Genomic DNA, 144,179 nt, shown 5'->3' on the forward strand with positions numbered 1-144,179 from the left:
ATAGCAAGCCCTGCTTTCTTATCAGTATGTTGAATCGATGGGCAAAAGATTAATGCACACATTAGAGGCAGAGAAAAATGATCTCATTTCCAGAAACTAGGAAGATTTCTCATAAATCACTTAATCATGCCTTTGAGAAAATACCAGGAATCAGAAGTTCCATTATCCTTAGGGCTCTGAGAATAGTAGAGAACAGCCCAAGTGTTCCATTTGGGAGTGAACAGAAGAGAGAAAAAAGAGAAGGCGAGACGGCACCGACAGAGGGAGAAGGAAAACGCGCTGGGGGCGGGGCGTGAGCGAAGAGGAGGGAGCAGAAACCTGGACGGAGGCAGAGCAGCCGCAGCTCCCGGCCTAGCCCCCCACCGCGAGGTGTGCTAAAACCTAGACCATACACTGCACTTTGCCATGTGTAATGTGCAGCTTCTGCCCATTTTTTTTTAGGGAAAAATGAGGATGCACATTATACATGGGTAGTGCCCGAAATACCTTGTATCTATTCTTGTGTTTTATAATTATTTGTTCATAAAATTTCTCATACTGTAATGTGCTAGAAAATAAATGCTAGAGTTCCTCTACAATACAAAAAGCAAGTATCTCAACATAAATAAATCAATCAATCAAATGAAAAAATTAAAATGAAAGAAAGGTGTGCATTATACATGGGAGCACATAGGCGATGTTTTTATTTTAATAAGAAATAGAGGCAGCTTCTTTTAAGAGGGTATGGACAATGTAAAGATCAATAATGTTGTGATTGTTTAAAAGCAATCAGCATACTGTTCAGCCACCTGAATGTACAAAAGCCAGTCGTATTATTTAGCCATGCAAATATTCAAGGAAATGTCGAAGGGACGAGGTGTGAAAGTTGTATTTTGTGGCGCACGTTTGCGGTTTCCTTAGGAGCAGGTTTGTTCAAGTTGGTCCCCAGTGGTTGTGGGAGGCCCCACCCCCTCTCATCTATGGTTCGCGCTAAGACCGAGGAGCTAGGAACTCCCAGGACAAGGGGTGAGTAACGTGGGGCTGATTCACGAGCTCTGGGGGGCCCTCCAATCACACTTGACTGAAGGGATGTGGCTTTGACAAAGGCAACCTGTCATTTTGAAACAGGCAAGAAAACAAGATATTCTAAAGAGACATAGGATGTTCTCTCATAAAAATCGTTTATTGGCACACCAGAAAGATCCATTTTTTTCTAGCACAGCAGCTATATGCATCTATAATGGCAATTCTGTGTAAACTACATGTTACATGTCACTAGAAATCTAATTAGCAGGATGAATTTCATAAAGAACAGGAGTAACTCTGAGTCTACAGCAGCCCCGCCATCAAGTCTCATTGGAGAGTAAATCAAACATCAAACTAGTGTTGCCCTGTAACAGAGTTTTTCTGTAGCCAAGAAAACCTAGGACAGACATAAACGGGATAGCACCCATTCAATAAATTAGGTACACGTAACTGGAAAAATGGGAACTAATAGGAGCAATCTAAATCAAGTAAATACAAAAGTAAATAATTAGCTATTTACATATGTTACTTTTTGCCAAACTTTAATTTGCCAGCTTTTGCATCCTACTTCTATTTATTCTTGTCCGACCCCTGGCCCCGCCGCAGTGAATTTCTTGGCTCACTGGCAAATATTTAGACCACAATTCAGAACCCTTTTCCAGGTTCTACATTTTCTAAAATGTCACGTCAAACTAAAGAGTCTGAAGGGTAACTTCCACGTAAGTCTATCTCTATATAGAAGTAGTAAGCATTATTAGTTTGCTACCACTCATAGCGATGATCTGTAATTTCATTTTTTCCCAAACATTATTTGAACTACTCCAGAAAGTTGGGCTGTAAATGGCAGCAGAGTCGATGGGTTTTTCATCCGTAGCAGGCATGGAGAGTACGCATGGAGACAAGTGTGTTTATCCTGAGAATGCGAATGCTGTAGACTGCAACTTAAGATCTCCCATTGCTAAGGATGGGTTCTCTCCCCTCTGGCCACTGTTGTTCTTCCACATTCATGTTTAAGGCTTAGTATTGTGGCAATAGTAACAAATAAGAATGCTGACATCATTTCTACTAAAGACGGGCCCTGTGATGAATGCCAGCAGGTACCATAATTAAAATAGCACAGTTGAAAAGACATTGAATTGCTATGTTTCTGGTGCTATGGCCAGAATATGTGGATTTTTTAGCATCATTCTAGGGGATTTAAAAGATCTTGCCAATGAGCCTCTCTCACTCTCATTTACTTCCTTTCTAGTTCATAACAATTTGTTATTCTTTTATTTTGGGTTTGTTCTCCTAGGAGAATATAAGCTCCAGGAGGACAGAGACTGCACCTGTGCACTCCCCACGGTGTCGCCAGTGTCCAGAGGAGTGGCTGGTCTGCGGCAGGCTCTCAGTTAAAAACTCGTACTAAATCCATGAACCAAATCAGTAAGTCCCCTTGTCTGCTTATGTCTAGAGACTTTCCAATTTCACTCAGTGACCAGGGTTTCTGGCCTGTCCTAATGACCCAGCTGTCCTAATGACCTACCCACTGTGAACCTTTGGGTAGCTATGTTTAGCTGTATTTTTGTGCTTCAATGGATAGTAACACTTTTCAATGCTTACGTTCACTGTGTCCGCCTCCCAGAGATGAGCTATGCAGAGCTAACCTTGCATGAGACGGAACATGGCAAGAGCATTCTAGGAGGTCAACTGCAGGCTCCAAATTCAGCTCCTTCTTCCCTCCCTCTCCCTACAACCTCTGACAGAAAGCTTAAGAAAAAAACTGCCAGGAGAATTTTTTCTTGGCAGTGCCAGTTCCGTTTGTCACCAATAACATGATCATGATCAAAAAGGAAGTGAAATGTTACTCACTGACATAAAAGTGATGTTAAATAAAAGCAAAATCTGAGAGTGGAAACCAGTGACGTGGCGGGCTGGCTAGGTCCTTTGTTGGTTGGAATTGCAGAAGATGGAAGCGAATGCAGGCATGACAGCAATGGAGAGGCTGGAAGGGAAAGGGGTGGAGCGGCGGGGTGTGAAGACCACAGAGGACCAGCTCTTTTCTCCTTCGCCCCCTCCTTCTTAGCTCTCTGGCATCTGCCCAAGCTCTGGCTGAGCCTCTTGCTGTTGCTTCTCAGGCGAAGGTAAGAACAGGCAGCTGGTGCCTCCACAGCACACCCTTAGGCTATTGAGGCTCTGCTGGAGTAGAAGTCGGGGACAGGGAGCCCAGTGTGAAGCGTGACCTGGGGGAAGAGACTGTGAGTCCTGGAGGCACTGCAGGCACAGCCCTGACCTTGCACTGCCCGCCCCGCCCCGCCCCGCCCCGCCCCGCTCCGCCCCGCCCCGCTCCCCTGGGCACAGTGAGTGTGTTCCTACTTCAAAAGGGAGTCGCTCACTTTTCTTTAACTTCTATTCCAGAACCTATTAAAGAGAATTCTACTAGAATTCTGCTTGACCTGGCCATCATGGTGGGCTCTCAAGCCCTGGAGACACTGATGACATGGTTCTCATTTTACGATTCTGCGGAGCTTGTGTTCCTTATGACTGAAGACCCAGGCATCGATCTGCAGGTAGCAAAGCCTGCTGGCCGGGTCGTGGTGATCTCGGCCAGATCCGTGGTTAGAGAACAGAGGAGCAGAGAATGCTTCCTTTATCACTTGTCCACTAGTTATCCCAGCTAAGATAAAGCTTTTATTTGGGGATTGCAGAGCTGATTGCCAGGTACAAAGAAACATGAGCATTTATGCTATTTCACTGATTTCTGTCTAACCTCATACCTCAATGGACAAGAACCATTTCACACCACACTGTCATCTCTCCTGTTCTTGTCCACATCTCCCCGAGCCCAAGAGTCTTTATATAAAGGCTGGCTGATGCAGCTCAGCAGATTGAATGCTGGTCTGCAAACCAAAGGGTCCTGGGTTTGATTCCTGGCCAGCGCACATGCCTGGGTTGTGGGCCACCTCCCCGGTAGGGGGCGCTAGAGAGGCAACCACACATTGATGTTTCTCTCCCTCTCTCTTTCCCTTCCCCTCTCTCTAAAAATAAATAAATGAAGTCTTTTAAAAAAGATACCCAGAGCAGCTAAAAACTTTGAGTGTGGTTTTTCTAAGGCTCAGTTCTAGCGTATTTTATGCTTTTCTTTCTTCCATTGTAGAGGCTGAACTTGGTAGATGAGATTTCAGCCTCCCTGAAAACCCCAACTAGTTGCAGGAAGAGAGGAGGGCAGAGGTCACCAGGTTGCTGTCACTTTTACTGTATGTACTGATAAACAACAATGGATTTTTAAAATAGCTCCCCAGACTGTGGTTCTGAATAGAGCAAAAATCACCTGCAGTGTTTTGATTCTCAAGCCTTAACTATCTCAAGGTAGCCATTTGCTGAATGAGATTCCTGGCTGAGGAGGGAGGGAGGGCTCCAGCTCAAGAGGGAAATGAAAGCCCAAGTCTCAGCAGGGGCTGGCAGGACACAGCCCTCCCTGTAGGGCTCTGGCCATCCTCCCACTGACTCCCCTACCCCCATCTACTTCTTGTCGTGGCCTCTTGGCCCTTCCTTGCTCGTGTGAGGCCCCTCATGCCTGAGAAGCTTTTGTTCCCTCTGCTTGGAAAGCTGCACATAGCTCACCCCCTCACCCCTTCAAAGCGAAGCCCCTCTGTGACTGCAAGGCCTGGCCACGCTGATCACCCTCTTTAAGACGGCAACACCCTCCTACCTGCAGCACTCTTGACCCCCTTACCCTCCCCTCAGTCTTTCCTCCCTTTCACGTACTGCCTTTTAACACACTATATAATTAATGTGGCATTTGTGCCCATTTGTGTCTGTTTCCTACAACTACAAGGTCAGGGCTCTAGGAGAGCAAGATTTGTATGTTTCGTTTTCCCTAATAAACAATACTTACAAGAGTGCCCCACATAATAAGGGTGTTCAATAGATATTTGTTAAATGAATGAATGAGACGAACCTACTGTTTTCTATTTTCTATAAATCAGAAGTAACTAACTATTGGGCAGGGACTGTTTTCTGTCCCCACAGAATGGAATAAGAGTGCAGAGAAGATGCTAAAAATTTCTGATGATGGTGCTCATTTCAGTCTCACACCTTCCCTTCTCAGGTGCTCGTGGAACTGCGCAAGTCCCTTGTTCTCGTGCTGGTTGATTCAACAGTTTCATTTCTACTAGAGATGAAACCAGAGCTCAGAGGGACAGTGATTAGCAAACCATGACTGGAATTCCAATTTCCCACTGGCTGTTAACTGGGCTGTGTCCAAGTACAACCGAGGGGCTTAGGCTGGTTCGGAATCCTGTTGGTTGTCAATGTTGATCCTTTCCCCTCCTCCTCTCCTGCCTGTCCTGGTCGGGGCCTTGTACCATGAGCTTCCCTTCCTCAGTGATGGATTTACCTGTGCACAGGCAGCCTCTGAAGCCACTTCTACGTTTGGGGGCGCAGTGCTTACCTGCACGTTCCTGTTCAGGCTGACTGCTGGGAAGAACATGCCTTCCACATTCTCGAACGCTATGGGCCCTTGCTGTTCGTCGTTGATAAAAAATGTCAAGGTTTTCCTATTTAAGTCGAGGAGGACCCCGATGGTAGCCCCTTTTGTGATCCCTCCCTCAGTTCTGTGGGAAAAAAAAAACAATTTGGTTTCACTCACCCGTCATCATTCTGGAAGTTCCCCATTGGCGTGGTTAAACCAGTGTTTCTCAACTTGTTTGAAACCAGCATCTCCTCCATCCCACGAGCCTTTTAAAACGGCCCCCTCCTCCCTAATCGCTCCCCCTCACCTAACATTTTAATATACAGATATACTGCGTGCCCATGTATGTGCCATATGTATATCTCTGCTGTGTACGAAAAAGAATAGGGCATTTCTGCTCACTCCCTTCAAACCAATGGTCACGAGCTTGGGGGAGGCCTACGCTGCGTCGAGAACGTACAGGTTATGCTGCTCTGCTGTTGCTGAGCGTGAGCTCATCCGTTCACACAGGGGCGCCCCCACTGGGACACAGCTCCGAAAGGATCAAGACAGAAAGCAGCCTTGGGCTGTCAGAGGTCGGCCCATTGCCATGGTGCCACACTTTGCACAAAGGGTGTGCATGACAAGTCCCTTAAGTGAAAGCGATTTAATTTAAAAACCAAAATAGAGAAGAATTTAAGCCAAACTGAAATATATGCATGACGAGTTGGATTCGGGGCCTTAGGCTACCCATTAAAGAGAAACACTCATTGCAGAAAGATGGTAATTTTTGACACGTTGAGTTTGAATGGAGAAATTGGAAGCTCTGTAAAATGACAACATCAAAGAAGGGGATTCTCCCCGATAACGTAATTATACCACAGGACATGCGCTGATTTGAAAGAATCTGTATTCGAAGGTCATTTTGCAGTGAATTGTGTTTTATATTTCAGTTGATGGTTTCATGGAAGCCATTGAGCATCGATGATCAGATTTGTCATTTCCCCCTCTTTGAGGTCAAGCAATATTGAATTTCATCCTCATCTCAGCAGAGCACCGACATTCAAGAGTGCTGTTCTTTTTCTCAGGCATGCAAAATACAGCCTATACGTAGTTGCTCAAAGACAGGTTTATATGTGAAAATTGTGTCTTGTTAATTCACACCTCCAACGACAGCACAAGTGACATATAGTTTGCATGCAAGCAGATGTGTTTATCTCTAAGAATGTGTTTCTCTGCATCGTGTGACATTTGTGTCATTGTTCACTCCTTCACTCCAAAATAAAGAAGCTAAAGGGGAAAAGTAAGCATGTTGCATTTGTGATGGAATCAAAGATCCAGTTACAGAGGGTTCCGAAAATGTAGATCAGTGAAGATAACTGCTCCATCTACTGAAGTTTCATATCAGGTTGAAATGGTAGGTGTGCTCACTTAGAGTGAGTGTGAATAACACACACCAGCATGGGGGTGTATAGAAAACATCCAAGGGAACAGAAAGCGGAGGCCTTGGGAGACCTACAGGCTAGAGAAGGGGCAGCAGTGAGCATACAGAAAAGGCTGAAACAGTGGAGCCCACTATCCTACCACTGCCTTCCCCACTTTCCTTTTGACCTTACTGGGTTTTTTTTCCCCCCAGAGACACTAAGGAGAAGGTATCCTGGGGACATCATTGAGAATAAGGACCAGGGTCCATGAAGGACCCTTATCTATCTAGGACATTTGTGAAAGATACATTTGAGGAAAAAAACACAAGCCAAACGAAAAAGGAAGTCTTGGGAAACTACTATAGCATGAGTTCGTTGTAATTGCTAACATTTTGGTGGGGGAGGAAAACCCAAGGAGATCACTGTGTTCTCTTCCCCCAGCAAACCAGGTGCTCTGAGCCTGCATAATTACGTGAGTTCTTCAAGTACAAAGCCATCCAAATTGGCATCCATAATATTCAGTTTATTAAATGGCTTCTATTCTGAGCAGTGGTATTGAAAACAATCATAAGAAGAACAATGGCTTCTGTTTCCAGGTGCCTCTGATGTGAGGCATTTTTGCATATTCCACTTAATTGGGAACACTCCTGCGTGGAAAAATATTATTATCCTAAATTTGTGGATTTAAAAATCGAGGTTTAGAAAAACTAAATGAGCTTGTCCAAAACTGCTTTTCTGTAAGTTGTAAGGCTAGATTTTAGAATCCTGAAATGTTTTCCTGTAATGGATATGCATGTGGGTTCTGAGTTTCCAGCTCGGGGTGGACGGTTACAGTGAAGGGTCAAGGAAAGAGCTCATGCCTCTGCTATTATGCAAAGAACATATAAACAAAAATAAAACATCCATTAGGATGGACTCAGTTAACAGCAGTAGAACTCCTGTGCTACCTAATGAAGACCACCTGCTCAACTTCCCTAATGTTGTCTATTTAATAGGCCTTTGAACTTGGGCTCTCATTCTTTACCAGAAGCCAACTTGAAGAAGGCTTGGTTTGGGAGCTGCAGGGTACCTGTTGGTGTGCGAGTTGTTGTGCATGAACCAGCTCCGGTTATTGTCCACATACATTGCCCAAGCTTTGTCGTCCTTTCCTAACATCACATCCTTCATCACGTCGATGCGAGCCACACCGAAGGCGGGGTCGGGGTGGTTATCGTAGCGATCCACAGTTAACTCCCAGTAGTGGACACCCTTGGAGAAGCCGGTCTTCCCCAGCACCACTCGGTCATCGTAGCTACTGCAGGTCACAGTCAGGTTGTCGTTGGAGAAGATGATGTCAGAGTGTGCTGAGCCAGGGTCAAAAGCAAACCAGGCCACTGGGAACAACAGAAGGGAGTGGGGTTAGTAAGACAGACCCAATGAACCCAACACCATAACAGACTCCCCGGCGGCTGAGGAGTGCCGTGTCCCATTTTCATGCTTCCATGCAGGAGGGAGGCGTCCAGGGCCAGAAGGGGTCGTGAGTGAGCAGACAGGGCCACATCCTGGGAGCTGGTACTCTGCACCCAGAAGCAGGCGGAGGACACACGACCGATTCAGCAGGGGTTACCTGGCTCAGACTGCACTCCCAACCGGGTGATCCGGGAGTGAAGTGGCATCGAGTTTGGAAGATGCAAGTCCCTTCACCCGGTGACTGGCAGACAGTACACCAGAGACATAAAGGGAGAGGGATGTGCTAAGGTGCCTGTGTGACCCCGAGGCGGGGAGGCTAGGATCTAGAGTCCTAGATGGGGGAGGGATGAAACACACTGTGAAAGCAGGAAGTCCTTCCGCAGAAGTGCTAAAATCTAGTCATTTGGAAAATGTCCTCAGCACTAGTGAAAGGTCAGAAAAGCTTCGAAGCTATCTGCAATATAAACGTATTTGCATGAGTGACTATGACTTTGGACATAAGACAGGTAGGTTACTTCCTTCATAGCATAAAAATACAGCTTGCGTGTTCTTCCTAACACTAAAATGTACGACGTTTCGCCGGAGCAGTAGGTATGTTGGACACTAAGTGCAGATAGAACGATGTCTTTGTACACATTGTTCTGCCCTGAGCTCTAAATGCTGCCTACCAATAACACACTCTGGAGAGATGTCACTGCTGATTTATGGAACCTGTGAGTCACCTCACATGCACTTCAGTCTTTCTATTTGTAACAGAATAAGGTTATTTCATACCTGCCAACAGCTTTTTAATGTCAACTGTTGTCATTCCAAGTGAAAGGCATGGGAGAGAGAAATAGGAAGCAAAATTGACATTGATAAGAAAATATGGCTCTTTTAATAGGCTAGTACCAAGAAAGGGCTCCATTCAAAACACTGCAAACGCTACATCGGTTGGTCAGACTGCCCCTTTCCCCACACTCAGTGCTCAGTGCATCTGTAAAGAGTGCTTTGCACTGATGTCTAAGAACACTGGTTCAAAAAGTCATCTTCTGTGAGGCATAAAATTAAAATACAGGTATCTTTTCCATGCTTCTAAGTATTTGAGAAGACATTATAATTGGATTTGAATGACAATTAGACAATTTTATTGACATAAAATAAGCTACTGCCATTTATTTTGTGAAGGAAATGGAGCATACCAATCACATAAGTAAAAGATAACAATTACAGTAGGTATACTTGCCTAATTGAGTGTAAGGTGCGGACTGTGGTTCAAAATTGCATCCTATAAAGAGATACTACACATCAAAGCTATGAAACAACAATCAGGTGGATAAAAACTGTTTGCATACACTTAGAAAGCACCAGCTAAACAGAGTCACCAGAGGCCTGATTCATGAAAAACCAAAGCCCTTTTCATGTTAGTTTACTTTGAGGAAAAATTTCTTCTCTGCTTTTTTGAAATAAAAAGTGCATATTTTTCATTTAATAAATCCTCCTCTAATTGATTCTAAATTGTACAGCTTAAATTTTCATCATCTCCCCAAATCTAACTTTTCCACTAGGGTTGCCACATTAAGAAGGCTTACTGTTTAAAATGAGAAAAATTCATCTAATTGGAATGGGAAAAAACGCTGGATCTCAATAAAACTCCACTGTACGTCGGTAGTCCATGCACTTCTGACTCAGGCCTTTGTTGTGACCTGGGCCCAAGTTAAATTTTATATAAACATAACTAAATGTGAAATGTAATCTATATGGTAATAGATACAACTAATCATTATTAATAATGGCATGAATCAGATGTAATAAAAATTATCCCATCTCCATCTTAGATGGTTTTACGATATTCATCCATCTCACCTAAGGGAGAGGAGGGGGCGGGGCACGGTGGGGGTGCGAGTGGTCTCAGGGAGATATTAGAATCACTGGTGGAACTTTCCCAACTGCCCCCTTTCCTTAAGCTTTGGATACCCTACCTGCCCCATGAGCAGGTCCATTGGGGGTGGAGGAAGCAGCCCTGTCTTAAAATGTTCAAAGACCTGAGAACTATGGTCTCAACCGGTGCCCGGGACTGCTCCAGAGAGCGTGTTTTTGATGAGCATTAGGGTAGCTCCTAGGAAGGATCATTTAACTTCTTTTTAACTCCCTAAAAATCTAATATGCTAATTTCTAAAACAACTGAAGGATAATACACCGAATTAAAGAAACTTCAGAAGAATTAAGAAAGCAACTTAGAAAGGACAAATGATTGAGTTAAAAGCACAATTTAAAGATTCTAACCTTACTTTTGGTTTCTTTATTTTACTGTGAAACAAATCCCACACAGAAGAATCATTCTCTCCTGAGAACACATGAAGTGTTTAAACTGAATCTCATAACCAGATTTGGAAGTAAATTTGTAGAATATCAATAGGGCTTTTAAAATGTTTAAATGAATCATGCCTTCTGCAAGTCTTTTTCAAAACAAGTTTTCTGAAAATTTTTTACGCTACTTTAAACACACCATCATACATTCAGGAGTCAACGATACAACTAGAACAGTGCCGTCAAACACCGCCATCAAACATCCCCAAACCCACATCTCATTTTATTCTTGAGACTCTTACAATATTTCAGTACATTAGACACCAGGGAGAAGAATTCCATAACAAAGCATGTCTGAAAGCCAGTAGTGCACAGAAAAACAATCAGAAACGTAAAAGCACAAAGAAAAAATGTCATTTTAAAGAGAGCTTGAAGTCCCTGCATCCTTTTTGCACTGTCATGCTGTGGTCTTCTTCATTCCAGGATGTGGGATGAGCAAAAAGAATAAAAAATACAAACCAAAAGGAACCCTTGGGAATGTGAAACGTGCATCACGCGTACCCATGATTACAATATAGTCCTGAAGAGATCAAGTAGGTCTGCACTGCAGACATTGCAGGATCTATTTGCTAGACAGTTCACTGCGTTGTAACCCAAGTCTAGCTTCCCTGAAATCGGCCTAGAGCCCTGTCACAAGCCGCATGGCTGTGGAAACTCAGATCTTTGGGCCTTAAACTAGCTAAGGGTTTCTAATTCTAGTGGTGGTGCCTCCCTTTTGCTTGGGAAAATAAAAACCCAGCCTTGAGCCCAACTGTCCTACCAATGAGCACAGTCTTTTGCAGAATTTTTTTTTTTACACTTTCTGCCCTCTGTTTTGCCTGCTTTGTATGATGCATTCTGCTATTGGTGTGTTTTGACTTTTATTTTTTCCATAAAGATCTCTTGAGTCTATGTTTAATCAGACCACTCCAGGCTGGATGCACTGATCCAGCCCCCCAGACACAGCTGGTTTCCTGGATACAGCAGGGTTGCAAACCTCCAAATTAAGGCTTCCACTCAGCCAGCGCCTGAGCCGTGCTGTGCCACTGCGTGTGATGACAGAGCAGGCTATCCATGGCGGTACCAGCTTGTGCAAAAAGAACAACTTCGCTCATCACTTTCCAATGCCATTGTACATGGACCACAACTCGATGGTCAATCCTCACAGCACACAAACAAGAACACCACAAAGCTCCATCACCCAAATGCCCCTCCTATCGAAGCAGGCCACAAACAGAGAGACTAGCTCATTGGCCATCTCCACGCACATGAATGGCAAAAACAAAACAGGTATTTCAGAGATGCCTTCAAGGCACAGAGATCAAGAGGAAAGGTCAGACGAGCTCAGCTCACCCGGTGCATTGAGAGACTGTAAGGAGGAATGCAAGCTCAGCTGGTGGGGTGAGGATCGGAAATCAAAGTAGGATCTCCCGGGGAAGCTGGGCTGTAGATTAAGGGTGGAGGAGAAAGGACTCATTCTACGGAGCGGCAATCTTTCCGAAGGCACTGGAAAAGGGAGTGTCTGTTCTTCGGAATCTGTGTCTAAACGTAAGATCAATGCAAACTACAGATCAGAAATCTGCCACCTTGCCCCTGCACAGTCCCCAAGACCTGCCTTCCCAAAGCTCCACCCAGCCGGCAGTGGCCACAGGCATTTACTAATCCAAAATGGCTTGGGCTGGGAGGGAATTCTGGGCAGGTCAGAACCCCAGACCAGACCGAGGACACCCAAACATCATAGACATTTTCACTCTCCCCCAATTTTGTGTGGTAGGGAACGTTTCCTTTTAATGAAATAGTTTTAGAGTTGAATTTAGAAACTTTAGAGGTAAATTTTACCCCCCCAATGACCAAGCGATTAATCATATTTCATCCCCTTTAGATACTTTGGAAGTTATGACCCTTGAAGAGGTTTTCTACTTAGAAGGTGATTTTTACCAACTCTTTGCTGTTTCATAGTTTCTCCTTTCTTTTTTCACACACATATATTTTTCCATTTTGAAATAGAAAGATGTACCAGCACACTTGAGACTTGCTCTTTGGATACGAGGGGAAAGTAGGATTGAACAATTGGGGAAGGAGCCTTGCCTTTGTTTCTGAATTAGGATCAGACCCTAGGGAGGCCGCACCCCTGCCTCTGTAACAGTAGACACGCTGTGGGCAGCCATGAGGTGCATTGGTGGTTGTGAAGACCGCTATTCTACCAGAGAAAGGACTGATCAGTTACTTGATCTGGTTTTAGTAGGGTTTGTGAGGTGGTTTCTCTAAATTGCTAAAATCACTCCCTTCGCTTTTGTTAATCAGTCACTGGTTCTTTGTGGTCGGGCAGTGTGGTCAGAGACAGGTGTTTTGCCAACCGGGGCCTTCTCAGAACTTGGTGTGGTCGTCATAACTCGGGAACTTCAGGTGCCGTGAGGGTAACGGTCCAAAACCAGCAAGGAACGTGCTTCTTGTGGAAAAACATTTATTTCATGTGGCAGAGGGTGTTCCTGAGAATACTTCTCTGTGTTGAGTCTGTTAGCATGTTTCTCCATGTTAAACACACCCTTGGCCCTGTGAAGATGCTATCATGGGCATGTTCAAGCAAAACTAACCAGGATGTATGGGAGTGGAACACGATCCTATTTGAAGGCCTCAGAACAAGGGTGTCGGTGGGTTTTAGTTTTAATATTGCCAGGAGTCAGTCTTATTTTCATTGCTGAACTTAGAATATTAAAGTTAACTTTTTAGGCTTTAGACATATCCTTGAGGGGATTTTTTTAAAATAAGAAAAGTATGAACCAGATCTCAGAGAAAGAAATTGCTTTTTATGGAGTTGAAGCACTGTGGTCCCAGTAATAATGTATTTCAGTACATTATTTCAATAATAATGTATTTTCTTCTACCTAAATTTCATATGGTTTGGGTGACTTGACATATGTGATCATTTCTTTGTTCAGAAGTAGTAAATCAGAAACAATTCCTGTTATAATTATCTCATGGGGAAATTAGGCTTTTGGTTTAATGGAAACATTTGAAAAACAACAACACAGCACCACAAACCGATGTGGGCTTCTCTTAGGGAGGGAAGGCATTTATTGTGATATTTATGTCAGTAAGAGATTTTTTATTAACAAAAATTCGCTTGCAAATGTATTTTTCACCAGGTGGTAACAATCAGTTCATTATATTGAAAATACGGGTTGCTTTAAAATTTAAGGAAAAGGACATATATAGTAAAACTGATTTCAGAGTATATCGAAATGCCCAGTAGTCGTCTGAAAACCAGTGAAGCCAGACCCTGGGGAGTAGGTATGAGCCCGTCACAGATTGTACTTACCTTTCCTACTCTCAGCACCAGGAGGAAAAACTTAGGGCTGGTAGTGACCCCACTCTGTGGGGTGGGGGCCAAGTGCAGTGATGGTCACTCAAAGGATTAATAATTTGACTAAAATAGTACTGTTTTTCTATTTTTTCAATGTGGATCCATTGTTTATTGATGAACCAGTATTTCTGGACTCCTCTCACTCTTGAAATATGCCCTCTATTCAGGCAAGATTATTTAATATGCACACCCATGTCTGTCATTGTGTTTTTGCTACTTAACAGCCTCCCACACCCTACAGCTGGGCTCTTACCCCGTTTTCTCTAAGCAGCACCTAATAATAGAATTTTCCACCTTGTCATGAAGACTTCCCAAATGAATTACAAGAGAGATCAGGTGCACTTGCTGCCAGTCAGACCACAAAAGCAGTGTCCGTCCTCATGAGCGCACAGTGCAAATGTTTGGTCAGTTGCCTAGAAGCCCTCTATGCCATTTGATCCTAAGTCGGACTGCAGGAGTCTTAGAGGGAAGACACATCTTGGTAACATCTGAGGGGCAAGCATCACACTTCCCCTTGATGTCCCCTGGGCTGAGAAACTCATCAGCTCAGGGCAGCCCCTGTCAGGGTGCAGTTATTGCTTGTATCAGTCTTGATACACCTCACTGGGAGCTCCACTCATCAACTGTAGCACTGCTGTCTGGGATCACACGGAACAGACCAGGAGGTGTATTTGAGGGCAGTCATCAATTCCCTTCAAATCTTCCCTTTGGGGGGATAAATAAACTCTATTTCCAGTCTTCCTTCTATGGTAAGGATTTCAAATCTTTAATCTCATCATGCCCTTCTGGACATGTTTGAAGACATGAACCAAAGTCAATAAGACAATATTGGGAACAGTACTGCCACTCCCTGGTTTAGCCAAATCACGTAGCTCATACTGAGCCTACACACAACCACGCACACGCACATTTTGTTCTGTACCACGGAATGCAGGAAGTATGTGCATCCCACCTTCTCCCCTACCCTTCAAAGCACAAATACTGAGAACTGGAGAAGGCTTCTCAGCCATTAATATTCTATTAGTCAAGACAGATAGGAAGGGGATTATTTTTTCCCCAGAATACATGATACAAAACCATGTTTTAGTTCATAACTAACATGTAGGATGATTATCATTGGTTTTTAATAAACAGATCATTAGAGAAAGCCAAGTATCTCCTTAAAAGGTGTTAGGTTCTTGTCATGTTTCATCTCGTGCAGTGATCCTGTCTGCTGAAGAGCTTTGCTAAGTCGAGTCAGTTTAGCAGGAAAGAGCAATGGAACATGGTGTGCCATGGGTACTGTTGTGGCTGCCCTGTAACCCTGTAACTCTGGGATGAGACTGTGTTCAAAATGGGACTGGGTCAAGGCACACTTTCCATCAACTCTGCCACTGACTATCATTTTCCTCTTGCCCTCGTCTGGATTGCTCTCCCTTCTCACCCAGGACTGCTGAATTCTGGATTTGAGGCCTCTATTTGCAAGAAGCAGTCAAGAATTACAAAAGCAAAGCTTGAGTGGGGGACCTCATTTGTTGTTTATTGACTTTTGGGTCTGAGGTGAGAGTAAGACTAGGTGTACTATTTGGCTAACTGCATATTTCTTTTATTCATTAGCTAAATTTTATTGAACACCTACTACATACCAGATACTGTATGAGAACCGAGCAGCCAGGAAACATGAACTGACAGGAGAGCTGACCATCAGAAAAACAGTAATTTAGAGAAAAATCTGTGTTTTACATTATTGATGGATTTTTACTTTTCTGGGAGTCAGATTTCTTGACCAATTCCAAAATATACAAAGCACTAAAGATTTCTATGGGTGTTCTAAAATATTTTGGAAATGTAAAGTAGGGTATTTGAGGAGTTATTTTTGGAAGTGCAAGGGGAAAGGCAAACTGACAGGGGTTCCTTGTGAGAGCATGTGCCAATCCAGCCTATTCTGTGCCCGGCAGGCATCTTGGTCACCTTCCTGTCTGGGGGTGAACAGCCTCATAATTTTAGCAGCCCTTGGGCACGGGTCCAGCAAGATGGTTGCATTTCAGGGCACAGCAAGTCAAGACATGTTGCTAAGAACTGCATGAGGCAGTATTAAAGGTGAGTTTCAGTTCAATGCCATGGCAGCTAGACAAGAACCGGCTTTTTGGGGGGAGGTTTTTAAAAGAGACCAAGAAATAAGTGAAGGAGGCCACGTTTCTTCCAATGATCTAATAAGCATCCAAAGTCATAATTATGTCCAACTGGTACATAATTTATAGTGGAAGGTGGTCTTTTAAGCTTTCTTAAATGTGGCATTAATTGCAGTTGAGAAATGAGAAACAAATCTGCTTTGAAACCTTTTACAAGACAGTTGCGTGCTTGGTCGCCACGTCCTCCACTCCAATTTAGAATACCGTGGCATTCTCTATAAGGAACTGCCATCAGAAGAACCAAAAATTCCTGTATTTCAAATAGATAACAAAGATTCCAAAGGACTAACCTGCTCCCCAGAGTATCAACTACTAAGCACATTCCCAGAACCAAAATTAGGGCCTGGATCCAATTCAGTTCTATGGAAAAATTCAGGAAATTCTCTGGGACACCATGCGTGTCGTCAACATGAAAAGGAACAAAGTACCTCTCTTTTCTGGTCCCTGACACCTATCATCATGCCTCTTACCTTGGATTTTATAAAATCTGTCCAAATTTGTCCAGGTATGATTTACCTCCCATGAGGATTTTGTCCTGAAGATGTGTGTCCTTCTAATTAAGTTCGTTGGGGGGGCGGGGGGGGGCGCTTTAATGCTCGAGTCAGGGAGAGCAAAGCAGAAGCACAGAAAAAATATCTGCAGGGAACCATCCTTTTCCTGATGGGACCCCTTATCCGCTATTTCCCATTAGTGTTGGGATTTCAGGGTCACAGGCAGATCTCGAAGGCCTAGGAAGACCCTCCGAGGAGGCAGGCGCGGTCTGCACCTGTTCATGGTATTTTCTGAAGTGGTTAAGAGCTTTCAGTAATGATTTTGAAGACAGAAGTCACAGGAGAAAAACTGGGTATGAATCACAAAAAACTTAGAGGTCACCTGCTCTAAGTCTATAAACAAAACAAAACAAAACCCCCAAACATCCACAACAACAACAAATTGAAATCCTGAGAGGCAAAGGGGCACCTTGGAGCCCCACGGCCAGTTGTGGTGGGACAGGAGAGGGACTCAGGCAGGATCGATTCCTGCTGTATGAAGTCTGGAGGGTGACAAGGTGACAATGCCATTGTTCTCCTGTGCTTCAGAAAGGTATAAACCGGGTAAAACTTATGCTGCAGGCCCTGGGCACACAGTGACCAAGGTTTGTGTAGATGGCCTAGTATCCTTCTTCAAACTCTGCACTGTATTGAAGGCGAATCTTTCTTCTCTAAACAGAGTAATCGCATGGACTGTGGTGGTTAGGGATTGAAAGGCAAACACATCACCCTTCTCTTGGGGACTTGGGCGGGCAGAGGGATTCCCTGTTGTCTCTGAGATCACATGAGGTTCTCCACCCCACCCCCACAAGGTTACATCTTGGGGTGTGGGTCTCAGGACATCAGGGTTTAAGACTGAGATACTTACACTGTCCCCAAATAGACCTGCCTGTAAGAGATCTGCCGAGAGCTGTAGGGCAGCGGCATCGGAGCCAGTCTGGGGCTGGATTTGGTCTGCACCACTGAGCAGTCTCTGCGTTACTTCCTTTGAAGTGTGGGAGAAGCAGCTGTCACTTTGGAAGGGCAGTGTGATGCTGAGTCTCATGGGGGAAAAGGCGTTTTAATCTTTATGAATACTGCTTTCTCTGTCCTCTTTTAGAGAGCAGTTTCTGAGATGTAATATCAAGAATCCCAACCCTTCTATTGCCATTAGATAAAACGTCCCTGGAAAGTGCTGGGGAGATGGCTCCTGTGGACATTCAACTAAGAAGATGCTTAAAAACACTCTTGTTTTCAGTGCGCTGAGCACTTACTAGCTGAAGTGCTGAAATTTACGGCTCTATCTATAGCCTCAAAGATCTGGCTCCAACATTCCTTTTCCTTCCCTGGCAGCGACCCATCTCTGTGGACCAAGAGTGCCCATGGATACCACATGGGGAGAAGGGCCTGTCTAAGTAAGCGCTCCCATGGGGTGGGGGTGGAGGTGGGGACTGGAGGAAGCCAAGACACGAGAAAAGGACAGGACCTGAGGAGGAGCTCGGACATTATACTGGAAGACAGCTACTCCCATACCTCTGTTTAAAAGTACGGATGTTATTCTTTTTAACAAAACTTGCACATAACTCTTTGAAAGTGTTAACGGCCTATTACTAGTTGGCGTTTCTGGATCAACACAGGAGGCAGCTACACAATGTTAGTTCGTTTTGACAAGATGTTTCAAACACCTGGCAGACAGACTTAGGGTTGTTTTGTCTTTCCTTCCATTTAGTTGAGTGCAAACGGCAATGTTCTGCTGTTGGTACCAAAGTACACTGCGCTGGGCGCTGGAGGCTGAGAGGCCGAGAGGCCGGTCTGACACGTTGCGTAACCTCTCAGAGGCTCAAGACCCCCCGTGTGTAGAGTGGTGCATTATTAATAATAACACTTTCCTCATGGAGTGTGTGTAGGTTGAACAATGGTGTACTCCAAAATGCCCACATCATAATCCTGGGAACCGGGGACTGTGTCACCTTCTATGGCAAAAGGGACTTTATGAATGTGACTAAGTTGAGGATCTTGATTTGGGAAGATTATCCAGAACTACCCAGGAGGGTCCAAGGTAAACACAGGGTCCTTGTAGAAGGAAAACCAGACAGGCAGAATCAGAGATCGGAAGATGTTATGCTGCTGGCACTGAAGGCGGGGGAAGGAACCGTGGGCCAAGAAGTTCGGGCGGCTTCTAGAAGCCGGGAAGGGAAAGGGCTTGGATTCTTCCCTAGAACCGCCTGATGGAAGAATGCAGCCCTGCTGATACCTCATTTTAAGCCCAGGGAAACCCACTCAGGATTCTGACCTCTAGAGGTGGAAGGTGGTCAACTTGTGCTGCTTTACACTGCTAAGCTTGAGGCAATTTTTTAAAGCAGTAACGGGAAAATAATACACAGGGTAAATCCGAAATGTTGCCGCAACAGAACAGGGGCTTGGACATTAGCGACGGGTACAGAGGTAGAGTCTAAAGTCTAAAGCTGTCATTTCTCATGGGATATTTCAATGGATGATGAAGAAAGTTCATAAGCGTGACACAGAAATGCATTAGGGTTTATCATCATAGTTTTTTGGGGGGGTGTTGAGGAGCTTATTTCATATTGCGATTCTATAAAGCCTTCTGGGTTATACCTAATACCTGATCACCAAAGATTCCAGATAATATACCAACTTTTAAGTGTGTTAGATAGAAATTTTTCTAAAATGCATAATAGAACTTCTTAATCAGAACATATGCCATAGAATGTTCTCTTTTGATTTTTTTTCTCTGCTCGGTCTTTCCTGTTATCTTTCCAGCTCATTGCTACCAACAGCCTCAACTCACTTCTATACCGAATCCTCCTTCTCTCCCCAATGTGATGAGTCTAGTGCTCTTTGTGAAGGGGTTAAGGAGGTCGGTGAAACTGTGTGCAAACTAAGAGTCAGACCAAGGGCTCTGCTGTGAACAGGAGGCACAGAGCAGGAGCTTCCATGCCTGAACTTTCCTTTTGTCCCCATCAGAGGTCATTCTGGCTTACTTTTTGATTGTAATTGCGGGGCAGATATCTTCGTTTCGGAGAGCTCAGGAGGTACTGTGTGCTTTAGGCACTCCGAGTCGGGCGCCGTGAAGTCCAGGAAGGGGGAGGAGTAAACCCACACTCTCTAGAGCAGGGGCCATGCCCTGGGGTCCAGCCCAGTGTCTGACAACATGGAGGTGCTCAATTAATGTTTTCGAATGCACGATGTCCTTTCCATAGTCACCTCAACGCAGGCTTTGAAGTTTTGCCTTGCAGACAGTTACCCCCTTTGTTTGCATTTCCCTCTGCCCCTCTCTCTTCTCTGAGAAGTCTTCTCTCCCCGTTAGATCATGTCCATTTTATCTGCAAGGTGTTGTAATAATGTCTTTCACGGAGCTCTTAGGTGTGAGACAGACAGAATATTATTCCCATGAAAATATACATTAAAAACCCTCTTTTAACTCTAAAATAAGTCAGACAGAGAAAGACAAATACCATATGATTTCATTTACATGTTGAATGTAAAACACAGAAACAAACAAACAAAAAAACAGACTCAGAGATGCGGAGAACAGACTGATGGTCGCCAGAGGGGTGGGGAGTTGGGGGACTGGTGACAAATGTGAAGACGTTAGGAAGCACAGATTGGTGGTTACAAAACAGTCACAGGGATGTAAAGCAGAGCACAGTGAGTACAGTCAAAAATATGGTAATAACTATGTACAGTGCCAAGTCGGAACGTGAAATATCAGGGAGAGCATTGTGCAAAGGACACGATTATCTGACCACTATGCCGTACCCCTGACACTAATACAAAATAATATTGGATGTTGACTGTAATTGTAAAATAACATAAAAATGCAAATGAAAATGTTAATCCGATATAAAAATATCAAAGAATAAAAGCTATTTTTAAAACCTTCCCCCCCAAACCTTTCTTTTAGAAACACTTTTACTTTTATTTATTTTTTTGAAACATTTTTACTTTTAGAAGAGGTGACTCATAGGTCAAAATTAAACTCCAGTAACATTAAAGTGATAAAAAATGGACTGGTTCATACATTTCTGGTACAAAATCTATTTGGAAGGCGATTTGAAAACAGATCAAGTACCTTAAAAATATTCATACTCCTTGGTCCACTAATGCCACTTCGAAGAATGTGTCTAAGGAAAATGACCTTTTTTTAGGAAGGAAATTTTCTAAGGAAAATCACACAAAGATTTGTGTTACAGAGTGTTTATTGCATAGAGGGTGCAACCTCATGTGCTGTAACCCCTTGATGGCTACAGCACCCCCCACCCCGCCCCGGGCTGCAGGGAACAATTCCCTGGCTCAGAGGGAGATTCTTTTCAGCCAATTAACAGGCTCTGTAAGTTATGCGAGTCTGGGAATATCACCTTTGGTCTATTTCATTTTCTCTTCAGATTAAAGAAAAAGAAAAAGGTATAGTCTGTTTAGATAGACAGAGGGAAAATAGGGAAAAATAAACAGAAAAATTTTCTATCCTCTTCTCAGACTTTTTTTTTTGAGTAGTCTCTCAGATGCAGAACAGATTTTTAAGTATTAAGGTCTTGTTACATGATGTTTTTAATGAATACTTTTTTGCAGATGGTTTCAAAGACTGTAACACAGACATGGTGGCTGTTTAGTGAATTACTTTAAAGATATATACAACCAGGGTTGTGGGCTATATTTTAAAATTTTGTTAACATTCTTTATTGCTTACAGTCAGTTATATTTCTTCTTAAGTCAGGGTAATTGGGTTTAGACTACAACAGACCTTATTTGCATGGCTGTTATAGGTACATTCCCAAGAATTTTGCTTTCAGGGAACTAACCAAACATGCATTTTCCTTTCCTCTTTTCTTTTAACAACACATTCTTTATAATTTACATTGAATTTAATTATTTTTCATTGTTTTCCCGACCAGTTCTCCTGTACAACTCGTCTTCTTGCTGGTCCCCCTTCCCTCTTTTGCACTGTTTGTCATAACCGGCAAATACGTAACTCTTTGTGTGTCTATTTCTTTAAGGCCCGTCTCTCTTCCCAGGCAGCAGGGGTGATGTCTGCTTCACACTCTCCACTCACAGCCCGGTACACAGTGGGCACTTATCAAATACTGCCCAACAAATAGGTAAACAGACAAATTTGCTTTTGAAAAAAATGAGACTTCATAACAGTGTGGACATTTGATCTTCGCTGCTAATGTTACCTTTAGGTCAGCAGACGGTTTTATGACAGTTCAAAGAGTGTAAGTGATAAGTGATTTAAACTTCAGACTGAATGCATGTAAATACAAGTTCAGCTTGCTGTCACCTATGAATTATATCCTTCTGAGATACAGAGTTTTTGTTTTGAACTTTGGAAAGGGACTGACTCCTGCTAAGAAGAATGCAAAAGATTTCGTTACAGTAGAAAGTCAAAACCAACCACCACATCACCCCCGAAAGCAGCAAAGAAAAAAAAAAATCTCCAAAGTAAACCTTTCCAGGAACTATAAAAAATAATATTAATAAAGCATAAGTTTAGTTAGTATAGCGAGACTCCATCAATGGCATTTTTTCTCATTGACTTCTAAAAAACAAAAACAAGATATAATTCTTTAATTCTATAGGTTTTCTGTATTGTTACAGATTGGTTAAATGAGCTAGACATTATATTTTTTCTTGCTTTCTAAATCTTGTCTCACTGTTTAAATGAATTAGGATGAGGGAGAAACAAATAGAACAAACCAAAGTTTATGGAGAAAGTATGTGTGTGAACTTTATTTCATCATGAGAAAATCACTTCTGTGCAGTAACAGAGAATACTGATATCTACACGATGATAAGGTTTTCTTTGTATTTAGATACATACCTTATATTTGTACACAATATATAAAATTCATGGAGGAAATTGTTTTCTACAGTACAGTTTCTTGGTTGAAAGAGGACTTGTTCTGTTAGTTTCTTTTAGGAAATGACCCCAGTTTTGTGACTGTGGTACCAAGGATCGCAGTTCCAATATCGTAATTTATTAGACACCATAGTCTTATGAACATTAAGTGAAAGCTAGAAACTACATCCTCCTGCAGGATGAAGAGAGAGACGTAAGTGCTCAGGCTGCTATGCTAATGACTGACGGCAGCAGAATAGTATGATTTCCACATATGAATAGAAGTAGTTTTCCCGTAAGTCTGATGACATGTTATTAGTAACATTGCCGCAAATGGTCTCCCTGCTCTGACGGCATGCACCTCGCTCTTCAGTCCAACACCCTGTACACACAGGGGAACCAGCCCATCCCCACGAGGGCCTTCTGCACTGTGTCCGAGAACCCCTGGAGGGCTTCAGCAGTTGGCATGGTACCTTGGGACAGGAGGCCACTGCCCTCACCCCAGAGAGAAGTTGCTAAAACGATCATTCCATGGGGGGCTCTAGCTGCCACATCCCTGTAACCCAGAGGGAAACAGAGTGTGTGGGCATTTTTCCTTCAAGAAATCCTTCTCTTTGAATAGCATCCCTCGCAGACTTACGACTGCTCCCCACGCATGGTTTTCACGGCCAGGGGCCTGTCAACCTTGCTATGAGATTGGAAGTTGTGCTTGTTTTTAACCATGTGAACCATTTTAGGGGTGACTGGCACAGGCTGAGGCTTGTGGGAAGTGGGGGGAACCACCCCCCTAGTTCTGTTAGCTAACGTCTTGAATTTGACCCAAATCAGCATAATTAGTTCTGCAGAAGGAAGTTATGGAGAATGCCAGTGGTACTGGGGGCGTCTTCTATAATTAAAATCATACCCAGAAGCTCTGAAAATGCTTTGGCACCAACCAAAAATACCTCTACATAGTTTTAATCTCGTGTGTCACAATTGCCTTTAAAATGAAAATGTTAAAAGCCTCAGAGGTGATACCTGGCCATCACATTCAAGTCTCTCTTCTGAGATGGATGGCTTGCCTTTGACGACCACAATATTTACAGAATAGCCAAGAAGCAAAAGTTCTCTAGAGATTGACCTTTCGTGGTGGCCCGAGGCAGCCTAACCAAGCCTAGAGGGACTGGCAAGGATGGAAAAGGCGAGGTAACGTGGAGTTGCTGGTCTCTTCCTGTCCGGCGCCCATAGGGAGCCCCCGTCCTGGTGCCGCTGGCCTGGGCTTTGGGTGTGAAATGGAAGTGGCCCATGCTGGTTAAGCCAGGAGTGGCTGACAGGCCCTCTCAGAACAGCCCTAGCACCCTACACACCTTAGGAACACGGTCTGTCAGACAAATCCACAGCTGGAAAGAACCTCGGCCCCACCCTCAGGAATAAACAAGCACTGAAAGGCAATTTAGAGTCATCTGGACAAATGACTTGTATCATGGAGAATGGGAGCCTGCCTAGACCCTACATACATTGGTCTTACACACCGAGGGGTATTCATTTTTCAGCCTCTTTAACTGCAGCTTATTTAGAGTGTTACCAAAGGAAGCCGACGGCCCAAGCCATTTGAACTGCCACTGTGGACTCTTTGGTTTGACACATCCACATACCACGGGCTCTCTAGCGGCGGGAGAGGAACAGCGGCCTGTGCCAGAGTGCAGAGCAAGTCATGGAAACACTTCAGAGTGTGGGCAGTGGTGGGGTTACCTCCAGCTCGCCAGCCACGTTAGACGCCTCGCAGCTCTCGCTCTGAGGGGTACTGCTGAAGGGCCTTACCCTCGGACGTTTGGAGGACCAGGGTCTTGCTGTACTGGCTGACTCCTGTTTTGTTGAAGGCCTTGATGCGAGCGTTGTATGTGCTGTTGAAGTGAAGACCATCCACAGTGCACATTGTCTCCTTTCCAACATACACCTCCTGTGGGTCAACAAATAACAGGCCACCATTTAACGGGAACCCTTGTAAGGAGTTAGGGAGGTAGTGTTGGCCAGTGGTTAGGAGCAAGTGCTTTGGCATCAGCCTGATCTGGACTCGAATCCTGTGAGATATTGGGCCATTTAATTGACTTCTTTTAGCCTCAGTTTCCTCATCTGTAAAGTGGGTATAGTAATACCAACCTTATGAGGTTGGTGTGAGGATTATACAAGGTCATATGAGAAAATTGACTAGAATTTGTATTGTATTTAGTGCCTTGTATTAAGCATGGGCATGGCAGCTTAATGAATGGGAGTTATTAGCAGCTAGGGCTTAAAAAAATTAAAACTGGGTGTTATAGGCAGCATTATACTTATTAACATGGAATTTATACAGTGTGTTATACCTACGAGCTCTTTGTCAGTGTGATTTGTGAAAAATAGGCTTGAAAACATGAGGGTGGTCTCTATGCTGCGTTATACCTCCACTAACGACTTCAGGAACTGTTACAAAGACTATACACTCAAAGCCATAGGACTATAGGTTTTCATCCCAGTACAGAGGAAGGGGGAGCAAACAGGGAAGGGAGGAAGAATGACATTTCAAAGGCTTAAAATAAATCCTAGCATAATGCATCTTTAGCATAGGTTAAGCATTTACCTCCCTCTCTAGCTGTTCACTTTGCAACATTATGCTGATGTAATGAGTAAAAATTATTCGCATTTAAAGCACAGCCTTAAAATGACAACTCTTCTGTGGAACACTAAGAAGATGGGAATCTGGGATGGCGGCATGCTAAGAATTTTGTGTGGATTATCTAAATGACTCTTAACAATCTGCGAGATACAGGTTGTCATCATCACCCCCACTTTACAGCTGAGGATGTGAAGGCTCGGAGAGATGAGTGATGGGCACAGTCCCACAGCTAGGTGCTGGAGTTTGGAGCTGAATGCAGGCACTCTGACTCCAGAGCTTGTGATGCTGCACATACTTTCTTAAGAAGGGTCGTTTCTATTCAGAGACTCCTTCGTCCACCTTTGATGTGGTACAAGGGCAGGCAGGCCCTGCTGGGACGGTCTGCCCAAGGAGAGGTGGTATAGAGGTGGTATAGGGTCCTCTGAGTTGTCACTGGTTTTGGTCAACAAGGAGTAGGCACTCGGCTTACCCGGAACTGACCCCCATTGCCGTCATCCAGCTCCAGAATGTATCCTTCAGCGGGCACCGTGGACAGAGGTGGCTGCTTCCAAGACAGCGTAGCGCTGTTGTTGTGGGTGCAACACTCCTCCAGCTGTAGGATGGGAGTTGCTGGGACTGGAGAGGAAGCTAAAAGGAAATTAGTGTAACTCTGGCTTCTGTTGAGTTGCAAACATTTCAGCACCTTGGAATGATAAACATCCCTCGGACAGACACGTGACTAAGCAGCGAGCCCCAGAGTGCTAGTCTCCAGGGCTGGAACTGCTTCCTGAGCTGCTGCCTTTTCCCAAGTCCAAGGTGGTGCTCCCCTTAATTAAAGGGGAGACAAGTGCTCTGTTCTCACTCTATAGAGCATCAAAGACATTATGCCTAAGGAAATGTTTGACATGGGGGAGAGATTTCCAGTCCAGGCCTGTAAAGCCTATTTAACCCATACCGTGGCTGAAAAATTTATCATACAATTTATTCGGAGCCCTAAACCCCAAGTTTATAAACTTGGAATTGCATATACTGAGAAATATCTCTGAAACCACTATATTTCTAAGATTCTATCTTTTTAAAAAAAATCAGTGAAAAAAATCATTTTTTTAAAATCAATTATACTCAAGGCCTTGTGCATATAAAGTAGCTAAGAGGGTGTATTTTTGAAAATTCAGTATCATTGACACAAACAGTGATTTCTTAGTTTTGAAACTTCTGCAGAACTTGACATCACTCTTCCAAGGTAGCTATACCTCATAAACAGCACTAGCCTAAGTCCATTATTTCTGCAGGTATAGAACAGTCAACTGGGAGCCTGCAGAGTAGTATGGGAGAAGATAGGGCCTGGCAGGGGAGGGTCGCCGTGTCCTCGTGACCTTGTGAGAACCTGACAAGTGTCTCTAGTCACAATATAAGCCCGTCTCCATTTTAAAATGTGTCTGACTCTTCTGTGCTACTTAAAACTGCAGATTAGTTGAGCCTCCAGACACACAGACAGAGAAATGTCAGGGAATGAAGAATCCAAGTTCCTAACATATAAACTCAATGTACGTATCTGGGAACAATGTTTTTACCAACTGCTTAAAATTTTTTCAGCTCCAAAATGTCCAGTTATTTTTGTAGCATGTTCACAACGGGAGAGAACAGTTTGGATCACATCCAGGGACATTGAGACGAACAAATGCTAATTGTGGGACACCTGGTATGCTGTACCAAAACTGGACTCCGAATGTCATGCATTGAATTAAAAACCTGCTCCTTGCCAGTTACCCCAACAAAGAAGATGCTTAATGTCACAGCAGTTGAGGGAACAGGTTCTCTGGTAGATAACCTAGGAAACCAAAGCAGGAACTATACTATGAGAGATGTGAAGGTGAAGCAGGTCAATTATACTGAAGAAAAGTATGTGATATAAGAAAACCATGCCTGAGTCACTAGATCAAACATCATTAAATTAAAATGATGACCAGTTATTTGAGCTGATCAGTTTAGGAAGAGACATCATGCTTCAAGTGTCAGTGACATAGAGTTCAGGTGGCATCTTATCAGAGAACAACGGCTCCTGTAGCCTCAGAAGAACCAGAACATCTGGATGTGGAGGAAAGGAGATGCAACCATTGCCTTGTTCGACAGACAGGCTGCAAGGACTGGATGGAGGAAGGAAGAGCGAGAAGACATGACCTCCTCTGATGACCCCAGTGACCATCTACACACAAATGGGTATCACCTAGGAGCTGTAACTACAGGGTTAACACTGGGTCATCACACATGTTAGGAACTTACTTTGTCATTTAAATATTCTTTCCTTATAAAAAGAATACCTTGTAACATATTAACTATGGAGTAAATATGACAAGTTTAAGCAAACCATTCTTCAAAGGGCTTCTAATGACACGGAATGGTTCTCCCTTGGGGTATTTTCTCTTAACTGGCCGTATTAGTTGGAGCTACCGTAAATCAACAAGCCCCAGGACTCTACTTCACCAGCTCCCCTATTAGTCTTCATTTTTCCTTTGTTCATGTTTCAAGAAGGTCTATAATTCATCAATTTTAAAATCAGAGAATAAGAGCAGAGTAAGAAACTAGTAAGATCGTTTCAACTCGAATCATACACATGCTTGCAATGCCTCTGATAAGAAACTCAAATTTCCCTGTATAGACATAGGNCTAATGACACGGAATGGTTCTCCCTTGGGGTATTTTCTCTTAACTGGCCGTATTAGTTGGAGCTACCGTAAATCAACAAGCCCCAGGACTCTACTTCACCAGCTCCCCTATTAGTCTTCATTTTTCCTTCGTTCATGTTTCAAGAAGGTCTATAATTCATCAATTTTAAAATCAGAGAAAAAGGGCAGAGTAAGAAACTAGTAAGATCGTTTCAACTCGAATCATACACATGCTTGCAATGTCTCTGATAAGAAACTCAAATTTCCCTGTATAGACATAGGTATAATTAAAAGGTTAATTTAAATACATGGTGTCATGTATAATTAAAACATGTGAACTTCATTTGTAAGTCCTCAGTGGATACACTTTAAAAGTCTAAAAGGATAAAAAAAAGTCTAACCACTCACTAATCTTCAGATCTTCATATTGTCCCAGGTTTAAACAAATAAGCAAATGAGAAAAGGAAAGGGGAGAGGGAGAGGGAGGTGGCGGAGGGAGAGAGAGATACTAAATGAAGGAACCTAGACGTATTTGCTTGTCTAAATCTCTTTATCAATGTACTCAGAATTATTTTTTCTTTTTCATTATTTACCCCAAAGTGATGTTGCATATACAAGGCAAATACGACACCATTAAGGCGACATTTTACAAAGACACATTTTATAGTGGGTATTATATTACCTCTCTTTACTTTATTAGGTATAAAATAAATGGTCTATAAGAATCCAAAGTATTTCCAAATTAATTTACCTTTTGTGTTTTGGAAATGGAGAGCATCACAATTCCTGGGCTGAACTAAAAGAAAAAATGTTTTATTTTACTGAAACGCCTGTCACTGTGCTGCCATAGCTGTTAATCATGACACTGTTATGATCATTCCTAGACATCGTTGCCTTTTCCCAAAGAACTAATTTCTCCTAGCTGATTCAGAATTCTGGCATTCTTTTAGCCCATAAAAATCAAGCTTCAGGCTAAAAGAAGCTTTGAAGAAGCTGCTGTTAGACAGGAGGGGGCAGCTCTTCTTAACAACTTCCTTGAAGGGGCCTGTGGGAACTATTGTTCAAAAGGAAATTTTGCAATAATGCCTTTTAATACAAAAGTTTTCAAATGTTCTAACTTTTTCAAAGCTATTCTAGTTCAAATTACATCTCAGATTTTTGGTATTCATTTAATCTTCCCCCTAATCCTCCAGGTAGTGAACAGTCCCAGCCACCCAGGATTCCTGTGTCATAGGTAACACGACATGTGAGGAAGGGAGCTGACCATCCCCTCTCAACATGAAAAAATAATGATAGCCGATGCCTTTGAGCACTTCCTGAGTGCATGACAGTGTGATGAAGAGTTTTACATGCATTCACTCATTTAGTTTTCATAACAATCCCACAATAGCTGGAACTGTTATTATCTCAATGTTGTAGATGAGGAAACTGAAACACAGAAACGTTTCATGGCTAGTGAGTGGCTTTAAAGCCAAGCTTACACTGCACGATACTGCCTGTCTAGTCTGCTGTTTAGGAACAGTGCACTTGAGGAGCATCTCCACAGCTAATTCCAAGGGGAGTGTTTGTTTCTGATTTCTGTATGGGAACAATAAAGCTTCCCAAGTATTGATGGTATAGATTAATGAAATATTTCACCATAGGAGCTATGGTGGTTGGGAATGCAATTTTCCTGAGTTGCCTTCTATGAAGGTTCCTTTGTGAGCTGTCATTTCTGTTTATGATCGCTGAACAATACAAATGGCATGTGGGGGAAGGTTAGACTTTGGAGGAATAATAAACTATTTCTGGCAAGCTGTCATCAGTATATTGTTAAGGATAACAAGTTTTGAGTGCATGTCTTTTAGGCCCCCAGACCATGAACAGATTATATGCATGAACAGATTACATGCAAGTCATTGTGTGTGCTCATCTCCATCACTGCCAAACCTCTGGGCCCACTTTCTCCATGATTTATAGGAACGTCTGCTCAGATCACACTGTCCTAGCCTATGACCTTGGTGCATACTCAGAGCTCTCACATTCAATATGAGTTAATAGAGAGAAATGTGTCTTAAGTGAGTAGAAGCACTTAAGGGGATTAACAGCCATTGGTCTATGTGCCAAACAGGCTTGGCAGAGTGTTAAGTTGCTGTTTCATCCTGGTGCAGAATGAATACACTGGTGTTTCCTCTCAGCACCATGACTAGGAATCCTGGGATACATTGCGTAGTCAGACAATTCTAGGATAGCATTTTTCTGAGAGGGGGTATGTATCTGCAATTTATTCTGAGCCAAGCAGCAGAGCCCTTGATGGGCTAGGAAAAGAATGTTAAAATTTTCTTCCTATAACCTGGGGAAAAGCTGACAGTACCAACTTAGAATTAAGGAAAAACTAAATGTAAATAAATAAATAAATAATAAAAATCAAATAATAAAGTTTAGACTGTTGTTTATTATAACAGTCTAAGAGCTCAAATGCCATGCTCAATAGTCTGGAAAGAGGGTAAGATGGATTTTCTAATCAAAATGCAACCAGAAAACATATCATTACAATTTAGAGATGTTTGAACAAAGAAAGTACTGGCATTATCCACTAAGATTTCAATTGCTTGGGGTGATGTGAAATCAGAAAGAACAGATCAGTTAAATCCTTAGTTAATAGAATAATTTTAGGCAGTGCATTCTTGCTGAATAGTAGCTGGCTTAAGTGGAAACATGTAAAAATCAACAATGAATTATCTTCTTTGATATCAAGGGAAAAAAGTGCAGTTTTCAGTTTGGATCATAACTTTAAATGCATATTTTAAGTCATTTTGAAAATATTTTAATATTCTACTAGAATCCACAATTAGAAGACAATTGGGACAGTTAAAAAACATTGAATTACACTTATTGTTAGTTTCACAATGGTATATGAATTTTGGTCATTTATACGTGGATTTTGGAGTATAGTTCCTTGAGATATGTTTACTGATAATAAACATGCAAAAGTGCAGTTTATTAAACTATGAATACCCTAAAAAAGTCTAGTGCTACACCGATACAGTTGTATATATGACTAGAGATAAGAGAGAAGCCGGTGGAAGTTTTCACTGTAGCCAATTAAGTTCCAGGGCCTTTTCCTTCCATTGTGAGCACGTGACAGATAAAAACTATTCAGATTCTACAGAGGACTGGGCTCTCACTGAGCTAATTAAACTTAATGAGCCCCAAACAAAGCATATAAATTAACTCTGCAGAGGGATACTACTCTCAGAAGTAAATTAAGACGAGGTGCTAAAAAGAAAAGAAAAAGGGAACAATTCTGTCTCATAACAAATGGCCTATTTTATTACCTTTATAAATAACTGTTCTGGATAGTTTTGCACTCCAGGTGAATTTCTGCTGCGCATTCCACATGTGGGCCTTTAGCGCGCGTGGCATGCTCTGCCGTGTGCACTGACTAATGGACTGCACACACAGCTGTGTCCACGCTTCTTTCTGTCTGCAGCCTAACCCGTCAAGAGGCCACGCTTTAGGAACACGGTCTGAGATGCGCAGCACATGAACCTGAACTTTGCATGCCAGATAAAGGGCTTGTTCACTCCAACACAATTGTTCCCATCCTACCAAGTGGCCTGGATTCCACGGCGAGCAGATGGACACGGTGCAGAATGACAGTGGATGGGGGAGGAGCGGGCTCTGCAGCTGATGGATGCACTTCAAAGACCGGAGGCCTTTACCCTCCACCTGCCCTCCTCTCCTGCCCCACCACCAAAGCTAATTGGGTTGGCTCATTTTTTTTCTCTTCCACAAAAGCCCTTACATTGTCCTTTTGTGGTATATTTTCTCTTTTGAGCTGCTGGGGGTGTAGCCTTTCAGTGATTCTACCTCATTGAAAGAATTGGGCACAGAGAGATGTGGATGGAAGGGAATTTACCTGGGCTCTATCTACTACTCAGATGGCTGCATTTCACAGGCTACTGTGTAGTTCTTGGAGAAAAAATTTTAAACAGCAAGAAAGAAATGCTGCAACAAATAATTAAATTTCTTAAATTTAAGAGAGGAATTCAGTGATTCCTTGAAGAAGCCGCTTAGTAAGCTGCTAACTTTACAGCACAAACTGGAAGTTGAGGTGTGGGCTCTGAAGCCATGCTCCCTGGGTTCGAATCCCGGACCTGGCACTCACTAGCTGTGTGAGCTCACGCAAGTAACTTAAGTTTCCTGTGCCTCAGTTTCCTCAGTTGCTGACTAGGGCTATGAGAACAAAAAGAGTTAATCCATGTAAAGGGCTTAGGAGAATGTCTGACTTGGTAACTGGTCAATAAATGCTAAACATTTTTGTTACTGCGGCAAAGTATTTTTGTTTACCATCTATACACTACTTACTTCAAACATGAATTAAGGCATCATCCCAAAGCAAAACATATTAAACAAAAATTGAGAAATATAGGAGACCATTCTGTGTGATGTGGCCCCAGCTCCCACTTGGAGATGCACAGGACCACGCCCATGCATAGGTTCTCCCATGGGAATCAGGCCTGCATTGTACCTAGGCTGCTATGAGACTTGCTTTTGCTAAAACTCCCTTACCCTGAATTGATACAGAAAACGTTTATTGCATATCTTTAAATTAACTTCCTAAAGTCTATGCTAAACCTTCCAACATGAGTGTAACCAGTTCAACCACTTTTCCCTTTCCATTTGCAAATAACCTTCTTCTGTGATGTGATTAGTGGCATCCTCTCCTTTGTTTTCTGTAAAAGGTAACCACCTAAAGTGAACCTCTGCATAGTAAACGAGGACCATCATGTAATGTGCCCAGAAAAGCAACAAAAGCTTGTCAAGACAAGGGCCGAGGTGCTCTCCCCTTGAGAGAGTGGCCGTGTGGTCCCTTTTCCTCCACAGAACTTGGTAGTCCGTGTGAATTTGTCTCGTCTCATCCACAATGCAGTGGACACTGCTTGCTGGTGTCTGCATCAGAGAAAACTGAAAATAAAAGAGGGCAAAGATCCACACGATGGTGAGAAAAGTACATGTGCCAGGTGCAGGGTGAGTTAGGGCGTGATGAGAGCCATCAGTAGGCAGCCCTAAGACTTGCTGGGTTATGTGGGTCTGTCTGCCGGGCGAAGGAAGCAGGTAGATTTTTCTTATGCAACAAACTTTTTGAAGCATTTACTTCTCAACTATTTATTATGTGGATGTTTAAATTGGGAGAAGTAATTGTGAGGGCGTGACTCTGAGGGGTAGCCTGAGGGGGATCTCTGTGGGGATGTTGGAGTTCTGTACCTCACTTGCTGCAGGGGTTACACACCTGACACAATGGCACAGAACCAGACACACACAATGTGCCAATGTGATTTCTTGGTTTTGACATTATATGATAGTCATGCAGGAGGTAACCATCAACAGACATTGGGTACAGGGTCCATGGGACCTCTTCTTACTATTGTTGCAACTTCCTGTGAATGTATAATTTCAACAGGAAAACTAAAAAAAACCCTATCAGATATGTTTTTTTCAAATGGATATTACTTACAGTGCCATTAAAATATCATTGTGTGACTGGCTTGAGTTTTTATTTTTATTGGAGAGAGTTAATTTCTTTAAGATAATTTTAAGTATTGTTACTTTTCCTCAGCCACCCCAAAATCTCAGAGATCTTGCCGTATCTTTTAATCACATAAATCAAAAAGTTAATGCTTATTTTTAATTTTTATTGTCTTTCTGTATCCAGGCTCAAATTTCCCTGCCCAGTACTGGCAGGCTGCTGAGCCTCTCCAATTCCCACTAATCCGTGTTCAACTGTGTGCTCACTAACTCTATCCACGTGGAAGCAGTCATTTCAATTCTGAAGTCCTTGATTTGTATCAATGTTTCTGGGTTACTTTCTGTAACGGGATTATATTTAGGTACAGTAGTGTTTGCCTCTCTTCCTATTTCCCTTTTTGTCAGCTATTCTCTGATGCTGAGCCTCTGAAATCTCCAAGATTCTCACAGTGACAAGCCCTGAGTTTATCTGAATTTATTCGACTGTCTGAGAGGTACGTTACACAGCTGTCGGGCACGGTAAGACAGGAGCCACCTCTCAGGTGATTTATGAACTTGGCAGCCAGCTGCCTTTTGTTTGCCTATATCCTGCTTCAAGCACCAGTCTCCACTGGGCTGGTGCTCTGACTGGCGCAGAGGAACCTGGGCACTCACCTTTCATCTGCACGAAGTCGAGCTGGTGAATGGACTGCAGCAGAGGGCTGTTGTCCAGACTCAAGTCGAAGTCCGTGGTCATCCTGGGAGTGAGCGTGCCTTTCCCCCACTGGTCCTCAGTCAGGTGCACTCTCCTTATGAGGGCGTCAGAAATCTAGTCACATCAAAGACCACAGGCTAAGAAACAGGCCACCACGTTGGACACAGAGCACTGCTCCTCAACTCTCCCAGAGTGTTACTGCCAACCTTCCTTGGGACTTACGCCTTCCTGTCTCTGTGCAGGTGGGAGGAGCCTGTTAGGATAAGGGCGACCCCAACTGGACACTTTGGTGTGTCAGAGGAGGTGAGGTACACAATTAATAGCTGTTAATTGCTCTAATACACAAACCTGGACATGTGATCATGCCACTTATGACTGATCAGCTAAAGCCCAATAGTGTAGAGAGGCTGCATATAATGATCTGTAAAATGGAATTTCTTACACGATAAGCCATCATCTTCCTGTTTCCCTCTATTGTTTGACAGAGAATGTCTCATGTCTTACATTTGGTCTCTGCCACTCTTGGCCAGTTTGGTAGAGTTGCAAGGGATCTACACATTCCTTAATAAAAGATCCCTTAATCATTGGGATTGAAACAAGTAAAATTCAGCTGACATCACAGCATCTCACTAAAACAATGAACACTGAAGAAATCATGAGACATCTGAGGAATGAAAAACCTAACTCTTTTGGGGGAAGCACCAATTTACTGGCAGTAGGAGGTGTCCAGAAGGCAGAAACCTGGCATAGCTAGACGTTTCTAGCTGGCAAAACTGTCCAGGAGGCATTACTGGGAAAGGACACAATTCTTAGGCAGTAACTCTGCTTTGGGGGAACTTACATGGAATCATGTTTTCAAGATTAAACACAAGCCCTGGCTGGTGTAGCTCAGTGGACTGAACACGGGCCTGTGAAGCAAAGGGTCGCTGGTTCGATTCCCAGTCAGGGCACATGCCTGGGTTGCAGGCCAGGTCCCCAGTAGGGGACACATGAGAGGCAACCACACCTTGATGTTTCTCTCCCACTCTTTCTCCTCCCCTTCCCCTCTCTCTAAAAATAAATAAATAAAATAATATGTTTTTAAAAAGATTAAACACAAGAACAGAAATAAACACAAGGAGGCCCATGCACTTCTCAATCTTGTAGCACCAGGTGACAGGAAGTCAGTGAGTGGAGTTTCGCAGGCACCCGCAAACACCCAGCAGTGTGAAAGTAGGTTGTGTTGAGGAGAGACCCCTGTCTAGCCAGGGCTGCTGGGAGTCAAGCCTTGGTGGACTCAGTCTCCTGGGACACTGAGAATCTGAAGCGGAACCTAATTGTGCTTACCTGCAGAAAGCCGCTGGGGTCGTTCTCCTTAATCACCTCCAGGCAGTACTCCATGAGACCCGTGGTCTGGCGCAGTTTCACTGTGCAGTGAGAGATCTGGTCTCGAACCACCTGGGAGTGATGGCAGAACAGAATGGTCCAAAATGGCAGAGCGGGAAAGAAGCAAACTGGGACTTTGGAAAGCTTCTTCAAACCGGAACCTAAGAGCACCATGGAAGGAGACTAAATTGATGAGGCTACTTTGTGGCAATGCCCGCTGTGGACAATGGCCCCAGAGGACAGGTTGGATAATGGCTCTGACAGGAACTTGTAACAACAGGATCCATCAGAAAGGCTTGCAGACTGAAATCATCTGCTTACCTTGGCGCCTCAAGGGACATCTTCCACAGGTCCCCCCTTGCTCCCCCCTTCTGGGAAACTGACGATCCTGAGTGGCTCTAAGTGGGAGGTCATGGAGAGTCCCTATAGCAGCCGAGCCATCTAAGGTTGGGCTGCAGCTTCTGCTCTCTGACACAGTGGCCCCCTGTCTCCCACACACTCCCTGTCCCTTCTACACAGCAGACATCACCGTCAGAACCCAGAATCATTCTGATTCTCTTTCTTCAGGTGGGTGGTGGGGTGGGGCTAGAGGTGGAACTTGCTGAAAGACAATGAGCTAATGACAACTAAGCCATAGAAAGATGGATGCAGAATTATTTTAAGAATAACCCGTGTAGAATCAGCTCATTTTGGAAACCAGTCTTAAAGGCTGCTCTATTTGCCAAACTGTGAGTCAGCTTTAACCCAGAAAGGCAGTTTCTGCCTCTGAGAAGTTGTCTTTGCCCAGAGTCAAATGCATGACAGTTCCCGGAAGGCTTCTTTCTTTAGATGCTCATCTTCTGTGTCCTCTGCTCAGTGACCCAGATCTTGAAGTGGTTTCTGAAGCACAGAATTGAATAAGAGTTTCTAGGAATCTCACTCACTCACATCCTAGATATCTTATGCTACTTTGCAAAAGCCTCAGAAACATCCGACATTACAGATTTTACAGCCAGTAACTGAAATGAGTTTTAATAATAATTCTTTAACAACTTTTTCTTATTCCTTCTTTTCATTTTTTACTATTAATTTATTTTCCTTTGAAGATTATTATATACTTTGCAAAACAATTGGAAAATAGTTGGGGGGAAAAAGCAAATGATCTCACCTCTCTGATACAAATTTTTAAAGCATTTGATATTTCCTTTTAGCTTTTTTCCATGAGTTAGATTTATTTATAGTTGCAATCACAGCATGTGATAATTCTACCGCTTCCCACTTATCACTGTATCATAAGGCTTTTTTCACGTTGCAACCATCAATAAATGCTATTGGCTACGTAAATAACCCATTGATTAGATTATCATAATATATTTGACCATTTCTGTTCCCCTATTTTTTGACATTTAAATTCTTCCTATTTTTTTGGACAATTCTTTCATTCATCATTAGTGATCTTTGTTTACTTATTTTGATAAAATACATATAACATAAAATTTACCATTTTAACTATTTTTATTTGGACAATTCTATGACAGTAAATACATTCATGTTGTTGTGAAACCACTACCACCATCCATCTCCAGAACTTTTTCATGTTTTCAAACGAAAAATTTGTGCCCATTTGAACAACTCTATTCTCCACCGCGCCCACCCCCACCCGCTGCTGTTCCAGGCAAACATCATTCCACTGCCTGGCTGGATTTGATTGCTCTAAGACCCTCATATAAATGGAGTCATATAATACTTGTCCCTTTGTGATTGGCCTATTTCACTTAGCAAATGTCTTCAAGGTGTATTCGTGTAACTTGTATCAGAATTTCCTTCTTTTTAAGACTGAAGAATATTACATTGAAAATATGTACCACATTTTGTTTATCCATTCATCCAATGGTGGACACGGGTTGCTTCCACCTTTTGGGTACCATGAACGAAGCTGTTATGGACATGGGGGTCAGGTGTCTGTGGGAGTCCCCATTTTACTTCTTTTGGGTATAGACCCTGAAGTGGAATTGCTGGATCATATGTGATTCTTTTTTAGTCTTTTGAGAATTCATCATACTGTTTTCCACAGCACCTGCATCGTTCTACATTCCCACTGGCCATGTATAAGGGTTCTAATTGGTCCACATCCTCACCAACACTGATTATTTTGTTTCTTTTTCAAAAAAAATAACAGACATTCTAATGGGTGTTGAGTGCTATCTCATTGTGGTTTTAATTTGTGCACTTCCCTAGAAAAGGGATGTTGAGCTTCTTTTCATGTGTTATTGGTCATTTGCATATTTCCCTTGGAAAAAATGGCTATTCAAATCCTTTGACTATTTTTTTATTGGGTTGTTTATTTTTCAGTTGTCTTTTGATATATAAAATTTATAGATTTTCATAAAGTCCAATTTGTCTACTTTTTCTTTTGCTGTCTGTTCCTTTGGTGTCATATCCAAGGAATTATTTTCAAATCCAGTGTTGTGGAGTGTTTTCCTCAGTCTTTGATCCATTTTGAGTTAATTTTTATATATGGTGTTAGGTCCAACTTCACTCTTTTGCATATGGGTAGCCAGTTTCCTCAGCATCATTCGTTGAAAGAATGACCTTCCCCATTGAATGATCTTGGAACCCTTGTCAAAAGTAACTTGGCCGCATATGTGAGAGTTTGTTTGTAGGGTCTCTATTCAATCCCAGTTGTCTGTGTGTCTTTAATACTGGCTTTATGCCAGTACTATACTGTTTTGATGATTGTAGCTTTGTAGTCAGTTTTGTAATGAGAAAGTATGAGAATTCCAATTTTGTCCTTCTGTTTTAAGATTGTTTTAGCTATTTGAAGTCTCCGAATTTTTGGACAAATGATTTTCTATTGCTTTTAAACTTTCAATATAATTAAATAAAAATAAAAGTAGGATTTAAAATCTTTACTGGAATTAATAAAAGAAGTCAACTTTCATGCGAAGATTTTCGTTTTGTGATTTTGGTGGGGAGGGTGGAGGAAATCAAATTTAAGATTGATTCATTTTCTTCTGGCATTGAGTAGGTCTCTGTCAAACCAACACTACCACCTGTTGGTCTGTGATAAAGGAACACGAATTATTTTATTTTTTAATCAGTAAAGAAACAGGAAGGTTAAGTTTCTACTTCTTGGCCAGAAGAAAACCACTCCCTAGTAAAACATTAAAAAATGCCAAGACAAGTGACCTATATCTAATATACCACTCTTCTCTGCTATATAAGGCTTACCCACATTGCTCCCATAAGGTGTTTCTATATTTTGGTAGCCAGTGCAACAACACTGCCAGATAGCAGAAACCTCGGCAGTCATTATTTGCTACCCTAATGGCATCTACCAGGAATACGTCTAACACTAAAAGTCCAAATAACAAGCACATACTCGATGTAAGCCCAGTAATACAAAGTGAGTCTGTTTCAAGGCAAAATAGACTAAATTGCTGTGTTCACTTTCCAGAGCATTCGGCTCAATGATAATTTTATGGCCTAAATGTGCTGAAATAAATACAATACTAATATTCATGAAAATTTAAGTCTGCTTTTAAAAATTTCTTTCTCAATCAAGGTTTGTTTGGTGCCCAAGGAGCTGTCTGTGTCGGGACTCCCCGGCTACTCTTAAGAAGCTTCACTGCTGCTCGGTGAGTGTCAGTGGGGTTTGCCGTGGCTCCTGTGTGCCATGGGTCAAACTTCTCATGCGGACTCAGTCTCCCTGAGTTCCTGGCTGTCAATTCCCACTATTACAACAATAGATTCTGGTCTATCTTTTTACATTTTAAACCAACCATTTCACAATGATCACCATAGCCTGTGATAAAATCACTGCTAAAAATTAAGCTATGAAGTTCCCAGAAGTAGCATTTTTGGGTGCATTGTAATTGACTTCTAGTGTCTGAATTAAGTTAGAAAGATTCCCCATCTTATGAAAATCAGCTAGACAGAACTTTTAAGAGTATAAATATTTTTTCTCTGAGTGTTTCTATCAGCCCTCTTACTTGCTCCCTTCCTCACTCTGTTATTTCTACCCTTTTTATCATTATTTATTTCTACACTGTAATTTGTATGAAAAACAATTCCCAGGAAGCTGCCATGTCTCTTTTTCTTTGAGTTTCATGTTTCTGTGCTTTCGCTCTGATGCTCCAGAGAAACCCCTGGCAGCGCATCCCAGCTGGTTGGACTTGAAAGCTCCTTTTCTCAGGAAACGTGTGAGTTGCAGGAATGACACAGACAGGGGCCGGGAACACAGCCTTCCTGCTTTCATCTGTATTAAAGTCTACACCAGCTCTCCTGGGATAATGAATTAATCTGTGGTCCGAAGTTTCGGAGAAGACTCTCACCATTTTATCAGCAATCACCATCTGTTCTGGATGGCAAGTGCTTAGCAATCATGTGAACTGTTTTATTTCATCAAGTGGCAAGTTTATAAAGGGGAACCTGGGACTGGACTGTGGTGCCCCGTTGAGTGCTCAGACTCTGTCGGCAGCATAGAGCAGGCCATGATGGCTTCTACAACACAAGTACAACACTTTGTGCTGCCTACCCCAAACTATATTTTCTCATTCCATCTCTAACAAGTCCATCCCTTCCCTCCACTCATATCATACTATACATGCAGCAGCAAGCACTAAGGTTAAATAAGGGAAACTTTATTATCCTATCTGATTTTTTTACCTTGGTACCCTTTCCATACCCCCATTCATCTCTTCATCTTAAAGGTGGCTCTTTACATTTTTCTTTCTTTCTTCTAGTTAATAAACACTTTCCCCCATCGCATTCTCTCTTATCATGGAATCTGGAGGGATACTACTAATAAATTTTTAGTCTAAGCAAACACTAACATTCTCTTTTTCTTATTTCAAGGAATTCTTCTAAAGGTGTCCAACCCGCGGCCTGCAGGCCACATGTAGCCCAGAATGACTATGAATGCAGCCCAAGGCAAAATTGTAAATTTACTTAAAACATTGAGTTTATTTTTGTGATTACATGTCATAATGTATTTAATGTTTGGCCCAAGACAACTCTTCTTCTTCCAGTGTGGCTCAGAGACCCCAAAAGGTGGGACACCCTTGATATTATGCCATTACAGTTTAAAATAATTTCCCCTAAGTATAAGCTAATCTTTTTTTTCTATTTGAGGAACAAACCCTTTACAGATGCAAGCTTGAATTTATTCTTCACAGGTCCTTTTGGTGTGTGTGTGTGTGGGGGGGTGTTTCTGTGTCTTCTATCATGTCTTGAAGCAAGATGACAAATTAATGTTTGAAATTGATTCATCTGTGAGTTGTAGGTGACGTGCGATGAATCTATTTTACTAGATTCATCTAGTAAAATAAAGGATTCTCCTGTTGCTTTCCTACAGTTGAATATTATCTCCTATATTATCATGACACTCACTGAAACTTAGAGGCATTTAAATTAAGAAAGAACTTCTTTATTTTCTCACATGCCACCATCCTCCCATGCAGTTTTTGGCAAATATTTCCCTTTCTCTTCATATTACCCTCTGTTCTGGTGTTACCCGTTCATCCACATTAGCAACTAATCATTTCAAAGACAAGTCTGAGGCTTTGAGTTTTTAGTTAAGAAAAAAATCATTGAGGCCTATTAAATAAATAAAATACTGTACCTGATTTCAGGAAGGCTTGAGATTTTAACAGTAAAGCTCTGAATTGTCTATTCTATAAGTATAAATGCCACGAACAGCTTCACCAATCAACACTGAGTAGAATGTGCAATGCGCACTCCTAGTGTATAGAAGACTGTGTACTCTTGTACCAAAAAGCCGATGGAGGAAGGAATATAAGCCATTTGGAGAGATAAACACGTTAGTGCAGTCCCACCCACACAGGAGAACATTTACAATTTATGGTGGGCCACAGTAAAAGTGATACTTGGAGTATGGTATTTTGTAGAACGTGAGGCACAGTGGGGTGCTGAGGATTACTCCATCATGGTGGAAGTATGCGTTATGCCTTCTAGAGGTAAGAAGTGTCATTCACATCTGGGTTTAGGCAGGGGTATTAAAGAAGTTCTGTGACTGTCCTTGATTAGCACTGCCGAAGTGTGGAGAGAGTGTTCAAAGGTATGTCCCCTAACCTTGGTGAGCTCCAGCTGCGTGCGATGGTGTCCCAGGATTCCATGGGCACCCTGGGTGCTCTATTGCATACAGACCTGCTGGGACCTTTGCTCCTATGCAGTGGGAAGCAGAGGACCACAGAATCTGCCAGATGAAATAGAAAGGAATTGTCCATTAAAAACAGACCTGTAATTAATAATAATTGTGGGAAATTATTACAGTTGCCCCCCTGAGGAGTTCTGATGAGGAGAGTAGAAGTTTTAAGTTGTTATAGTGTACCTAATTTGTCCAAATATCTTCATTATAATAGACTAATTGAACTTCTTGCCTGTAATTTTATTGGGATTGAGCTGATTATTGACTTAAATGTGTTGTTTTTTCTTTCTAGTAATGGCTACAGCCAGTCAAATACTATATAATCATTTTTTTAATTTATTTTTTTGTTTTTTATCTTTAGAGAGATGGGGAGTGAGGGAGAAAGGGAGGGAGAGAAAAGTCAATATGTGAGAGATACATCCGTCAGTTGCCTCTCTAATGCCCCAGCTGCCCACAACTCAAGCCCGTGTCCTGACTGGGAATCGAACAGCAACCTTTTGGTTTGTAGGTCAGTTCTCGATCCACTGAACCACACCAGCCAGGGCTATATAATTATTTTTAAATTCTTTGTGAGCTTGAGCAGGCATTACTTCTTCCCTTCCATTCCCTTTTCTTTCCTCTCTTTTTTTCCTTTTTACCTCCCTCCTTCACTCCCTAAACTAACTCTCTCTCTCTCTGTTTTACTTGCCTATCATGAATCAATGGCAAAATAACTGAAGTAAGCAGTTTGGCAAGCCAATAACATCCCTAGTGTAAATTTATACTCAATGATATGACCATATAAGTATTTTTTACAAACATAATGGGAATATAACAAGCAATACATAATATATAATAACAAAGATAATGATGATGATAGTAATTATTTTAACAAAGTCTAACAGTACAGTAGTATTAAAAATCAAGCATTCTATAGGTAATTACAATTAGGACATGGAGATTCTCTACAAATATGAAAAGCTCTATAAAACAGTAAGCTTTAACATTATCCCTCAGCATTCTTGCTGAGTAATTTTGTTGGCATGTTAATTTACCAACCACCTATGGAAATTAAAGATTAGACTTTTTGAGAATGTTTTCAAATAACTATAACTTTCTTTTTCCCAGAGGATCTTGGAGCTGAAAGGTAACTAAGAAGATAACTATAACATACTATTCAACACATGAACTCATTTTTTATTTTATTTTATAAGAGGGAAAGAGCAGGGGGCGGGGGAAGAGAGGGAGAAACAATATGTGAGAGAAACACGGATTGGTTGCCTTTTGCACGCCTGCTGCTGGGGACCTGGCCCAGAGCCCAGGCATGTGCCCTGGCCTGGAATTGAACTGGTGAACTTGTGGTTTGCAAGACAATGCCCAACCCATGAACCATAGCAGTTAGGGTTGAATTCATCTTAAAATATTAGGATGATTGCAAAATTATTTCAAATTCTGAAAATTACATAAATACAAATAATCCTCAGATCTTTCTTTGGGTTTAGCAAAAGAAAAACAGTGTTTGTAAAGTTCCTGAAAAAAAAAGCATAGATCTCATTAATAAAACATTTTAATTGAAATGTTGTCACAAATCCCCTGTGAGAGTCACAGATAGAGAGGACAGTCCTCGGGGCGCTCCTCAGCTAAGGAAGATCTGGGAATGGTGTTAACAAACCATACAGACGGAACAGGAACCCTGGGGATCCAGTCTGCTCTGTTGGTCACTGGGATGCTGCCCAGTAATTCCAAATATGACTGGTAATATTTCTTGAAAGCTCAAAAGCTTTTCTTTTCTCCAGTAGCTTTCTGACATCAGCTTTAGTTTACCACATCCTAAAAACAGATATTTGGTTCCTAGTGTTTTTTTTTCAAACCACAAAATAGTATTCATTGTAATTTACATTTCAAATGGTGTTCCTAGAATGTGGTCACGACTGCATATGTCTCGAAGCCTTTTTTTCCAGCTTTTAAAAATAGTTCACCAAACTTTGTGAACTATTTTATAGGGTGACCAATTATAAACTCAGGCCACTAAAGAATTTCCGAGGTTCAGGGACAGTGACACCCACACATAGGCGAATTCTTCACTATAAACGATTATTTGTAAAAAATCAGCCCGTAGGAGCCCTTCTGTGGTGTGCTGAATGAACCAGATTTCCAGTCATTTTCTCTCAGTAATAACACCAGTAATAATAGCGAATATTTATTGAGTACTGTGTTCAGTGTTTTTCAGTGCCATACGAGGTAACGACTACATCTAGCCTTATTGTACACACAGGGGAAAGAAATGGAGACATTCGCTTGCCCACAGTCACAGACCCAGTACATGATAAAGCGTGTCCTCAAACCCTGTCTTTACGACACTCTCACCACTCTGCTCCATCTTCCTCAGAACCAGAAGTATTCAATCTGCTCAAGCCATTAGTGCTTTCAGAGAGGGGCATGAGTAGACTACAAAGACTGTATTTATATACACTCTCCTTCCAGCATCCCTAGCCTTTTGGATTGCTCAAGAAGAGAAAGTTGCCAGAAAACCACACACATACAAAACTCTCCTTTTTGTCAGCAAAAAGTAGGCCCCCGGAGAACTTGGTCAAAGGAAGCAGAAGACCCTAAGATTACCCCTGCTGGCTGCGAGTGATGGGTTAGCTAACGAAGGCAGAAAGAAGAACTGTGCTTGGCAAGTGATGTCTATAAAAGGCCAGTCTTTTCTCACAAATCTGAGTAGCAACAGCAATGACAAGAAAGGGGGAAGGCGGAGGAGAAAAGCCGAGAGAGGGAGACATGGAGGCTGGCATCAGCAGTCACAGCATCAGCACTGCTGGCTGTTTTCAGAAGCAGTGACAGATACAATCAGCTGAAACAGCAGAGAAACAAATCCCTCGAGACAGAAGACACAAGCGCTTTGCTGCCATGGGGGACAACCAGCCACCTGTGTCTGGTTTCTGTAGCCCTCTGGGATCTGGGGCAGGGGACCCCCCCCCTGGGTGGAATGGGGACAGGCAGCTGCCTCTGCTCAGCAGCCCCCCAAGCATTAGTGTATCCTATGGGTCAGGCCACCGGCACCAATGCACCATCACGGCCCTGGAGTCCCAGTGATGTGTCAAAGCCACTCTTGTGTGTCTCTATCTGTGTCCTCAGCACAGCCCATAACTAATTTTCATGTAGTCCCATCCTGCAGAAGCAACACTAGCGCAGGACTGGGGAGCTTTCATGCCCCTCGGCCACTTTTTGATAGAAATAAATGATGCTTTCTCAATTTCCTCTTCCATTCCTGCCCTTATATCTCTCCCATATAGAAACTTGGAGTGGCCACTATAGTCACCATCCATATGACTTATCACAAATTGTTCATTGTATTCTGTTTAATTGTGCCAGAAAAGTGTCTACAATATTTTTAAAAACAGATTTCAGTTGAGGAAAAGTTGAAGTTTTATGGCTAGATACTGAAATGGCTGGCTCATATTTAGAGGGAAACCTCAGCTGTCCAGCTCATTTCATATACACAGCTGTGTTTTCACTTTAGAGCACTCTGTGTGATTCAAATGGTGCTTTGAGTGCTTACTATAGCAACACAAATTCTGGGTTTCTGGAGCATGCTAAAATGAAGGGCTATAGTGACGATCTTTTAATACTGTCAGAGAAGCAACAGAAACAAAAAACATCTGTCAGTCCTCATAACTATCTGGTTGGAGCAAGACCAGGGTGCACTGTGCTAATCGCCACCTTCTTCCCTCTCGGCTTTGCCAAACCCTGAAGGCAAGAATGTAAGCCACCATTAGTGCACACCTCCCCAAATTTGGGCTACTCCAGTGCCAGCTCTTCCAGGGTGCAGTCTGTGACCCTTTTAGCTGGAAGTAACTTTGCCCCCCTCCCAACTTCTATGGCATTGGTGTCTGGGAGCTCACTCTCTACCTACCTGTACTGGAGTCATGGTGGGTGTGACTTATCTCACACACTGAAATGTAAGGTCCCCAAAGGCAGGACTCATCCTGGGTCATCTGTCTCTCATCCCCCACCCCCCGGCCAGCACTCAGCTCCTACCAGGTGTGCATTAGGTGCTGGCTGACTGATGAGAGGGTGAGGGTGGGGACAAGCCTCCTCTGCGCATTGTGCTTCTACTAGCCAGAGGCAGTACAGTGTCATGGTCCAGATTCCGGGCTCTGAAGCCAGGTTACCAGCACTGGAATTCTGGATCCTCTGACCAGTTCTTAATATCATGGTGCCACAGTTTTCTCACCTCTAGCATGGGGATATTTGTAATAACCACCTTGTAGAGGTGCTGTGGGGAATTGAGGAGTTGATCCCTGTACCACAATGTGTACAGTGCTGCCTCAAACCAAGTGTCCCCAGCATTTTTGTTTCTGTTGCTTCTCTGACAGTATTGCTATTAGGAAAGTCAGGGCTTGGTTGCCAAGCACGCTTGTTCTGTGTTGCTCACTGGGCAACTACAGACTCACATCTCAGAGCATTTCTAGATTTTAATTCAGATCTTAAATTGGCGACTTTAGAATTTTCATTCAGACCTAACCTGACTATCTTGGGCGAAAGTGTTTATGGAACAGAAATATTTTCTAGATTTGTTGCAGCTAAATCTGTAAGATTGATATCGACATGGTGAAACTTCCAGGAAACTTCGTGGGTGAAAACAGTAGCTTTAATACTGCGCCCTCCCGCCTCCCCCACATATTAGGGATTCCGACATATGTTACCAAGAGACACTGCCCAGTGGTCCTGTAGGGAACTCGCCCTACGTGATTCCCAGACTTTAGAAGACGGGAGCCTGGAAACTGATGAGCTAGAGAAAGCCATGTAAGTAAAACTTGCCCTTATTCAGCATGAACAGGCCCCTGAGGAACCTCCTTTGAGAGCTCAGTGCCTTCCTGATCACCTTCGTTTCCAGGGCAAAGGCTCCACCAGGCGGGGTTGGTGCAGTGCCCCTCAGGGTTGATTGTAAGATGACTCACCACCAGGAGACAGTATTGGTGGCTCTGGAAGGTGTGTTACAGCCTTGGCCTGTTCTCTAAAAGAAGAGGCCAAGGCTCTGTGAACACTGGAGCCCCAGGCACTTTTCTTTCCAAACTCCTGGTTCAGATTCAACTTCCAGGTGTGCAATTCTCTTTATCGAGGAATCTGCTGAGCCTCTCCTGGACCCAGTTCTGCTTTGCTGTCTCATCAGGAATGCTCAAAGGGACATGGTTCTGATACAGGGTCAGAGGAGGTCTTGCTACTGAACTTGATGATGGGGCACAGCTCTCAAGAACCCTCTCGAGAGCCCTTTTTGGCCCGGATCCCATTGTCACAGAGTGGCCTTCTGTCTACTTCCATTCCACAGGTCCCTTCACAGGGACAGCTGGGCAAGTCACAGAGGCAGGGGAAAAAGTTTTATATTCCAGCTATATTATTGCCCTGGCTCTGCAGAAGGAAGCAGCAAGAGTATGGCTCTAAGAGTGTTTTGAGGAGCAGTAGGTGGGGAGTGGAGGAGGGTGCTTTGAGGAGGCATTCGAAGTAGGGGTTTCTTCACCTGTGCGGAGTGGTGGGCAGCTTCCTCGGGGGAACGGTGTTCTGTCTCGTGCCGCCTGGCTCCCTGACCTCATGGGCTCTGGGTCCTGGTGTGTGAGTGGGGCACAGAGGAAGGACTGGCAACTCTGCTGTTCAGGGCTCAGCCCTGCCAGTCTTGCTGCAGGTCTCGCTGAGGTCTCATGACCCTGTTAGGACCTCGTTTCTTGCCTTGTTTCTGGGAACTACAAACTGGGTACTGGTCTGGCTCAAAGCTTCCCTGCCACCAAGCTTTAGTCTCAAATCTTGTCAGCCGTGTTCTCTTATTTCTTCGCTTTCAAACTCTTCCTTGGTTCTTCTATTGGACCCTAGTCTTTTAGAAATGGCACCTGTCTTGTCCTTCAGGGACTAGAGCCTGTTCCAAACATGCAGGGAATATCTGTCACCAACTGGACTGTTCACTGGTGACAAGCAACCGGCTCCCCCAAGGCGAGTCCACTCACTGCTCCCCACCATTGAAACTCCCTGGTGTTGGCTGCCCAACCCCAACACGGAGCCTAGGTCAGACCTCATGTCTTCTCCCACCTCAGTCCAGGCCACAACGGCACACTGCCCACCCACCATCCACTGGTAGTCACCCTGAGGTCTACTGGGCATGTGTATGTACCTCTGCTGACTTTCTGTTTCTGAGCTTCCCTGGGCTGGGCTCTTCCCATCTATCTAGCCTGCTCTCCGATGTTGCTGCCCTGCTCCAACTGGGCAGTGAATGGGATATCAGATGTCCCCAGGAAGACCAGTCCTGCCAGTAGGGAGCCAGACTTGTAAGCAGTGGATTCTGCTGTGGGATGACAAGTCTGTACAGCCGTCCAAAGGCACAATTCACTTCAAAGTTAAGACAGATCTTGTTTGCTTTCTGGAAAGTACAGGTTCTATTTCTTGATTCAAAAATACATTATATCTCTGTGTAGTCACTCCTACCACCCTGTCTAAAATTTCAACCCTCATCCTCAGTACCCCCATCCCTCTTTCCTTATTTTTTCTTAGCACATTTTACTAATATACTAGACATTTTACTTACTTACCTTGCTTATTGTTAATCCTTCCTGGTAGAATATAAGCCCCACGAGAGCAGGAATTTTGACTGACTTTATTATGCCTATACCCAAAGCAATCTCTGGCCCAGAAAAGTCACTCAACAAATATTGGTGAGTTAAATGAACAAGTGAGTGGTGGATAAAGGCTGTGCCCACTCCTTGTCAGCCAGGTCACTGGCCACCCCCGGCTGCGGGCATCCTGCTTCCCCCTCCCGTCTAGCCTGCCCATCTCGGTCCTGGGAGCCCAGCTTGTTGGCTTTCTGCCGCACCCCCCCCCCCCCTGCCGCAGTGCAGCTCTCACCTTCAGCTTGTGCTCGTGCTCCTTGTTCACGCGGGCAAGCAGCTGGGCTTTCCTTCTGTTGAGGGCATCAATAAGGGCATCACACTGGGCCACCAGGCAGGCCTCAAACTCCACGCTGTTCTCCTGTGTGAGAGGGCACACTTCTCAGCCACACAGTGCCCGGGTGCCCCCGGCTGCCAGAGCAAACAGACCTGGCCTGTGCACTTGTGGGGCACAGATCCCCAGTGAAGACGATGAAGAGGAAGTCTGTCTACAATGCACATTGGGCATCTCCAAAATAACTGGCTAAATTTCATTTCATTACACTAATAACACAACTGAGTAAACTGTAAACTTTTGGGGACTGGCAAGGAAGGAATAGCTTAGCTTATCAAATTTTAATTTACACCAAAGCCACAAAGAACTGTATTTCTCTCTTAATATAAGTATAGATATTTTGTGGCCATTTTCAAATGCAAGGTCTTCTTTGTGTAAGGCAAGTATTAGCAATGGCTTGAGCAACAACTTCCACAAATGCAAAGTTTTGGCTTTCATGCCAATTGCTTTTGAGTTCTCAGAGAAGTCCCCTGCAAGGTATCATTGAAGAGCTCTCTATGCCCCATGCAGGGCAGTGTTGGGAGGGAAGGGGGAGCCTTCTCCTTATAGGCTCTGATTTAGACCAGAAAGAAAGCTTTGTCTGATGAGGAGGTGAGGTTCAGAGGCAAGCCTGGGGCTGCATTTTTCATGCCAGTGAAAGAAAAGAAGGGACTCTATTCCTTTGGAGAACAGAAGGAAGGGTACAAGCATTTGGTTGTTAGGGAATCAGAACTTTTAACATGGCATATGTGCCAAAAATAGGCAAAGAAATCAGTGTGAGATGCTTTGGAAAGCTGGCTTACATTTAAAAAGCCATTTCTGCCTTGACAAGGGTTAACTATTAGCTCAGAAAGACAATTTACTGGAGGCCAGAGCCAAGGCTACTTCTGTGAGGTAAATCTGAAAAGAACAGTGAACAGTGTAGAAAGTCATTATTTTGGCTTTTCATGTGATTTATGGCTTCTCCCGTTGAGCTTCCAAATGCTGGCTGATATGTTGGTCATCATGTCCAGATAGAGCAATCTGAAATTGTAGTCACCAGGAGAGCATGGCTGAAAAATATTTAAGTATCTAAGTAAGGGAGAAGCATTCCTATGGGACAGGAAGGAAGGAAAGGGGAAGAAAAGGAAGGAGGAAAGGAAAGAAGGAAGGAAGCTAGGAAGGAAAGTAAGAAGGAAGGAAGGAAAGAAGAAAAGAAAAAAGAGATAGTGTGACTTGTTTGTTACCATCAGATAAAACATAATCATTGCAAAGTGTTTGGGGAACCTATAGAGTTAAAAAAACTCAACAATAGTGACTCTAAATTCACAAAGAAATAAGCCTCTTTCTAAATACACAGTAGTGGGGAATTAGGACCTCTGTGTAGAAGAGAGGAACCACTTGGAAAACCAGGTTCTTTCTGCCTTTTTGGCAAACATAACCACTTCAAGAAGGGATATCTTTTAAGTTGGCCTGTATGTGTGTCTGTATGTATTAGAAGACACAGAGCAGAAGAAAATAGTGGGATTTTCCCCACCACACATAAAATAAAAGAGAAGAAATGGATAAATGCTTCCACCACATAGTGACATCTTAACCCCTGGGGTCTCAGTTGCTGTGGTACCTGGATCTGCTGGACCATGGTGCGGAGCTGCACCAGGAACTCCTTGGCTTCTTTCGCCCTGTCCGACAGCCCATTCAGCGCCTGGGAGAGCTGGCTCTGCAAAGATGAAGAAGAAAACCATGGAGCTATAACCATGTGAAGTAGTAACAAGATCACACAAGGCTGTGTTGACCTGACACCTAAGTCTTCAGCCTCTTCAGACTCTTTTGTCTGAACTGGGCCACTTTGCCAACATCTGTACTTGGATTCTATTAACAGTGGCCTCCAGATGCCTTCCACAGGCTCCTGAGTAGTTTCTCCTCTGAAGCAGTGAGAACTTCTGGCCATCCAGTCAAAAGCCCTTACCAGCTAATATTTGCCTGGAATTTCTTTATTTCTTATATAATTAATTCAGCAATAATTTATTCAATACCTATGATTTGCAAGAATTAAAAAATGAAATCCGATGATCTTATAATTATCAACATTATTTATACCAAAGGACTATTGGTCTGGGGTTGGGGCAGAAGGAGTGAAGAGAGTCAAGCACAGGAGAGGGAAGGAAGGAAGCATCACAGGTGTGATGCTCTGGGGTCATTTAAATGTAAAGATAGATATGAAAAACACCATAACACTCTTCCTCATTAACATCCTCCTCCTCCTCCCAAGTACAGCCCTGTTGCCCTAGCTCTTCTCCACACCAGCCTCCTAAACCAAGGCGTGCTGTCTTTGTGATTTCCCACACCACTCCATCCTTATAGGGATACAGCTTCCGGGGGGCACATGTCCGGGGAAGCGCTGGCTTCCCCAGCCTCCCTGTCTCCTGGGGTGGCCATGGGCCTTGCTGATTGATGAGACCTAAGTGGAAATCATCTGGGGGTGGGTGGAGTCTGAGAAAGCCTCTGCTTCTCTCCTAACATGGTACCAGTGTTGCAGGTGCATTCTTCTTCCATTTTGTCCCTGACTTTATGGCAAATGTCTTGTGATTCTTAAGAGGAGAAGGCCGACATGATAAGGGAGCAGGGTTGGAAAGAGAAAGAGCCTTAGTTCCAATGGCATCTTTGAGCAGCTGAACCAACACTTGAAGTCTCCTACCACTAGGCTTCTTGTTAAAACTAACTTCAAGTCTCTTTGCCAGAGTTTTCCATTATTTGTAGCCATCGCCATTGAACTTGGTACAAAACTCCAACACCCAGCAGCCCAGGCACATCCTTCCATCCCTCCAGTAAACTACAGTGACACACTCCCTTTCCCACATGCATTCTTTGAAAACTAAAGCCCACTTTCCTCCTTGCTAACACATGCCTCATCTACTCTTTCAGTGAAAAAGATGGAATCTTAAAATTATATCTCTTGGTCCTATGCATGTTTTTCTCTTATATTTGCTTTATTTAATACAAAGTTTGGCACTAAACCTCTTTGAGAATATGCATGCCAAATGCTTGCTGGAAGTGATGTAGGGCAGTAGAAAGAACAAAGGCTTTGGAAGGGCTTAACTTCTGGCTCTGCGCCCTTATTAAGTGTGGCCTTGAAAAAGTTAACTAACTTCTGGTTGAGTTATTCCGATGGATAAGATGGGAATAATAATAATAATAATATATTGTAGTTGGGTTATTGTGAGGGTTTAGTGGATTCACTAATGTGAAAGTTCCTTCTATTTAAGGGTAGTGGTTAAGGGAACTATTCTTTTTTTAAAATATTTTTTAAAGATTTTATTTATTTTATCTTTAGAGGGGAAGGGAAGGAGAGGAGAGAAATATTAATGTATAGTTGCCTCTCATGAGTCCCCTAGCTGAGAACTGGCTTGCAACCCAGGCATGTGCCCTGACTGGGAATCGAACCGCAATCATGTGGTTCGCAGGCCCGCGCTCAATCCACTGAGCTACGCCAGCCAGGTAAGGGAACTATTCTGAATTAATAAATGCTGCCTGATATTGGCTGTTCAGACTTCTACCCATAGTTTTACCTCATCCATAAATAGAGAAGAATACTCTTATTCTTGGGTGTTGTGGGCATTGCATCACATATAATACCTAAAGCCCAGAATCATGCTAGTACATGGTGTGTGCTGAATACACATTGGCTGTTATTAACTCTTATTTACCTTCTTCCTTCCTGCTCACACATATCTGTTGACTGGCTGGGGGCATTTATTTATTTTGTTTAAATTTTCAATATATTTTATTCATTATGCAATTACAGTTATCCCATTTCTGCCTTCATCCCCCCCCACTCTGCACACCCCTTCCCACCCACATTCACCCCCTTTAGTTCATGTCCATGTGTCATAAGTTCTTTAGCTTCCACATCTCCCATACTATTCTTGCCCTTCCCCTGTTTATTTCCTACCTACTACCCATGCTACTTATTTTCTGTACCTTTCCCCCCTCTCTCCTCCTCCCACTCCCCAGTTACTAACCCTCCATGTGATCTCCATTTCTGTAGTTCTGTTCCTGTTCTTGTTGTTTGCTTAGTTTGCTTTTGCTTTTGTTTTAGGTGTGGTTGTTAATAACTGTGAGTTTGCTGTCACTTTACTATACATGTTTTTTATCTTCTTTTTCTTATATAAGTCCCTTTAACATTTCACATAATAAAGACTTGGTGATGATGAACTCCTTGAACTTGACCTTATCTGAGAAGCACTTTACCTTCCCTTCCATTCTAAATGAAAGCTTTGCTGGATACAGCAATCTTGGATGTAGGTACTTGCATTTCATGACTTGGAATACTTCTTTCCAGCCCCTTCTTGCCTGTAAGGTCTCTTTTGAGAAATCCGCTGACAGTCTGATGGAAAGTCCTTTGTAGATGACTGTCTCCTTATCTCTTGCTGCTTCTAGGATTCTCTCCTTCATTTTAATCTTGGCTAATGTAATTATGATGTGCCTTGGTGTGTTCCTCCTTGGTTCCCACTTCTTTGGGACTCTCTGAGCTTCCTGGACTTCTTGGAAGTCTATTTCCTTTGCCAGATTGGGAAAGTCCTCCTTTATTATTTGTTCAAATAACTTTTCCAACTTGTTGCTCTTCCTCTTCCCCTTCTGGTACCCCTATAATTCAGATGTTGAAATGTTTAAAGATGTCCTGGAGGTTCCTCAGCCTCTCCTCATTTTTTTGAATTCTTGTTTCTTTATTCTCTTCTGTTTGGTTGTTTGTTTCTTCCTTCTGGTCCACTCCATTGATTTGAGTCCCAGTTTTCTTTCCATCGGTGTTGGTTCCCTGTGCATTTTCCTTCATTTCACTTAGCGTAGTCTTCATTTTGTCATCTATTTGCCACCAAATTCAACCAATTCTGTGAGCATCCTGATCACCAGTGTTTTGAACTGTGCATCTGATAGGTTGGCTATCTCTTCATCGCTTAGTTGGTATTTGCTATGGACCTTTGATCTGTTCTTCCATTTGGGCCATTTTTTTTGGTCTTGTTGCACCTTTTATGTATGAGGGGCACAGCCTTAGGTGTTCACTAGGCAGGGCAACCCAGTTGCTGCCTTATGACACTATTGTGGTGGCGGGGTCTGAGAGGGAACAATGGTGCTTGCTCTGCTCTCTCTCGGATTTTAGTCCCTTCCACAGCATCCCACAAGCAAACTGGGTCCTTCTGGTGCTGATTCCTGTGTGGGTGGGTTTGTGTACATTCTAGAACCCTGTGGGACTCTCCAACAAACTCTCCTGTGAAGCTGGGAGTCTCTCCCAGCACCTCAACCCCCACAGGTGTTTTCAGTCTGTTTATTGAGGTTTTATTTCCCCTCACTGGGACCCTGGGTTGTGCGGTCTGCCTGGCTGGGTTTATCTGTGCTGGAATGTGGGGCTGCTCAGTCAGCCAGCCACCTTTCGTGCCTCAGTGGGCTGGCCCACTGCCTCCCCACGCCCGGGGTATGCAAGCCACCTCTTTTTTTTTTTGCTTCGACCCCTCTTCGTCCAGCCACCTGACTCCGCCCCGCCTACCAGTCTGGATGAATGTGTCTATTTTAACCCCTTGGTTGTTGGACTTCTATACAGTTCAATTTTCTGTCAGTTCTGGTTATTTTTTTGCTTCTAAATTTGTGTTGTCCTTATTTTGGTTGTGTGAGGAGGCACAGTGTGTCTACCTATGCCTCCATCTTGGCCGGAAGTCCCTGACTGGGGACATTTAAAGAGGAGATTCCTTTAACACTTGTGCTTTATGTACTCAGACTCTGGGAGGCTAGACCAACAGCACAACTAAGTAAGAAAAAGCACAGAATGAGGCAACACTTGCTGAAAGGGCTACTCAGTTCTTTATCACTAGGTTCCAGCTGCACTATAATCTGGGGTAAAAGTTTTCTCCTCAAGAACTTTTTCCAGGGGCCCACGGGATGAAGGAAGAAAAGAGGGTCTTATTTGCAAGAGTGAGCAACACAATGAGAGAAATTCTAAAGGAGAAATTTTTTCACTGTTACTTTGGAACTCATAGCTCTTTTTTTTTTTTTGAATGAGTAAAAGCTGGCTGGGCTACCACAGTTTTATTCCCCTTTTTATTATTATAGTAAGGCATATAACCTATGCGTCAGTAACATTTGGAGGTTGGAGCACAGAGGCTAAATCCCTTTGGCTACACAGCTACCTGATTTCTTATATTCTAGCTTTGCAATTAATTTTGTAAGTAATTTAAGTTAATCCTCACCCCCCAAAGAATTGTTAACCAGGTGCTGCTATACACTTAGAAAAAAGTTATTCTGTAGTTGACAAAGAAGGCTGGCCTCATTCACTTGCAGGATTTTATAGGGCAAAGCAGTAAGTGAACTGGAAAAATCTATTTATCTGCAGAGTTCCCCTCTTTGCATCGATGTTCAATTCCGAGGACACATTCTACCTGGAAAATGACTGTTCTGGTATTTGATAAACAACTGCATTATAAGATAAAGATCTAGAAACCTTTCTCTGAAGCTTTGCTAAATTGTAGAAATTAAGCAGGAGACAATGAAAAATCCTGGAAACTGTTGATCACTAGAAAATGCTCTTATTGTAAGGATTTACATATGGGTTTTTTTATAGTATAGTCTTTTGATCACATTTATAAACTACATCTGATATAGAAGAACTTTATTATTGCTTAGTTTTGATTCTCAGAAGCATTTAAATTCCTGCTCTGTACTCACAGAGATGGTCTGTATTCAGGACCACAGAGCAACCCTGTGAATTTGTACCAGCACACTGAAGATGCAAATACTTAGTGTGTGTTTTCGTTATAGTGTCTCTGGCTGTACATGCCATTAGAAGCTGTTTATAAAGCTCTGGCATGACATTCTGACTCCTTAGATATTTGTTTTCCAATTTCCTGAAAAGGTGTCATGATTAGAAAGTGAATGAGAGTGAAAAAATGATGTTGCTGAAGAATTTCCAGCCAAGCACTCAGAGCATGCTCTGAATAACCAAGCTCTCCCAGGAAGATGGCAAGTTGTCCGTGGCTTGGGGAGAGAAACAAAGAACTCCGCCTCCTCCTCCCTCCTCTCCCGACCTCCTCCTCCAGTTCCCACCCAGACAGGCTCCCCTCGTCTCCTAAAAGACAAAGTGTTACAGGAGATTGGGAGCTCGATCTGGGAGTGCATATAGAGGAAATTTCAAATCCTATTATTATTCAGGCTCAGCAAATGGGGAGTGCATTCTATGCACCCTGACCAACTCCGTACTTGCCCGTGCATTCGCCCAGCCCAGCTGCTGAGCATGCTCAGACGGAAGACAGGGTCTCCTTTCCTTTCCTGCTGTAAACATTATTCATGTGTCATCCATTCCCTTCCCCATGCTGCATCCCCTCCCCACCTACCCCTGCTTCCTGGGCCCAATTTACTACAACTATTGGATGGAGGCAAACTGGGGCAAATGCAGGAAGCTTCCTGGCTGTCTGGGATCTGAAATTACAGGCATAACCTCTCTGCCTCCCCAGGGAAACTCTGTCAGGGCACATGTTGCTCAGGACTGTAACCCATTCCACCTTCTTCTCGGGTGCCGAGGTCAGCACGAAACATAGGAGGGAAGTGATAATCCACGCAATGCGATTCTGTAGGAAGCCCTTTTCCCCCTCCCCTCAGAGAATAACAATTCTTCTTGAAGAAATACTGATTTTTGAGTCTCACTACATACTGACATTACATAATTAAAAAGTAAAAGCAAGAAATTCTAATAGCTGCACTATATTGGCCATTTATGCTAAGCCAGAAACGCTGACGGGAGTTTTAATACGCGCCCAATTTAAACCCAGCCACCGTTTTGCTATTCGGCGGAGGCTCAGGGAGGATACGCACGAGATCAGGTCCAACACTCACACACAGAAGGGCCAAACACAAACCGTGGCCCGATTCCACAGCTGTGCGCTTCGCTTCTCCTCCCAAAGAAGAAAACTCCTCCTTCACTCATGAAGGAAGGAGCAAAACAAACCCATGGTAAGAGCATGTGAAACCAAAGAAGATGGATTGATAAGGGGATTACAATAGGTTCTGAGGGAGTTTAACTATGCTTAACAATCAAACAATATGTAAACCATAGCATGGCTAGTTAACCTATGCAATGTTCGACTTCTTTTCCCTGCATGAAGGTTTTTGGTGAATTTGAAAAGGATCCCCTTCAAAGTGAGGGGCTTATGGCAAGTGCAAGAAGCTTTGGATTGGGGGCCGATGCTGGCTTTATTCCCTAATGACCTGAAACCTGGGAAGAAACTAAGCTGAATGTGGAATAACATAAACAAATTAGAATTCACCAAGTGAAGCTTTAAGCTGAGGACCTTCCAAGCTGAGTGGCCCAGGACTGGACTCTCCTCACTAAAACTTCTGTCCTTCCTGTATGTACCCCTCATGTCCCCACGAAGAGATCTCTCCTCTGGTTTCTCTGATGGTGGGAGTTCCTGGACCAACCCCAGTTCCAGCTCACTGTAGTGGCATGAGAAGGAAGCCTCAGAGGCTGGCTTGCCTGGAGGTGCCACCCTGTCTCTAAGCCCAGTAGCAGGGTTAGGGGAGTGAACAGGTTGTGATTTGAAAACTGAGTAGCTGAGCCTGGGAACTGAAATACACAGTCTAGGGGTGAGAGAATGTGTGTGTGTGTGTGTGTGTGTGAGAGAGAGAGAGAGAGAGACTGAGTATGTATGAGAGACTGTGAAACTATGTGATTGCATGTGCATATATGTGTGAGTGTGAACGTGAGTACAGAGTGGGGAAGGGTGTAAGAGAATACGTGAATGTGTGTGCATNTTGCCTGGAGGTGCCACCCTGTCTCTAAGCCCAGTAGCAGGGTTAGGGGAGTGAACAGGTTGTGATTTGAAAACTGAGTAGCTGAGCCTGGGAACTGAAATACACAGTCTAGGGGTGAGAGAATGTGTGTGTGTGTGTGTGTGTGTGAGAGAGAGAGAGAGAGAGAGAGAGACTATCTGAGTATGTATGAGAGACTGTGAAACTATGTGATCGCATGTGCATATATGTGTGAGTGTGAACGTGAGTACAGAGTGGGGAAGGGTGTAAGAGAATACGTGAATGTGTGTGCATGAGATTTCTCATCAGTAGAGTAGGCTCCTGGCTTCGGATAAAACTGGTGTCAGAGGTCTGATGAGTAAGGAATTTGTCCACTCAACTGCTGCTTCTTTCTCATTGGTTATGACAAAGAGTCTCTCTGTGGCCAAACTTTATTGAGGCTCCTCTGAGCTGTATTCTCAATGAGGCCTCAACTTTGGCCTATGAAGACTTGAAGAAAACACTAACACAGTTTCAAACACCTCAAGGCCACATCCCTAGGATAACATTAACCCCCCTTAAAGTGTTTGTCTGAGAAAACTCAAGGCTGCCAAAAGAAGTTACTGTTTGTTCCAGGCATTCCCTACAGATAGGGCCCTGTCTCCCAGTCTCTGGGGGAGGCTAGGAGCCTAACCTCAGTAATCGCCTGTTAGCACAACCAAATGGGTATTACATGAGCCAACTCCTCCTTCCCACTTTGCGTAATTTTTCTCTTATCTGACTCCGCTGAGCTCCTGCCTACCTCCCCCCTCCTCCTTCATTCTCCCTTTAAAATGCCCAGTCATCTCTGTAAAAATTGAAGTTGAGACCCGTTAATGCTAGACCCATTTTCCTATCATAAAAGTATATCACTGATTAAAATCTGTCCCTACTATGTCACCCAGTGCTTGACTTTGTTTATCTCTGACAGTGGCAGACCCAGGCTCTGACCCAGGGAGAGCTGGGGCAATCCCTGGGCAAAGAGCCGGCCCTTCAACGGGCCCAGGTTAACTTCAGGACAAGTAAGAAAGCCTATCACTAACAGACCCAAGTTTCCCTGCGTAAACTGGCACAGCTCTCACATATGAAGCAAATCTCACCGTTGCTGCTGTGACCCTGACCCGGTAAGTTGTGTGGAGGACAGAAAGAAGGAAATCATCATGGACTGTTAATCGAACACACTGTCACGTGTAACCCACGTTCCCACTCTTCAGTGCCGGCCCTGCAAGCACAAGCACACGCCCTCCCCCGAAGTGTAGGCAGAATGCCATTTACCTCCTTTAAAAAACAATTTAAATCCAAGCATTCTGTTTCAGTCACTCTTTAAAGCATAAACAAGTACCAGAAATGCCATTATCTAATCAGATTGTAGCCACTGAATGAAATAGATGGGGAAATGGAACCACCATAGGCCAATGGGGTTAAGAGGATAAACTTTAAGGTCAGATGGAACCAGGTCTAAATTCTAGCCTTTTATTGTGTGATCCTGGACATATTACCTAACTGTAGTGGATACTGCGGTGCTCTGCCGAGACCCCCTTTTAAAGGCCAATACCTCCTTTTTCCAGCTGCTGCATACATCACTGTTGATAGATTACACTAGAAATTGCTCTTGCCAACAGAGCAAAATGCAACTGCATTGCTCAAGGCTATGCCCCTTCTGGGGAGTCCCATGAGTGGCCGCTGGGAGCCCCTTGTCTTGATTTGAGAACAACCCTCCAGGGCCATCTCAGTTCCAGAACTGCCTGCAGGGTGGGCGGAGGCCACGGCAGACCACTGCTCTCCTTTGCCTTCTCACTTCTCACTTCTTTACAGGCGGATCTACTGAGAGTACTCCCCAGCTCAGCAATCCTAGGCAACTCTCTGAGTCTGTCTGCAGGGAATCCCATCTAAAGTACTAGACTTTCTAGGCTTAGTTTTCTCATCTGCAATGGGGGTCAATAACAGTACCTACATCATAGGACTGNCAGTTCCAGAACTGCCTGCAGGGTGGGCGGAGGCCACGGCAGACCACGGCTCTCCCTTTGCCTTCTCACTTCTCACTTCTTTACAGGCGGATCTACTGAGAGTACTCCCCAGCTCAGCAATCCTAGGCAACTCTCTGAGTCTGTCTGCAGGGAATCCCATCTAAAGTACTAGACTTTCTAGGCTTAGTTTTCTCATCGGCAATGGGGGTCAATAACAGTACCCACATCATAGGACTGTTGTGAGAATTATATGAAATCATGGATAGAAAGTTCTTGTATATAGCACCTGGCATATTGTAAGCATTTGTTTAACAAGTAGTATTATTTATATTAAATTAATGTTAAAATATATATAGGCATCATTAAAACACTCAGCCGTACCCCATGTCCCACTTTGGGGTTTGGTCAGTTATAACTACTCAGACCGTGGGGCAGGTTGTGGTATTGCTCACAACCTTTCGCTCCCTCCCCATTTTGCCACATGACTTGCAGGGCCTCCTGTAAATGAAGAGCATGTCCCTGCTGTCATCCTTGGCCAGGTGAGTGGCTTTGGCCTAAAGAGACATTGTGATTTTCTGCCAGCTCCTTTGTTCTTCTTAAGTGTCCCATGACTCTGGTAGAGTGTTGATAAACTGGCTCTCAAAAAACAAAAACAGATTCTGATCTAAAGTGTTTGCCAATTTCCATGGTGTATTAGCAAGTTGACTTTAGGCTACCCAAATGATATCACCGAACATGGAGCTGGAATAGATGTGCCCCACCAGCCCTTTGGAGCCAGGGCAGCACACCGGTGGGCAGGCCCCACCCAGTGGCTGGGGGCCTCAGAAAGAAGACATGTACAACACCACTTCAGACCTCTGAAATTCATACGAACAAGAAATAAGCCTTCATTGTATAGGCTTATTTGGGGGTGTCTTGCCACCAATACAGATAACAATTATAATTTTTCCCTTCATGACTTATGAATTCAATCATTATTCATGGAGTCTCACCCTGGGCCAAGCAGGGCTCCATGGTAGAAAAATAATGACAACGAAAGTAAACACTATCCCTTCCCTCAGGGAACCATCATTGCCCCCAAACTACCACTATTTCGAGCTTAGTAACGTCCATTTCAAAGTTCTCTCCCTGAGGCTCTCTAACGAAGCAGAAGAAGACTAGAATATTCTAATAACTGACAACAAAGACGGAGTTTCTCTGTCTCTCAGGGAAAAAGGCAAAGTATCTGCTTTCCTAGCAAGACATGGCCCGTGCGGGCACCGCTGGAATTCCACAGATACCCTTAAGTCCATCAAACCGAGATGCTTCTCTGCTTTAGACAGGAAGTTCTTAAACTGGAAATACAAATCAACATGGCAGGATTTTTTCTGTAATGAGATGAGGAGCCACTTTCACCTCATGGCACCCAAAACTCCCAAAACAAATAAAAAACCAATGTTCACCGTTTCTTCGGGGAAAAATTAATTTGCCATGTCTCTATGGCTTTTGCTTAGCGTGCTGGAGGCTGCAAAAGAATTCATGCGGCGACGGTGACTGAAGGCAAGAAACTTTAATAAAGCATATGGGCTGCAAGGTCAACATCGCTCTGCCCAAGGCTCTGTCAGAGAGCATCCCTGTCTATGGATATTCTAAGCCATGGTATGTGTGTTGTTAGGCAGTTACTAAGCATTTACAGCCAAGGATCAAAAATACGCCTTCCTTGGGCTAAGCCTTTGTGTAAATATTGGATTTCACATCTCAGAGATGGACTGCAGGAGAGACCTCCTTTGTGCAAATGCTGCCTTTCCTCCGGAGAATTCCGGGGCCCAGCCAGCAGGCTCTAAGTCCCTTTCCAGAGGGCTGTTTCCTCTGCGATCCCCCTCTGGCTGCCTTCAGGTCCACAGTCCCTGGTACGCCATGTTCTCCCAGGGGCTGCAGCATTCTCTTTGTCTGCTAGTACACCAGGGAACAGTTTGGAGAAGGAAAACAGATTTGAAACCTATAAATTTTCAGTTCTCTATAGTATTTAAGTGACCCAGAGAGAAACTCTCAGTGCTACAATTAAGGGCTTTTCACTGTATAAGTAAAAACATGCTCTTAGAAATGTATGTAATAAAGTGAAAAATTACCCAACTATTTTTCATATACAGGATCTGGCACAAATACCATCCCCTTTTATTACAAAATCTTTTACTAAAAAATCATAAGCATGTAATTCTGTAACACAACAATATCATATTCAAGCACACCACATGACATTTTAGGTGAAATATTCAAATTAAAACTATAAATTATTACACCCATATTATTACCCTACCTACCATACTCAAGCAGGCCTTACTTTTGTCGTACACGGCAGGAACACTTTCATTGTGCTCTTTTGGAGACTCAAGTGTTACATCAAAGCAGAAAGGACTTCTCGTTTACCCTCTCAAATTCCGGTGATGGGAACTAAATAGCTGGTGGGAGCATGACTGTCTATTTGTTTAAAGAAGTAACTTTTTACCCCTTGTCTCAAAAGCAGAACATGCTCATTTCAGAAAAATCAGAAAATGAAAGGACTTAAAAGAAAAAAAAACTACCAATATTTTCAGAGGCAGCCTGAAAATGAACCTTTAGCTTATCCTTTGAAACCTTGTATACATGTATAGGCAGATATGAATATCTCTATACAATGTCAATCAACAAAACCGAGATCATGTCATACGCCCATTGTTCTCTCAAAATCCACTTTTTTCACTTAATATACTATAAATAGTCTATGACTACGCCCTTTTTAACAGCTACATGACATTGGTAAAATTTGCTAAGTAGTAGACAGTGCTTGCAATATTTTACACATATTAACTCACTTTTTCCTATGAAACAATCCAGCAAAAGTGGGTACTACTATTATCCATTCTTAAAAAATACTGATAGAATTAAGGCAAGGAGGTTGAGTGGTCCAAAGTCACATGCTGTTAAAAAGCAGAGCAGTGATTCAAATCCAGGAAGTCTGCGGCCAGAACCTATTCTATTGACTGCAAACGGTAGAGTAACCACTGCGTAGGAGCATCATAATCTGCTTGACTAATCTCCTATTTTAGGATATTTAGTTGGTTTCCATCTTGTTGCAAAGAGCTGAAATGAAATTCATGTATTAAATATCTGAACATACTCTTCATTATTCTAATTTCCAGGAATGCAACTAATTGATCAACAAACTTTTAAAATTTAGAAAGTTTAAAAAATCATGTTATCAAAATGTTCCTCTGAGTGGTTGTTCAATTCACACTCCTGAGGAAGGTGATGAGAGTAATACAATCACCTTACATATCTTACTCCAGATATAATTTATGTTTGTTTTTGTAATCTGATAGATAAAAAATGGAATCTCATTTTTCAAAATTTGCATTTTAAAATTACCAGGGTAGTGTTTCTTTAAGCTTCTTACTAATCTTTTCTTTGTAGTTAAGGTATAAATTCTCATTGGTATTGTTCGTGAAGCCCTTGGAAGAGGTACGAGCCCACAGTGTTTGTTAAAGAAACTAGTTTCCTCCCACTGCTGATGACTGACTGTGGACAAGGCTGTGTTTTGCTCACCACGAAAGCCTTAGGGAGCCCAGACTGGAAATGTAGGGAGTCCAGGTCTGCTGAAGAGGAAGTGCAAAGTCACGGATTATTATTTAGAACTTACAGTATAATCATTGTTTCGTGGACAAATGCATGTCTATGATAACATGGTAAATGTTCAATGGATGTAAGAGAAGATTATATTTTCTTCTTATAGGAGAGGAAATAGTATAAGATAATATTCATAATATAAACCTTTGTAATACATTTGTAAACATAATCGAAATTGTTAATTGGGTTTTTCAGAAACCTGTATTCTTGTTTATTATTTTTCTATTTGACTTACAGCATTCTAAAATAAACAGGTGATCAAATGGATTGTGCTTTGATCATGTTCTTATTTCTCAGAATTTTTGCTTTATGTCATCTGTGGCTCTGTTGTTTGTTACATCCTCTTTGCGTGTTCATTATACCTTTGACACTAGGTCATGTCCTTCTATGTTTCACTTAGTTCTTTTGGTCTTGTGCTCCATTTCACTTGAAACTACTATATATACCCTCCTTGCTCTTCAACTCTCTAGCATAACTTTGCTTACTTTTTATGTTAAAACTGTTTTTTCCCTTTACCATGGGGAAATTTGGGCTATTTACATTTGTTGTATTAATTGGCATAATTTGCTTTATTCCATCAACTTTGTTTATACATGGGACAAAAGTAGATTTATAGTTTTTCATATGGAAAAATGATACAATAATTAATAAATACAAGGAGGAGCTCAGTTTCAGGTACTCACAATTGTAAGCCTACTTTGCCCTTCCTGTATATCTATGTTATAATCTATTTTTATTTTTTTAAATTTCTGTGGCTTTATCACATATCTTTAAATATCTTAATTCCACTCAACAATTACTTTTGATGTTTGGCTCTGCTTTTTCATTTTGCAAGCTGTTACCTTCTCATATTTCATTACATATAAACCCAAGTTTGTCCATTACTAAGTCAAAATTAACTAATAACTTTGACTCTTCTGCTCTACTGCATTCCCCCAAATACTTCACTTAATATTTAGTATCTCTTGTAAATTGAGAAATAACATTCTAAATACCGCTGGATCACACTAGAAATTAAAACTAAGTTTACATATTATCTAGATACTAATGAAGAAAGAAAAATAGTTCATGAAAATGTACTGCTTTTTAAGATACTATATTTAGGCTAGCTAGGAAACCCAAACGCTCTTTATAACATTGTTCCCACTAGAAATACTGTTCTTGAATGAAACATGAAAAACCAGGATCATTTTTCCCTCTCCTCCCTACCCCGCACCTTGTAGATCCAGGATAGAACTCTTCCCGCCTCTCATATACCTTCAAAGCTAAACCACAATGCTGACCAGATCAGAAGAGGGGTGCTTTTTCGCACATGAGTGCTCACATCTAGGAGGGCTCTTGCAGACTGTTCTTACATCTGAACATTCAGTAATTTCAGTCTTTTTTTCCAATCCTAAGTTATGAGTTTCATGGCAAAATATAATGGCTTCTCTCTCCTTACAAAACATTTTTCATAACATCAAAGGATAGATCATAGCTAAGCAACCCTGTATCTGAGATTCATGTTGCAAGTCGCCTAACTTTACCAGCAGACAATTACAGCTGCTGGCATTACCATCCGTTCCATCTGAGACACCTCCAGAGGGACAAAAGCCACGCTCATGGCTCCTACACCAGAGCAGCACGGATGAATTTCCACTTCCTGGGAGCACCTGTGCCTCAGCAGCATCACCGCAGCGGGGCTCAGCCACGAGAATGAAGTGACCAGATTCGATCCCTGGGTATTGGTTCTGTTTCTTGATATAGTGGGCAAAATAATGGCCCCCGAAGATGTCCACACCCTAATCCTTGGAACCTGTGAATATGTTATCTTATATAGCAAGAGAAATTTTCCAAATGTGATTAAGGTTATGGATCTTAAAATGAGAAGATTATTCCCGGATTGTTTGGATGAGACCATTCTAATTACATGAGTCCTTAAAAGTAGAGGACCTTCTGGGCTATGTCAGTGAGAGAGATGTGACTACAGAAGGTCACAGAGAAGTCACATTGCTGGCTCTGAAGTTGGCTGCAAGCCAATGAATGGAGACGGCCCCCAGGAGATGGAAAAGGCAAGGCAAGGAATTCTCCCTCAGAACATCCAGGAGGGACTTCTCTGTGTGTGTTGGACTGCTGATATAACAGCACTCTAAGATTAAAAAAAAACTGTGTTTAAGTCACAAAATTTTTGGTCAGAGAAACCTAATATACCTAGAAAGCAGTCACTTAAGAACTGATACCCCCTTTGGCAATGGCCAGATTGCTTCACCTTATATTTTATAAATCTGTTTAAAATATGCATCTTATGATTTCTAAGTTCAGAACCTTTAGATGGAAAGCAATATGACCACAACAAATAAAGACTCTGCCCCCTGGCAATCTGTGGACACATTTCAGGGTTGAGTGAAGGATCAAGAATTGGCTCTTCAGCTCTTTGCACACACACGTGAGGTATCTGAGGCACCCGACCTCCTGGTAAAACAGAAATTCTGTGAGACTGAGCTGGCTCAACAGTCCTGTAGCTGATCACCAAGAGTGAAGCTTTCCCATTAGGCTGGAGTCAGCTATCGAATTTCAATGATTTCTTAAAAATAGAAACAGAAATAGATTTTTGGTCTCTTCAGAGCAGGTGGCTATTGTTCCTTTCAGAAGCCTACAGTGATGTGTGTTTTGAATACAAAAGTATTCCTTTCCAACTTAAATTTGGTCTAATCATCAGCTTATGGCTACCTCGAAATTTCAGCTTACTTGAATCTGTATTTCTCTGAGAAAAGCTACATTTTTCAAAGGCGCACGGCCATTAAAAAGCTGGCAAATGTTAATCACAATATCTGAGCTCAAATTCTGACTCCCGGACTCCACTGCAACATGGATGCAGACATTAGCACGGCTTCTTTAAAAACACAGGTCACACAAGGAGAGACCGCTATGCACACGCTAGACTGACAACACTGAGTGCTGGTGAGGCAACAGCCGCTTGTGAAAGCTGGAGCTTTCTAATAAAGTTAAATACACGAAGGTCTGTCCAGAAAGTATCCAGTCATGTGATATGAAACACAGAGACATTTATTGAAGAAGAAAGATACAAGAAATACTGGACATAGGACAATAACGCTTCAGTCCCCTTCAAAGTAGGCACCTTGGGCTCTCACGCAGGTCTCCCCGCATCTCTTCCACTTTTAAAACATTCTGCAAATCATTTGTTGGAGTCGCCATCAGCTGCCCTGCCACATTTTCCCGAATCTCATCAATGGTCTGAAATCTCTTCCTTTCCAAAGGTGGTTTTAGTTTTGGAAAAAGCCAGAGGTCACAGGGTGCCAAATCTGGTTCATTGGTGGCAGACTGAATCGTAGCGACTGCAGTGCCATGTTCTTTCTGCTCTGGTGGCAGAAGCTGCAGAACAATTTTGCCACAAGTTTCATGCCAGGATCCTGCATAAAAATCTTAGACACAGTAGTTTTAAGAATCCCCAAAACAGCTTCTAGTTCTCACACTGTTGCCCATCTTTGTTGATTGCAGCCTGTATATGTTCAACATTCTCAGGGGTTCTGCTTGTTGCAGGCCTTCCAGAACGGGGGTCACTTTAGACAGATTCTCAAGCATCTTTGACGTGTGCGTGACACACTTTCATTTGTGCTGCACTCATTGCATCCTCCCCGAGAGCCTTCTGAATCATCCGAATAGTTTCTCTGGAGAAATGTGCAAGCTTCACACAAAACTTGATGCAGATTCACTGCTCTACTCACTCAGTCATTTTGAGTGTGACAGCCACACAGTACACCCATCCTGCATGACAGCATATGTCCACGAAAGGTTTGATAACAGTGTTCATAGCAGCCTTATGTATAATAGCCCCAAGGTGAAAACAGCCCAAAAATCTGTAGACAATAACATGGATAAATAAATTGTGTTTATTATACAGTGGAATACTGCCCAGTAATAAGAAAGTACAAGCTCATGAGATATGCAAAACATAAATGATTTAAAAAATATTATGTTAAGCAAAAGAAGCCATATGTAAAAAAGTATATATTTTATTTATATAAAGTTTAAGAGCAAGCAGAAGTAACCTATGATGCTAGAAGTCAGGAAAATGGAGACTTTTAGAGGTGGGGAACGTGACTGGAAGGTGCGAGGAAATTCTCTGAGGTAGAGATAGGTCTATATCTTGATTGAGTTGTAATTACGTATCTATATACACACACACACATATATATGTATGTAGTTTATTGAGCTGTAAATATAAGGTTTGTAGAATTTACTGTAGATAACTTATGTTTTTGAATTGACAAAAAATTGACATTTCACCAAGGATAAATACTCTTTATGTATTTTAATTTCTGTTTTACTAAGAATTCCATGCTATGTGAAAAATAAAAGTATTTTTTTCAGGTAGTCTTGTTTTTTTTTCCAGTGGAATTGAAATAAATACCCACAAAACCCTCAAGCATCTTATGCTTGGTATTGGGAGCTCTCCACTCAGAGGCAGTTTCTTTCGCGCGGTCATGTGGTCATTTTTCTCCTGCTGCAGACACCCAGCAACACCCGAAACCTTGCCACATGGCAAATGCAAACTCTGCTCTGGGTGCCTTCTCGCAATAACACAATTTTAAATCTAAAGACATGTCCCGCTGACAGTCCTTCCAGAGGAAAGGGATACCTAATTCGAAAAGTGCGATTCGTCAGAGGGGGGGGGGATTATTGGGGCCACAGAGTAAGAAATGGGATGACATACACTGTCCTCTGCTCGTACCTTTTCCCACCCTCAAAAATGGCCCATCCTTGGTGAAGGCACTGGTACCCTAAGGCTTCCCTTCCTGGTCAACTCATGATGCCGTAACATTTTAGGGAGAACTTGGGTGCAGATGTGCTGGGTTCCTTTACTCTGACTATGAGTTTGAGAAGCATGTGACCCTTTCATATTGATAATAAATCCACATATTCCTCCTCTGACAGTCCCAACATTTAATTTAAAAACCTGAATATAAGGAAATTAAATTATCCTTAACATAACTCTCCCTCCCACTATCATGGCTTTAATTACTCCGAGAGCAAACTAAAACGCAATCTTATTCTAATAAATGATCCTCTTCATTGGCAAAATAGAAACCCTTTAGGATATCTTAAATCGCTTTTAAAACACATTTAGGAGCCTCTTTACCCCAGAATGGGAAGGTTTGATTAGGATCCACTATTTATAGGTCAATTTCCGTCCAAAGTGAAATTAACAGTGATCATCAATATTGTTCAGGAAAGCGGATTTAAGACATGCCTGATTCCTTTTCGCCCTTTCGCTCTGCATCTTTGTCAATCCATCTCCATGCAAGTGAATTGCAGCTCCAGCCTAGTGAAATGGCACTGGTTTCCATGACAACAGATTTTTGCTCTGCTAGTTAGAATGCAAGATTTAACTCACAGAAATAAATCTCGCCGTGGCAGTGGGTTGATTTTGTAAACGACTTAATAAGTGTGCAATCATTTCCAAAGAAAAGCCTGTTACAAGCTTGCCTGAGCAAGGGTAGGTTATGTGAGGTGACCGGTGAATCTGCTGCTAACATCACACAGACAGCAACGTGCAGGAAATGCCTGTTCCAGCTGCTGCGCTTGCTCCACTCCGCACCCGCTAAGGGTGGACTGCACAGCCTGGCTCTGCTGTGCATTTCAACGATGGTTTAGTCTGAGGTGGAGGGAACAGACTGTAGAGCACCTCATAGCAAACGACAAGTGTTCACCTCCAAATGTCGTTCCTTTTATTTCCAGAAATTATTAATTCCTTGAAAAGAAGAGATTCTCAGAGCTGTGGTTAAGACATCCAGTATGGTATAAATTTAACTGCTTATTATTTATTTCTCTGTTAAAATTAGGTGCTGCTATTGTACCTCTTTAGCATCATTTCCCCTTCTTAGCAATCTATCCTACTTTATTAATTAAAATTACTTTATTAATTAAAAATTGTATAAAAACATTTTCAGGTTTTTTCATTTTCATTTAAAAACAATATGATGTAGTTTCAAATAATACTTTATAAACATATTTTCCCAATAGCATTTATATGGATCATAATGGTTAATTCCAATTTGTAAGGAAAAAATTGCTATCGATCTAGCATAGACAATTAAAGTCCCATAACTCCAGCCTTGAATCCATTAAGCCATGTACCCTCCTGAACAGTAGGACTCACTGCTGAAGCAGGAAGTTCTGCTGGAGGGAGGTTTTGTCCCAGCAGAGATCCAAGGAGGGAATGAGTGTGAAGCTTTGAATAAGGATGCAAGTATTGAAGAATATGATGAGGGCCCTCTGCAAAGTGCAAATTTGACAGCTAAATCAGCTCCCTCGCACCCCAGCTTGTGGTGCAGTATGCTAAGTGAGCTGGTTTTTAAAAAAAAACCACTGCAAGTATCTGACAGCAATCTCTCAGTATACCACCCGTCACTGCTCCCACCCAGCAGAAGATAATCATGACCAAATCTGGTCAAGTGTCCATCTCCATGTTGTGCACCTTCTGTGTTGCCTCAGCCTGTCCCCTGATGCCAACTCTCCTTACTCCTCTCAAAGCTTAGAACTGACCTGATACCACTCACTTACGAATGACCTGCCAACTACCCCATCCATTTTCCTTTCATTGAAATTCATGCACATTAATTTTTTATCTAAACCAAAGATTTCCCTTTTAAATATTTTATTTCTTTGTAGCTAAGGGAAATTTGGGTAATGAGAAAAATAAAATTGAAGTTAGGAAATCTGAATAAAATCAGTGAATTGTATCAGTGCTATGTGATATGGTGATACTGTACTATAGTTTGCGCAAAATGTTACCACTAGGGAAACTGGGAAGTGTGGAAGGGATTTCCCTATACTATTTCTTACAACTGCATATGAATCTACAATACAGTGTGAAAACACCTAGAAAGTATTCTTAGTCTTTTGTCCTATGATAGAAATTTAATTTTTTTATGCTCAGAGAAAAAACAAGGTGATTCTCATTAATAAAATTACTTTAAAAGTAAAAGGAAAAAATCCGGACTTTGGAACCAGACTATCCAGGATTGAGTCCTGGTTCTCACATTATCTGTGAAACGTGGACAAATTTAAAACTCTGAGCCTTAGTTTCTTTCTTAGTAAAATGGGATATCAATAGTACCTACCCTCGAGTTGTGAGGATTAACTAGTTCAGTGTATGTACAATGTTTACAGCACCGGCACATCCTAAGTGCCCAGTAAATTGCTGGTTCTCAGATAAACACACTGATACCACTGATGTACAGTCTGAAGATAGGTGCTACTGGAATAGGGATCCGTATGTGCAGATGAGGCTAAAAGGAAATGCATGGGTGTGATTAGTACAAAGTCAGGACAGAATTACCTTTGCCAGTGGGAAAGGAAATGTCCCTGGGGAGGGACACAGAAGAAACATCATTCATTTGCATAGTGTGTTATTTTTCAAGTCCCGTAGCTCAACCATCACCCCTGCTGAGAAGCTGTCCTTGCCTGCCTGCCCCACTCCAGGTGGGACCGCCAGTCACCACCCAGACAGCACCTTCATTTACTTCTGCAACACTCATCCTTCCAAGGCTGTGTCTCCTACTGGAGCTCTCCGAGGGCAAGGACGGTTGCACTGGGCAATCGGTGACTATTGAGGAATGAAGATAATGCTCAAGCAAAGCATTCTGTAGGATGACGGAATCATGAGACTGATTTGTTACCAGGGGTGTTGCAAAGTTAGGAAGCAAGAGAGGACCATTAACTCTGATTTGGTAATTAATTAAAATATTTATGATGCACAGCACCGGTCCAGGCCATGCTGCACAAAGACAAGCAGGATAAGGGACATATAGTCTAGTAAAGACTTACACATATGACCTGTGTCTGGTAGGAAAAATGGTCAAAAAAGGGTATTAACTAATGTTACCGATGAATCTGAGAGATTCCTTTTTTCCCAAGTTAGAATAATGCAACACATCTTAAGACAACAACAATAAAACTTTCCATTAAAATATATAGCTTTTAACAATATTTATATAAAAATATTTTCAATGGAAAAAACAGCTTTTCCAGCCCTGGCTGGAGTAGCTCAGTGGATTGAGCACGGGCCTGCGAACCACATGATCGCGGTTCGATTCCCAGTCAGGGCACATGCCTGGGTTGCAGGCCAGTTCCTTGCAGGCTAACTACCAGCAGGGACGCACAAAAGGCAACCATACATTGATGTTTCTCTCCCTCTCCCCTTCCCCTCTAAAGATAAATAAATAAAATCTTTTAAAAAAAGAAAGTGATTTAAAAAAAAGAAAATACAGCTTTTCAAAACAGAGACAGACTCACAGACGGAAAACGGATGACAGCTAGTGGTGGGGGGGTTAGGGGATGGAGAGATTGAGGAAAAAGGACTCATGGACATGGACAACAGTGAGGTCATTGCTGGGGGGAGGGAGGTATAAGGGGACAAAATATAATTAAGATTATATATAAAAAAGAAAATATAACTTTTAACAAACATTTATATTTAATTTTAACTTAAAAAACACCTCATAGAACAATCTATTTTAAGTATATACATTCTCATATAATTTATTCTGTAAAAACATCCTTAGCAAATCTTTTTTTTTTAATATTTTTAAGATTTTATTTATTTATTTTTAGAAGGGAAAGGAAGGAGAGAGAAAGACCAATGTACAGTTGCCTCTTGTGAGTCCCCTGCCGGGAACTGGCCTGCAACCCAGGCATGTGCCCTGACTGGGAATCGAACCGCGATCGTGTGGTTCACAGTCCCGTGCTCAATCCACTGAGCTACACCAGCCAGGGCCAAATCTTTTTTTTTTAAAGATTTTATTTATTTATCTTTAGAGGAGAAGGGAAGGAGAGAGGGAGAGAAATATCAATGTATGGTTGCCTCTCGTGTGTCCCCCGCTGGGAACTGGCCTGCAACCCAGGCATGTGACCTGACTGGGAATCGAACCGCGATCGTCTGGTTCATAGGCCCGAGCTCAATCCACTGAGCCACACCAGCCAGGGCATCCTTAGCAAATCTTTTAAATTGCGTAGTACATGCCCTCATTTAGGTACTGAAGAGTAACATTTTTCTTCCTGATAAGAGCTTGCTCTAAGATGCCATTTTCTAAAAGTTACTGCCTAAGACTGTTGTTAATGTTAGAATGATGAATATCCAACCAAACCGAGTTAAACTGCCCAATTGTTTTGCCGTGCAGAGGTTTTCAGGGTTCAAGTGGCCATGTGGTAGCTCAGGGAAGAAGCAGTGCATGGGCCATTTCCACCTTGTGAATGTTCAGTTGTATGTGCTCTGCTGGCAGGACCGAACGTCACGCAGCTCTGTCCCTGAAGGGCAGTTGTGAGGGCTCTCATTACACAGAACTCACAGACAGAAGCCATATTCAACGTGACAGTCTAGGAAGAGAGCCACCAACCCTTTTCCCCAGCGAGTACGGTTTCAGGATGCTGGTTACTCAGCAGCTTCCTTTATACTCTCAAGAGCCCTTGTTAGTCGAGCCCTGTTACGAAAGTTCAGGCATTTTTCTGTCTGCTTGCCCATCTATCAAATCTTTCTATTGAGTACGTCCTGTGTAAAAATTATTGGTTTGTTAGTAGGGATACAAAGACCAACATGACCCAGAATCTGCTCTTGAGAAGCCAATGATTCAGGAGGAGACACCCAGGCAAACTGTTGAATAAACACAAGAAAGTGTTATAGTTCTCTGAGAGGTGTGTGTACAGGGAAGCAGGGAGTCAAGAGAAGAAGCACCCAGTTCTTCTTCTTGGGGTGGGTGTGGGTTGAGAGAGGCCTCAGAGAGGAGGTGAAGCTCAGGAGTTGTGGGAAGAGCTGTTCCCAGAAGAAGGAACACAGCAAATGTAGGCATGGAGGTGCGAGACGGCGGGCTTGGTCGGGGACTGTGAGCAGCTCAGCGTGGCTACAGTAGGCAGTGAGAAGGCAGGGCCCAGAGAGTTCTCCACGTTTTCTCTCTTTCCTGTAGTAGACACAGCCATCACTGATCAAGCCGTTACTAAGATTCTTACATTATCTGGCACTGGCATTGCGCTTGGCTTTATTCTTCTGGCTTTCAGGAAAGATCTGAACTACCATCTCATTATTAGTTTAATTTGCCCTGGATTTAGTTCAGTGGATTGAGCACGGGCCTGTGGACCAAATTAGTATAATTTACCTTGTACCAAATGGTATACCTTTAAAAATCTGTTATAGAGCCCTGTTTACCTGAAGTTTTTAATCCTTTGATATATCATCATTAAAACGATGTTAGACTGTTTCAAAAAGCTTCAAAGGTTATTAATTTTGACAAGAACAATTAACAAATTCTTAAGCAAATGGGTGGGTTAGAATTTGAATGCTTAAATTTGAAGTCATTACAACCCAGTCTTATCATTCACATTAACACAGTTTAGTGCAGGCACCATTCTGGGCTTTTACTCTTTCTTTAAGACTGGCTCTCATTGTAACTTGCAGTAATGTGCATGCTTCTTAGCACTCAGAATCCAACACACACACACACACACACACACAGAGTAGCCACTCTGGGGTAGACACTGTTCCATGCATTGGAGATAGTATGGTAAACAAAATGAATTTCTGCCCTCATAGAGCTTACATTCTGATGGGAGGCAAAAGAGCAAACATAGATATAGATATTTAATGTAAGACTATATAGTCTTACATTATATAGATATATGACATTATATAGATAGAGAAGTCACTTCAAATCTGTCTGTCTCTCTCCCTCCCTCCCTTCTCTCCTGCCAATTCTTCCTGCCTTCCTCTTTTTCTTTTCCCCCATGGATGAGCCCCTTTGGAACCCAGCTGCTAGGCTGTGAGGAAGCCCAGACACTTTGAGAAGCTGACATACAGAGGGACTGAGGCCTCCTGCAGGACAGCCAGCACCAAGCCGTCAGCTGTTTGGATGAGGCTCCTTGGAAATGGATTCTACAACCAAGCCTTCTTCACCAACCCATTAGATGACTTTAGTACCAACTAACATCTGAATGCAACCTCATGAACCACCAAGCCAAGCCATTCCTGATTCCTGGTCCATAACATTGTGAGATAATGAACTGTTTTTAGTCTCTAAGTGGTGTCTAAGAGCTAGGTCATGTAAAGCTTTGTAGGTCATAGCAAGGATCTTGGCTTTGTGAGTATGATGGAAAGTCACGGGAGAATTTCAATAAGGAATTGATATGTGCTGATTTACCAGCTGCAAAAAATATCATAATCAGATAACCACATGAAACCCTCTTGGTCCTTAAACATTTTATCTTTTTTCTTCCTCTTGTTTATCTCATCTCTTCCATCCTTGCTCTCTCTTTAATGTCTCTACCTAGCTCTATCCATCCCCCACCAAATCCTTGTTGCTTCTTTTCTTCCTCTAATTATTCTCATTTCTTCCTTCCTTGGCCTGCCCAAGGCCGCTCAGAGGAGCTGTGATTCTCATTAGCCAAATCACCACTGTGGAGAAAGGACTGAAGAGAAATTCGGGGTGTCAGGATGAAGGCAGGCAAGTCTTACCTGGCAGGCTTCTGCTGCATACTGAGGTTGAGAGATGAGAAACTTTTTTTACAAAGCACCTAGGAAGAGATGCATTCATGTAACTTGCTAATATGGGTGTAATTAGCAGAGGAGTATAATGCAAATAGCTAAATGATACTAAACTTGGATTGTTAGTGAGGTACAAATATGGTGCCCCAAAGAAAAAGATAGAACGGTCTAGCAAACTGTTCTTAAGGTCTTTTTTATGACAGGCATAAGGATCCAGCAACTAAATTTTATTAATGTCCTTATCTGACTTTTCATTAAATTAATTCTCTTTACATATATTTTCCAGTGGTGGGAAAAAGACCTATAAGTGTTTTAAAGCAAACTACCAACTCTCTAACATGTAAGGAGCTAAGGAGCCCCTTAAAAATAACAAAAGAGACAAGGTCTGCAAACAAGTCTAGGAATTAGTTTTTAGTTAATAATGACTCTTCAAAATCTTTTTATCCCCACCCCCCACTTGCTCCATCGAGTGTCTGCTGGAATTCCTTTTCTCCTGGGAATTAAATTTGGTTATCAATAGCCTCATCCCTTAGCACTAGTTATTTCTGGCTATCTATTGTTGCTACTAGGAACATTTAATTACATTTCACCCCTATGGGTTTCATTTTGAATGGAAAGGAGATAGCGATTCTGATTGGCTGACACAGCAAGCCTAACACACCATCACTCTTCAGTGATATGAGTCCCTCACTGCAGAGTAGGAGCTTTGGTGCAGGCACAGTGATTACCAAGATTCCATAACATTCAGTTTAGCCGCTGCCACTAGGTACTCAGACGTTATTACTTAAGCAGACTTTTCTCTAGCCCTCATTTTAAAGGCACAGAGCTCATTGCCTATGAATCTGTAATTGTTGAAAGTTAGGGTTCAGCGGGTGACATCCCCACCTCACTCCTGACATCAAGGGACAGAACTTGTCATTTTACTGTCTTTACAGTCAAAACAAAACAATACTCAAAATAAAGAATCTTGAAAAACGACTTGCACAAAGCGCTTTTATTTCTTATATGAAATGCTTTATTAATGGTAAGATGACCTTCATTTTAGGTAATCTCAGTATTTGTCAGAATGCCCCAAGAGAAGTCAAGTTTCAATTGTCCGTTCCCTCCCAAGGTCCTGAGGGAAATCCTATACTTCTTCTAGTACTTTCTTTTTGAGAGCTGAGTCTTTATGGAGGGGGTATCTCTGACTGACAGGGAAACGGTGCTCAGTGCACATTGACACTGGGGGATGCTCAATTCAAATGCAGAAGAGTTCATTTGACACTCAATTTGCAACCTACATCTCACATGTATGATACATGTGAGTGTCTCACATTTCACATGTATGCTACCTGTGAGACACTCACATTTGGGAATGTCTCAGACACATAAGATCAACTGTAAAGTTAATCAGAACAGACATTCTTATGGATGGGAAGGGTTACAAACTGTTACCCAAAGATAAAGTCTAAAAAGGAAAAATTTATGGGCAAGGATGAATCCACAATGGTCTTCTGTCTTAAAGTCTTTAATAAAGTTGTCAATTTAATCAGCTACCATCTGTAAAGATAGATGAATAGTCAACCTGAATTTTAAAAATTCATTATCTTAAAATTTAGTTACTGAAGTCCAGAGACTATCATAGAATTGACTAATCTTTCTCTAGAAGTCTTTTTTGACATAATTTTGAAAGTATGATTTATGACTGACATAGAAGAGAAAGGATTGGGTCACATACTCATTTGGCATATTACTTTGAAGTTATGGTGTTATCTCATTAAGTCTCAATGTTATCGACTCTAAGAAGCAACATTATTTTATGTTCTAATAAGAAGGAAAAGCATTGCCAATTAAACTATAAAACTGGGACTTCCGCCAAGATGGAGGCATAGGTGGAAACACTGTGCCTTCTCCCACAACCAAGTTTGGATACAACAAAAGTTTTGGAGAACTAACACACACCCAGAGGCCAGAAAACCGAATTATACGGAAGTCCGACAGCTACGAACCGTTCAACAAGGACGGTAAGAGGTGGAACCAGCAGCGGAGCTGGGTCAGGCAGAGCAGACCTAGGAGCGCAGGCAGCCCAGAACTAGTCGGGGTGCGGAACAGACTGACCAAGGTCGCACATTCGCGCGCAGTGAGACAGACCACACAGGCCCCAGGGGGCAAACCCAGTGGTGGAGGGCTGACAGCGGTGGCACACTCGCGTGCCGAGGAGCGGGGCGCGTGGCCCTGGTGACTGTGGTGGCTGAGGTGCTGGTGGGGGTCGCGGCAGCAGGCAGCAGAGGGAAGCCATTGTCCCTCTTTGACCCCGCCCCCACATACAACGTCACAACCCAGCGACTGAGTTGCCTGCTCTGGTGAAAACCTAGGGCTCCATTCCTGCTACTTAACAGGCACAAACAGCCCAAAGGATGGCTCAAGAAGAACTCAAAGTCCCAGAGCCAATAACTCTTAAGCGACCAACAGATTGCCAGGCTCTCAGAAGCCCAATTTAAAACACTATTTATCAGGATGCTCACAGAATTGGTAGAGTACAGTCACAAATTGGAGGAACATATGAAGGCTAAACTAATTGAAATGAAGGGAGATGCACAGGAAACCAATAGTGATGGAAAGGAAACTGGGATTCAAATCAATGGAATGGACCAGAAGGAAGAACGAAACATCCCACCAGAAAGGAATGAAGAAATGAGAATTCAAAAAAATGAGGAGAGGCTTAGGAACCTCCAGGACATCTTTAAACACTCCAACATCCAGATTATAGGGGTACCAGAAGGGGGAAGGAAACAGCCACGAGTGGAACATGTATTTGAACAAATAATAAAAGAGAACTTCCCCAGTCTGGCAAAGGAAATAGACTTCTAGGAAATCCAGGAAGCTCAGAGAGTGCCAAAGAAGTTGGACCCAAGAAGGAACACACCAAGGCACATCATAATTACATTAGCCAAGATAAAAATGAAGGAGAGAATCCTAGAAGCAGCAAGGGATAAGGGGACAGTCACCTACAAAGGAGTACCCATCAGACTGTCAGCGGATTTCTCAAAAGGGACCTTACAGGCAAGAAGGGGCTGGAAAGAAGTATTCCAACTCATGAAATCCAAAGACCTACATCCAAGATTGCTTTATCCAGCAAAACTTTCATTTAGAATGGAAGGACAGATAAAGTGCTTCTCAGATAAGGTCAAGTTCAAGGAGTTCATCATCACCAAGCCCTTATTATATGAAATGCTAAAGGGACTTATATAAGAAAGAGATGATGAAAAATATGAACAGTGAAAGGACAGCAAACACACAGTTATTAACAACCACACCTAAAACAAAAGCAAACCAAGAGGACAGCTAGATCAGGAGTGGAACCATAGAAATGAAGAACACATGGAGGGTTAGCAACAGGGGAGTGGGAGGAGGAGAAGGGGGGAGAAGGCACAGAAAATAGCATAGATGGTAGGTAGAAAATAGATAGGGGGGAGGATGAGAATAGTGGGGGAAATATAGAACCTGAAGAACTTGAGACACGTGGTTATAAACTAAGGGGGGGAGAAGGGTGGGGGAGGGAGTGTGCGAGTGGAGGAGAATGAAGGAGGGGAATAGAACAACTGTAATGGTATAATCAATAAAATATATTAAAAAAAATAAACTATAAAACTGTGTTTTCTTATCACATTGATTATAAGACATATCCTGATTACAAAGATCATAAAATGTGAAAAATGTGTATTGTAGGAAGAATAATGGTCCACAAACATGACTGCACCCTGACCCCTGGGACCTATATATCTGTTAGGTTATATGGCAAAAGAGAATTAAGGTTGCAAAGGAATTAAGGTTGTTAATCAGATGAGATGATGACCCTGGATTAAAATCACAATATAATTATAGGGTCCTTAAAGTGGAAGACAGAGGCAGAAGTCACAGGGAGATATGATTACAGAAGAATGGTCAGAGAAAAGCAGGGATGCCGACTTTGAAGATTGAGAAAGCGGCTATAAGTCAAAAAATGTGCGCAGCCTCCAGAAGCTAGAGAAGAGGAGAAAATGAATTCTCACCCAGGCCCTCCAGAAAGGAACGCTGCTCTGCCAACACCTTGATTTTAGCATAAAGACACCTGTATCAGACTTATAACTTACAGAAGTGTAAAAGACAGTAAATGTGTTTTGGTTCAAGTCACTAAGTTTGCAGAACTTGTTATGGCAGGGCTAGGAAGCTACTACAACATATGTCATAGAATCCATGAATACAATATAACTTGTACAAATCTGAAATTGTAATATTTATATTTTACTAGATTAAAAATTCATGAGAATTATTTAACTGTTATTCATAAATAAACACTTTTAGATAATCCTGAAAAGATAAATTACACACTCTTCTGCCATAGGAAATAACCTTCATGAGGATGTATATATTTAGAAAAGTACATCCAAAAAGAGCTTCAGTATTGAACACTCCACTCATGCCTCTGATGTTTCATTTGCTTCTATTTATCATAGTTGTGGAAAAACAAACCTTTACAATGGAACAAAGAATTATGCCTATGCATTTCTAATCCTTTATCCAGCTAAAAAATGAGAATATTTCAGGAGTATTAAAACCTCCCTGACAAGACCAGAAATTAGTTTATAATCAGTGGATCTCTATCATGGAATGAAATGGAAAACATTAATACTTATTTAAAAATTTTTTTAAATATCAAATAATTTGTGTTAGCTCTCAATCCAGCACATAAGTAGATTCATTCTATACAAATGCACAGTTTGCAAGTACATTACCTAAATCCAATGCTGGGTTTCTAACAACAAAGCAAAATAAACAAACTCACGAAATAATCCCTAATGCCAGATATGCTGTACTCTAGATCCCAGATCTCATAACCTCATATACAAAAACTTGACATGAAACAAAGGAGTCCAACATTTTTCAGGAAGTTGGAAAATGTCACCTCACATATGCCCAGCAAGCTCTTTGTCAGAGGGCACAGTACTCCGAATACAAAAGAGGTGACCCGGGCAGTTGGTTTGGATGAAGAGCTCAGCACACCATCAAGAAAATTATCATTCGGTTATTTTTATGCCATTATCCTTTCTTCCAGGGTCACGATTCCAGGATCTTAATTATAGCTGGTCTAAGGTCTCGATTTTTCTGGCAAACCATTTTTTTTAAATTCCTTTGTTTCCTCTATCATTGCTGTCTTGTCATACATAATGCAATTTACCCAAGCCTTTCTGTTATTTCCTTCCTATCAAAGGTCAGTGTTTTCAGCTTCTAAGATCAAGAAGCAAATATTTATTGAGGTGAAATAGAGATTTAAGGCAATATCTTGTACCTGTTAATATTCATCTGGTTTGGCTTAGTTTCTACCCATCATATAAAAGAATGAATAAACCAACCTACCTCCCATTCACTAAGAGAATCATTCTGGAGCCTTTTGCTTTCTGAAGTACCCGTTGATGTCTCTTCTGTTAGCCAGCATAGGGCCTCAGACATATATCTTCCTGGCCACAGATGCTGTGCTCTAAGCCTTCCAATTCTTTCTTCATTACCCTAAAACCCCACCGCCCTTGGGTAGGAATTGCTGCTCAGTTTGAAGGAAAGTAAATTACTTGGGTGGCCTTGACAGCAAATGACTGAGCTAATGAATCGTTCTATTACTGCTATTAACCTGATTATTAGGAGTGCTGCTTTTTACAGAATTAAAGTGTTTCTGTCTTGTAAATTTACAGATATTCCTTTAGTTGTATTCAAAAAGGTTATAATGGATGTCATATTATTGCTTCTTATAGATCAAGGGATTTGTTTTCTGGAAGCCACCATAATTAATATTATTACAACTTGAGTTCCTTACCTTTTATATTAGAATTCTACCTGCTAAAATAAAATGCATTAAATTTGAAATACTGCTTTGTCATATTTAAATTTTTTCTTAGATTTTTTTCATCTTTAAAATTTGTCAACTGTTCATTTGTGACCCAATAAAAATATGACATAACAAGTATAACAGCATTGTATATCAGCAATTTTCAGAAGGCATAAAAATCACATTTTTATTTTTAATATAAAATTAAAATTGTTGTCTTTTAGTCTGAATTTATTTTTGTTTTAGTAGTGTAGCCTGTTGATGAAAAATAGGCCAAGCTTATATATTCCACAAATTGAACAAATTCTTTTGTGACCAAAACATCTGTATAAATCTAAACCATCTCTCTGGAATTCAAGTGAGAAAGAAGTGGATACACAACTTTAAAGACCAATTAAAGATAATTTACTCAAAGGAGAGGACTTTGGGGCCTTATTCTGAACCAATTTATTCTGCTTTTTAAATTAAATTTTAATGACCTTGATTATTTATTTAGTTTCTAAGTCTACAACTCATCGAAAGTAACCCATTTATCAAGAGATTATAGCAAGAGGCGGCAGCTGATAGCCTACCAGCATAGAGGCTGAAAAACCGGAGAAAATGAAGAAGTCTATGGTAATCTAGGAGCCTAGGCTAACAGCACATTTCAACCTCCCACAATGGGGCTGCGGATGTCCTTGCATTAAAGCACAACACAATCATGCACTGGAACTCAGAGCTGAAACTGGGGTCTAGTCCAGACATAACCACTTCTTATCTGAGTGCCCGTGAGCTACTACTCCGGTGCTATGAGCCTCTCATCCACAGAATGGGGAGAGTTAGTCCTGCCTCGCCCACTCTGTCAACGTTGTTGGTTGGGAAGGTCAAATGAGATCATGTATGTTATTGATTCAGCTGCACATGAATTTGAATTCTCTCCACCAGAATAAAGACTGCATTCCTCAGCCTCTCTTGCAGCTGGGTGTGGACCTAGAACTAATTTTTGGCCGTTGGGATGTGAGAAGTCATATGTGCGCCCTCCAGGACGTGCCCTCCCTGCGCCTTTTCCCATCATGATGGTAAAAATGCAGGCATGGTGGTGGGCCATCCCGGGCCATGCAGAGGACGGCAGCCAGACAAAGACGCTTCGACTCCTGATGACTGCTTCAGCAAAACAAATACACTTAGCTCAGACTTTTATGTGAAAGAAATAATTTCTATCTTGTTTTAGCCCCTTCAACTCAGCTACATGTAGTGTGTTTCTACCACACTTATTCAGAATGACAAATGCCATGAAAATTCTGGACAGGATTGTTCTGAGATGTTTGAAGAGTAAGAAAAATATGGCTGATTCTTAATTATATTTTTAGTTCTTCACACACAAGTAAGAATTCTCATGTGATGAGAATTCTCATTTGCATTTTTTTTCAGACATTGTAGTAGGAAAGAAGGATTTTGGAACCATTGGGCTGAGTGCCCAGTTCTCCGTGTTCTCTGGGGTAGGTCAGAATGTGTTTGTATAGGAAGAACTGATAAAAATAGATGTTTAGTCAGCCAAGCCTAAGACCAACCCAATATAAGCAACCCTACCTACCCCCTCATCCTTACACCCTTACCAGTCATCTTCATAATAGCTCCGAGGAAATCAACTCTTTCCTTCAAGGAGGGAAACAGTGGAGCACAGAAGACTTCATAGCAGAAAAAGGGCAGAGATTTTTCATTCCCTCTAAACACCATTTCCACAACCTTGCCTCATGTTACCATGGTTACTATATGACATATAAACTAATTTCTACAGAAACAGCAATCATGGAAGCCAATAAACATAGCATTCAACCAGGTGCCTTCATTATTAATAGGAAATTCAAGTAATTTGCTAAAAATACAATGATGGGTAGTCTTTTCTTTCAACATTTACTTTTAATTGTTCATCAGTATTCAAATTGGTGGAATAGAACTGTGGGCACAGTGAAAAGAATGGGAAAAAATACAGTTTCACTAAGGAATTTAATATTCCTCTACTATGGCCTTGGACATCTAACCATCAGTGTAGCTTCTTTAGAATATGGGTTACTGCTATGTTGACTGCTTCTGATCTTGACCATCGGTCATATTTTCTGGACTCTTCATGTATCTCACAATTTTCGAATATATGTCAGATATTGAATATATGTATGTCAGATACTGACAAGAAAAATTAGAACACCGGTTTTGCTAATGGTAGAGTAGATTTTCTTGAAATAACCCTCATACAAGTATCAATTATAGACTTTGGGCAAAACATATACTTAAAAAGTAAAAGCATTAAAGAGCAGACAAAAGTAGACATAAACTGGAAGGAATTACATGTACGTCTGAGTGGATGGAAATTGAAAGGGTAATATTATGAAGGAGAGTGCTACAGAGAACAGTTCCCTAAAATCTGCATTCAAATCCCCACTGAAATGCTTGGCTACCCTCCAACTGTAGACACATGGGAGAGGCCCTGGAGGACCTCGAGGAACTCAGTAAAAGCTGTAAGGGGGAAATAAATGAGCAGAGATGTTTGAGCAATGAAGAGGATCAAGTGGAATCTAAGTTTGAGTCCTGCACTACGGAGCAGCTGGTAAATACCTTAGCATTAAGCTTTTACAAGATCAGAGTGATCACCTAGTATTTTATATGTGTACCAGGAAAAACACTCTTTAGAGAAATAACAGAAAGCAGAATTTAAAACTATATCATCTGTAGTATATAATAACACATTATGAAACATGTGGAAAAATAAGAAATAAGGTCCACTGTGAAAAGAAAAAAAAGAAAAATCTGTCAGTAGGAACAGAGTCTGAGACAATGCAGATGTTGGAATTAGCAGAAAAAGACTTCAAAAACAACTATTATAAATATGTTCAACGCCTTAAAGAAAAATATAGTCATTATGTATAAACAGATGAAGAATTTAAACAAAGAAATGAAAGCTATAAAAAATGGGCCAAATGGAGATAATAGAACAGACAAGTAAAATAACTGTAATAAACATCAATTTAACAGGCTTAATAGTATACTGAAGTATGCAAAATAAAGGGTTCTAAAAAGAGATCAATAGCAATGATTCAATCTGAAGGAAAAAGAGAAAAAAGGCTAAAAAAAGAACAGAGCTTCAGTGGCTTTCTAGAAAATATCAAGTGACTTAAAATACATTTAATTAAAGTGGAATAAGGAAAAGAAATGAAGAATAATACAGAAAAAAGTATTTGATGAGATAGCGATAAAAATCTCCAAATTTGGTTTTTTAAAAAATAAAAAATTATAATCCAATAAATTCAGTGAAATGAACAGAAGATTAATTTAAAATAAACCAACAAATCAGTCATATTCACCTAAGCATAGGAGTTTAGGATATCAAACTCCTAAAAACTGAAGATAAAGGGAAAAATCATGAAATTGGACAGAAAAAGACATTCCAATGAGGAGCAACAGCCAACTTCTCATCAGAAACAAAGACGGAAAGATGATAAGCAAACAAAATTTTTAAAGTGCCAGAAGGTAAAAAACTAAGAACTTTACATTCATTGAAAATAACCTTCAAAATTTAAGGCAAAATAGAAACATTTTCAGATAAACAGAAGCTAAAAGAATTTGTCTCCAGTAGACTTAAATTACAGGAAATGTTACAAAAAAACTTTTTAGAGTGACATGGAATGATATCAGGTTGCAATCTGAATCTGCAGAAAGGAAATAAAGAGCATTTGAAATGGGGGTAAATACATATGTATAATAGACTTCCCCCCTTAATTTATTTAAAAATCATATGACTATAAAAGGGAAAAATTGTGGCTGCATTATGGAGTTTACAACATATGGAGTTTACAAGTATATTTTATAATATAAGGTAATACATATGCTAACAGCAAAAAGTAAGAGTAGGGGAATTAAACTGCACTGTCGCAAAGTTCTGATATTTATGTGAATGTGAGCTGTAAACACTGTACTCAATTAAAGATGTACATTAGATATTCTAGCACAGGCACTAAAAATAACACTAAGAACTCTGGCTAAAAACCCAATAAAGGAATTATAATTCTTGTAAATACTAAAAAATAGCCCATAACCCCAAACAAATGCAGGAAAAAAGAACAGAGAAACCCACCAACCAACAAACAGTAAGAAGATGGGACAGATAAGAAAACAGTTGACCTAAATTCCACCTTATCAATAGTTACATTAAATTTAAGCCTAACAACCCCAATTAAAAGGCTGAAGTTGACAGACTAAATAAATAGGTCCCAACTCTAAGCTATCTGCAAGAGATGGACTTTAAATTTTTGTATTTTAAAGATACAAAAACTAAAAGAAAAGGGAAAAGAAATAGAAAAGTGAAATGGAAAAAGAAAAGGAATAATAAAGAAGTCAATGAAACAGAGAATGAAATAATTGAGAACAATTTTAAAGTCAGTAGTCGTTTCTTTGAAAAATACTGATTAGGAAACAAAGACAAAAATACTGATAACAGGAATGGAAAAAAGAATATCTCTTCCATTACAAACCCTACAAACATTAAAAGGATAATAAATATTTGAATAACTTAATAACAATGAATGTGAAATGCACTTCATTCAGGCATGAGTTACAGTGCTGGCCGGGCATGAGTTCACTGATAATGAACTAACAATATATATAAAATGAGGTACATATAAACAGAAACACACACAAAACAAGTTTACATATGGATGGGTTGATAAAAATGTCGTGACCGGAAGATTGCAGGAACCTAACTCTGTACTTCTCCTAGGAGCAAGGGAGCAATATTTGCTAATTCATTGTTTGTGGTTTACACAGCATAACTGCTTTGAATAACGAGAATCAACTATGTGCCTTTTTCAAAATTGGACAAACCAAAGATAGACTGAGGGCCATATGTTATCTGTAAAATGGACAGTATATTGCTTTTTAAAGGTGAAAACTATTGCTCTTATTCCTATTCCTACAGACTAAAATATTAAAGTTTATATCTTGCTACCTTGCTTGTACCATCTGGTCCCTGTAGGCATTTGACTCACAGTTCCAGGCTGGAAAGCTCCCAGAGCCATGATAGAAGACAGTAAGTCAGAGATTGAGATGACAGAGGCTGCTGTATAAGATAATGTTAATAATCTTGGGAACCATAACACTTTACACTTTGGGGCTGATGGGAAAGATGGAATAAGAATCGCATCACTTAAGAAAGTGATGGCAAGTAAATACCATCTTAAATGCCAAGTCTGAGCGATTGCTATTGATCTCTCAGTGTGACATGTTAAGAATTCTGAGCTGCATTTGGATTACACCTGGAAAAAAAAATGCCGTGATTGACAGTGATGGCAGCTCCCATGGGGCCAGAATAGAGGAGTGGCAGATGCTGTATATCCACCAATTCTGGCCTCGTACTGTGGAGGGACAGCATAGCGACAAGGGGAGCAGAATGCACAGAAGGGGAACTTATCCTTCTCCCCAGTTTTGCTCTGGCCTGCCCACTCCGTGTGCTATGACACGACACACGTGGCAGGATCAGCCAACGGGGGCTTCGGGGAACTATGCCTGGACCTTCTGGAGGTCTGGGAGTATCCCGGATTCCTCCGACAGCATTTCAGGTATTTCTTTCTTCTTGGGGAGACTTCACTTGTTGTTCCTGAAATAGTAGTTCTCATCCTTTATCTTATTTTATTAGATGAGAAAAAAAAAAACTGAAGAAGGGTAAAGCAATTAGGCTTTCACAAAAAAGCCTGTTTGTTATATTTGACCCACATCCATCATTCCAAGCAAAAGTTCCTTAACTCTGAAACAGTGAAATATTCTTTAAGCTTTTGTATTTTCTTGCCATAGAATCAGTTATGTCTTAACAGAGTGAACTCCTATATCTAAATAAGGATCGAAAAATGTAAGACAGCTCACACAATACACAGGAGAAATCCAACTTTTAGTGGGCAGGCTTTAAAAAAAGGCTTGTAGATGAGGAAGGAGGTCTTTCTACTGAAATAATAGAAAGGGGAAAGAAGCCTTACTTCTAGAAACTTTTCAAAATCAGAATTACGTTTTTGAGGTTATTGAGGTTTCAATTTTTTTCTTCTTACAGACTATAGAATAGCTCTTACTTTCATTTAAGAAAGAACTGTTCTCTTTTGAATATGTATTTACATTTGCACTATTTGTTCTTATAAATGCCTCTCTCTAAACTGCTTTATAAGATTTCTAAGTGAAGCTCTCAAATATGCACAAAATCTGATAAAGACCTAATAGAGAGCAATGCACACTATAGCAGAAGCTCTGCATTGAGAGTAAATTATAAGAGAAAGCAGAGGTGGCAAATGTTTTCTAATTAGTACCTCTGGCCCACGAGGAAAAAACAGCTTATTTAAGAATTAGGGTTTGGTGTTTTTTGTATTTGTAGATTAAAAAATTTTTAAAGACAAGTGAGTAACAAAAAGCCAAACAGCCCAATTGGAAAGTGGGCAAATTACTTAGACTCTACACAAAAGAGGATATTCAAATGACCAACTTATGAAAACATGTTTAATATCACTGGTTATCACAATGCTACGATACCACTATCTACCCACTAGAATAGCTGAAATGAAAAACAAAACACAAACTAGCAAGTGCTGGTGAGGAGCAGGAGAACTGCTGGTGGGAACGTACTATGGCACCGTGACTCTGACACTGCTTGGCAGCAGGTACTAGTGCTGAGCTTATGCACACCCAGTCACCTAGGAATTTCCCCCACCCTGTGTATACACCCAACAGAACTGCTTACATTTGTGCCCCAGAGGATAAGTATCATGTTTATAGTGGCATCGCCCCTAACAGCTACAACCTGGAAACTGCTCAAATACCCATCCATGGTAGAATGAATAAATTGTGAAATATTCCTAAAGTGGAATACTATCAAACAATGAGAATGATCTAAAACTACTTGCAGTAATATGAATGGGTCCAACAAATGTAAAAGTGAGCAAAAGGAGCCATGCTTAAGAGTGCGTGCTATGTAGGATTTTACATTCATGTGAAGTGCCAAACCAGGCAAGATTAATTTGCTGGTGGAAGGCAAGACACTAATTACCCTTACTTACTGGGGTGGATGGAGACTGTGACTGCAAGGGAGCATGAGGAGGGCTTCCAGGGACTGATAATAATCGGTATCTGATCTAGTACGAATTACACAGATGTGATCAATTTGTGAAAATTCATTTAGCTGTACATTCATAATTTCTATACTAAAAATTTCTGTAGTGTTATTTTTTTGCAGCTGCAGGCTTAAATAATTTTAGAAACTATTTTAGAAAACTTACAATCTGGCAGTTCATCCTGTCTGACATAGAGCAACAGAGCTCAAAGAAGCTACAGGGTGCTGGAGCTGGCTTGTATCCACTCTCTTCCCAACTCCAAGGTCAGTGCCTTCATGTCAGGTAGCTTGAAGTCAAATGCTAAAAATCAGGACTTTACATATTTACCAGCACACCACTGAATAACAGCAATAACAACAATAAACCACACATATCTATTTCTTCTGCATAAATAATAACCACCTGAAATTGAAGGAATTGGGCATCTAAAATGAACAATACATTATACCTCTTAGAAATTTAGCATTGAACTTGGCTCCTGCTCCTGGTAAGGAACTCCAGGCCAACTCAAGCTTCAAAATCCCCAGGATGAAGGAATGAGAAGGCATGAGAACACTTACCCTTTGTTTTTACTTTTTATCTCGCTCAATAAAATGCCACTTCTCGTTTTAGGAAGTAAATCTCAAGAACAGATTTTTTATTTCTTTTTGACCAACCCCCTCCGCCCTGCCCTTTTCTTTCTCTGAAAGTAAAAGACGATGAGCGTCATCTCTAGACAAGGTCATTACAGATCCACCAGCAGGTTGTTTCACTTGAGATTTGGAAGCAGAGCTCAAAACTGGGCAGCATGTGCCCTGCTCTCCCCACGTAGCTGCCTCCTGCACTGACAGCCTCTCTCTTTCACGGCTCTGCAGCTCCCGGGGCACTTCCGAGCCCAGGGTCAAATGAAGGAAATGCAAGATGCTGCTGCCATCTAGTATCTTCTTTTGATCCCCGAAGGGTGAAGCCCCAACTAAGAAACTTGAAACAAGAGGAAAATTAAAGTGTCTTTGACAAAGGCACACGCAGCAGGTAGCAGACTGTTTTACTCAAGAAACTCTTGTCAGGAACTGATCTAGAGAAACATCAGTAGATCTAGGTCCCAATGAAATCTGCCACTGACTTGGACCTTGGCTCTCATCGAATCCCATATCCTTATTCTACACATGAGAAGGTGGAGGTCCTGAGGAGTCAGGTAGGTTGCCCAAGAGGCAGACACAAGATCAGAAAAGGGGCCTCTAACTCTGTGTCTCCTGCTTTTTCTATTACATTGGACCACTGCGATTCCAAATTCCTTGATGGGCCCCCTCCCCAACTCTTACTCCATGTTAATGTTTCTGAACTTGGGATGTACCTTACAAAACTTTTTAAACATTCTGTTCTTTCTTTTTTTCTAAAAAAATTTTTTAAAACATGTTATTAACCTATTGGCATCTTGGAATCTAGGCAATGTGGATTTACGATAGATATTTATATTTGAAAATATATGCCAGAGGGTTTTAAATACATGTATTGAGAATGTCTCTGGACATTTAAAGTGTGATTTCGTTTACACAAAGTTCCCAGGAGCACATGCCCCTGTGGGGCTGCATTTCGGAAAGTTCCTTAGCAGCTATTGCCTGTCAACTTTCCCCCCCATTTTCGCTGCCCTCCTTTAAGTCGTGGCCTGAATTCCTTACAAGCACAGAGAGGAGAGTGTGAGTCAGAAAGCCCTGGAGCAGGTAGGCTCAGAGGAGGAACAAATGGCAACACAGATGGCTGAGCTGTCCTCTCAAGACCTTGGGGGGAGGGGTGAGAGACAGGTCTAATCTATTTAAATCTTTCATTGCTCTGGGGCCAACTTCTAACTGACCCAAAGTGATGGTTCATTTTATGTGTCACCCTGACTGGGTGCCCAAATGTTTAACTAAATAATTATTTCTGGAGGTGTCTGTGAGGATGCTTCTGGAGCAGATTGGCATTTCAATTGGCTGACTGAGTAAAGCAGAATGCCCTCTCCAGTGTGGGCAGGTATCATCCAGCCCACTGAGGGCTTAAACAGAACAAACAGGCAGAGGAACATAGAACTTGCCCTTTCTGCCTGCCGGTGTGAGCTGCAACCTTGGTCTTCTCTTGCTCTCATACTGGAAATTACACCACTGGCTCCCCTGGTGCTTGACTGGGTGTCCGGTTTGCAGATGGCAGATCATGGGACTTCTCAGTCCCCAGTGCATGAACCCATTCCTTATAATAAAGCATATATATATATATACACATACATATACACATATATGTGTGTGTGTGTGTGTATATATATACACACACACACACACACACAGGGTAGAGCAAAAGTAGGTTCACAGTTGTGAGTACGTGAAATACAGTTTATATTCTTATATTATTGTTTATTGATTATTGTATTATTTTCCATACAAACAACTGAAAATCCACTTTTGCCCCACCCTGTGTATTTGTCTATATATATATAATCTCCTTTTGTTCTGAATCTCTGAAGAACCCTGGCTAATACACCCAACTTCTACCTCATTTGGTGCAAGATGCGCTGAATGCAAAGAATGTTTGTATTCCCTCTTGTCAGACTCTAAAAAAGGATCACAGCAAGAATTCAACAAATGTTTCATTAAATAAACTTTAATTTAGCAAGCTAGGATTTTTAAGTGTATTTTTATTGCTATATTGTCAGCAGCTACAAGAGTACCTGAAAACCAAAACAAATATTTAAATGACCTTTGAATAATAAAAGTTATTAATTATTGAAGACCTGCTAATGCTAGGCACTTTTCAAAGACAATCTCACTGAGCTTGTCCTACTACCCAAGGAGGTGAGTGGTATGTTCACATATGAGGAAACTGAGTCACGGATAGGCTAAATAATTTGTCAAAGATAAACTCAAGTAAGTGAACAAAATGAGTTTTTCTGGCTCCAAAGCCTGGGCTCTTTTTCAGGATGTCTGTCCCTCTTTTCTTATAGAATGATATGTTCTCAAAGTCAGGAGTGACCCTAAGAGACTGTAATAGCCTCCTGCTAAAATTTTCTGTCTCCTGGACCTCCTTTCCTCTGTTTCTATGTCCTCTGCCTCTACGTGAAAGGTGCTTAAAAACAACCTTTGGATTTATTGGCAGGGTACAAAAGGCTTTTCAATGCATTCATTCTCTCGTCCAGTCCTTATCACCACCCCAGGTCTAGACGGAAATGACCAGCCCCATTTCGCAGATAACACTGACACACACGAATCATGCACTCAATCTGGCCAGGCTCTATTCCAAGGGCTTGGTGCCTACCAATCCTTTCATCCTCACAACAATCCCTAGAGGTTAGTCCAATTGTTATCTCCATTTTACAGATGAGAAAACCAAGGCACAGAGAGGTCAAGGGATTTACCCAAGTTCAAACAACTAAGTGGTGAAAAAGCCAGGGGCTTAAAGCCAGGCAGTCTGCTTCAAGGCCCATGTTCCTAACCCCTCCACTGTATTTCCTGAATAATAGTAGACCCAGGAAGAGAACTCAGCTTTCCTGACTTTGTACCAGTAAGCCTCACAATACCATGTGAGGCAATTCCCACTATAGCTTTATTAAGAAAAGACATCTTCTGCTGGGCTCTCCTACTTTCTTTGACCCTCACTCTCATTTCAGAGCTTGCTATACAAGGGTTTTACCAGAGATGAGTTTTTGCATTTCTGTTGTGTTTATTCTATTTCCTCTTTCACTGACTATCGTATTGTCTGTTGCCTGAATTCCCGCTGTGTGTCAGATTCTCCTAGGTTATATATGTGTCCAAATGCTGTCGTCATTTGCTCTCAGCCAACAAGGCATTGATGCGGCAACCTCACAGTGGCAGATGTGATCAACTATTTTGAGGCACAGGGAGGAAGGGGTCTCACATTTCCTGGAGGTGTCATGGTTACCTTGATAAGGTGTTTTAAAATATGAGGAAAGGTGATCATGAGCTCTGAGACTTAAGTCCTGGCCCTCAGTCTCAGCTTCAACATGCACAGTGCTGTCCTCCTAACTCAATTCTAATGATTCTCACTGTTAAACAAAGAAATAGTTCATGGTGGACAACACACTGATATGAAATCACAACTCGTAACACAGTTTACACAGCCAATCTTGTTGTAGCAACAACTCCTCCATGACCTTGGTTTTAATATGTTACAAGAAGCAGTTCTTCTCAGAGGCACTTGGGAATTAAAATAGTCACACACCATTATCTGTGTAACTACTATGTAGTCCTCTTTCTGGGCCTATGAAAGTGCTTTGTTTATATGATCCAACTGGAAATCTCCCTCACTGTGTGAATTCTGCCACTGGAGCAGCTTAATGAAACCGGAGCTCAATGCCTGCTGAACAACCACCGGTCTCATGCTACACCCTCAGTATCCTGAGTCTGGATCCACAACTGTAAGGGCCCCACCCATCCCACACTGGGCCTTGAAGGAGTTACAGCGAGGATAGAGCTCTGAACATAGGCCATATAGATTCTTTAACGTAGCTGGAAAGATTGTGGGACAATACGGTAGGAAGGAATGTAGTAGGTTTAATATGCCACTGATAAAAATAATTTAATCCCTGAAGAAAATTAGAAGATGTAAAGAAGTACTAAATGAAGTTAATTTTCAATTCTAATACATATGCAAATTTTATACTAATCCCTTCAGACATACTAATTTAAAATGTCTCTAAAACACTAAGTTAATTTTTGATGGCTATATCTCAGAATAATAACTTTTGTACATATAGTTTTAGAAAGCTTACTAATTGTTCATAATCCAAAAGCTGTAACAACATGCAAAATAATATAAAATAATGAACTGATGCTTTTGTTCTCATAAAAGTTAATAGAAGACTTGAGGGACTAAAATTATAATATAATTGAACTCTCTGGTTTGACTCAGAAGACAGCAATTGACCAGTCTTTGGCTAGCCTCCAAATTGGGAAATAATCTTCTACCAAGTAAATCATTCCTTCCATGTTTTGCAGATGAAATTTACAAATTATTCTATACTTCTTGCTCTTAACGTAAGCAGGGCCTCCAAGTTCTACTAAATAGCCATCATATTTAATTTCAGTGGTGGCTATATATCAATGAATTCTATGTTTGTAGGTAGTTAAATCATTTTATGGCGTGTTTCAAAAGGAAAGAGTTATGTGAGTACATTTCATACCACCCAGATATACATGTTATAATCTTATTTTAACATTATAGGTGATCAGCCAAGTACATTACAATAATCTATTGTTGGGATCAGTGCCAGCCCTGAAGCTGCCGCCCACACGGTATGATCTGAGGAGCTGTTAGGGTTGGGACTTTCACTGGGAAGGAGGCCAGGGCCGGGAAAGCCGGTGTTAGGCTGGAGGCAGAAGGTGCATCAGCCAGACGGACTGGGCAGAGAGTCTCCCCTGAAGTTGCCGGTCAAGGTCCTGGAGCTGGATGAGCAGACAGGAGACACACCGCTCAGAACAAGGCATGGAGATGATCAGGAAAGACGGCTCATATACTGAAGCCAAATCTGGGCTCACAGACAGAAGATTCACAGGAAACCACAGGCAGAGGAGAGAAGGAGAAAGTACTGGTGGTCAGTAAGGAGCCAACAGAACTGGCCAGTAGTGCGCCAGAAGGGGAGAGGAGCAACAGAAGACTCTCTTTTGCTTCATCCCATCAGCTTCTTTCCTACTAATGCCTAGAGCAGAAGCCAGTCGGGCAGTCGGTGAAAGGCGTCAGCCGTGCCATGCCGCGCGCCCCTGCCCCGTGTGAGGGACAAAGCAAACCCTGACCTCTACAGATTCCTCCTTTTCCATCCTCATCCTGAAATTCCTACCATTAATGGATCCATGAGCAAAGGCTCTATCTCTTGAAAGCCAATGTTAAAAAAAAAACTTCATTTATAGTGAAAGAACATTAATTCAATTGTACAGGCATATACAATATCCCCTTAAAGAGAGAACAACAAGGGTAAAGTGAACTTTGATAGTTGTGGTCAGGGCTGTGGAAAAACCCTGTGATTATAGTTGTCTGAGGGCATAGGAGAGCCTCCAAAGCAAAGATTTAGTTTTCAACTATGTTCTATTGAATATATATATACACACACACACATATATATATGTGTATATAGATGTGTATATATATATGTGTGTGTATACATATATACACACACACACAGCTGGAAATGGGTCCTTGGATATTCATAAACATTAATACAAGTTCTAAGAAATCAGCAGGGTTTTTGGGGGGTGGGTGTATAATACGTACTGTGTGACTTATGGCAATTTCCTGAAGTGTTCTGGCATTTATTTTTTGACTTTGGAGGTTGGGCAAATGATCTCAAAGATCCAATGTCTTTTTTGCAAATTCATAATTCATCAAATGTAGTGAAGAAGCCACCATCTTGACACCCTAAAGTGACTTTTTAAAAAAAAGATTTTATGTATTTATTTTTTAGAGAGAGGGAAAGGGAGGGAGGAGGAGAGGGAGAGAAACATCAGTGTGAGAGAGAAACATCAATTGGTTGCCTCTCATACACACCCTGACCTGGAACCCAGGCATATGCCCTGACCAGAAATTGAACTGGTAACCTTTTTCTTTGTGGGATGATGCCCAACCAACGGAGCCATGCCAGTCAGGTCCCTAAAGTGACTTTTTTGAATATTACATTGGTAGCCCATAAGTAACAGCCACCCATTATCAAAGTCAAAAAAAGTGGATCTAGAGGTAAGGAGGGAACACAGCCATCATATCCAGGGAGCCTGATAACTACATTATTTTCCCATCCTGCTTTAGGACTTTTCCATGTTTTCTATTTGTCAGGAGCCAGTCCTAGTAGAACTTATTCAAATCTTGCCTCAGAACTGGCTAATAAATGTTTGGGGGCAAGAAATTAGCAGTAGGCTCTGGTAGGCCAGTATTTATTTGTTTTTAGACAGAGGGGAAGGGAAGGAGAAAGAGAGGGAGAAAAACAGCAATGGGTGGTTGCCTCTAGGACACCCCCCCTCCCCCCGGGGACCTGGCCTGCAACCCAGGCATGTGCCCTGACAGGGAATCAACGGGTGACCCTTTGGTTCCCAAGCTGACACTCAATCCATTGAGCCACACTAGCCAGGGCTTGGTGAGTCACTTTCGACAAGTTTTTCCTCATTTTCAGCTCTATATCTGTTTTTTATTTCCTGTTAAGTCTTTCTGATAGATAAGAGGCTCACATCCCTGTCCCTTCCATTTTAAAAGTAAGTGCGCAGAATATAAAAAGAACTCTTTCAACTCAACAATAAAAGTAACCCAATTTTAAAAACGGGCAAAGGATTTGAATAGATATGTCTCTAAAAAGAATATGGTGATAGCCAACAAGCTCATGAAAAGATACTCAATATCTCCGGTCACTGCAAACCAAAACAACAACGGGACCCCACTTCACATCCACTGGAAGGGCTCTAGTCAAAAAGACAGACAATAACGAGCCTTGGGGAAGATATGAAGAAATTGCAACCCCTATACAATGCTGGTAGAAATGTAAGATTGCGCAGCCCTTTCAGAAAACAGGAATCAAAGATATCCTCAATGACAGAAGCATTACATTTCTCTTTGGCTTTATGATTTTAAAATTTCATGTAAAATGTGTATGCATTGATTGGCCAGTTGCTAGCAATAGTTTGACTGCTATGTTTTATACCTGCACAGCAGGACCTTACTATCGATTCCAACTTTGCCACAACATTTTCGCATGAGGGACCAGAGGAATCAGAAGTCCATGTCCTTGTCCAGGGGTAAAGGTGCTGTTTCTAAACTGTAAGGAAATGGTAGTTACATCCTTATTGTGTTGATGGAAGCCGGCTTGAAATCGGTACTTATGCCAGTCTCTATATACTCTATTTCTTGATCCTCAAAGTGGAAAGTAGAGAAAAATTTATTTAACACTAAATAGATTTTAATTCTGCCAGTGTCAGATTTGCTTGCATAATGGCAGAAGATTGTCAGATAATACGAGTTCAATGTAAACATCAAGCTTCTTCATACTATATTGATTGTGTGCTGAAAGGTGTTTATCATATTTCTTCGCTAAGTCTTGGCCAGATGATTGACGGGCAATACAATCAATACTACACCTGCTTGTTAAAAGCATTGCAGATTTATCTGTGCCATGTAAGATTTATTAGTTTGGATGGAAGACTAGTTTTACACTTGATTTTATCTTACTCTCATTCTGGGGATAATATTTCATACACGCAGGGAGGATGGCATAGCATAAATTATACCATTTTATCAATTTCACATGTTGGTATGTCATCTGGGTGATGGTATGAGTATCAGGATCACCACTGTGTGATGGACTACACATATCTACAGTAGAATCAGCTCCTGAGTATTTGCACGGATGAAAAGAAATGAATGTGCAGATGATCAGAAATGGTAGATTATGTTCTCGAGTTATTTTCCTTTGGCTTTTGGTGAATTGTAATTACAGTTGAACCTGTGTATATTTAACCTTTGAGGCATTAGCTCCATACAAAGTCAAAAAGCTTTTTAGGTAGAAACTGTTTAACCTCTGACATTCACATTTATTTCTCTCCGCAACCTGCCTGGTTCATTGAACAGGTAACAGTTTAGCCTGATGCACACACCACAGGTCAGGGCAGCGTGGCCTTTCCCAGGCTTGTCCAGGAGCCAGGAGGGAGTGATAAATATTTGGTGTCAAGCAGTTGCTTTTAAAAATGCCAGCTGCAAGCAAAGTAAGAGTAAAAATAGGATAAACAAAAATCTCAATAAAGCTGAACTGGTGCTGTCTGGCTGGAAAATTGGCTTCACATGAATGAATCAGCAGTAGATGAGAATCAGCCATCTATGTGCACTGGCTGATTACAGAGGTGGCTATTCCCACACCAGACAACGATGTTTAGCATTCTACTTTCAATGCTAACTCTTTAAGAGACAGTTTTTTCTTTGACCAGAACTAGTGGTCAAACTAGCCTTGTTTCTCAAGGCTTATGAGAAACAATTTTATTTGGCAGTGCTTAAATCCATTCTTAAACAATAGGCTTTGCCAGTTCATATATATTCCTTTTTATATGATGGTAAAAGGCAGAGCCACATATATATTTTTGAACAGGCATACATGTATTTTCTTTCAATTAACTGCATTGGCAAAGAGTATAAGAAAAAACTGAAAGTAAACATAAAGCAGATACCTGCTTACAGGTTTAAACATATTTGTATGTTTTCCAAGGTAGACTTATAAATGTTTTAGATCTGCAGAGATAAAGATATTTAAAATTCCAACCCCCCAAAACTCCACTACTTACTCTCTTATGTCATTTCTGTCTAAAAAAAAGAAAAGCAAACCTATAAATCGTATTTGGTGCCCTCTTAAGTCCTGCACCGGAGGTGAATGCCTCACTTGTCTCCTCCTAGTCTTCTGCACTCATCTCACCAAAGCAGTGTGGCCATGACCCAGACAGTCATCAGTAAACACCTGACTCAAGTTCAGTCAGTCAGATGCTTTCTCTAAACTTGAAAATGTGAACTCAGAGACACAGAGATGCTAGTTAGATGAGAGTGAACACTTGAACTGAAATGTCCTGCTGAGTTGGGGGTGGAGGAGTCATGTAAGGCCTTGGGCAGGCCAAGAACCCCATCCCGAGAAAGAGAAGTAGAGATAACAGAGTTAAGCATGTGGCAAATTGCATTATTTGTTCAAAATGTTCTCTGCCCACCTCGATAGGACTCATTTCTGGTGCCTCTGTCTGTTGGAAGAGTGTGTTTCCTACAACTTGAACATCAGGTTTGACCACATGACTGTTTTCAGCCAATGGAATGCAAGCAGGAGAGACAATGTTACATCTGAGTAGGCTCTTTAAGTGTCATTGAGAGGTTCTGCTTTGCTCTCCTTCCTCTGCGTAAGTTTGGCATACCTCAAATATGTCCTTTCAGCCTAAGTTCAAGAATAAGAAGGATGTGGAGGAGGGTCATTGCTGATTCTCCGTGAGCATTGACATGAGTATGAAATCAGATGCTGTGTTGTAATTTGTTGAGATTTGGAAATTGTTACTACAACGTAACAGTCCAAGCTGACGAATACACAGAGTGAACTTAGTTTCTAGCTTTCCAGTTCCATTCTCCTTTGGGAGTTGATTTTGTTTCATTTCCCATGAAATTCCTCTTACAACCAACAATACTTTGGTTGTAAGCAGGCTTACAACCAACAATACTTTGTTGGTTGTACAACTATTGGTTTTACAATAGTTGGTTTAAAGCTATTTTGTTTTTAAACATTTATCTTATAATGAATTCTACCCTCTGTACCAAGGTTAAGTTATATGCATACACACAGTTTGAAAAGTGTTTCGGTGAGAGAAGTGTAGTTTCTTATACTAATAGTAAAGGTAATTTTTGTGCATTATTTTATTACTTAATAACAGATGGATATAATAATTTTCTCTTATGCAAACTGTGATTTGACCCTGAATTCCAATTAATAGCATGTTTTCTTGGCATATACAGAAAAAACAACTTCTAATAGTTCAGAGTAATAATAATATCTGAAAAATATGTCATATCAGTTAACATTTTAGCTGTTATTGAAAAACAAAATATTTTCGTTTATGTACATAAACCTTTGTGTAATGTTCTTATACCCTGAGCTTGATTCAACTGAGTATTCTCTCTGGACCTATGACGATGCGGCTCACTCTTTCAGGCCAACCTCCAGAGTGGCCTTTGGGCTGCACTCTGTGCTCTGAAAAAAGCCAGCAAAGCTCTCCAAGCTGGGGGATGAGGTTTTTATGTAGTATTTCTTGACTAGTGAGACAATAACTTCTGCTTTATGCAAAAATTTTCTCTTGGGTCAAATTGAAATTAGTAAGTTATACACATTTAATTTTTTTTTCAAAATGCCTCCAAAATATACTTTTGGCTCCTTTACATCCTTGTGGGTGGGAAGCACAGAGAGGTAACGAAACTTGTTTAAAGTTACTACCAAGTGGCAGCATCTGGCCGGAACCTGGATCTCCTCTCATCTAGTTCTTTCTGTTATGTCTCTGCACAAAGAGGAAAAATTTATTTCTCTATAATATTCTCCTTAATGCCTCTAAGAAAGTTTACATTGTACACAGAATGTCCTGATTGTACTAGAAGTGAACTTTTTAAAAGTTCATAAAACATGAACATATGCTACCTGTTACATTTACCACAGGAACATCTTAGATTATATTGTGTTTACCGCTGATACAGAGTTAACTGAATGTCATTTAGTTACATTAAATAACACATTTTGCTACATAAATATGTGATGAGATGTCACCATATTACAGAGCAGATATTTTTTCCAAAATACTTTGAAAATCAAAGCATAACAACTGTGTATTTTAAGTGTTGTTTAAATTGCAAATCTTCATCAACAAAAAGAAGGTATGAAATAACTTTGAGACAAAATTCAGAATGTGCCCTGGCTGGAGTAACTCAGTGGATTGAGTGTGAGCTGCGGACCAAAGGGCTGCAGGTTTGATTCCCAGTCAGGGCATGTGCCTGGGTTACAGGCCAGGTTCTAGTGGGGGCCAACTCGAAAGGCAACCACACTTGATACTTCTCTTCCTCTCTTTCTTCCTCCCTTCCCTTCTCTCTCAAAATAAATAAATAAATAAATAAATAAATAAATAAATCTTTAAAGAAATTCAGAATGAATAGTCAGTATTTAGGATACAAAGCAAGAAAAAAATCCTTGCTTAACAGCACATACACAAAAGAATGGCCATAAATATATTACTGATTCAATAATTGACAAAACATGTGAGGAATTCAAGAATGTTAGATTTAGGAATGTGAACTGCTAAAATTACAAAGTAAATAATGATTCTAATTTCTACAAAATCATTTTTTTGTGAAACAATTCTTTATATCAACTTAAGTTGGCTAAAAAAAAAAACCAAACATATATAGCAAGTGATGATATTAAATAAAACCTGTTACCAGATATTTATCTTGTTAAGCCACTTCATGCATTATTTTTCATGGATTTTAAAGGTCGTATATACTGAAAAGTACTTTAATTTGATCAACTGACAACTGATGAAGTTTAACTAGTTGTTTTTAAAACCACTTAAAAAACTAGTCATTTTGTCTTGAGTGCGTAAGATAATAACTTAGTGCCCAAGGAAAATATTTATTCACAGATCTTCTTTATCACTGGAAATGGCTGGTTAATATGGCAGACTATTAATGAAAACTTTCAGATTGAGTAATCACCCATGTGGATAACTAACTGTCCAACTTTGAAAGGGTTACTCCATGTGATTCTTTGCTCTGCTATGTTTTAAAGAGCATAGAAATTTTGGTCCATGACCTTTTGTGGGAATAAAGGTATCATTAACTAGAACATAAATAGACTATGAGAAAAACAGTGTTAACATTTTAACTACCTTATTAAAGAGAGAGGGTGGGGGAGTAATGTTTGTTGTTCATCAACAGATGGTAAATGAAAGTTAAAATCTGTCATCCTTCTGCCTGATTTTTTCTTGGCAGTTTAATAATACTGGCATTGACTGAACAAAAGTACATTTGCTTACTATTTTGGAAAAAAATCTACATAAGATTAGATAAGAAATTATCTTTTTTTTAAAGAAAAGTAATCAACATTGCCTTGCTAGCATACTTATGTCAAATCTCAAGGGCTTTAACATATTCTTTTTTAGCAGACATCCAAATACCAGCCCAGGCCCCAATCACAGTTTCTACTCACAGCTTCCACTACCGATGAGACAGTTTAACATTTGAAATCCACACAGGGATAGACAGATTTACAGTTTGCTTTTAGTCTTATTGGATAAAGTATAGGCTCTTGTTCATAGAAAAAATAATGCTATGGTTTGATCATCCTAATTAGTGTATGGCTCTAAGTTCTTTCTTCCAGACAGGGTGATTAATTTCTTTTTTTAATATAATTTTTATTTAATTCTTGTTCAAGTACAGGTTTCTGTCTTATATTCCCAACCCTGCCCGCCCCCCACCCCATGCTCCCCGCCTCCCTCCCCTTTCCACCCCCCACCCTTAGTTATTGTCCATGTGTCCTTTATACTTGTTCATGTGAGTCCATTCCCTTTTCCCCTATGATTCTCTCCTCTCTCCCCTCTGGACCCTCAGACAGGGTGATTAATTTCTTGGTTCCAAGTTTTATAAGGCAATGCAACATAGTTGGCAGTTCAAGAATGAAATCACAAAAGGAAATAAAAACTGGCTGTTAACTAAATTTTTCAAAACTTTCAAAATTGTCATTTAAAAACATTTAAACTGAAGCACTTTCAAAATAGTGGCATGTGCCTCATCGGGTTCAAATTTGTTCTAAATTAGATCTCCATCAGGACTAATATGGTTTAATAGGTTATATGTAAGAACATATATGGAATGCGATCCACATTTACAAATGACTGTAAATATTGACTAATATTAATATTAACATTAATATATTATTATATATATTAATATTAATATTAATCTCAATATTAGATTAATATTGAGTTGAGAAACCCTCCCTGATTGCTGAAAGTGGTGATTTTTAAAATTCTCTCTGTAAATAAAATATCAATGGCCTCTCAAAGGCCAATCTCCCAGGAATGCTGGGAAACCCTGAATGGAGGCACAGCTGAGGACTAACCACCATCTTTAGGCCCTGCCTTATCTTTGGGCTTGCAATTAAATGATGTGAAGAAACCCTTTCTATAACAATCTACCCTGCTCCTCACACCCCCAACTAAGCGGATTACTTAAAAAGTAGAAGTCAACTTTATGTACATCTCCTCAAGAGTGTTTCCGTTCCTTCTAAGCCCTTCTAAGCATTATAAAGATCTATTTACTGTTGAAGGTTATTTTCTAGAGTGGGGGGGGGGAGGGAAGCAACAGAGATACAAAAGTGACATAATTAAAATCCATAGCACTCCAGATAGCGATAACCATTACTGAGAACATAAAGTGGGGAGGAAAATAACGGGTATCTGAAATGAGTGGTGGCACACTGTGGTCCGGAAGGTCTCCCTGCAAAGGGGACATCTGAGCAAAGATCTGAAGGAGGCAAGAGAGCGAGCCTCTCCAGTATGGGTATAGCATTTGGGGGAAGGGCGTTCTGGGTTGAGGGATCATCAAACGCTGAGGCACCTGGGGCAGAAGGTGCCTGGGCTTGGCTGAGGAACGGCAAGAGGGACACTGTGGCTGGAGCAGGGAATGAGTGGCAGGAAATGAGGTCGATGAGGCCAAAGGGGAACAGGTCATGAAGATCCTGGTGGACCATTCTAAGGATCGTATGAGAAACGTGGGGGACAATTGGTGGATTTTGAGCAGCGAAGTGGCATGTCTTAACACGGAAGCTAGCTTTGGTGGAAGCGCCCTCAAAAGAGACCAGGAATGTAAATCTGGTAACAGGTGCGTCAAAGTTTGCACCCACAACTACTGAAAAGAGGGAAAGGATTGAATCCTGGACAAATGGGTGTGTGGGTGGTAGGGAGGAAGGGGTTTCTCTGGGAGACACGCTTGCAGCCTTCAGGCCTAAATTGCACTGAAACCCCAGCTCCTGCTCCTCGAGCTACAGGTCGTCTGGGAAGGGTCGAGATCTAAGCCTCCAAGCCAAGTTACCAGGGCGACCATAGAATTTCCCCACCCCACTCCTCTGTCTCCTGAGTTCAAAGCAGCAGGATCCGAAGCCTCTCCGGAGGGTTTGCGGGGTCTGGGCCAGCCGGGACTCATCAGTATTCCGCCTGCGGCGTTTCTCCCGCCCACACCATGACTCACAGCGCCTGCCTATCCAACAGCTCCAGCCTCTGGCGGTCCCCGCAACTCAACAGCGTCTTCCTCCTCCCGGGGGTCCGCCGGGGCCAGAGCCTCAGAGCCTCGCTGCCCCGGAGGGGCCTGGTGGTCCTCGGCACTGGTGCTGCTCTGCCCAGTTACGCAGAGCTTTCCTGCATGCTGGCCACAACCGCAAGCTGCATATCCGCAGCGAAGCGGGGGCACCCTGCTCCTGGCTCACAGTGCGCCCAGGGAGACCCGCTCTAAGCATCCCCGCTCTAAGCAACAGCTCTCTGGGGTTAGTCAACTCCCCGGTGCACCGTCTAAGATCTCCCTGCGCTTCCTGCAATGCACCAGACAGGGGAAGCAAATGTTTTAGGCACCTGCATTGCGCCCCCGCTGGGATGCACTGTGCGCAAAAGAAGAGGTCTGTTTGCTGCAGGCCCGGAAGATTGGAGGTGCGGGGAGTCAGGAATGGGTTTTCTTAAGACTCACCTTGTGTAGTTTCCACATGGCGCCCAGAGCCTTGACTTCATGGCTGGAGTGTTTGCCCTCCTCCAAGCACTGATAGCACACGGGCATCTTGCATTGCACGCAGTACATGCTGTGGTTCTCCAGCTCATGGTCTGTACAAGTGGACACCTTGCGCGGGCTCAGCCTCCGGCTCACACGGCCTTGGGCCGGGGGCACCAGGCGGTGCTTAGCTAGGGGACCCCGGGGCGGGTGACAGCGAAGACGGCACGGATCGCAGTAGAAGACGTCGCACTGTTCGCACATAACGGTAGCCTCCTTGGGAGCCTTCTCACAGAGCTGGCACTTGAGGGCCGCGGCTTTGCTCTGCTGGTAGCGGTCAATCACCCCTTCCAGGACGCGGTTCTTGGGGAAGCCGCGGAGACCCCGGTCATCCAGGATGAGGCTGCGGTGGCACTGGGGACAAGTGATACAGGAGTTACGGGGCACCGGGGCCAAGGCCGGTGACAGGTGGGTGGCCGGTGGCGGCATAGCTGGGGGAAACACGCGGACGCCATTGGGGGACTTCTGGCACGGGGTAGTGGGGGCGCTGGCAAAACCTCCGTAGGAGCCATAGCCACTGTCCGCTTCGCTGTACAGGCTCATCTTGTCCAGGTCCAGGTAGTCATAGTCAGAGACCCCGGAGCCCGAGGCCCGACGGCTCTGGGGGGACTCAGACTCCGGGGTTTGCACCAGGATGTTGCGGGCGCACGCCTGACATAAATTGTGGGAGCAGGGCAGGATGATGGGCTCCCGATAGAAGGAGCCGCACACGGGGCATTTTAACTCTTCTTCCATCTCTTCCATGGAGACCCGGATGGAAGCGAGACAGCTGCGGCTGCAACGGGTGGCTGAACTGGCAGAGTGGCCGACCGGTCTGTCTCGTCCAGCACCTTGGCCAGCGTCGGCGGCTGCAGTCGCGGCAATGCCTTCCCGCGTCGCCCAGACGCAGACTCCCGGGGAGCGAGGCGCTCTTTCTGTGAGCTACGGCGTCTCTGCGCCGGGCGCCCGTCTGGGACCGCCCCCTCCGGCCCTCCTAGTCCCGCCCCCGCCTGTAAACAGGGGCCTATTGGGCGGCAGCCGAGAAAGCGAAGCTCTTATTGGCAAGACGCCCCGTCCTTCTCTTGTCTCCGCAGGCCACAGGGGGTTTGGTGGAGGACTCTGAGGACGAGGGAAGTCTTAGCTCCCGGCTGCACGAGTCGGGAGGGGGCCGGCGTGCGTTGGCGAGGGGACTCGGAAGGAGGAATTAGGCGATATGACTCATCCTCGCCCCGCTTTCTTCCGACCGGGATCCGGTGCAGTCATCCAGGGGCAGGGGGCGTGAGAAACCCTTCCACGCAGCGAGTGGGCTGGCGGAGGAGGCAGGTCCTTCTCTCCAACAATCTGCGTTTGCCTTCCATCTATGATCTCCCCGCCGACCACAACAGACACCCCCCTTCGCCTCCTCCCCCCTCCACCACCACCCTCTTCCGCTGCTGGCAGCCTTGGCAGGCCCTCACTCATGCCTAGGTTTCTGTATGGCAGCCAGGCTTTTGTCCCCATCATGAACCCACTGAAGCCTGCCCCAGGCACTTCCCCATCCCGGGAGTCTGGCGGCGCCGGAGGCAAGAGTCTGTTCCAGTCTCTTCCAGTCTTTCACCCTCAGTCCCTCTTGTCTAATAATATCGACTTCCTAGAGATTTAAACTAGGTGACCGATGTAAAGGTTCACCGATATCAGTTTAAATCTATGTCCCTTCATTTCCCGCTTTAAATTCAGGCTGGGCACAGAGGCGTCTTAAGGTATGGGTTAAACGTGCCTCTGTACCGTTTTCACTGTCCCTGACTCCCAAAGCCGTGTTCTCAGGCCGCTCTCAGCATCTGGTCAAGCTTTCACAAGGCCAGCAGGACTTTTGGTTCAGTCGAGGTAGGAATGGGTTGCCCGTTTCTGAGCGCCCATACTTCGGTAAAGAGCTCCAGATAAATCACTGTGTCAGTGTGGAGTCTCAATATTTGACTCCAATCAGCCTTATTCAAATAGTGTCACGTGGCCTGAGCATTTACCCCAGTTTCAGAATGGTGGGTGGGTTCTTTCTGTTTCCTTAAGTGATGGTGATGGGAAGGGGTTATAGGGGGTTCTGGTGTTAGTCCTCACATATCAATCAGGCCTTCTTCCTCTCCCCAAAAGTTTCCGGAGATAGCTGGTCCTGCCCTTTGCCTGCAGAACTGTTGAGTTGATAATAAAGGGAAAAAAAACAAAAAACTTTGAGTCAAGTGACATTTTGAATTGCTAGTAACTTATTTGAAATAGTACATGGCTGTCTTTTGCTGAATGATTTATGAAATAAATGACAAAAACTTCTTCTAAATTCTAAGAAATACTCCCATCTTCCATCTTCTAAAAAAGAGATAATTTGATTATATGCAGCTACATTTGTAATTTAAAGCCACTTTACTTCCCAGGGGAAAAAAAATAGACTTTTTATAACCCTGCCCTTGGAGAAATAGTCCAATAAGCTAGGTTATTTTGCCAACACTTTCTTCAATGAAAACAGCACTTGATCACTGTTTGGGGGGAAATATTCTCATTATTTAAAGTTACACTAATCACAAATGCTACAGTCAGGTCCAGAGAGTTCAAAGGCCTATGTACTCTGTTTACATAGAATTTCTTCATGTGGGTTTGGGACATCTGTATCTGCAGGGTACATCTAATTTAGGAGTCCCAAGAGAATTGCTAACAACAAGTAGGTAGCTGTTAAGAAACTGTTAGAAATTTTAGTACCATTCACAATTACAGTCCTTTCCATGATGATTATATGCATTTGGTCAAAAGTCACATAGCCTTGGGCCAGGGCTTTGAACATTTCGATGTCAGCAGCTGCTACTCTTTTTATGAGTTTGAACTTTGCTTATCACAGTAAATTATCTGCTATAGGTTGAAGATTTATGTTTCTCCAAAAGTCATTACTCAAAGTCCTAACCCCCAAGATGATGATATTAGGAGGTGGGTGGGGCCTTTGGGAGGTGATTAGGTCATGACAACAGAGCCTTCATGAATGGGACTGGTGCTCTCACAAGGGTGGTCCAGAAAGCTTCCTTGCTCCCTCCTACCGTATGAGGAAGCAGTCCCTCACCAGATACCAAGTCTGCTGACACCTCGATTTTGTATTTCCCAGCTTCCAGAACTCTGAGAAATAAACTTCTGCTGTTTATGGGCTACTAAATCTATGGTATTTTGTTATGCAGCCCAAACAAGTTGTCTGAGAGGTCTATCTAAGACACCATCTAAGAGGTCTGCTTATCAGCAGAAAAGGTATGCTTAGTTCCAAATAAAAGATAGCCTTAGGGAATGTCTGCAGCATAATATGCATTTGGTTTCACAGAGACTCAATGGAATACAGTATAATATAGGCAACATACAAATATTTGCTCTATTATGAAATATACTGAGATGATTTAATTGTTAGATCCATTTGATCCAAAATTAGCTAAATCAATTCCAAGAAAGCTCTTAAAATAACTGTTGTTGCCCTGGCTGGTGTAGCTCAGTGGATTGAGTGCAGGCCTGCAAATCAGAGGATCGCAGTTCAATTCCCAGTCAGGGCACATGCCTGGGTTGCAGGCCAGTTCCCAGCGGAGGACACACGAGAGGCAACCATACGTTGATATTTCTCTCCCTCTCTCCTTCCCTTCCCCTCTAAGAATAAATAAATAAATATTTTTAAAAATGACTTATTTGTTGAGTGTTCAGTCTGTTCTGAGCAATGAATTTATTCATTTACACACATTACTTAGTTCAATCCTGTAATAACAAGAAGAGGTGGGTACACTTACCTCATTTTAAAGATGAGTAAACTGAGGATAAGCAAAACATTCAAGATCAATATTGGTGAGGCTGGGATTTGCACCCAGCTACATGTAAGTTTGTTCTTTATTTGTTCATTATTTGTTCATTCATTCTTGTAAAAAATTCTGAGTTCTGCTCTCTGTCAATCTCTGTGTGTGAAAAAAAAACACCCAAATGAAGGAATGTTGTTCTTAACCTTCCCCAAAAGTTTATTATTTTTCTTCAATTACTTCCTCTAAAATATTTTTGTAAACCTTTGAAGATTTTACCTTCCTGTTGTACTATTTGGCCACGATGTACTTAAAATCCCCTCAATGAGTTGTATTTAGAGGGAAATAAACATCTGAGTGTAACTGATGATATTATAGAAATACTATAGGAAATGTGCCCTGAAGCACAAGGATTGATAGCCCCATAATTTCATCACTCCTGGGGTGACCGCAGATGTTCTCATTGTGTAAAGTGCCCAATTATTTTCTGAAATTCACTATTCATGTAAATGATGTTCTTTAGCCATGAAATGGACAAATTAAAAATTTTCTAGCAGCTTTCCTATTAAAAATGTTTACCAATGAAAAGTTTAGGTGTTTTCCTATTTGCTTTTGACTACGATGCTTAACTCTTAACTTGAGTTTCTCTAATTCTAAAGAATGAACACTCAGAGGAGAAGACATTCTTTCTCATATCCCCTCATTCTCTCCTATCGTTAGTTGTAGGGGGAAAATCAATAAAAGGAGCTGATTCTAGACTCTGGCACTTAAAGATTTTCTGACACATAGCTAAAAATATTCTATATTTATGTTGTGATTAATGATAGACATTGATTAATGTGTTTTGTACAGCTTGCATTATTTGAAAAGTGATGGGGGTCATGTTCTGTCCCAAAAGAAATTCAGAGGAAACTTATTTTATGGGTAATTTAGCGCATTCATTAATATTTATTTTTATACTTGCTATATTTGTGCCATCCTTAACTAATTTCCATATTTACTTATTGTTGGTATTCCTTTATCTTTTTAATTATGCAATTGTCATAGTAAATTAAGAGTGTTTTGCTATTAAGTAGTACTGGAAGATGGCCTTATTCAAATTCTGTAGTATTTCCAACGATAAGTGACGTATTACTAATAGTTTGGAAAGGGTAGATGGGAGAACCTGGGAAGATGGAGGTTTAATGGATCTTGTTCTAGAGTAAGAGAGTTGGAGGATAAATCTGGAAGCCCCAACTTATGAACAACAGGAATCCCAGAAGGAGGAAAAGGCACAAATGGAAGAAAAAAATTACAATTGAAAAATTAATTTTCCTGAACCAAAGAAAGATATGAAATTACAGACGGAAAGGGTTTTAGAATTACAGATGACTGTGATGAAAAAAGACCCAGGCGTCTACAGATACAATTCTTGGCCCATGAAAGGGACCATGTAGCTACATTACTTCTTAAGGGCTCGTTACAGTTTCCTTCAGATTTGACATTACTTTGGTTTCTCTACTTGTAAACCCAGAAACCTGTTGGTATCTTTACAATAAATTTAACTTTAGCTCAAGTGTGCCTTCTTTCCTTGCAATCAAAAGACCAAAATCAAATTATTCAGTCACAATTTAGTCACTTATATATTCAAATCTCCATTGTGGCAGATGCTGTTGGTGTTTTGTCCATTTTTCCTCTGCGTGAACCTCTTCATGTGGAAGTCCACGTTGTACAAAAAGCTGTGAGTTCTTCAGGGATTTTTCCAGCTTAGGGTCCATACTCAGCCAAGACATGGGGCAAACTGGAAATTTATAGTATTTATGCCATTTATAATCACCACAAATCAGTCTTTTCTGCTGGAAGAGGTGTCAGGCTGAGAGGAGCTAAGTGAGGATATTGTAGTAATTTCTGTTCTAATGAGATTTTGGGAAGCAAGGCTCATGTAAATAACCATTTGCAATGAAGAATCGTATTTTAATTCAAAGCAAGTTATCTTGCTTACATTCTCCTTGAAGAAAAGTCAACTATAAAAGAAGCCTAGAAAATCAAACCTTTTCCTATTTTTGGTTTGTTAGGGTCCTTCTCCAAAGACTTTAATGTTTATTGATTATGGGTCAATTCTGGATTTGGGGAGGCATTGAATTGTCAGGTTAACGATAAAATTTTAACAGCATGCTCCAGGAACTCCCAGAGGCATGATATGAGAATAGGTCTTGATTCTCTCCTCCTTTCATCCTCTGCTCAGGATTTCTTGAGACTGTTGCACTGTGGGATCAGCTGTATTGCATAGGGAGTTAGACAAGAGATAAATAATTGAGAAGGGGAGGTGTAGTGGGCTTTGGAAGAGAAGGCCTGGCAAGGGGAACATTGGGGAAAGACTCGAAGATGCAGCTGCAGGATGGGTAACATTACAGACTCAAGATTACTGAGTGGAGACATATCGTGCCAGATTGTGATGGAGAGACAAAGAGGGAACAGCTCTCCGCTGCTAGGAAGGAATGAGCGGGGGTTAATCGTGCACAGTGGGGACAAGACTCAGAAGGAAGGCTACATCTGGTTTTATATTTTGGTGTTATGGGCTTGGCTTGTTCGACCTCAGCTTACTTCCATTTATTGATAAACACATGAAAAAGTCCTTAAAATACACATTGAGTGCTAATGTGCTCACTTCTAAAATCCCAGAACCTAGAGGTTCACAGTAACTCTGTTCCTGCTTCCTATGAGGATGTAAGGAAACATAGTAAGTTTATATCGACTGTAAAATGCTTGTAGGTAAACAGGTTTGTGATCTGTTTCATTCCCTTTGTGCAAAACTGGAGGTAGAAGAAGTAGTTAAGTTTTAGTGATGTCTTCCCTCTCCATGTTGGAAGTTTGATTGCTAGAGAAATCAATAATTTAAATATCAAAATTCAGAATGTCAAATTAAATTTTAATGTGCCTGACCAAAAACCATAATTATTAGATAGTTGTTCTCCAAGTGAAGACATTTACTGGAGAACATACATTTAAAAGGCTAAGAAAATTAATTAGAAACAAGCTTCTTCCTTATTAGTATAAATGGTTTAATAAATCACTCCTAGTTCTATAAGTCTAAAATTTATTTTATTTATTGGTGCAGACTCTTCTCTGCCTATTTTATTGCAGGAGGGACTTTGTTTATATTTTTCTATAATTCCTGTCTACATTTTGGCAACTAAGATCACACCTGTAGCTTCTGATGAAAAATGTATGAAATGTATGAGAGTTTTATATCATCTCTATTTACTGTTGAGAAAAAACTGATGTTCAGATGGTGAACTGCCTGAGATTTCACAGTTACTGCATGGAAGAGTTGAAATTCTAACACACTTTTGACTGATTCCAAAGCTACGTGAATTAGTCTGCTTGGGCTGCCATAATAAGATACCACAGACTGGGTGGCTTAACAGAAATGTATTTCCTCATAGTGTTGGAGGCAAGAAGTCCAAGATCAGTGTCAGTAAGGTCGGTTCCTTCTGAGGCCCCTCTGCTTGGTTTGTAGATGACCATCTTCTCCCTTTACCTTTACATGGTCTTCCCTCAGTGCCTATCTCTGTCCCAGTCTCCTCTTCTTACAAGGATATTGGTTAAGGCCCACCTCAATGACTTAATTTAACTTCATTTGCATTTTTATTTTAGAAACATCATTGTTATCTTGCCAATCTGGCAGGCTCCTGAGCTCTTGGAAAAGTTCCTTAACTAATTCCATGGTCCCTTCTAAAACGGCCCCCCACCCAAATGGTAATGACCTGCTTAATTCTTTATCAATTAAAAATAAGTTATTAAAGGACTTCTGCCAAGATGGAGGCATAGGTGGAAACACTGTGCCTTCTCCCACAACCAAGTTTGAATACAACAAAGGTTTGGAGAACAAAGACACAGCCAAAGAACAGAAAATTGAATTATACGGAAGTCCGACAACAATGAACCGTTCAACCGGGATGGTAAGAGGGGCAGAGCCAGCAGCGGAGCAGGGTCAGGCAGGAAAGATCCCCCGACCTAGGCACCCAGGTAGCCCGGACCCAGTCAGGGTGTGGGGCATACTGACTGGGGTCGCTCATTCACGCACAGTGAGACAGACCACACAGGCCCCAGACGGTCAACCCAGTGGTGGAGGGCTGACAGCGGTGGCACACTCGCGTGCAGTGGGACGAAACGCACGGGCCCCAGTGCCGGTGGCAGCTGCGGCACCTGTGGTGCCGGTGGCGGGAGGCGGCAGATGGAACGCCATTGCTCCTCGTTGACCCCACCCCCACATACAGAGTCACAACCCAGCGACTGAGTTGCCTTGCTCTGGTGAACACCTAGGGCTCTGATTCTGCTAGGTAACAGGCACAAGCAGCCCAAAAGATGGCGCAAGAAGAACTCAAAGTCCCAGAGCCGATAATTCTAAGCAACCAAGAGATTGCCAGCCTCTCAGATGCACAGTTCAAGACACTGTTCTCAGGATGCTCACAGAACTGGTTGATTATAGTCACAAATTAGAGGAACATATGAAGGCTAAACTAATTGAAATGAAGGGAGATGCACAGGAAACCAATAGTGATGGAAAGGAAACTGGGACTCAAATCAATGGAATGGACCAGAAGAAAGAACGAAACATCCAACCAGAAAAGAATGAAGAAACAAAAATTTAAAAAAAATGAGGAGAGGCTTAGGAACCTCCAGGACATCTTCAAACATTCCAACATCCGGATTATAGGGGTACCAGAAGGGGGAAGGAGATAGCCACGAGTGGAAAACTTATTTGAACAAATAATAAAGGAGAACTTCCCCAGTCTGGCAAAGGAAATAGACTTCCAGGAAATCCAGGAAGCTCAGAGAGTCCCAAAGAAGTTGGACCCAAGAAGGAACACACCAAGGCACATCATAATTACATTAGCCAAGACTAAAATGAAGGAGAGAATCCTAGAAGCAGCAAGGGATAAGGGGACAGTCACCTACAAAGGAGTACCCATCAGACTGTCAGCGGATTTCTCAAAAGAGACCTTACAGGCAAGAAGGGGCTGGAAAGAAGTATTCCAAGTCATGAAATCCAAAGACCTACAGCCAAGATTGCTTTATCCAGCAAAACTTTCATTTAGAATGGAAGGACAGATAAAGTGCTTCTCAGATAAGGTCAAGTTCAAGGAGTTCATCATCACCAAGCCCTTATTATATGAAATGCTAAAGGGACTTATATAAGAAAAAGAAGATGAAAAATATGAACAGTGAAAGGACAGCAAACACACAGTTATTAACAACCACACCTAAAACAAAAGCAAACCAAGAGGACAGCTAGATCAGGAGTGGAACCATAGAAATGAAGAACACATGGAGGGTTAGCAACAGGGGAGTGGGAGGAGGAGAAGGGGGGAGAAGGTACAGAAAATAGCATAGACAGTAGGTAGAAAATAGATGGGGGGAGGGCAAGAATAGCGGGGGAAATATAGAATCTAAAGAACTTGAGACATGTGGTTATAAACTAAGGCGGGGAGAATGGTGGGGGAGGGGGTGTGCGGGTGGAGGGGAATGAAGGAGGGGAATAGAACAACTGTTATGGTATAATCAATAAAATAAATAAAAATAATAAAAATAAGTTATTAAAAATTATAGACCTCTGGTGATATTGACTGGAATCCAGAAATTCTTCATAGGAGTTTGGAATGTTTGATAAGAATTCAAAGGAATCGTGAGGAATGATTTTTCCTGGTGAACTCCCAATTTTCATCAGAGCTATTCCACCTAAAGGAATACATCAGAGAGTAAGTCAGAGCACTGCTCACAACATGCCTTCCAATAGTCCTGATTTTTGTAACCACACAGGAGCCAAAGCTAATGGGAGGAGGCAGGGCCTTCCTCTCTATTCTCGTTTATCAAGAGCAGGTGCTCCCATTACTTTCTCTTCTCTCTTGCTAGTGAGTTTGTCCATGGATATCTGCTGCTGAATTCGCTGCTTGTCCAGAGGCAAAATTAACTACCAATTTACTCTTGGACACTAAACCCAGTGTTAATAATCCTGCTTGACAGTCTGTTGAGAGCTTCCTAAATGAGGAAGAACTAATAGATTTCAGTCTGCAGAACAATTCCAAATGATTTATTGGTAGTGACTGTGTAAGCAAAGATGGTATTACAAATGTTGTAAGACCATTTTTTAGAAAGAAAGAATAATAAAATCAATTAGTGAGGTATACCATGAAGAAGGAATAGTGACACATGTGTAAATTTTCTTGCATCATTAATAAATTCAGAGTTACAAATTATTGACATTTTACTTTGTGCCAGGCACTGGGCTCGATCCAGTACATTCATTTTATCAGTGAATTTTCACAACTCTGCAGGATAGGTGCTGTATGTCCCCATTGTAAGACTAAAGAAACAGGCATAGTGGGATTAAATAACTAGCCAAGATCACCCAGCTAGTAAGAGCCAGAGCAGGAATTTGAACCCTGGCAATCATGATATAGACTCCTTGCAACAATATACCAAGTGTGTGGAGTAAGATTTGAGCTAAGACTGCCACAGATGGAGCTGAGATGTTCCACTCACCATGGGACTGCAGGGTGCCACCAAGCACCAGGGGCACCACCTCCTTACATGTGCCCTTAAATACAGTCTTTCTGGCTTGGAGATGGGAGGCGGGGAGGTGGAGGTAGGAGTGGAATTTGGGAGAGGAGGACTTGTCTTTCCCAAGTTAAGTCCATACATATTTATTAAGCACCTGCTCTGTGCCATGCATTTGAGGATGTAGCAGAGTTCCCAGCCCTTGCAGAGCTCAAGTGAGGGGAGATAGGCAATAAACACATAACTTCAGGTCCAGATAAATGTTGTGGAGATGCTTAAAGAGAGTTTTTGAAGGAAACTGAGTGGGGTGGGGGGCTAATAGCCAGGGATGAAGGCCTCTTGAAAAAGAATCTGAGAGATGGAAAAGAAGCATCTATGGGGAAATCTGGGGACAAGCACCCCACACAGAAGGAGCAGCAAATGCAAGGGCCCTTCCTATAAGGAACTTGTCATGGTGGAAGGAAAAAGACTCGTTCGCCATTATCTTACTCAAGACGAAAGACACGGCCATGCTGCAGGGATTGTCTGGGGTTCCCCAGCACAAACCCACTTGGTGGGGGAAGATAGAGGCAAGTGATTTGCCCTCTCTTGTCTCTTTTCCCTCCTCCACCCGCTAAATGTGTTATGTTAGTAAGTCAGTAAGGGGGTCACACATACATCAACCTCCAGCTTTGGGAAGGATTGAATTAATTTGCTTGGAGAAGAATATGAATTATAGCATGCCTTGTAGAAAGCGTGCATTGAGAACATAATGGTGATACACCGGTCAAATCAGTGGTAGAGAACACCTTTATTAACACAGTTTGGAGAGTTTATCTTTGTAAAGTAGAGAATGTGTTAGAAAATTCGAGAGAAGGGAGAGCCGTTTTCACTAGCCCTGCTGCCCTAATCACAGATTTCCCATTGCTCTAGACTCGTCCTCTTGTGTAAGAGCTAAGGAGGGATGGACCCCTGTGGTTTAGGGCTTCAGGAAATGACGGGCTTTTTTTCTTTGAGTCTTTTGGCATTGGCTTGAGGTTGATTTACATTTGTTGATGTATTGCTTTAAAGTAAAAGAATATAAATGTTTTTCATGATCATTATATAATAGAACTATTGGCTAAAAGCCTGAATTAGCCTTTGCAAAATGGCTTAACCAAGCTTCCTGCTTAGACAAAAACTCTGGTTTTGCTGTTCCATGTCTGTACTTATTTAAAATAGAAGCATTTATCAGACCCTATGTACCGAACTACAGGGTCCAGCAGAAGGAAGGCCTGCTTGAGTGTAGTTGGTAGGGTAATAATATGAGTATAGTAACTTACAGTTTTAATTTGAACATTTCACCTAAAATGTCACATGATGTGCTTGAATGTGATATTGTTATGTTACAGCATTACATACTTATGATTTTGTAATGAAAAAAGGTTATTATTTGTGTTGGATCCTATATATTCCCAAATTCTGTAAGAGATAAAATTGCAAGCAGAGAAGTCATTGTACCTTTGAGAAATTTGCTTTTAGTTGGGGAATCTTTTTATAAGTATTTGAAAGAGCTAAGGAGCAAGTGTAGAACAATTCAGAATAAAATGATAACTAAGAGTGTCTAGTACATTATAGTTTGCGGATCATCTTCCCATATCTCTGTTTCACCCTCCTGTAGGTATTTTGATAGTTATTACTATTAACCCAGTTTCACAGATGAGGAAACTGAGGCTTAGTTTAGGCCTCAGGGCAGGTCAAATACTCAGGACAACTAGTAAGGTCAGATGCAAGGTACTGGTAGTTAAGACCATGGGCTCTGGGGTCAGACAAATTGAATTTCTAATTTTGGATCCAAATTCTCACTAGTTTTATAAACTTGGGAAGTTCCTGTCCACTCTAAGCCTGACTTAACTAATTTGTAAGGGTAGCAATAATATTCACTTCCTAAAGGCGTTGTATGAAATGAGAAATGTATTGACGATGCTTAGCCCAAGGCTGGGACCACCGTATGCGCTCTGTGAATATAGCCTTTGCTCGCTATGAGGTGATGGAGAGCCAGGACTGAATCCTGGCATTGCTAGTCTCTCAGATACAAGGCTTCTCATGCAGTGTGGACTCCAGCATCTTCCTCCTTAGGTTCAAAATATGGCCCGGCCACTTACAAGTATTACCATGGCCAAGTCACTTAACTGCTCTGTGTCTGTTTCCTCCCTTGTAAAACAGGGATAATACAGTGTCTACCTCAGAGGCTAATGTGAAGATGAAATGACTTATTACAGATACAGTACTCGGAACAGTGTTGAGCACCTGGTAAGCTCCCTAAAGGGTGAAAGATGGAGGTGGGGTGGATTTAGCGAGGAAGCCTTTTCCCAAGAAGCATGTGTAACTTACGTCCTGATGGCACAAATGCCAACAGAAACTGAAACGGCACATTCTGCTGATCACCCACCCCGCACAGTTGGGGGAGGCATCGTGGCTAGCTTTGCAAGCCTATCTCCACCGCCTCTCTTGCACCTGTCAAAACTGCAGGGACTGCTGAGCAACACACAAAAAATCTAATTTACAATAAAGCCATTTTTCCCCACATGCATCTATGCACACTTGAAGGTGGGAAAACACATCTGAGAATTCACCATCCCACACGAGGGCATGAACTTGTCGGTTTGCTCTGTCAATAAGCTTGATGTCTGAGCATTGTTGTCGTCACAGAGCTGCTTGTTATCTGCCAGGCTTGATTGTTTCCCTCTGAGGTGGGAATTGAAGGTTCTTTAATGGGAGAAGAAAGCTTTACCAAGTCCCAGATCTAATTAAAAGCCACAGCCCTTGACTTTGTAAAGCGAGGGTTTGGTCCCGTGTGTGCTCAGCTGCATTTGGCCCCATGGCCCTAAGGCCCTTGCCCATTTCTTTCATCCCCTGCCTTCACTTTTCATTACCTTCCTCTGCCAAGGCCTGTCTAATGGGGGTGGGAATAAGCTTAGCTTTGCTGGCCACTCTGTATTTGTTGAATATAGTTACCATTTATTGTACACTTACCTATCCGATGCTTACATATATGACCTTGTTTATTCCTCAGATGACCCCCTGAAGACTTGAACATCAACCTGCTTGATGACAGACCCAGGAATTTAAACCACGGTGCTTGCAAAGAGCTTGCCTCTCTTGTCTGTAAGTCATAGATGTTTTGTTTTTTGTAATAGGATACTATACTTTCAATGTATTGCTTACATTTTGAACAACTAAGAAGGGTCATATACAAGGAAGTTGTAGATCTAATTTAAAAAAGAGGAGGAAACAATCCTAGATCCAGAAATTAAATTAGACACATCCTGGTGACTTCTTATCAATGTCATTCAAATGGGTTTTATTAAAATCTGATGGGGTAGAGCAATCTTGGATGTAGGTCTTTGGATTTCATGACTTGGAATAGTTCTACATCCAAGATTGCTCTATCCAGCAACGCTCTCATTTAAAAGAGAAGGTCAGATAAAGTGCTTCCCACATAAGGTCAAGTTCAAGGAGTTCATCATCACCAAGCCCTTATTATATGAAATGTTAAAGGGACTTATCTAAGAAAAAAAGATAAAAAATATGAACAGTGAAAGGACAGCAAACTCACAGTTATTAACAACCACACCTAAAACAAAAGCAAACTAAGAGGACAGTTAGATCAGGAGTGGAACCATAGAAATGGAGATCACATGGACGGTTAGCAACGGGAGTGGGAGGAGGAGGAGGAGAAGGGGAGAAAGTGCAGAGAATAAGTAGCATAGACTGTAGGTAGAAAATAGATAGGGGAGAGGGCAAGAATAGTATGGGAAATATAGAATCTAAAGAACTTGTGACACATGGACATAAACTAAAGGGGGGAAATGGTGGGGGGGAGTGTGCAGGGTGGAGGGGAATGAAGGGGGGGAATGGGACAACTGTATTGGCATAATCCATAAAATATAATTTTTAAAAAGAAAAAAATCTGATGGGGTAATGAGAAGAAATGGGTAGACCTCTGGTTTTGGAGTAAGACCCATGTGGGATCAAATTTTGACTCCATGGTGGTCTCAAGCATGTTACATCACCTATTAAAGGGCTTTAACTTCTTCAATTGCAAAGCAGAAATAAAACACTTAAATTATAATGTGGTTATGAGGACTAATTGAAATAACATGTAAAGAACTTGGCTCATGGTTATTTCTAAAGTAGTTTATATTTTCCTCTCTTTGAACCACATCTCTCTTTGGTGGACATAGAAGGGGACATTTTTCAAAAAAAACCACAACATGAATGTGATTTTATTATAAAAGAAACAATAGTCTTTACCGTGACCTGTTCAGACAGGTAAGAATAAACTAACAGCAGAAGAGTTTGAATAAAATTAAAGAATTTTCAGCTTGTTAGAGGAATCCCCATTATTATACAGTAATTGCCAGGAGAAGTAGGGTTATGTTTTGAATACAGGCAATGACCTTAGAAGAGCCAGACTGCACCTGGAGAAAGCAATTTGAACTTAGGTCATTTTGCTCTGCTGGGTACCAGTTTCCTGTCTAACTGGGGATGCTCAGTGCCGACCTGCTTAGAAAACAAATGATGCAGATGTGGGCATCTTATTGTCGCTTTGTTGGGTACAAAAAAGGCACACTCACAGTCATTTATTGGTAACCTAAGATTCATAAACTCGAACTTGGGAATGTTGCTTTTTCCATAAACTGACTTTGGGGATAGTTATCTTGAAAACAGCTCTCTTAAAGCTGTTTAATTATAGGCAAAAATCTAAGTGAAATATCCATTTCTTAGTGGAAATAGAATCCCATTTTAAAACAAGGATATGTTTAATGAGGATTCAAGAACTATTTTTCTTTCTTTAGAGGTACTGTTAATCGCTTCCTCTTGGCAACTTCTGCCATATCAGTTTTGGGAATAACATGGAGAAATGATCAGATTCCATCCATTAGGTACGTGTGATTTATTCTTTAGTTTTTTAAACCAAATGGTTTCTTTTCACAAAGAAAGATGTTTTGTTGTGTTAAATGACTCATGGTACAATTTGTTTTATATTACCAAAAAAGGAGAATAATTGACTTGAGAGCGTTTGGAACAGATTTTTGAAGAAGCACTTCGTCTTCAGAGAATGGGGCACCTGAAGCATTAATGACAGTCCTAATCAATCCTCCCTCATCTCAGAAAACTGAGGGCTTTTTTTCTTTTTAAAGAATAGAATGCAAGGAAAAGACAGATTCTAGAAAAGGCACTGAGCAGAAAGTAAAGCTGATGGAGTTAAGAGTTAGGGATTGAAAATCTTAATATTGGCCTCTTCTTTTGAAGTATCTGTTTTCATAGGCTTTTAAAAGCATGAAAGTGAGGGTAGCGTGTTAAATGGATTTGTGTTATATTATATAGCACTGTAAAAGATACTTGATATTTTTTCAAGATCAGAATAAAGACATATTCATGTCACTCTGAAAGGCTCCTGTGTTTTTATTTTAACTTTTCTCACCATGGGTCATTGTGCACACACCACTTTCTCCTGTATTTGCAATCAGTTCTGTGTCAGCTGAGGGCCTGAGCCACTGATGAGCCTGAGTCAGGATGGGGGCAAAGGGAAACCTCCAAACTGGTGACTTACGGAAATCCTCTCCAAAGATTTTTTTTCTTTCCTTTCCTTACAGTCACTTTCCTTTCTATGGCCACATTGTTGAAGACAATGTAGCTTGATTTCAAAAAAATTAATGAAAGTTGATTTGAGATTAAATAAACAAATTCTAAAAAAAAGTTCATAGAAGATATAATAATTAAACTACCATAAGAATAATAGAGTATCCTGAACTTAATGATAGATTGTATTTTTAAAATATTTTTAAAGATAGTGAATGCTAATTAATAAGCAAAAGTAGCTTGGGAATATATACATATTTTTGGAAAAGACAAATTGGCGGATATATTGGTTAGCTATTCCTGTATATCAAACGACTGCAAAATATATTAGTTTAAGACAACAACCACTTATTATTTCTCATGAATGTACATGTCACTTGGGTGGTTCCTTTGATCTTCACCAGGTTTGGCTGACGCTTTGATTTTAGCTGGGACTTAATCACCGCATTCACAATTGGCTGGCAGTTTTGCTGATCTACGATGGCTTTGGCTGGGGTGACTGGGCTTCACTNGACAAATTGGCGGATATATTGGTTAGCTATTCCTGTATATCAAACGACTGCAAAATATATTAGTTTAAGACAACAACCACTTATTATTTCTCATGAATGTACATGTCACTTGGGTGGTTCCTTTGATCTTCACCAGGTTTGGCTGACGCTTTGATTTTAGCTGGGACTTAATCACCATATTCACAATTGGCTGGCAGTTTTGCTGATCTACGATGGCTTCGGCTGGGGTGACTGGGCTTCACTCCATAAACCTAATTCTCAACAGGCTACCTGAACTTTTGGGGGGCGGTTTTTTTTGGGCCATAAACTGCATTCAGCAGAAACTCTTTTTTCAGTCCTCTGAGTTTCTATGTCAGGTTTGTTAATTTCCTATTGGTCTAAACAGGTCATATGGCCAAGCCCAGATTCAAACTGGGCCAGAACTACAGAGTTACAAGGCAGAGGACATTCGTACAGAGAGGACATTGATTGGGACTGTTAATGCAGTGACCAAGAAAGCTACTGATTGGAACTTTAACTCTATTGAAGCTAAAGTGAGTGAAAATTGATATGGTGGGTAATGCCTTAGCACCTACTAAAGAAATCATCATTAAGCTATGGAATAACCTGAGGAGGCTTCCTGTAGGAGGAGAGTGAAAGGAAGCCCATTTCAGGTGGTAGAAAACAATATTGTGGAAATAAGCCATACTGAATGGAAATATAATCATTCATGTTACCAGTTCATAACTGGTAAACATGTAGGTTGTTCTATCATTTCTCTACCCCAACCAATGGTGACATATCTATGAATCTCTGTACTTATTTATCTTGTTTGTAAAGGTAAATAGTATATTTATACATGCAAATGAAGCAAATATAAGATACTGTACATTATTAATTGCCAATAATAATGTGTTAGCAATTAGGAATTGCTAATTCTAGTAGCCTTATAAATTATTATAGGTATTGTCAAACTGCCATCTAAGCAGTCAACAGGAATTTATATTCCTACTAACAGTGTATGAAACTGTTTTCCTCATGTTATGAAACATTTAAATCTTTTCTAATGCAATATGAGAGAAACAGTATCTTGTGATTTTTATTATTATCATTATTTTTTGGGTAACAGGGAGACTGAGCAATAATGTTTTAATACATAAAGACCATCTGAGTTTCTTGTAACCTGTCGCTTCGTCTCTCACCAATATTACTTAAAAATAATCATAACTTTTATAATTCTTTGTTTCAACTTTGAATTTAATTTTCAGTGTTGTTTCTTTTAACTTTTGATCTTTATTTACTTTAATATTTTACCTTCTTTTCATGTTACTATTTTTTCTTTATTCCAAATCATTTCTTGGGGTTTTTTCTATGTAAATTTCTTTATTTCACTCCTCTTGATTTTCAATCCTCTTATTTTATAATTAACCTGTTGGTTCTAACCTCTCCTTAACCTACAACTGAACTTCTTATTCAGAAGCCACAGCCCGCAGGGTGGGAAGGCTCTGCCTCTGCTGCTGCCCTCTCACCCCTCTCGCCTCCTTAATCAATCTCTTGCCCACAGGAAGCCTTGGATACTCAGAAAGCTAAATAGCTGCTCTTGCCCAGGACAACTCCTATTTTCTCTTTGACACATGGTGCTTTTGTTTTCCTCCAAGTGACACAGAGGTTGTATCTTTTCAAAGGTAAGAGAGGTCTTGATAACTCACACCACCCACAAACTGTTTCCAAAGATCACGTCAGAGGAGCAGTACTGGGGGTTTGTGAATGGGAAAGGAGAGAGAGACCCTGTCCTTTGTACTTATCTGGCCTTTGCACTGTTGGGGATGGTTCCATAACCGTGTAGAATGTTCATAAAATACACAATTTAGGAGCTAATGAGTCTTTCATTTTTAACAGTTATAGACAATACCTATGGGAAAACCATGTCACTTTACTGCAAAAGGTGACATGAGAGGTCAATACTCTGCTTTGACATTGGTGAGAAATCTCCTCATGGATATTTCTGGGATATGGCACTACAGTACGTCTATATCCAGGTGGTGGACAGCCCCTAAAGTGGCCTGTTTCCTGGTATTCATCCCCTGTATGACCCTCTCCCTTTGAGTGTGAGTGACACCTGTGAGCAGCAGAATAGGGCAAAGGTGATGAGATGACACTCCCATGACTGCTATCGTACATTAGGTAAGACTGCGTCTTGTTAACTCTTGCTCTTGCTCTCCTGCTGGCTTTATAGAAGCAAATAAACTTTGCCTTATTCTTCTCTTGGAACTTCTTTGAAGGTCTTTCTCCTTTCTTCTCCCTTGCAAACTAATTTATTATTCCAAACTAATTCATTATCCATTATTGAATCATCCTTTCTGCAAAGCTTTTTCTGCCACATTACTGTCTTGCCCATCTTTCTATTACCGGATTCATCACACTCCCTTTTCACACTTACATCTCTATCTTCCTAAGTTATAAACTCTTTTTATCTCTGGGCATCTCTAACTCACGGTAGGCATTCAATACATCTTTACTGATTTTCAGTTATCAGCATTTTAGTGTGACATCAGGAAAATGTGTTAACACTGACTCACAGGGTTGGCTCTACTGGCAATCTTCCCGCAGCACCTTGAAATCTGGGAAAGTGACACAGAGGTTGTATCTTTTCAAAAGTACTGAAAGGGGAACTTTATGGGTACATAAAATGGTGCAGCTGCTGCAGGGAACACTGTGGTGGTTCTTCGAAAACTTAAACATAGAGTGTGTTTATGAATATGATCCAGTGTTTCCACTTCTGGGTCTATACCCCGGAGAATCGAAAGTAAGGACTTAAATAGATCCTTGGTGTCAATGTTCATTGTAGCACTGTTCACAATAGCCAAAAGGAAGGAACAACCCAAATGTCCATTAACAGAGGAATGGATGAGGAAAAATACATGCAATGTGTTTATATTGTCTACTGTTATAATTATAATAATTATATATTATTCAGCCTTAAAAAGGAAGGAAATTCTGATGCATGCAAAGACATGGATGAACCTTGAGAACATTATACTAAGTAAAAGAAGCCAGGCAAAGAAGGCCATATATTTTATGATGTTACTTACATGAGGTACCAAGAACAGGCCTATTGAGTGGGACAGAGTAGAAACGTGGTTTCCAGGGGTTGGGGGGGGCGGGCATTGGGTAGAGTAACAGGGACTTATTATGGTTTAATGGTTACACAGTTTCTGTTTCAGTTGATGAAAAAGTTCTAGAAATGGATAGCGGGGATGGTTACACAACATTGTGAATGTACCTAATGCAGTTGAATTGTACACTTAAAATGGTTAAAATAGTAATTTTTAATTTATGTATATTTTGCTACAATAAAAAAGTAACTTGGTCCCTCTAGGGTAGAGGAAGAGTAAAATTTATCTAGAGAATGAACCCCCATCTTTTCCCAGGAAAGAGTTGATATCTACGATCAGAGCCTGGTTTTCCTTTGCAAATTACTTAAAGAGAAGTGAAGAAAAAAAGAAAAAGAAATACCCTCTTGTTGCTTTTTCTGAAATGAATTCAGATTCAAAGAACATTCCCCTGTTCCATGTCGTAACCCTTAATATTTTCAATTAATACTATAGTGACTAAATCAGTTTCATTATCAGATCAATCACTCAGCAGTTAGAGACTGGTAACTGTTTCAGTGTAACTGGAAATTTCAGCCAACCAGGCTAAGCCCACCTCAGCAACTTCTCGAGCTGCATTTTCTGCCGAGGCTGGGAAAGAAGGCCTGAGCCTTCTCGGTTGCAGACTAATGTGAAGACCTGGATTAGAGAACACATCACACTTGCCCTTCCAGAATTTCATCAAATAATTCTGTACAAATCAATTGATTTAAGAGAGAGAGAGAGGGACATTGACCTGCTGTTTTACTTCTTTATGCGTTCATGGGTTGATTCTGGTATTTGCCCTAACTGGGGATTGAATCTGCAACTGGGGTGTATGGGGAGGACGCTCTAACCAACTGAACTACTGGGCTAGGGCTCACCAAATAATCTTAATGCAGAGTGACAGAGGGAGTCAGAAAACAGCCTGTGTCTGTCTTCAATGGGCATGTGTTAAACACAGACAGCATGTGATTATATTATAAGCTCTTGAGACAGACCTCTTCTGGAAACCTTTCCTAGTCCTGTTGCTGCTGCCATGGCAACTGCTGGAGTTTGGGGTCTGTATGGGCCCTTCCTGCATCACTTGACTGCTGAAGCGTGACTTCTGTTTGGTGCTCTAGGAAAGCACAGTTTCATAGACTGTGTGGCAGTCTCTAACTATCAGAAGTGGAATTGTGTCTTTTTTGCTTCTAAGAGCAAAGTTGCTATTGTATTGGGGCTTTGAAGCCCTCTACCTCCAGGCGCTACTCAGAGGATCTGGGTCACTCCCTGCAGGTTGGGTGCTTATATAACCTGGAGGAGTTAATGGGGTTTGCTTCTTTTTAATTGTGTGATTTCTACAAAGGGAAATTAACTACAGTCACGGTGCTGGGTAAGTAGGGGAGAAGCAAAGAACTGAACGACGTGCAAGTACTTGCTGCTCTGGTATCATGTGACAGTCTTGTTCTGGATGGGGTCGCAAGAGATGGTGTCATTATTATGTCTCAGGATAGAGGCAATGGCCAACACTGAAAAATACCCAGCAACAATTTAAAAAATGTTGCTTTCAATTTCTAATGAAATACAATACACAATCTAACGAGTCAATTTATAAGTTCTTCTTAGACTTTGTTTTAATACGAGACATTTATAGGTCATTGTAATACGTGATTCTGACAAATTTTGTTGCTGGACTGTTTCCTTATGTTTTTTTCATAAAGAGAAGTGATTTTGTGGGAAATTAGGAATAAATCCATATACTTAAAATAATTCCTTTCATAGGAGTACATAGAGGCTCTGGGTCTAGAGATGGTCTGCTCTTAGTGGAGTAACAAGAAATTGGTTTTCTGCATAGTAAGGGTTTAGGAATTTTTAATTTATGGCCTTTATCACTTTGTGGTGCTTCAGATTTCCACATTGCTTATCAAAGTGTATTAATGAGTATTCATTAAATCTTTACGAGCAAAATCCATTGAGTTAAAAGACCGATATTATCACTGTATTACCTACTTTGCAAGAGGAGAGAAATAAAAATAGATTGAGTTTATTCTTTCTTTTCTAGAGGAATGTGGCTAGAATAATAATTCACTTGCCTAAAACTGGCTGGCAAATGTGGGAGGCAGGTGAAAAAGAAGCCGGAAGGGAAGGATAAAATATCTATGTTTTCAAATTTGACTTACATTCTAACACCCTGGAGAATGGAAGGCAAGGCTCTTGGCTTCGTCTTGACTTCCGATCATGTTGCTTCTGCTGGTGACTGTGCAAATGCATTCATAATGTTTAACACATCCTAACTCACTGTTCCTTCTGTTTTCTTCACACCATGTTGCAGATCTGCTGGTGTTCTCTCAGTCTCTCTGGGGCCTTCGCCTCAGATACCTTAGCACCAGTGAGTTCCTTGATCAGAATGTTGGAGGGACAGCCCAGAAGCAGATATCCTGGCCTCAAGGCAATGCTCAGCAGGGAGAATCCCAGAGCACCCGTGCCCAGTCCAGGGGCCACTTCTGCCACGTGATGGACCTCCCATCACGTGACACCTGGAATGAAGGCTGGTGCCTCCAAAGTCACCCCTGCCCTCCCTGGCTGGCCTTTCTCTTTGGAGACCACGTCTCATCGCCCCTTTTGTTCAGTGAGCCTTTACTCTTCAGTGAAACTTTTGTTTACATTCTGTATTTAGTAAAACATCTCTGCTTTGAAATTGAAGTTGCATTTAACATTTTTTACAGCATCCACTTACACAAACGAGATGTGTACAGATACATACGTATATGTAGCAAGAAGAAAATTTGCTATTTTGAGGCTTGACAGAGAAATTAGCACTGTGTAGGTAAAAGAAAAAGAAGAGGGGTCTCTTTGGGGAAAGTAAAAAGGAGGAGGTCAGAGGTGGCAAGTTAGTTTAGAAGCAATGATGTCTGGTGTGTATAAAATCATTCATATATTTTATATAAAAAAGAAAAAACTGAAATCTCCCTTCCATCTCTGTCCCTAATTCATAGAGATCACCTCTTCCACTTTCCTTGGCTCAGTAACAACTGTTATTATTTTGTCAAGAAGTTTTCCAGAGTCTCTCTGCATATACAAATAAATACAAATACATCTATTTATTGTTTACCAAAATCTCCCAGCACAAAGCAAAGATATCTATTCCCCAAAAGATTACATTGCAGCTGGAAAAAACAGACAATGAACAATAAATGTAATAAATTTTAAAACATTATTTTCCAATAGATTAAGGGAGCAAAGGAAGAAAATCATTAAGGAAGGAGACTCGATGACGGGAGATGAGTTGTAACTTCAGCATGGTGGTCGGAGGACACCTCAATGAGAAGGTGACAATTTAAGATATTGAAGTGCTGACTTGGATTGGAAAACGCCCATCAGAGGAAAAAGTCCAATCCCATTCATACTGAGGAAGATGATTGCCACTTGTGCTTCGTATGTGGCCAAGGGACATTCTAAATCGTACTGGGCAGCAGGCACACACTGCCACACACATGGATACATATGCTGCCCCTCAGTCAGTCCTCGGGAAAACCATCTTTCTTTCTTGGCATCTCACCAACATCGATAAGAGGGGACTCACACACATTATGTTGCTAACATATAACTTTCTTCCTCTAGAAAGAAACCAAAAGCTACTGTAGTTCAACTGCGGTGACCACATTTATGAAGTAAAACAAAGCAGAGCAGGAGCAGCTCTGTTTTTTGGCTCCACGGACGGTGTGTGGGGAGAGTAACACAAAATCCTCTCATTTATTGATCACTTACTATCCACCAGGCACACTGCTCAGTGTGTCATCTCATGGGACCCTTACAATGGCCCTGTAGCCTTGTGGATTGGTATTTCCATTCTATTTTTATAGGTGAAATGTATATTATGGAATAAATGATTTTATGGAAAAAACTTAGAGTCATGTTATGGAAACTGGCAAAAGCCACAAAGATTCTAAGTGCCTGGTTTTGGAGTCTGAGATTCTGGTGTGGGGTAGTTTCACTGCAGCCCTTGCTTTGTAGAGTAAATATCAGGCAGGGGACTCAGCTGCCTTCTGTCCTTCAAGTTTGGAGCAGCTTGGTAGTGGCTTTGAGCAGCACAAGTAAATATGTATTCTACTTCCCGGCAGGTTGTTCTGTGGTTACTCACTGATTGCATGCTACTTGGCATCCAGCTTGATGTTACAAAATACCATATAAATACCACCCTTCTATTACAAAATACCATATAAACCCAGCCTAGTGAGGCCATCAAATGCTCTCATTGGCTGTCAGATCTCTAAACTTACCTATAGATTGCTAAGGAAGTTTTAAAATAAATTGCAGTATTCCCACATGGGAATGATAGAGTCATTATTCTGTCACTATAAAATAGTACAGTTGTTATTTAAAAGTTAACAGTTTTAACAACACATAATCTCAGATAGCTTCCAAAACACTATTTGTCAGGTTTAAATTCCTTGGCTTGTTGCTGACAGAGTTTATAGGAGAAATAACAAGTTTTTAGTCAAGCACATCTATTTTAGGGAAAAAGAAAAGATCCTACTTACAATAATGTTTATGTGAAAATTATATCTCAATGTTCCTATCTTTGAATTTTCCAAGTGCGCCCATTCAAGGCAAGAAACAACATCTTTACTAGGCCAATGCCAGGTGCCTTACCTAAGCTGCTGAAGCTGGACAATAAATTCTATAGTTAAAACATCAATATTTAGTCCTTCCAAAATGTGGTCACTTTTCTGTCCTTCTATCATTCTCTTGGAAAGCAAGATCTAAAATAAACTGAAATTTGACCCAAACACTGCTGTCACTGAAGATGTATTTTAGTTATGGAAAAGTCAACCTTTGAGGTGTTCCATTTCATAGAAATGAAAGCTCTGAGAAGGTGCTCAGTTAAGATCTGTTTATGAGTGCCTGATTTGTTAATGTGTTAATTTGTTAATTTGTTAAACCATAAATGCTGCATATGTGGTTTCAAAAACATCATATTAAGAGGCCTATTTATTTATTAATCAATGTGCCATATATTCACTTCACTTAAGATGTCTCAGTTATAAATGATGCTGATGTAGAAATGATATGGGTGGGGACAGAGACAGAAAATTAGTTTCTGAGAGTTTAGTGTGTTTTTAAAATTACTTGGAAGCAATGTTGAGAAATATCCCCTCAGGAGTTCCTCTTTACAGGAGAAAAATGCAAACCATAAATGTAGATCTATGTGGCACTTTCTGGAAAATCTTGTAAGCTGCTTAACAGTTCTATCCTGTGGTGCAGAAAACAAAACAATTGAAATCAGATATGTGGTGGCAAAGGCAAAATTTTTCTTGTCTGTTTTATTGTCACAATTATTAGCATGATCAGTAATACTACGTTTAGAAAAAGTGATTTCTGTTGGCTTTAGGTGTACCTTTGATCAGAACCATCTTTAAGTATATTTTGTTGGTTATGCTATTACGGTTGTCCCATTTTTTCTCCCCTTTATTCCCCTCCACCTTGCACTCCCCATTCCACCACCATCTCCCCCTCCTTAGTTCGTATCCATGGGTCATACATATAAGTTCCCGGGCTTCTCCATTTCCCATACTAGTCTTAACCCCCCTTATCTATTTTGTACCTACCATTTATGCTTCTTAATCACTGTACCTTTTCCCCCATCCTCCCTTCTTGCCCGTTCTGTTGATAACCCTCCACGTGATCTTCATTTCTGTGATTCTAGTTCTGTGATTCTAGTTCCTGTTCTAGTTGTTTGCTAAGCTTGTTTTTGCTTTTGTTTTTAAGTTTTATTCATTGATAGTTGTGAGTTTGTTGTCATTTACTGTTCATAGCAAAACCATTAATGAGTGAGTGAACGAATGAATGAGTGAGATGCCTATGTTTATGGCTGAAATGGATAAAGAGTTGGAGGATCTTAAATATTTCAGAGTTTCTATGTGAGTCAGCATTACAACATCTATGATAAAGAAAATCTTTGAGAGTTCATTATTTTCTAAGTTGTTTCCTGTGTGAATGGTTCTAAAGTTCTCCCAGACACAGAGGGATTCTCAAATGCCTGTGACGTAAAGCCTCTGCAGTGTGTGAAAGTGTGGGAAGTGTTTTTAAAATTTTCTTTCCCAAACATCTTGCTTTTTGGCAGATGACACAATTGAGGTGCAATATGTAGGTGGACAATTTCTAAATTATAAAATATAGGAGGCTAGTGGGTGACTGTGGAGGCAATGACATTAACAAAATAGACAAAGCAATAATTCTTTCACAATTAATATAGAGCCCTGGGATGTGATACTAAATGGAAAGAATAAGGAAACTAAAACCATACGCTTGGCACTCTCCAGGAAGACGTACTTAAAAGGCAAAATTTTAGAACCAAAATTTTCATTTTTGAACCCAAACTTTTATTTTGTATGTTCTATCATTAACCTAATTTTCTATCTTTGGATTTTTATATACATACACCACACACACACACACATGCATACACCAAACTACACACAAAAGTATAATGTAAAAAATGTGATTTATAAAATTAGAACATGAAGTACTTTCCAAATATAAAATAAGAATTGGAGCCCTGGTTGGTGTGCATCGGTTGGTTGGAGTGTCATTCTGTAAACCAAGAGGTGGAGGGTTTGGTTCCCAAACAGGGTGCACGCCCAGGTTGCAGATCTTGTCTGTGATCAGGGCGTAGGAGATGGCAACTCAGCCATGTTTCTCCAGAATCAATGTTTCTCTCCCTCTAGCTCTCCCTCCCTCTGCACTCTCTAAAAATCAATAAGCATGTCACTTGGCACGTCAATAAGCATAAAGGACACTTGGGTGAAGATAAAAAAAACTGGAAAGTGTTCTGTAGAGGGTTCCATATGGTGACATTGGGTAGTTCCGTCCCAAGTCACTGCACCAGGGAGCTCGCCACGGTGAGTTTGGCAACAATGGCCTTTTGATCCTCGGCCTGGAAGATGGCCCCTTGGTTTTGTGGTCTCTCTAAGAGTGGCTCCATGTCTCCAGGGATGACTTCCTGGAGACTGATGTGTAAAGTCAAAATACCAGGTTTTTTTCTTTTTGTACTATGAAACACAAAACTGTCACACAGGTAGGTGTCCTCACACTGGCATGACCCGCTCACTTTTTCTCCGTGGAAGCCCAACAACACAAGTCTAGCTGGCACCAGAAGAGTCTACGAGCATGGACTCGGAACACAGCAAGTGAGACCAACTGATCGGCTGAAGGCGTTAATCTGGGGGCGGCCAATGCAGATGCCTCCAGGGACCAGGCAAGTCGGAGAGCGGAGTGAAAGCGCCCGGTGGGTGCCGCCAGCTGGGGAGCTCTTTATAGTTCTCGCTGATTGTTGCCATGTGAGAATGTGGGCTTTTTAAAGAGAATTAATAAATGGAGAACCTAACATAAAACACTTAAGAAAATGTTTCCAGTTAATTTGAATATTAAAATGAAAACCTATACGAGCCAGAAGTATCAATCTGTGAGCCAGGTTAGATGTTCGGCACTCCAGTTTGCCACCTCTGCGTGAGTTTCCATAGCCTGAGGATGTATCTGGCTCAAGGAGGGGTGGTCTTGCTATGAGACTTGAGTGACCCGGAGCTATTGGTTAAGGATCCCTGTTCTCTGAATAACACTTACACATGCACAGCCAACACTTGCCTCAATGACACCCGTTTTCCTGTATTTCTGTGATGGGCCAACATCACCCCCTCCCACCTATCTCTGATGAACACATTCTTTAGGTACCACAGCATATTCATTCTCTCACAGCTCAGTCTTACTGACCTGACAGCTCCTTGGTCTCTAAGCAAATTTACATTCTTCGCTCTGGTCACTATATATTCATTACATGGTTTAGTGCTCAAGTCAATCTTTATTTCCCTTATGTATTTCCCTTACTTTCAAGTTCCAGGGAGACAAATCACTGTATTTCCGTGAACTGACAATACTGTCTTATCAGATATATGCCATTTTTTTTCAAAATAATAATTTATTTTAGCTCTTCCCATTTGACCTGGGGTAAATTATTTTTCCTACCTTTTGATAAAAAACAGCGATCTCCTAGGTGGCTTATTTAAGATAGAACCTATCAAATGGGCCATCTCTTTGATTTCTGTCTTACAGCTCTGAAAAGATAGAGAACTGTTCTGGACAAAATAAACTGCGGAAACGATTATTAATCTCTTTTTTGTCTACTCACAGCTGGCTCATTAGATATGTTATTTTTAAAATCAGCAGCACAGTCATAGAAACATTTTCTTCTCAATTTGCCACACCATTAGGCACATGGTGCTGATGCCAGCATGACAGAGTTGAGGCAGCAAGGCCTTAAAACACAACCCACATTATGATGTTTTACTCGGGTGCTAACTGGAGATTGAGCAGCTGTTCAACAAGTGTGGGAGGCATTTCAGAGACAGATTTTAGGTCTGCACCTGACACTCGGCGGAAAGGAATGGAAGGCTCTGTCCTGTAAGGCACGCCAATCCGGGCGTCAGCTCCTGCACTCCCTGCAGTATAGCCTGTGCTTCACGCTCTCCAGCCCTCGAGAGAGGTTAAAGCAGGTTCTACTTTCCCAGTCTGACCTGAAAGAAGCCTTGGGATAGTTGGTGTTCATGAACATCTTATCTGGACACTTGGCCCTGAAGTTTTGGTTTACTTAAACAACTGTCCTATACAGGCATACATTTCAGAGAGTTAACTGAAGATAAAGGAAGCTGCTTGAGCAATAGAAGTACAGTGCTTATGGGTCCATCTTCCTTTTGCTTATGGACAGACTTCTCTAAATCATGCTAATAAAAGAAATTTTTCACTATGGAAATTTTCAAACATGCACAAAAGTAGAGGGAATATAATGAACTGCCATGTACTCTGCAACCAGTCTCACCAATTATCAATAATCAATAACCTCACTTTGTTATCAATTTATTTCATTTATACCCCTAGCTGTCATTTCTACCCTACATGGATTGTTTTAATCTCAAACGATATCTGAAATTATTTCGATGTGTATCTTTAAATAGTTAAGACTCTTTTTCTAAAACACACGGTAGCATTATCACATCTAAATTAATCAATAATTTCTAAATATCATCAAAGACCTAGTCAATGTTCTAATTTTTATGATTCACAAATATTTTATAATGGACTTATTCAAATCAGGATTTGAAGTCTACATATTATATGACGTCTGTCCAGAAGGTATTCAGCCATGTAACATGAAAAGTAGAGACATTTATTGAAGAAGATACAAGAAACACTGTACACAGGATAATAATGCCTCAGTCCCCTTCAAAGTAGGCACCTTGGAACCTCACACAGGTCTCCCAATTGCCACCAGCTACACTGTGGTATTTTCCTGAACCTCATCAACAGACTGAAATCTCTTCCCTTTCAAATATGATTTTAGTTTTGGGAAAAGCCAGAAGTTGCAGGTTGCCAAATCTGGGTTGTAGAGGGTCTGAGTCATCTGGGTGATTTATGTTTCTCCAAAGAACTCTGCATGAGACGTGATGCAGGTTGTCATGATGAAGCTGCCACTCATTAGTTGCTCATTGCTGTGGCCTTCTGAATCAACAGGATAATTTCCATGGAGGAATATTCAAACTTAACACAAAATTTGATGCAGCTTCATTGCTTTACTCACTCAGTCATTTTGAGTGTGATGGCCACACAGTACACGTGCTCACTCAATGGCGTCTATAGTACAGCGAAGTTCTTCCTGCTCACATATGCACATTCTAGTCCACGCTCCTTGGCTGCCAGGTTACACTGATGTCATGCAAACAATTCTCCTATATTAACAGTGATTGGACTTTACCGGAACAAAGCTTGCTGTTTAGTTACTGTGTCTCCTAGGTTATCAATCTCTCTTTTAAAACAATTTCTTATTTTATGTATTTATTCTATTATAGTACTCTTTATTTACTTATTTTAAATTTAATTTTATTCATTTCTTTAATGTTGTTCAAGTACAGTTGTCTCCTATTCTTTTTCAAAAAATTATTTTATTGCTGTTCAATTACAGTTGTCTGTATTTTATTTATTTCTAGAGAGAAGGGAAGGGAGGAAGAAAGAGAGGAAGAGAAACATCAATGTGTGGTTGCCTCTCACGTGTCCCCTACTGGGGACCTGGCCTGCAACCCAGGCATGTGCCCTGGCTGGGAATCAAATTGGCAACCCTTTGGTTTGCAGACTGGCTCTCAGTCCACTGAACCACACCAGCCAGGGTGTCTTTTAAAACAATTTTTGTTGGAATATACAATAATGATTTAGAAAATTATGCTAAGCATACAACATAAATTTTTATAAATGTGAATACCTTAGTAATGACTATTTAAATGAATAAATTTGGTCAAAAAATAAATTTGGCCTTTCATAATATTGGCATTTCTGAAAAGACTAAGATAGTTGTGAATATTCCTACAATCTAGATTTTTCTATTTCTCTATGATTAGGTTCAAGGTAAACATTTTGGGGAAGAATATTACATAGGTGATGTATCCTTTTTGTGTCATCATTTCAAGTGGCCTGTAACATAGGGCTGGGAAAAAAAGCTATGCCTTCCATTTCAAAAGCCCTTTCTATGATGAACACTTCTTCCCTGATTACTTTTATAATAATTGCTGCTTTATAGATAGCTTTATCACCCAATTGTGCCAAAATGTTCCTGGCCATTATATATTAGTCTTGCCTATTAAAGAAAATATGCATTTTAAGTTTTAAGCTAATCTTCCCTTTCTTTTCCTTACATTCTGTCTGACAGGTCCTTTCCATTGGCAAATAGGATGTCTGAGACTGGGAGGGATGCAAGAAATATTCAATCCTGTGGGGCAGAAGGTATTCCTTGGGTGTCTAAAGCCAGGGCATGAGTTTGGAGGAAGGTAAGGGGGAGGAACGGCCTCCACCCTTTAGTCCTGATGAAGGTGAGGTGATACAAGTGCATTAAAAAACAGTTGCTTCCAACCAGACTCCTTTCTCAGTAGTGCAGGTCCCATTTTCTACTGTGGTATCTGTCATGCTCTTGGTTCCTTTCTTGGAAGTCATGGTCATGTTGCTCTTCATTATGAAGCAGGTCCCAGTGCATCCTGCTGCTCTCCTGGCTAGAGAACCTAGGGGACCTCTCCTGGGATGGATGTCTTTTTTTAGAAGAGCTCATGCTGTCACCAAACTGTAAGACTTGGCTTCAATGCCACGAAGACAGCTTTTAAAAGGGGAGATGAGAACACGGCAACGCACATCATTGATGGCCTGAGACTGTTAGATAACAGAAGTGGCTGTGAGCAGCATCTCACTCAAGGCACTGTCATCTGCTGCACCGGCTTCAGATATTGCTTTGGAAATGAAATTGCTGGACGTTGCTGTGTCTCACTTCATGATGTCTTCAAATCCAGTTTCCCTTCCATAGAGGGTGAATGCCCAAATCTCGGCTGCCACGGTGGTTAGAGGGTCCCAAGGCCTTCATGTAAATATTTGGTGGGGGTCCCACTGTAGCATTTGGTGAGGAAAAGATAGCTGGACTGAGATGAAAAGCAGGTGAAATGGCCTGGGGGAGGTTCAGCTAAACGAGGAGGCAATGGAAGCGTTATGAGATGCCAGTAGTGGATGCCAGAAGGAGGCGGGTCTCCAAAGCTTGCAGAGATATGTAGTGGGGATGGAACTGGGGTGGGGGGCAGACCCATCAGGCGAAGGGCTGAGGGAGAATGACTGACATGGGTGCCAGGTTCTCAGGGGGTGTGGCTCATCCACAAACAGAATCATCAGAACCTCAGGTGTGGTCCTGTGGAGCTGTTCCCACTCATACTGAGACTCAAATACACTCAACGTTTCTACGCCTGTGCCTCAAACTGTGACATATTCTTCTAGGTGGCTGGCCCCATATCCACTGTTTCTTCTTCAAAACTTTTCCTGGCAGGAATTTAAGCAATTTGTGGACAGAGTTTTCAAAGGCTACGGCTTCCTCAGCTTACCTGGCCATTTGCTCCATTCTCTGCAAATTTTACTTCCGTCACATCACGGACTCCTACCAAGTGAATAACTTGGATTGAGCTGCTGTTTTCCATACAAACTTCGTTACTTGTTGCATTGCCATTTGCTAAGACTTGCCTTTCCTAATTAGTTATCATTCCTGTTTATTCTGTATCTGACTTATTTCTAATCTGAAAAATATTAAAGTGTTCTGTTTTCTCACTTTAAATCCAGATCTTGAAATGTTCTCTCTCTGGCAGATCCTAAGCCTTGAAACTTTATCTGAAAAGCTTCTGGAATCCCATTTCCTTGACATAGTTCCTCTCGGAGGAGCATGATGTTGTACCAGTTCCAGCCTCTCCAAACTCAGAATTTCTCATAGCCCTCCTTCCCTGATCTCGACTGAGAGACACTCAGCCTCTGGCAGACACTAAGATTCAGAAGGGTTGTTTAAATTCCCCAACATCAAAAACAATGTCTTTGTAATCCAGTTCCTAGCACAAGGTCACTCTCAGAGAAACACTTATAAAACAGTCTTTATATGAAGATTTAGCCAGATGTAACTTCAGGAAACACATATAAAAAATTTTAAAGATTTTATTTATTTATCTTTAGAGGGGAAGGGAAGGAGAGAGGGAGAGAAACATCAATGTATGGTTGCCTCTCATGCGTACCCTGCCAGGAACTGGCCTGAAACCCAGGCATGTGCCCTGACTGGGAATCGAACTGCGATTGTGTGGTTTGCAGGCCCATGCTCAATCCACTGAGCTACACCAGCCAGGGCAAAATTTTTAAATGTGGTATTTTCATACCTAACAAGTGAATGATATCTTCTCTTGTGTTAATATTAGAAGGCTCAGTGAGTGGGTTCACATAACTATTATATACTTCTTAATTCTTAGAAGCCAAAACTAATTTAAAAATACAGAGACAACAATCAATTATATGAGTTACAGAGAGGAGAGTCACAACAGCATCCATATTCCTGTTAAATGTAGAGTGTTCTCTGTGGTAGAAAGATAGAACTATAGTAATATCCTAAGATCCATTAACAGTGATATTTCTTTGTGTCTATACAGCCCTAAAGGTATAAGAAAAATTACATCACTGGATAGGAGCTAGGTTCATTAAACACATGTTTAAGGAATATTGACAGAAAACTGCACTTGAACAACAATTGAAATAAATAAATTAATTAGCAAAAAAAGGCAAAAAAAAAGGAATATTGAACATGAGTGGGATGATAAGTATAATCTAACTCAGCTCCCTGATTTTACACTCACAGACTCTGAGGTAGAGACTTGTATAGGACACCCAGCTAGTTAGTCGGATAGTGAGTCTTCTGACGACTAGGTCTGTACCGTTCTAACATGCTGTGTGCATGTGAGGAGTAAGCCTGTTGATTCTTCCCAAGCTGTGGGCTTATCAGGAAGCCAGGAAGGACTTCTAGGGGTCTATATCAAAGGGAAAAAAAATCCCAAAATGCAAACTAAAGTTTTATGAACAAGGATATTTATTATAGACTGTTTTTATTTTATTAAATTTTATTATTGTTCAAGTACAGTGGTCTCCATTTTCCCACCTCCATTCCGCCCCCTCCCCCCACTCACCCCTACCTCTCACCCTCAATCATATCCCTGTTTGGTTTTGTCCACGTGTCCCTTATACACGTTCCTTGACAACCCTTCCTCTGTTTTCCCCCATTATCTCTCTCCCCCCTCCCCTCTGGTTACTGTTAGTTCGTTCTTTATTTCAATGTCTCTCGTTATATTTTGCTTGGTTGTTTGTTTTGTTGATTAGGTTCCACTAGTAGGTGAGATCATATGATATTTGTCCTTCGTCGCATGACTTATTTCGCTTAGGATAATGCTCTCCAGTTCCGTGTTTTTAATAGCCAGAAAATTAGAAATTATCTGAATTCCAAGAACAAGGGAGTAGTTAGGTAAATAATAGAATAATGGGATTAAAGGATAATGCACAATGAAATATTGTGCAGCCATTAAAAGTACACTATAAAAATTAATACTACGTGGAAAAGCAGGATACTACATTTATGTATTATTATCTCACCTATGTAGACATAAATATACACAGGAAAATATAGACAAAAGCAAACTAAAATGGTAACTATGGTTATCATAGTATTTTTGGGTGCTGGAACTAGGTGGTGGTTTTTATTTTGTTAAAAATAATTCTATACTGCCCTGGCTGGTGTAGCTCGGTGGATTGAGCATAGGCTGTGAACCAAAGGGTTGCCGATTTGATTCCCGGTCAGGGCACATGCCTGGGTTGTGGGTCAAGTCCCCCAGTGGGAACCACGTGAAAGGCAACTACACATTGATATTTCTCTCTCTCTCTTTCTCCCTCTCTTCCTCTCTCTCTAAAAATAAATAAATAAAATAAAAAATAAAGTATACTTAAAAAATAATTCTATACTTTTTGTAATGATTTACCAATAGGAAAAAATTTTAAGCAGAAACAAGATGATCTAAAATGTATTAATTAACCCAAAACTATAAATTTTACATAAAAGATAGTTTTCAATATCTCTGCATCAGTCTTTGAATAACAGAGGGTGCATATTAGAAAAAAACTAGACTTTCTTATCATTGCAGTGTGCTGGTGTCAGTATTTCTGTCATGCAAAACACAAAGGCAGTAACACCAGAAAATATGAGGGGTGGGGGTGGGCTGTGCAGAGGGGCTTAATATATGGTGACAGTAGACGGTTTGACTTTAGGCAGTGGGCACACAGTGCAATACACATAGCTGGTATAATAGAAATCTACACTTGAAACCTATATGATCTTGTTAACTAACGTCACCCCAATAAATTCAATTGAAAATAAATTTAAATAAGAGAAAATATTAACTGGTTTTGTAACTAATATGTGACCCTGACAAGAAAACTTTCAGTTTTTTTTTTACTCTAGGTCTAGCATTATTTTTCCCAATATTTAAAATCCATAAACCACAGGTTGCCTTGATTTTGCTTTGTGACACAGTATAAAAATAACAGTCCTTATGAGTTTGGATCCTCAAAGAAGTAGATGCCAAGATGGAGTCAGATGTGCAAGAGAGGGTAATAGATATAAAGGATAAAGGGGGAGAGGGCAGGAACAGACAGGAAGAGCCCTTGGAGGGAAACAAAGATCTGACCCCTTGGAAGCAGAGAGGGAAGGAAGATTGGGTTGTAATGGTCTCAGACTGCAATGCAGTTTTAAGAGAGGTTTAGCCAAGGCAAAGGGGTGTGAGTCCTCGAGCCAAGTTACCCAATGAAGGAATCTCATGTTGCACAGGAATAGGATCACATTTATACCTGTATCATGCTCAGTCATTGTCAGGGAGCAACCAGTGGGAACTGTGACCTCAGTGTAAATGGGGTGGTGCATTCAGAGGGGCAGCTACCAGGCCCTTAGTGAGTTATGCTCTTCACAGTGGATATCTGAGCGGCACAAGTTCAGGGTTGCCACAGTTATTCGGATGCACAGTATAAGAAGATGGGTAGATGAATGGTTCCTTAAGTCTTTGAAACGCAGGATGAGTGACCTTGACGTTTTCTTGAAGTTCATCACAACAGGCAGATGTGCCAAGAAGAAATGCCTAAAGCAACTAGGAGTGGAAGCACATCTGATTTTGTGGGCTGATAGGCCCAGTTAGAAAGTGAGCCTATCGCTTTCTAATTGCCCCACAGATACTGAAATAGTCGTGTGCGTATTTAGCTTCTCTAGATGAACTCTGGGTGGGGACAGGCAGCTCACTTATTCTGCTGTCCTTCTGTTTTATTTTTGCTAATTCTCTATTTCAGGTAAATATAGCGAAGATAATAATACATTGTAAATGAGACACCAATTCAGCATTTTCAGTTTTTCCTGGCTCCACAGAGACTATAATTACTGGAAAGCAGAAATGTAAAGCTGTCATACTGAAGTGTTTCTTCTCTTTCTCTGAGGCATTTAATTAACTCAGCCAAAGCAATCAACAAAACCAGTTGTTTTTTGTTCTACATTCCAAATTGCCTAATGACTAACTGGGTTTCTTTAGATTTAATTGACTAGATGTTGAACTGCTGTGATAACGTAAACTGGCATGCCCAAACGGCTCTTAAAGTGGCAAGGTAGCAGAGAATTTAGCTAATATTAATGAGTAACACTCCTTTCACTTATTTTATACTTGAATCAAAAAATGCTACTGAGTTGTAAAATGGTCAAAAATAGCCAGCAAGCATGAATAACATAGGAAGTGCTTATCAATTTTTAAAATTACCTTACAATAATGGAGTGGCGACTATTTTAAATCTTTGTCTCTGGGATCTTCTTCGTCAGTATGCCTTGGGGTTTCCAGGGTAGAACAAACCCTCGTGGTATTACTTCAATGACTATGTATTTTATTTTAGTTTTATGTTACCATGGTAAGAACATTAAAACAAGACCTACCCTCTTAATAAAATTTTAAGTGTACAATATATTATTCCTGACCATAGGTGCTATGTTGTTCAGCAGATTTCCATAGCTTATCTTTTTTTTCCTCGAGATTTTATTTACTTATCTTTAGAAGGGAAGGGAAGGAGAGAGGGATAGAAATATCAATGTATGGGTGCCTCTCTTGAGTCCCCTGCTGGGAACTGGCCTGCAACCCAGGCATGTGCCCTGACTGGGAATCGAACCTCGATCGTGTGGTCCACAGGCCCACGCTCAACCACTGAGCTACACCAGCAAGGTCTAAAGTTTATCTTGCTTAACTGAAACTTTACAGCTGATCATTAGTGTTTCCCTGTTTCTCCTTCTCCCCAGTCTCTGTCAACCACCATTCTGCTCTTCAATTCCATGAACTGGACTATTTTAGATACTGAATGTACGTAGAGGCAGGCAGTATTTGTTGTCTGTGATTGGCTTAGGTCACTCAGCATGTCCTCTGGTTCTTCCATATTGTCACCTATTGCAGAATTTCTTCTTTTTTAAGGCTGCGTAACATTCCACTGTATGTATATATCACACATTTTTTTATCCTTTCATCTGCTGATGGAATTAGGTTGTTTCCGTATCTCCACTGTGATGAATAGTGCTGCAATGAACATGGAAATATTAATGTCTCTTCACTGTCCTGATTTTCATTCTTTTGGATAAATTCCCAGAAGTCGGTTTGCTGGAGTATAACGATAATTTTATTTTTAATTTTTTGAGTAGCCTCCATACTGTTTTCCATAGTGGCTGCATCATTTTGTGTCCTCATCAATAGTGTGCAAGGGTTCAAAATCCACATCCTTGCCAACACTTGTTGTCTTTTGTTATTTTGGTAATAACTGCCCCAACAGATATGAGGCGATAGCTCACTGTGGTTTTGGTTTGTATTTCCCTCATGATAAATTACATTAAGTATTTTTCACACGTCTTTCTTTGGAGAAATGTCTATTCAAGCCCTTGGCTGATTTTTTTAAATTGAGGTATGGGGGTTTTTGGTATGTACTTTTTTTGGTTTTGTTTTACCACTGAGTTCCTTATATATTTTAGGGATTAACCCCTTATTAGACATAGGGTTTGTAAATATTTTTCCCATTCCATACATTGCCTGTCACTCTGTTCTTGTTTCCTTTGCTATACAGAAGCTTTCCATTTGATGTTGACCCACTTGTTTATTTTTGTTTTTGTTTTCATGAAATGATTGCATAGACCAAAGTCATGAAGTTTCTCCATGTTTTCTTCAATAAGTTTTACAGTTTCAGATCTTCCACTGAAATCTTGATTCCATTTGAGCTGACTTTAGTGTGGTGTGAGATAAGAGTCTAATTTCATTGTTTTGAATGTGGATATCTGGTTTTTCTAAAACCATTTGTTGAAGAGACTGTACTTTCCTTATTGTGCATTCTTAGCACTCTTGTTGAAGTTCAGTTGACCATATATGCCTGTATTTATTTCTGGGCTCTCTATTATGTTTCATTGGTCTATAAGTCTGTTTTATGCTAGTATCATATTATTTTGATTATTAGGTTTAAATTTATATTTTGAAATCAGAAAGTGTGATGGCTCTGATTTTGTTATTTCTCAAACTTAGTTTGGCTATTTATGCCTTTTTGTGGTTCCATATAAAAAAAGCACAATATAATATATAAAAGCACAAATGTATTTTGTATATTGATTTTGTATCCTGCAATTTTACTGAATTAGTTTATTAGTTTATAACATTTTAGAGTTTTCTATATGTAAGATCATGCCATCTGCACACAGGGATAATTTTACTTCTTCCTTTATGATTTGGATGTCTTTTCTTTTTCTTACCTAATTGCTCTGGCTAGGACTTCTAGTACTATGTTGAAAAGAAGTGTCAAGGGTGGACATCCTTGCCTTTTTCCTAATCTTAGTTGGAAAAGCTTTCAGTTTTTTTCCGTTGAGTATAATGTTAGCTGTGGGCTTTTCATATTTGGCCTTTATTTCAATGACTACTTGATTTGATTTGTGTTACTCCAGAAAGAGAAAGAAAAACACAGACTATTTTAGTTTGTGATTCATTCTAAAAATGAGGTCCTGGGCCAACATGCCTCCCAGAACTTGTTATAAATGCAAATCTTCCAGGGCCACCCCAGATTTACTGAAGCTGAAACTTTGGGAATGGGGCCAGTAATTTGTGTTCCAACAAGCCATCTGGGTGATTCTAATACATGCTAGGAGGAAGTCTGGCTAACATTGGGAATGGGGCCAGTAATTTGTGTTCCAACAAGCCATCTGGGTGATTCTAATACATGCTAGGAGGAAGTCTGGCTAACACCATTTCTTCCAGTGTGTATTCTTTAGAAAAGTATTTTATGGCATATTGAAAAGTGTTATATGACATAGGGGTTCCTTATTTGAATAAGTTTAAGAAATTCTTGGCTAAGAAGCTTAAGTAGAGCCCATGGACCATGCCCCATGCCCCTTCACAGAGGTGCCACACAAGTCATTTCTCCTGATCTATCACCATAAAGCAGGCACCTGCTTATGCCCACAAGTAGCAAAATCCATGTTCTTTCTTCCAAGAGCCTAGTTTCCAACCTCTCTCAGCCACTGAGAGAGAGAGATCTCCTTCCCTCAACCCAAAGCCCACTTTTTGTTCTTCCACTGGAGTCTGACTGACAGGTAGAAAACTCAGAATGGTCTATACCCCCACCCTTTCTACTCCAAGGCAATCACAGTAATTACTGGGCAACATATTAACCAAAGTCTAGGTTATTCAGTCCTTAATAACTCTACTTTCAGGACACATTGAGTACAGTCCAAATATATATTTAGAAAAAACATTTTTCTGCAAGGACACAGTCTTGCTAAAGACATATCCAATTCCTATTTCTAAAGTGAATAAAAACATCTCAGCCTGAGGCATCTCTATTTGTGTCATTTTAGTGGTTCGGGGATTTCCCAAAATTAATGTGGATGGTTTGCTTTACAACTCTCTGCAATGCAAACCCTAACAAGGGCTTATCCAAAGAAGACCACAATTTTCAGTGTAACACATGGAAATTAGTCATGGACTCCCAGATAGCAGTTTTTCAGTTTTAGCAACTTTAAATTCATACTCTACCTCAAGCAATAGAAAGAAGCTGCAAATAACTTAAATATACTAATTTGTTTCTGATATAGGGCTACTCAACAAGACTTAAATAAGAGAGCTCAAATTACTTTTTTACTTATGAAAACACTAATATACATAAATGCTTCCAAATTTTAGTTTGTTTCATTGTTGGTTCAGTATTGCAGGAGTTTAGCAGGCAAAAAAAGATTATTTCAGCTTTTAAAGAAAACAATATTGTATTTCTTGTTTGCTTCTGTTTGCATCAAGATCTCTCTACACAAACATCTAATTGACATATAGGAGAGAAGCTTTCTGAAGCCAGAACACTGAAAAAAAAAGATGATAAAATCTGAGTGAGAAAGAACTGGGAGTTTAACTCAAGCATGACTTCAGATCTAACACTTCTTGGAGGAAAACACAAAATTATGCCAAGATGCGTGTGCCTAGCTGCCATAATTGGAACAATTCTATTCCAGAGGAGAAAGGGCATTAATGTAAGAATTGTTAGCATGACAAACAACAGATGATGTCTCATGCCTTTGTGCCCTGTAATAGGTGTGTGTCATCCCAGCTTTTCTGTAGTTCCTCTGACTCAGACTCTTGCATTGTTAAAAACTTATTCAAATGCATCTAATGAGAGCACTGGAAAACAAAAATAGAGGTAGTTTTTGATTGCAAGCCAAATAATTTTGGATTTTCTTCCCAACGCGAATGTAAACACTGTGTCAGACACCTATACATATGAAAAGAAAATTAGTCATAAAGGGGAATGATGACTGAGGTTCCCAGAACAGTTCCAACACCAGGGAATTAATTCACTGACGTGTCCGTGGAGGGCTGTTCCCTCACTCAGCGCCGTTTCACAGGGGCACATATCTCATTTCATCATGCTGTCCACCACTAAACAAAAGCTCTTATGTAAATTATAGTAATTAAAACCCAAGTCTTTCTAAGAAAAACTTTTGAGCCTTTTCTATGTGCTGCTTAACCTTTCTAAACAAACAAACAAAACAAAACAAAAACCTCAACAACAAACATGAGATACATGTAGAATAATTGTCCTGGAAGTTTGGAGGTCAAGTCTTAGAAAACGATCATTAGTAAAGCAGTCACATGTATTAAATTAAATCAGGGGTGTGGAGCACGAGACACTCATATGGCTGATAGACGAACATGAATCTAAGGAGAACAGCAGTAAAAATGTAACTAGATTCTAAGTGTGCTAAATTAATATGTTAAAGGTTTTGTTTTGATTGGGAGAGGGGTTATAGATTCTATTTAATTCTTGAAGCAAATCAGAAAATTAAAAGCTTTAGTTGTTGCAGAGTCTGCCGGATGCGTCCCAATATCTATCCTCCCCACCTTCTTATAAGTTATACGATATATAGTTGGGTACCTCCCAGTTTGCCTACTATCCCAGGCACCCGTATAAGCCAGGTGTAACCTATGACGAATTTCTGATAAAAGGGACCTGGGGAAAGTGATGTATATCTTCCAAGCCGTGCCCCTAAAGAGAAGTGGCATGCCCTTAGGTTCCCCTCCCCGCTAAGGGCTGAAATGTAAATGAAGAGGTAGGTACAGGTGACACCTTAGCGATGAGGACCAATAAGATAGAATCCTGAGTCCTGATACTGTGGTGGTGTCAAAGCAGCAGTTAACTGCTTATATATAACCAGAAAACTAAATTATATTGTCATGCTGTTTAGATTACCTGGCACAGAAGTTGAACGCAGCCCTGGCTGGGTGGATCGGTGAACTGACCGCTGGCCTGTGAAATGAAGGCCACTGTTTTTATTCTGGTCAGGGCACGTGGCTGAGTTCATGGCAGTTGGGGGCTTATGAGAGGCAACTGATCACACATGTGTGTTTCTCTCCCTCTTTCTTCCTCCCTTCCCCTCTCTCTAAAAACAAATACATAAAATCTTTTTTTAAAAAGTTGAATGCATATTCTATTAATGAAAGGAATATTTGTTTTAAAAAGGAAGAATATAAAATTTCTAATCCTCTACAAGGATTGGTAAATTATGGCCACAGGCCAAATTTGGCCAGCTGCTTGTTTTGTAAACAAAGTTTTATAGAAACATGGTCATATTTATTGATTTGTGTATGATCTCTGGCTGCTTCCACAGCAGGGCATGGGAACTGAGTTCTGACAGAACCATATGGCCTACAGAGTCTAAAATCTCTATTATCTGGCCCGTAACAGAAAAAATGCCCTTGCTGTAGAGGGAAAGAGAGGCAAACCAGATCCTCCAGTAGAAGTCAGGAATGAGGGAGAAACAACGGTAAATAAAAAATCGTGAGAAAGAGAATTTAAAATAACAAGTTGGGAATATGACTAAATACACTGGTGGTTAAAATAAATGTGAGTGGGCTAAAGTCCTCCACTAAGTATGTTGATATTCCTCAGGTAAGATGAGTTAAGCCTGGAATTCTTAGGAACTTTGGGGCATTCAGTTAGAGAATAAGAGAGTTTCAGGAGAGAAACAGCAGAAGGGATTTAGTA

At 41.3% G+C, this 144,179-nt stretch overlaps 1 protein-coding gene and 1 pseudogene across 12 annotated transcripts; both read right to left on the reverse strand.

Moving 5' to 3' along the window:
- Window positions 1-1,143: 1,143 nt before the first annotated feature.
- On the reverse strand, window positions 1,144-103,605 carry TRIM9 (tripartite motif containing 9). Of its 12 annotated transcripts, XM_037054291.1 has the most exons (14): window positions 102,597-103,605; window positions 50,083-50,178; window positions 48,405-48,527; window positions 35,348-35,458; window positions 33,982-34,135; window positions 28,568-28,612; window positions 25,641-25,798; window positions 24,340-24,478; window positions 11,992-12,180; window positions 9,536-9,577; window positions 9,085-9,108; window positions 7,931-8,234; window positions 5,438-5,600; window positions 1,144-3,227 (listed from the first exon to the last, which is right to left on the reverse strand). In XM_037054291.1, the coding sequence occupies exons 1-14, from the start codon at window positions 103,416-103,418 to the stop codon at window positions 3,165-3,167; spliced, it is 2,433 nt and encodes an 810-aa protein (XP_036910186.1). In that variant the 5' UTR covers window positions 103,419-103,605; the 3' UTR covers window positions 1,144-3,164. The 12 variants fall into 12 exon arrangements, with proteins under 12 accessions (XP_036910186.1, XP_036910188.1, XP_036910187.1 ...); XM_037054293.1 differs by lacking the exon at window positions 28,568-28,612 and having other exon boundaries at window positions 7,985-8,234; XM_037054292.1 differs by lacking the exon at window positions 28,568-28,612.
- Window positions 103,606-133,143: 29,538 nt separating this feature from the next.
- Window positions 133,144-134,227, reverse strand: LOC118992499 (cleavage and polyadenylation specificity factor subunit 7-like; annotated as a pseudogene).
- Window positions 134,228-144,179: the final 9,952 nt, after the last annotated feature.

The sequence above is a fragment of the Sturnira hondurensis genome, unplaced genomic scaffold (assembly GCF_014824575.4).
Source record: "Sturnira hondurensis isolate 20B ecotype Veracruz unplaced genomic scaffold, ASM1482457v3 Scaffold0008196, whole genome shotgun sequence".
Lineage (NCBI taxonomy): Eukaryota > Metazoa > Chordata > Mammalia > Chiroptera > Phyllostomidae > Sturnira > Sturnira hondurensis.

Coding starts and splice junctions, on each gene's coding strand:
- TRIM9 (XM_037054291.1), bottom strand. CDS start 103,418: ATGGAAGAGATGGAAGAAGAGTTAAAATGCCCCGTGTGCGGCTCCTTC. Junction 24,479..25,640: donor GCAATGGGGGTCAGTTCCGG/GTAAGCCGAGTG, acceptor GTTGACCCACAG/GAGGTGTATGTTGGAAAGGA. Junction 5,601..7,930: donor AACAACTCGCACACCAACAG/GTACCCTGCAGC, acceptor TTTTTCCCACAG/AACTGAGGGAGGGATCACAA.